The 144,179-nt window shown below is 41.3% G+C and overlaps 1 pseudogene; it reads right to left on the bottom strand.

Annotated features, from left to right (window-relative positions):
- Positions 1-26,621: 26,621 nt before the first annotated feature.
- LOC115796127 (zinc finger protein GLI2-like) lies at positions 26,622-118,719 on the bottom strand (annotated as a pseudogene).
- Positions 118,720-144,179: the final 25,460 nt, after the last annotated feature.

Here is a 144,179-nt window from a genome sequence, read left to right as displayed (position 1 = left end):
CCAGAAGTAGGGGGGTGAGGCCGGAGAAGCGTAAATGTTTTATAACGTTGTGGAGCGATAATTTTGTACAGCTTGTTTATTTAAGAAAAAAATCCAGAAAATTTGTGAATTAAGGGATATTTTTATTACATTTTTGTATTATACTTTCTGAATAGTCTACCTGGAAAAAAAGTTTTAATTTGTTCTTGAGTGATCATTTTGTAGACTTTATTTAAGAAATAAATCCAGACATCACCATGTATGGGGAAAATTGTTTTGTTACTTTTCTGTTTCAGATTAAAAACTTATTTTGTTAATCTATTTTCTCTTTACCTATAAACTTTGCCTAATTATACTCTGGGTTTATCGAATTAATGATCCAAAGGAAAAAAAAATCACAAAACACTTAAACGTATTGGTATTGGTATCAGTATTGGCGATACTGGCCCTGTATTTACTTGGTATTGGATTGATACCAAATCGTGCAGTATCGCACATGACTAGTAAGAGGGCCCTGCTATAGGCAGCAGAAGTTGGCTTGTGCTTAAGTCACATGACGTAACTAGTGGAACTGGTCTTTTTCGCGTGTTTGCAGACGCTGCTATTGAGCGGGTGGGCCCTTGTGTTGTGATACGTCCAGCGCAAGTGTTTATGGGTTTACTGTGATGCTAGAATCCTGCAGATGGCATTTTTGTTCATTCAGTCTGTCACAGTACAGGAGTACACACAGGAGGAAGCACTTTTCAGTGAAGTTGACTTTTGTTATTTTTGCTCCGTATCTTTTCTCTCTCTCTCATCCATCCATCCACATCCATCCATCATCCATCCATCCATCCATCCATCCACACCGACCGTGCTGTATCTTTTGTATTTACATTTTAATAGCAAAGTTGTGAGTCTTTTTATAGAGGAAAAAGCATTATATTTATTTGAGGAGCATTATATTTAAATATGCAATAGTTGATTTTTGAGCAATTTCTCATGTATATCTACAGCTGAACATTAATAAAAATGTGTGTGTGACAATTGGGACACGTAGCTTTGACTCGAAGTGCCTTTTTGTTTATACTTTTTGGTATAAGAACAAATATCGAGATATATATCGTATATCACCATTCAGCTAAAAAATATGGAGATATTACTTTTGGTCCATATTGCCCAGCCCTAATCTGAAGATATCTCAGGCTGTTCTTCATCAGTTTGTGACAGGACTGATCATTAAAGAAGAGCTTCTACTGTGAGGAACATTTTAAGGAGTTCACTAAAGGCTTGTCTTTCACTTTGAGCTTCAATTACTTCAAGTCTTGGTTGTGGCTCAGGTAAAGCGTTTCCAGAATGAACTTCTCATTGATGACTGGCTGTTTGTAGCTGTGAGCTAAATAGTTTGACACCCCTGCTTCAAACTGTCTCTTAAAGAAATGCAGAGCTTCCTGTTATCTGCACTCTGAGGGATCTTCCAGGGATGGTTGATGCTCTTTTCCAGAGATCTGATTGGTCCGTAGGCACTGGTTAGGTCTGCAGTGCAGGGAGTGATGAACCTTTCATAGCTCTGAAAACTCAGGGTATAACCTGAAGTTAGCTCGCTAAGGCTCTATCCTGCTTCAGAGAGCAGACCTGAGGCTACCATCAGCTCTGGAGGAACCAGCATATCCTGCTGCAGTGAAATCTTCCTGTCAGAGTCAGACTGAACTCTGCTTTAGATGTTCCTGCTTCTAACTTTGATCTGTCTGGTAAAGGTTGTTGAAGCCTTTCCTCCAGCAGGTGGAAGAAGGGTACCCTGCCTCTAGATTTCATTTCCAGCTCAGCTGTTCTCCATCGAGGCCAAATTCATGAAGGCATCATGTGTGAGATCTCCTCACACGTCCCTGATGGACTGAAACATCAGTCATAGTTACACAAACAGCCAGATGTTGTAGCTGAGTTCCTTCCTTCTTCAGAGTTTTTATGTTTGGGATCTGATCATATTGATGATTACAGCTGATCTCCAGGGCCACAATCTTTAGTTTACAAGCTCCATGGTGACACTGCATAAATGTTTAAACACATCCTGTGGATCACTGGCTCCTAACGGGGCATTTCATTCACTGATCACAGCATGGTGTGGGGACGAGGATCCCTGAGTCCTCTTTCCGCCATCAGACCTTGAAGCGGCTCCGTTGGCATCTCTCAGGCCTGCCTGTTTCATCAGTATGCACATGCTGCTGGAAATTAATTTGATTAAAGGCCCTCTGTTTGCACCTCCACCCGCCCAGCTCCTCCTGTTTAAAAGCTCTCATAGTGTATGATTAGCGCGCATTTCCCCAACCTGGCTGGGAGTGGCGGTTGGGGTCGGGAGGTCACGCAAATGAAAGAGAACAACTTCATTGTGAGATGACTGGCCCATAAAATCATCGGCCGTTTTTCTATAAATACGGCAGATGGCAGGGAGTGGACCAAGGCTCATGGGAAGCTCGACGCAGCCCCTGTGCATGATTGGAAGGGCCGGGCTGATCTGTGGTGGAGGCTGGCAGAAGCGTGGGGTCAGTTTCAGTTTGCGGAGACGTGAGGTGCGGTGGAGGCGGGCCAGAGGCTCCCCCCACCGCCCAGCTTCACCTGATGAGATGCAGACCCTGGAGGTCCTGGTCCCGCCCCTCTTCACAACTGCCCTCCATTTTAACGGGTCTAATCTGCCTGCTTAATATGGAGACAAACTTCATCCCCGAGCTGCTCTGAGAGCTGTCAGGTTGACACTAAATGTCCGCCCAGGAGGGGCCGACTCGCACCTTTCATTATTCATCATGATTATTTAACAGAGCAGGATCCACCCCGCACTGCAGCCCGCTGCTGCAACGCTCGCCTTTAGCACTTTTCACATTTCACGTGTCCAAACACAGGGACAGTCACAGCTTACTTTTTCTGCTACGAACACACACCAGGAGGAAAAATCCCTCATTTCTTGGTGTCTAAATTTAACTAAAATATGAAACAGTGTTAAGAGACAGCAGCTGTGACTTTCAGACTGTAAGCTGCATACCACCCCAATTTGATCTAAAGCAGTAAATTCTGCATATATAACATATAAAAAAAAAACCCTCAGTATTCCTTTCTTTTCAGTGCAGGAATTAACCTTCACCTTCAGAGAGCTTCATTTCAACAGGGCATCTCAGTTTTTTCTAGAAAAATCCTGTTGCAGTAAATCAAAGAAAATCAGCACGGCTCATTAGGCTCTCTAAACCTTCAGGAATACAGGAAAAAAACCCACTGGCAGCTCATTACACGACTTTGTCATGTACTAATAAACAGAAGTTTTGCAATAATCACAAATTCATGGCAAATGCCATTTGCTATTGTGGATACACACAAGGAAAGGACATTTCTACTATAAATAGTGAGAAAAAAGGAACCTTTCTAAGAATAACTAGACCTGTTCTATAATTTTTAGTTTTTCTGTTACTCGTAGTTTAGCTAGAAGGCTGTTAGTTTGATGAAAATACAGTTACAAATCCAACATTTTTGCCTTCCTTCATTGCAATTTTCCACACTTGCCAAAGCCACCCTGCAGTTGAGCTTGGGACCCTTTGGTGGGTCCTCGAGCCATATTTTTGACCCTCTGATCTACGACATTATGTCTGAGACGCCTGTGCGTTGGAGCCTGTCCTCCTTTAGAAGACATGTTTTATGACCAATATCTATGTTTTTAAATAAAATTAACGACCTCTGATGTAATACTCAAAGGGTATATAAATAACGTGCTCGGTTTTCTCCAGGAAATCCTGAAAAATACGTAAATATGGATTTTCTCAGATTCTGAAAAGTCTATGGAGACTAAATGCAGAAATTTTGCTCTGGGATCAATTAAATTATTCTGATTCTGATCAGCCGCCACTGGAAAAGTTAAAGCTATGAAGTGCTTTATACATCATGATTCATTCATATGAGCACTTTAGTATTTTGCCATGAATTCTTTGGCATGCGACTATAGCGCCTGAGATTGAACCACCAACCTTCTGTTTAATAGGTGACCTGCTCAACCTCCTGAGCTACAGCAGCGTAGACATGAATCAAACTGACTCAAACGCTCGTATAAGTTGTTCTGGATAAGTGACAGATATTGTCATATGGACTGGAGGACTTATTGGTTGTGTTGTGTTTGCAGCGATTCCCAAGTAAAAGGGCCACCCACACAGCAGTGATTTGCAGCAGCAGATCATAAAAAGTGAAAGATATTTGGTGATGTGAAGCAACGATGAGTGAAATAAACGCTGGCAATGCAAGCAGGCGGCTCCCAACTTTGAGGCAACAGACTGAAGAGACTGGCCAATGGAAATGAAAGATTACTCTGAACTAAAAGATGGAGCAGTGAGTCAGTGTAGCATCCAACATTATTCAATGTTTTAATTTTTAGCTCAACATTTCAGCAGTGATTGTATTTTATGAGCTAGACATATGCAGCATTTCCATTAGTACCTGCTCAGCGCAGGTCGACTCGCCATGGTTTTGTTTTGTTTGAGGACCCACCTCAGTGTGGGTTGAGTCAATATAGCAACGGGCAGAAGCCTCGTGACGTAATTTGTACACGACTAAAAGTGTGTTAGCTTTTGTCTGCACTGCTATATTATGCAATGGTACCCGTGAGCAGCAATTAGTTCGGAGACCTCATGACAAACTTTCTCATTTCTCGTCTCATCTCCCACCAAGCACAGAAATGTCTGCACCTCCTCATTTGACCACAGTGTTGGTTTGCATGCTTCCAGTTGTTAAATGACACAGTTAATTCTGGCAAAGGAGTTGTTCTCATGACTCTGTTTGTGATGACACTCCCTAGCCAGTGAGTGGCAAGCTGTTCTTCAACATCACATTTTTACATCGCTTGGAACCCCCAGCTGAGTGGGTACTAAAAAAGTACCTGGTACGTGGTACTAATGGAAATGCCTACAAACCGTGCCGAGTTGAATTGAGCGGCATTGCATTTAAAATGAGCTAGAAGTTGCCTTTTCAAATTAGTAAATACAAAAAAGAGCAAGACAAGGGGCAAAAATTTTGTTTGTAACTTAATATTCATCAAACTGAATTTAAGACATTTTAATACCTTTTAAGGCATTTTATTAATAAATGCATATTTCTAATAGGACTTTAAAACCTTCTAAAATCAACTAAAACTTTAAACAGAATATGAAAAAAACAAAAGCTGTGATTTTATGTCCACATATCAACTGATGCTGAAATCAGCCTGAGCTCCACCCACCTGCTGCCTCATGAGGTGCAGCCATTTGTCATGGTCCGGGGTCCTTTGGACCCGTGAGTTTTTGTTTTGCTTCATTTTGTCTGTTCTGTTTTGGTTTTTTGGTTGTGAGGTTTAATTGTTATTTATAGTCCTGGTGTTCTCTCTGTACTCTGTGTCAGGTCTGCGTCTCTGTTCCATCGTCTTACTTCCTGTTTTATTTGATAGTCGTCCAGTCCCCGTCTCTTATGTTCAGTTTTGTTTTCCCCTGGTCTCGTCAGTGTTATCAGCGTCACCTGTGTTCCCACCTGTTTCCTCTTCCCTCATCAGTCCTCCTGTGTATTTAAGTCCAGTGTTTTTCAGTGCCTGTTGTTGTGTCGTCGTCTCGTCTCCAGGTTCCTGCTGTTTGTGTCCTGTTCTTGCCTTTGCTCTGAGAATTTAAGTCAAGTTGCTTTTTGTTCTGCCCTCGCTAAAATAAAGTGGAGTTTATATCTTTCCTCTGTCTGGCGTATCCTGCGTTGGGGTCCTCTTTCCTGCCTGGCACACAGCTGATACATGACACAGTCAGAGGAAAGTTGCAGTGAAGAGGGAGGAGCTAAAGCAGCTAAACCAAAGGATAAACTGAGGAGGTATGCGATAAATATTTTCAACTGTGACGCATGTAAAGCTGCTATAGTAGAGCTCAGGAATTAAAAACATAAGGTCAAACTGTGTCGTATGCAGCCTCTGCACCAAGTCGATGCTGCAGTGTTTCCTCTCTGCACAGGAAGCAGGTTGAGCTCCGGTCACTCTGATCAGTTCCTCTGAGATATGAGTTTGGGATTTATGGGGTTGTCTCAGTTGCCCCTCAGGTCAGACACTGGGGTCTTCAGAGACCTCTGATGGCCCCTGAAGGATCTGAGACCAAAAGCAGCCGTGTTGTTTGGACATGAATCAAAACCCGCCGTGCAGCTGGTCTGAATTTCATCTTGCGATAATTGAGGGTGTGATGTTTGTATTTTTCCCTGCGTGTGTGATTTTGGGGAGTTTGTTTTTCTGAATCTGTGTTTTCACAAAGACGAGACGAACCGCTCGTTAGGCTTTTCTGCACAATTTAAGAGCTTCTGAGTTTAAACAAAGGCACAGCAGAGGTGTGTTTTGTTCCTTATCAACACCTTCATGCTCATTAAACTACAGTTTGACTCTTTCCTCAGGATGTATAATATGAAGCTCAAACTTGGTAAAAACATACATTTGCAGGTTTATGTCCCGACCTACTCTGAAATGGTTTAAGTTTACATCACTTTGGGGGATTTTGCAGGGAGAGGAGTCAGAATGCTGCAGACATCCTGCTGGTGTTTTTCTGATGAGTGGGTTTGTGCCAGTGTCAGGGTTTTATTTAGAGATGCTCACTGTGTCAGATTAGCTAGTCATACACCTGTGTGATGTCACTGAGAAACAAACCTTAGTTAGCATGTATTGCTTGTCATAAGCAACAGAAAGCAAATACTTTAGAAAGATCAAATAAAAGTCAAAACTTAACAGATGCAAATTCTCTTGTGATTCCTGATACATTGGGGTGGATGATATAGTCTCAAATTACATCATGATATTTCAAGAAAAATTCTGATAATGATATTTATGACAATGTATGCTGAATCATTTGTTGATGCTGGCAGGGAGCAGCAAGTCTAAACAAGCCAACATAAAAGGCATTTTCCATACTGCAGGGTGAGCTGCTGTCATTCATGACACACTTCCTAATTTAAAGTTCGTCTCTCCTGAAAGCAGCAGTGTTGAACTGCAGTAGTGACATGGCACAAATCATTGCAATAATAATGATATCACAATATGAGACTCTAAATGCTGACACTCAAAATACTTTAAAAAGGACAGGTGGAGCAGAGGCAATCAGTATATGCTGATGATGTGTTTTTATTCATTACCAAATTACACAAGTCACTTCAAAACGAGGTCCAGTTCAGTAACTCCAGTTAGTAAAGGTGAAGCCTAGCAGACAGCTAACACCTACAGCTACCTGTGCCACCATGTACCTGTAAGTCAAAGAGGACATGCCCCTAATAATGCAACTTCAAGCCACAATCAAAAGAGGTGAGTTCCTTCCTTGTAGAGTTGTTATGAAGGGAGAAATTGTTTATAAAGACCTCAACAGTTTCTTTTTTTTTTTCCCCAGCAGACTGTAAACATGATCATTTCTGCTGTAAATTTGGACATTTTAACATGGGAGTCTATGGTGACTTACTTGCTTTTGGAACCTCTAGAGGACATTGGAAGAACTGCAGTTTTTGGTGCTTTATTTTTCAGCCTTACAGGTTGATGGCTGGTTCAGAATTGATATATACAGCGACTAAACCTATACTCCATATAAATGAGAAAAGGACTCCTCACTGTTTCTTTCATTGCTGATCATTAAATCAAATGAAAGATGTGCACAAACTCACCTTGTTCCCTCACTCAGTAAATAAAAAAAAAAAAAAAATGCATTTGACCAGTTAAATGGCTCATTTCTGATTTCAGAGGAAACATGACTTCTGAAAGGTTTTCAAATGGAAAAAAAAAGTCCAAATAGTTTTTAAAGGATTTAGTGTCCCAAAGAAATTCACAAAATGTAGTTTCACATGAACATCAGCAGGAACTGCAGAACAGCCAAAATCCCATCCTCAAGAATAGAGTGCGAGTCGGTACACCTTGATCAGGATCTGTGCAAAGATGAAACCTGAATGAATCACAAATGGCCGATTATCCAAACACACTCCAGAATCTGTGTGAAAAACACTCTCAGACCTGAAGTCAAGTCCAGACGGGACCTTAACCCATCAGAGGCGAATGATCATTAAGCAGACTGAGGACTTCTCTTCTGCTCTGTCTTCTGTTGTCCCCACCCCCCCTCTCTCTCTAGCTTTGTGGGCTTTTTTTTAAAAAAGTGTTTGAAATGGGTCTCGGAGGGACGGGAGCTTCTGGTTGGAAGCCAGCTGGACGGAAAAGATCCAGCAGAGGGGGAAAAGAAATAAAGAAAAGAGGGCAGCAGCTAATGGGGCTCTGCTGCTTTTAAGTGCAATGTGCCAGAGGAATAGATGAATGTGGAGAATTCCCCCGTTCCCCACCAAATCACAGCACAAGGACTTCAAAACCAAACAACACAGAGAGGCTTCAGACGGTGACTTACATGTGTGAGCGAGTGGCAGAGGAGCGTGTTCGAGCCGACACGTGACATTAACTCAACATCCTGTCCCTCAACATCATCTGGATACCAAGAAAGATGTGGAGTTCCCAGTGTTGTACAGTCTGATAGAAAAATATGCAAATTAACCTTTCCTGTGTTTATATATATATATATATATATATATATATATATATATATATATATATATATGAATGAATGAAATGTAAATATTGGTGCTGCCATTGCCATTAAGTGAAATCAGCCAGTTCTACATATCTGTGAGCGAACTAATGACTTTGAGGATTTGCTGTGACTTTCTAAGTGTAGTTATAGTTGTACAGTATAGTTACAGTGAAGTAATGACCTCCTTCAGCAGGTTTGAGAACCATGTATATTTATTGTTAAGAAGGAAAGTCATGGCATATTCCATGTCATTTTCAGTCACTGGTGACTTTTGGTGTTTCTCAAACTTTGTAACCAGCAATTTTATGCTGCCATGATGGTGGCAGGCTTGCCACTGGGACTTGGGCACTGAAAAGCAGCAACCTTTAGGGGCTCTGGAAAATAAAAACGTAGCAAAAGCTGCAGTTCCTCTAATGTCCACTAGAGGTTTGCTCCCAAAGTGAGTCTGCCCCCACTGACTTCCAAGTTAAACTGTCTGTATTTACAGCTGAAATAAACATGTATACAGCTGCTAAAAAGTTTGGTCTCTATTGATGTTCGCTATATGATGTTATATATGCCATGCGCATATTGCTCAAGCGCTCCCCATAATGGGCTGTTGCTAGGGAAAATTCTGTATTCCCTAATTGGCAGTGATTACTGTGCAGATTGCCATGTTTGCCTGTAGCTTTTGAATATTAAAACTTGAAGAAGTGCTGCGCAAACCTGAGAGGGAGAAGGCTCGCCTTCAAGTAAAACTTGTGCCTCAGCAAAAAGTGCAACATTAACATTTTCACAGTTTTACTAGTTTGGAAGGTAGCTGGAGAGTTTAAGCAAATTTATGACTTCCATTCAAACTGTTACTGCAGCAGTGTGGTAGTAGCAAAAAACGCAATTACAAGGAGATTTTTGTGAACCAGTTGGGAATACACAGTTTTCCCTAGTGACAGGTGTTTACCAGGATGTCAGTGAGTGGTTTGTAGGCCTTTGTGACTTGGGTTTCTGACTTCAGCAACCTTTTTATTTTTCTTTATTCCCATTGTACTTTGTTTTACTGTTGTCAAGCACTTTGTGATTATGTCTGAGAGGTGCTATATAAATGAAATTTTACTTACTTACTCATAACCTGTCTGGAAATATAAACTTTTCCCTCATAATTGGCGGTTTCCATAAGGTTGCAGGCTGGTCTCTCAGACCGTGTGGCTGGGCTCTTAGTCAAATTTCCTCCTTCATAACAGCGATATGGGGGAGAGTTTATTTCAACTCACTTATTTAAACTTTATTAAACTTTAAAGTTTGCATTATAAGGCATCGCCTCTTTTATTGATAGCTGGATGGTGACACAGCAGCTATTGTTGCTAACTGTCTGCTAACTGGAGTCCCTGAACTACAGCTTCAGTTGTGTTGGTGCCTTTTGGAGTACTTTTAGTGCAATTATCTGACCAATAATATGGCTGCTGTGCAGTGAATCGCACGTACAGGCAGTGTGAGAAGTTTGTGCTCCAGTTGTGATGAGTGGAATTCTAGGATTTTATTTGGATGTTAATTAGCATTAATTAGCAGTTTGCACATGCAGCCTGCTGAGTAAGCTAGCTAGCATTAGCCTATAACTTCACAAAAAACAAACAAAACAAAAAACAGCGGCATACAATGCTTAAAAAAAAAAAAAAAAAAAAACAGCGTTCAAACCAGCCGGTGATGTCACAGTGACTGCAGCCATCTTTTATATACAGTCTGTGGGGAAAAACGAGAAAATTTAATTTAAATTAAATTGAACCTGCATAAACTCACAGGCTGCAGCTCTAAATAAAGTTGCTTTCCTCCGCTTGCATTAACCTGATGACCTCTGACACACTCGAGGTTTAAAACTTTTAAAATATTGACTTTGTCCTCTAGAGACAACCAGCCCCACATGGGGAAGGTGGGATCCTGCCGATACGAATGTTTCGCGGCCCTCACGGCGCCATGTAACCCTTGCTCAGGAGCACCCGACCTGAGGCGCAGCCACCTTTGATCTGGCACGGAAGGTCGACGGTGTAACGTTGGAGTGTGTTTTGAACATTTCTTCCCCAAGTCTTGACATGAAAGATGTATTTTTTTTTCTTTTTCGAGGATGTTATCCCATCGTGGTCAGACAATAAAAAAGCAGGTTATCCTAGAGGGGAGTTCGTCTCTTTCTCCGTTTCAAAGCCAAACAGCAAAAGGCAGAGAACAAAGCAGCCCTGTGTGTTTGGGCCGGCTGCGCCGAGTGTTTGTCTCAATTTTGCTCCCCCCTCTTCTCCTCCACCATCGCTGGCAAACACGAGGCTTTACCGAGCAGCTATTATTTCATAGCCCGTGAAAACAGAGATATGAAGCGTGCGTAAATTTTAACCACATATCATAAAAGCTGATTTCTCCTCAGACTTGTCAGAGGAATAATCAGAGAGGGCGAAACGCGATACACCTGGTTCAGAAAGCCTTATTCTTTATTATTTTTGCGCTGCGGGGCTTTGCCAAGAAGCGCACAAAGAGAACACAGGCGGCATAAAACATTCAGCACCTGATGCAACGGTGATTTAAGTTGGTTAATGTTTTTCTCCCCGTGGTGAAAACGAGCTCACTCTGTGCCAAGAAGCCTCCAAAGCCTGATTATTCTTTCTTGTATTTAAGACTCTTGAGTTTATAAATCAAGCTTTTCTCCTCGGACGGAGGGGGTAGGGGCCTTGTTTTTTTACAAGCTGCTTCAACAGGCGGGAAATGCAGCATCATTTTCCACCGCAATTAACAAGGAGGCCCTGAGCTGAGGTCCCAGCTCTGTGTATGGCTCTGGCACCTTCCAGCCTTTTTTCTGGAAAGACTTAACAGGCCCCGGCTGCATGTCTTGGCTCGGAGATTTGAGCTGGAGTCGGCCTCCCCTGACGTAATCCTTTAAGAAACGGCTCTCCTCGCTGGCTGCAAACCCGCCGCCTCTCCGCAGCATAAAGGGAGGCTTGCTGTGACTATCAGCACGGTTAATAACCCCGACGCGCGGCCAAAGTTAGCGGAGAACATCTAAAACGACTCTTCTTCTTCCAGCTCCGCATTAGAGTCCATTTATGCAAAGCGTAGCTCGGCCTGTCAGCGGCTAATCATTACAAGGATGATCGATGGTGTTTATTTTCTGATGATGGAACGCAACCCCCTGCCTGATGATAATTGTAATAAAAAGGACAGATCAAGCCGGCAGAGTTATTAAATTATCAGACCATAATTTGCATTAATGCCGGCTGCAGGGATGCAGAGGGGTAGGGGTGGGGGTGGGGGGGCAGTTTTGACAGAGGCCCCGGCTTGTTACAGAGTCCACCTTCAAAAGCTCCCCCGTGCCCTTGGCCCCCCACGGATCCTCACTGCGCCGTCATGACATGATGACATGCACGTCACGTGACAGGAGGACAGCTCAGGGCCTCAAAAAAGTAAAAGAAAAAATAAACTTTAGTGAACTTGCTGGTTTGAGCTAAAGTTGGTTTGGTTTTCAGGAGAAATTTGAAAAATTCTTGATTTTTTTTCCATATTTTGCAGTCATTTGACTGGAGAGTCGTTTCCTTGCACACCTGCAGGGAAGCAGTCCACGCTGTGACTGGCTACACTGAGCGAACAAGCAGTGTGGGAGCCTGGGAGTGCCAACAGCTGAACTTCATCCTCTGTACAGTAATGAAGGAGCAAATTAGCATTAGAGACCAAAACTGCTTATTTTTATCCAGCTGTAAATGTGTTGGTGTAAAGTCTATGGTGGTCCTCAAGTGGACATTCAAGAAGCTGCAGCTTTTGGCACCTCCATGAGCTTCTTTCAGCTGCTCCCTTTTTCACATATTTGATTTGGCTGATTTTTATGCCCTTGCTGATACAGCCTTCAAACTGGGAGCTTTTGCAGAGTTAAGCTGAAATTCTGGTTCAGCAGCGGTCGCGCGCTGGCAGCCGTCTACCTGGATAGAACTGCTGTTGTCGATGGAGGCAGCGTAAAAGGTATGTGCTGCAGTCGCTCTGTGGGCCACTCTCGTGCTGCTGTCGGTCCATCAGAGAAGAGCAAAGTTCTAACATACAAAGATCTGAAGCAACCGTCTGTGCTTTTCAAGCTGTATTTTTGATCTTTCTTGATTTTTTTCACACATTTTCTGTCATTCCTGTCACTTCCTTCCTTCTGGCCCACTTGTTAACCAATGAACATTCGACTGATACACAACAATCCTCCTTTTGTAATTGTGGACTGCATGTGTGCACATTTGGACACAAATGCAATGCCATAAATTATTCACCAGGTACATGTGTTAATCGTGGCACAACTGGGCCACGTTTTTAACACTTCCAGGTTAGCTTCATTTTCTGGCCCTGGTTACTGATGCTTGGCACAAATCCAGTGTTTGTGGACCATTTGACAGACCCCCGATATTTGCCCCCAACAACCAATGGGAGAACTTTTTCCTTTCAAGATACATCTGATACCTGGATGCTGGAATTAAATTTCTACAAGTCCTCTCTTTTTATTGCAACAAGTAAAATATTTCAACAATTTTTATTTATCTCAAAGATAAAAGATCTGTACATACAATTATGTAAATCATCATCTATGTGTAATTTAAACTACATTTACAGTTCCAATGAGATAAATGTTCTTATTTAAATGAACCTAACTACAGAAGACATTAACAGAAACATTATAATTGTATCCAGCACAAAACCTTGTTATTTTAACCTTCATTAGACAGCAGTCAGGAGACCACCTGTGCTCCTTGGACCCCCCCCCCCCCCCCCCCCACCCCCCCCCCCATTTTGAGGCCTGTTCCTGTTAAAGTGGAGTTCTTCCTCACCACTGTGTAAGTGTTTGCACTGTTGGCACTCTCAGGAAAACTGCAGTGCATTTACCTTGCAGTATGAAGCTGTATAAATGAATTCACATTGCATAAATGTATGAATGACAGCAGCACACATGAGTTTAAATGACCAAAATCCACATATGTTCAAGTATCAATCACCTGCTTGTGATTCAGCCCTAAAGAAGTTTCTTCAAACCTGACTGACTAAAGTAGGAAACGTGTTGATATCAGGCGCATGTTAAATAACCTTTAGGACTTTTGGGACTTTCCAGCATCAAGCTTTCAATCTTCTGTGTGTTCTCATCAGGATCCTCCAGCTGTCAGCACACACCTGCTGGTTGACAGCTGGATGGTCCCGGCATACGTTTAGTGCTGCGAATCCTCAGGGTGGGTGGACTGGGTGAGGAGGAGGGGGAGAGGGCACGGCGATGGGAGGTTTTAATGAGGACCTCCATCCTTAAACCTCCAGAGAGCCGAGACCTGAAGGGCTCCGCTGGCTGTGAGGTGGCGGTGCTGACCTCCCTCAGCTGCCTCTGCCATCCACGATTTCCTGGAGAGTTTGAACCTGCCTCCATTTGCTCCATTCACTGAAAAGTTGAGCAACTTTGCAAAACAAAATTTACATTTATAAACCTTAGAATTAGTTTGGTACCAACAGAGGACCATCTAATTATGAATAAGGAAAGAACACCACTTCAGGTACATTTCTGTACTCAGTACTTCAGGCTTTTTTCTTCTGATTTCATGGCATTAAATCAGCTTTAATCTGCTCACCCGTAAAGAAAAACAGGACCATGCATTATAAAAGATAATGTCCTGTGAAAGCACAGAAAGTGTCACATGTGTCTGAATGGCAGACTGGATGTAAAAGATGGATGAAGCCACTGTGACAGCATTCATCGGTTTCCCATTCATCATCTATATCAGAACTTCCTTGAAGTTCTCCACTTGATGCATCGACTCATCCCAGAGAAGGCGCTCCACCCTTTCATGGTACTTTCTGGTTAGTTCAAACCTTCATGTTTAGAATAACCTTAAATACAGGGATGATCATCGTGACTAATTTACTCACTGTTTTTTTTTTTTTGTATATACTAAAAATGACTTTATTTTCTACCAAAGGAAAATCACCAGAGCTTTAATTCCATCACAAAAAACAGACTTTGGTTAAATATGTTGTCACACTTTTCACCCCCTGAAAAAACCCTGAAAAAGTTCAGAAAGGTTCAGAGCACAGAGTGCATTAATTCCTACTACTACTGCTAGTTTTCTCTAAAAACGTGTGACAACTATGGTTTGAAGTGTTTGAAGCCTGACTTCCTGTTCCAGAGTGTCCTTCAGCAAGTCCCTGAACCTGTACAGAAACACCAGCTTCCTGCCTGACGTCCATGGTGTGTGTGTGTGTGTGTGTGTGTGTGTGTGTGTGTGTGTGTGTGATTACATGTAAATGGCGGTGGAGGCTCTGCCTGCATGAGGTAGCCCAGGTAATGACCACCACAATTGTTTGTTTGAAAGCTCTTGGTGTCGTGATGAGCCGTTAATATCACGGAGCGCCTCGGGCAGATGGCACGTTGTTGGAAAACAGGTGTTATTTTGCATAGCAACATATCATGAATATGCATCTGTATTAGTTCATGACACCGAAGGCCTAACTGATGATTGGCCCGCTCTTTGCTCCTCAGCACAAAATGAAACCCTTTAACTGCAGCATCTTCTGACCTTTGACATGGGAGATAAAAAGAATATGAGGATGGGCTTAGTTTGTTGTAAGTGGTGAAACAGAGCATGTCACACCATCACTGCAGCCCTACTCAGTACTCAGTGTGATGACCTGACTGTCAGACCTGAGTGATGATTATCTATGACGAACTCTGGAAGTTTGAAGTGACTCTGGTCTGATGTTTGTACTTTTAAAAGATCTGTTATTGCAATGGAAGAAGAAGAGGCAAGCTCACCTGATATCAGCTGCATTAGCAGCTACTACCTGAATTTCCAGCTCACCTGTTGAGGATTAGAGCTGCATGATGGGGCTGTGGTGGGTTTCTTTTAGAACCAGAAGGAAGAAAGTTTCAAATAAAAGCATAAAAAGCTCTTATTTATTTTGATACATTAAAGCTTAAAGTTACAGTATGGATTGGTACCTATATGGTGCTTTTGTGCTCTATTTGAGCACTCAGAGTTCAGTATCTTACCCAAGGATACATGCAGGGTGCAGGAGCCAGGCATTGAACCACTGACCTTCTGATTAGTAGACGACCCGCTGCACCTCCTGAGAATACTTTCTTCTGGGATTGTTGGTTTTTAAATAATAGTCACCACTTTTCTTATTCCTTTCTTTGATTTGTATTTTTCACAGTGCCGTGCATATAGAGACATCAATGCATGACATTTGTGTAGCATTGAGACACAAGATGTTTGTTGTGTTACATGATCATGCTCTGATTGGACAAATGTGCCGCTAGTTGATATTTTGGATGTCGATTTTTTTGGGGAGATTTTGTTCTGGTGAATTCAGCGGTCTGCCTCCTTGAGAATGCAACAGAGTGAAGACTGACCTGTAATTGGTAATTTAAAGTGTGTCCATATTGGATCTAGACACCCTTTGGATACTCATGTTGCACTTTCTCTAAACAGTGCAGTGATTAAATGCCTGCCTTAATAGGAGAAGTGATTCACATGAATATCAAGGTGTCCCTTGACCCTGAGTTGTTTTACACTTTTTAATGACAGTGCAATGCTATTGATTTCTGGCAAATTAATTTGAGAGCACTATTTTTCATCTCTTTGCCTCCTTTAAGCTCTGATTTGCTGGTTTCATTCTAATTCAAAGATACCAAATAGGTGATTTTCAAAAATCACCAAAATTCATGTTGGACCTCTGACATTTATCTAGTCTAGAACTGTTGGAAGTAAAATCCCATTTGTTAAATTTTCTCTTTTAACTCTGAACGAAGGAATAAAACAAACTCAGGAATGTTACATAAATTACCAGCTTTTCCTCCAAGAGCAATAATTTTCCTGTTGTGTTTTCATGCTTTCCGTGTAGAGAGAGCCAAAGTTTGAGGCTTGAGGGGCTTTTCCTTTGGAGACACTTTGGCCAACATTCCCAGACAGCGCTGCTCTCCGGCAGGTCAACGTGTCACTTCATTCAGGAAAACCCAGGAAACTGTCTGAAACCCTCACAGTGCTGGTTTGGGTCTGTGGATACTTTCACTTTCTCTATAAAAATTTTAAGTCTGGCCTCGTTAAAGGACCATACCGCTGTTTTTGTCCTTTCAGACTTTTTTGCAGCGCTGACCTCGGTTTCTGAGGATTATTCAGGCAGCCTTAGTTAATATTAAGCAGGCGATGACACAGGGGGGCCCGGCGCTCGCTCTCGGCAGGGAGGTGGCCCTATTGAAATGAGGAGCCGCGCCTTAATAATACATTTGTCCCACAGGGGCCACCCATGCTAAGACATTTCTGGAACTGCAAGGTGCTCCAAATCTCAACAGGTTTGGGTCTGAGGCAGGAAGGTCATCTCATGATTCTTAATCACTTGTAGTTCGGTTTACTGCCCTCACAGTCAAAGACACAGTGAAGCCTTGTGATTGCATTACTGAGAGAATCTCTCCTGCTTTAGATACATTTGACTTCTTTCAACACTTTCCAAAATGCTGAACTTGATGGCGTCTTTCATTAAACCAGGTTGAACCTCCATCATTCATTCCATGTCCAGGGCTCAGACTCAGATTTGTAGGGACTTGTGTTACTTAGCACTATAGGCCTACATCAGCCTCTTGATTTGAGCCAGTTTACAGCATCGTGAATGATTTTTATATAATAATCTGCAGTTTAAGACAAATAAAAATAACACTGTGAGACAAACTGCAAAGCAAAGAAAGTTATTATTCCATTGTGCTTTTAATTACTGATAGTAATATATTGACTAAATACATTTCAGCAATTTAAAAGTAATTTTTTGTTTATCCTGGTTGTTGGCATCATCTGTCCTCCAAGTACTCGGTCCAAAGATGGCTGTCTTGACAACAACAATGTGTACGGTCCAAGCATCAGTGAAACAAGGGTGGATATCGTCCTTCTCTTCTTACATTTAATGACATGCAGATATTGATGTTGCAGGTTTATCAGCCGAGAGTTTGTGCTTTTGTTCCTGTTGGGGTCTTTTATACATTTAGCGCTTGGTTTGGATTTTTTTTAATTAGTTTGCTTTTCACTTTGCTTTTGGTTTAATCAGTTTAGGCAGCAAAAAAAAAATACTTGGTTAGGCTGAGTGAACATTAGCACATGAGAATTAATTCCTGGGGCTTCAGTTAAAGTCATTCTGTTAAACCTGACTCTCAGCTTTGTCTCTCAACAAAGGAGACAAAACAGCCCAAACTGGAGGCAAACTACCATCTACTGACTGGGACTTAGGCTGCCGTCACCTCTCGAGCCTTCCAAGATGAACCTTCCAGGTATGTAAAAAAGAGGCTATTTCATACAACCGGGCTTTCCGTAGGTCATTTCTAGGTTTGCTCTTTCTTGTGGTGTTTACTTTACTGAGCGCCTGCTCATTGCTGACTGCTTTCTGATGTCTGCTCATCTGTGGGCAGATACAAATGGAGACAGACAGACTCCTCAGCTGCCAGTTTGACCACAAGCTCCTGAAATTGATTCGTAAATTAATATTGTCTTCCAGCCTCAGCAGGCAGAGGCTGAAATCTGGAGGGAATTTACATATTAGTCTAATAGAAATGAATGAGGCATCAGTGAGTGCAGAGCACTATCCATCATCTGCTCTGACACCGGGCGCAGGAGGAGGGAGTCGGCCTTGTTAGACTGTCACATGTGTAATAATAACGAAATAATGCAGAGCTGTGGAGATGTGATGTGGTGTCATCGGGAGGAAAAAGGCAGGAAGACGGGCGGTGGAGGTCAGAGCAGAAGAAGAGTCTCCTTCACATCAGAGTGAGTCTGAGTGACTGTCACCGCTGTGATGGAGCTGGTGGCCATTTACTCTGTCGTCACTGTGACTCAGTGTCTGAGTCAGACCACTGCACAGACCACTGGGACTACGCATTTTTATGATGGTGGGTGGTGTCATGGGTGGTGCATGCAAAAAGAATTTCCTGTCCAGAATTTAAGGAAAATATCTGAGGAGACTAAAAGAAGTCCTTTAAAATTAATGAATCAGTAAACCAGCCAATTCAAACAAGTTAATGCAGATCAAATGAAGAAAAAACCAGCCAACATGCCAAAGACAAATCACCAACCAACCAAAACACTAACAAGCCTATTAAGTTCTATTTCAAATGTAACTATTTAAACAATAAGTCATTTAGGAAAACAAAGAGACAACAGTGTACACTGTAAACCCAGATTTTGATTCCACTTAAAAATATTGAATTCATATTACTTAAAATTGCCTAGAATGTGAACAGTACTTATTAATGCTGAATAGACTGTACTTTTTCATGGTCTATCTTATTGTAATTATGTGTTTGAGTTCAAACAACTTAATATCATCAAGTTTTGCACCTGCTGAAAATCTAGTTTATACCAGTTTTAACAGACTGGGTTAACACGCAGCTGCATGGTGGCATGATGGTTAGCAGTGCTGCCTCACAGGTAGAATGCCATCTAGAAGGTCTGGGTTCAATTCCAGCTTGGCCCAGGCCTCTCACTGTTTGGAATCGAAGACATTTGGTGTTTTTGTTTGGTTTTTGTTCACAACGCTTCTCGTATAGTTTTTTTATTGTTCCAGACGAATGTTATTTGTAAATGTTAATGTACCAGCATTCAGCAGGGCTGAGTTTTATCATGTTTAGTACCAAATTTAAACAGACACAGTTCAACACTGTAAAAAATATTTGTGCTGCTGGGCAGTGGCGTGGTGGTTAGCACTGCTGCCTCACAGCTAGAATAGTTATCTGATAGTCTGGGTTCAATTCCACCTTAGCCTGGGACTCTTGCTGTGTGGAGTTTGTATGTTCTCCCTGTGTCTGTGTGGGTTTCCTCCCACAATCTGAAGACATGCAGTTACTGGGGTTAGGTTAATTGGTCTCTCTAAATTGCCCACAGGTGTGAATGGTTGTCTGTGTCAGCCCTGCAACAGGCTGGTGACCTGTACGGGGTGTACCTGCATCTTACTGCCTTGTCAGCTGGGATAGGCTCCAGCCCCCACCACCCCCCCCCACACAACCATGAAAAGGATAGGGGGGGATTGATTGATCAGAAGACATTTTATTTTTTCATTAACTATAAAAGTAAGTTTGGTCAATTAGAACATAAAATTTAGTTCAATTGGAAATGGAGTAGTGCTTAATTAACAGGCTGAGTTAAATGAACTGTTTCATTACTTTAAATTTAAAGCAACGAGTTACCTTTTTTTAAGTAGATTCAACTTATCCGGGTTTCAGTGTACCGAATAAAGCAAAATACACAAAATGCACTCTAGTAACCTATTCTCGTCCAGTTTCCATATGAAAAAGAGTGTGAAGAAGTGCACACTTATTTAATTCCACCCCTTCTCCATAGTTAACAAAGTACCTCCAGTCATGTAATGTTAATTGGAAAATCTGCATTAGCATGAATTGGTAACTTATTAAACAGACTTTTACTGAAATTAAACATCTTCTTCTTCTTTATATTTCATGATCATATTTTATACCTCTTTTTGAAATGCTTTAAGTTTGGACATTGCTTCAATTCCACACTCACACTGCTCCACAGTTTCACTCCACACACAGAAACACAAAACCTTTCCTGGTAGTACCCACATTCACAGGTTTGAAGTTGTAATGCCTGGTAAATGAGGTCCTTCGGTCATGACCAACCAAACATTTGACCCAGGACACATGGGAGAGATCCTTCCTCACACCTGGCATGTCTTGATGTAAAATCTGGCAGAGGTGGCTGGTGGGGGATGTTTGGATATCTCTGCTTGTGCTGCTTTTAATCTGTAAATGGACCTGAACCTGTTTAAAAATGGCTTGTTTCAGACAGTAGCTGATCTGAGGCCCTGCATAAGATAAAAAAAGAGCTATTATGGTACTGTAGAGTCCAAGAACCAAATGTAGTTGTGAATGAGCTGTACTGTGCTGCAAAATCTACCATACAGTATTTATTTTAGCTGTTTCCACTGCCATTACTTTTAGTTAACTGTTAATGCTTTGCTCAAGCCTGCAGGACTTCTCATTTCTATTAAAGGATCATTTCTGGGGAATTTTTTCAGATTAACTGAGGTAATCTGTCCATATTACCCACATATTGCAGAAGTAGTCCCTGGAGTCCTTGTACCTCTGGTTGGGAATCAGTGATGCTGGCTCTGTCTTGGGCTGCAGGCAGCTGTGCTGAGGTTTGAGTGTTTGTAAAAGCTTGTCGGTCATAAAGAGCATGTCGAACTCGGATCCCTGAGAGACGCTGGAGAATTCAGCGCTCGCTGTAAAACACATTCCTCCAAAGCTCTTTAAACTCTCAGCAGAAAGGCCTGTTTGTTGTCCTGCCATTAGCTCAGGCTGTAAAACCTCCACCCGGTGATGGTGCCAATTGGAGGTGACTCTCAGTCACTTTCCAGGCTCACTGTAATTTGCTGTAGTCATTTGATAAAGATCAAAGAGCTTTTGCTGCACTTATTATCTCTGAAAGATAGATTTGAAGTTATTTTTGCCTTTTTTTTAGCCCACCTTTAAACACAAAAATGTATTTTGATTATTATGTTAGTAGCTTTAACTTCACTGTAAAGAATAAGGCATGTTCATTCTTCTGCTAACACCTAAAATATGAGTTTGAGACATGAACCTGCAGCAGGATTTGCAACCTCGCAGCTGTAGTCTGAAGTCAATCACACACACACACACACACACACACACACACACACACACACACACACACACACACACACACACGCGCACGCGCGCATACACAGGAGTGAAGTGGAAACATCAGCCTGGACGTCCAGTGATGTAGGAGACACCTGGTATGAAGCAGTTACAGTTTAGAAATAGAAAAATGCTCCCATATTCTAGATTGTGGGTCTCTTTGAGAGGGAGGAGGAGGCAGATCTACATGAAGCTGCCACATTCATGTAATCATCTTCATGCTTTCCGATCTGATTGTCAGAGCTTGATGTTTCTGCAGTTTTAAATAGGTGGATGAAAGCAGAGAAATGAACGGAAATAAAGAGAAGGACGTGTGATTGACCTCATCCTGAGAAAGCTGCAGACATGCCTGATCAAGGCTATAAAATGAAGATTCAAAGATTGTTATGAATGTAGCAAAGCAACCTTTTTGGTGATTCTGCTAGTATTCCTCTGATGGATGGGTTCACCACTTTAGTGTGACTTGGTTTAGAGACAGGACAGACCCATTTGCAGTTCCTCTCATGGTCATTAAAGGCTGACACCAAAGGTGACTAAGTCCAAATAGCTAAGTTTTTCAAAAACTCATGCATTTGGTTTTTGTAAAGGCTTAAATTTAGGGGCATGACCTCGTTGACTGACAGGTGGATGGTGACGCAGGTGGCTGAATGTGCTAGCTGTCTGCTGGGCTTCACCTCAACTAGCTGGACTCACTCAACTGGACCGTGTTGTCCTTTTGCAGCATTTTTAATGCAATTATGTCATTGATAATATTGCTTGCTTTGTTTTCAATTCAGTTTTATTTATATAGCACCAAAACACAACAACAGTCGCATCAGGGTGCTTTATTTTGTAATGTAAACACCCTACAATAATACAGAGAAAACCCCAGAAATCAAATTGTCTGTTAATTTAATCGTTAGAGGCACTTTTATCCCTTTATTTTAAGAGTTTAAAACATTCCAAAATTAATTAAATAGAATGTGAAGAACAAATGAAATAAGGATTTTATGCATAAGTTTTATACAGTTGTGGTCAGAAGTTTACATATGCTCATCATGGTTTTGGGCTTTTAACGGTTTCTTTGAACTTCTTTTCCAGGCTGGAATGAATGTGCAGCACAGTTTCCAGTTCATGGCAGCCTTGAGTCTTGATGGTTCCCAGGTTGTTCTTGAAAATCCTGACCAATAGTGAAGGTGACAGTTTGGGTCTTCTTCCAAACCTCTGCAAAGTGATGATACATCTGAATAACTTGTATTCACATACAGCTTTGAACTGATGATCTTGGAATCTGGAGTCTAGAAATGGCTCCAAGAGACCTTCTCAACTTGTATAAATCTATAATCCTGCTTTGATCTTCACTGAGTTTCTTGGACTTTCCCGTTGTTCTGAGTATTGGTCAATCCAGTGAAGGCTGCCAAACAAATCCTTTTTATGCTGACAAAGAGAAACTAACAGCTGTAGTCAGTCATGATCATTAACAGGCCTTGTCAAGTTAACATACATTGTAGAACCTCCAGCATCACTTGTTAAAATACTGAAGTGAATGTATTTATATATCTGAGCATGCATGTAAACTTTTGACCCTGTGTGGATTTGAAAAAATACAAAATAAATTCAAACTTGTGCACCCAATTTTTTTTTTAAGTCATTCAAGACTATGCTGTACAATCATTCCACCCTGGAAAAGAGCTGTTCAAAGATATCATTCAAAGTGCCAAATTGCCATGACATTCCTGCCCATGATGAGTGGATCACAACTGCATGTATTGTACTGCAGAGATAACAACTGAAGTTAAAATGAGGCTGTGATCTTGCAAAAGAGCTCAGACTGTGCAGTTTGTAAATAAATTAATTTTGGAACATTAGATTAGTTAGAAGTCTTATGCGCATCTTAAATAACTTGTGAAAGCCTGAGTTAAAAACCAAATATGAATTTAAAGCCGGGTCACTGCCGGTACTCTGCTGCAAAACATCCCCAGCCATTGTTTTTACTAACAAAGTTACAGTAGAGTCATACTCCATGAGTGCTGAAACCCATCCTTCATCTTCCTCACTCAGTTATCGCCATCAATAAATGAAGGTGCTGCTAATGCACCATCTTTGCGATTCTTATCTCCACCTCTTGTTCTGGGCCTGGTTGGATTTCACAGCCTGGGGCTATTTTCTCTCCCACTTCAAATCTCTGAGAGAAGAAGGAATTCCAGTGGCAGAAGCAATCACAAGCTCCAGATCAAAAGTATCCTCGGCTGAATTCCCTGACAGACTAAAATCATATGTTCCTCTCGCTAACACTCAGTGCTGCGTTCCCGGCATCGCTCGCTCCTCTCAGCTGGTTTGTTTTATGTGGTTTCAGCAGCCGAGTCCTTTGGGCCGCTCTGTCAGAGCCAATATTGGAGTACACACTGGCTAACTGCAGCAGCAGCCGCCGCTCTGTAGTCATCGAGCTCTTTCCCCTCCTGTTAGCATCCTTTTTCATCAGCTTACCAGTGAGGATTTACATTATGTCAACTGCTCTCGCCAGCGAGGCAAGATGAGGGTCAGGGGAAGTTATTTCAAGCCGCCTGAAAGAGGTCGTCTTAAGAATGTGTTGGCGCCTCAGCCTGACATTCAACAAGGAGGAGTGAGGAAAGTGCGTTGTCGGCACATGGTGCGGGAACGTGGCTTCAAAGACAAAAGTTTTGTTGTTGAATTATTGAAGCGATCACACTCCTCCTCCTCCTACAGGAAATGATCAAGGAGCAGACTGATGAATAATAATATTTACTCAGCCACAGCAAGAACCAGGAGACGACAGAACCTGCTGAAAACAGGCTGAGTTAATGCTTTTTTGATTTACATGAGAGCGGGCTTTATGTTTTTGGACTGGGCTCATTACCAGGGCAGAAGTTGTTAAACAGGAAGGTGGAATGAAATCATAACTGTCCTCTTGCTGCTACAGACCTTGACAAGTGATATATTAAGGAAAACCCTAAACCTGAACTCTTGACCCTACATTCCTCTGCCATGGTTTGGGATGACAGTACCTACATCTGTGGGACTAGAAGTCTTTGGCCAGATCTCAGTCCAACTGAACAGTTAAGGTAGGCTAAGGCTAAGGTAGACTTTTCCAAAACCATTGTTAGGCAATGCCAAATGAGGGCGTATCTGTTGGAATAACAGTGTTCAGCATTCCAGTAGAACTCAATATTTGATGATCAGTGCCTAGGCATACCAAAGCACCTGGCTGTAAAACAACTTCCCAATATACTTTTGTAATTTTCACACATAAACTCTAGGAAAAGTTGGGGAATCAGGTTCAGACCACCGACTGCGCATAAAAGATGGATGCAGTCACTGTGGACTTCTCTACAGTGGTTTTACGCTGCAGTCAGTTTGGTTTACGGAAGCCAGAAGTGGGATGTGGAGGGTGGAATGCTAATTATCAGCTAGTTGGGTTAGCAGGCCTTAATCCAGGCTGAATCAAACACACAGATAACTGCTAATTAAGTAACATTCAATAAAATTAAGTGTCACTCACCAAAACAGGAGCACAGACTTCTAGGATGGTCTGTTTGTACAGTTAACCACACAGCAGCCATATTATTTCTCAGATAATTGGCATAATATGCTCTGAAAGGCTCCAACAGTAAAAAAAAAACATGGTCCAGAGGACCAGTTCAGGTGCTCCAGTGAGCCAAGTGAAGCCTAGCCACCTCTGTTGCAAGCTTAGCAACTTTGTTGTTATATTTATCAAGTTTTCAGACCCCTTTTATTTTAATCAAAAAAGCCACTAGTGACAAATTACTAACTAACTCCTTCCAGCATTATTCAATACTTTTGGAGACTTTAGCAGACAAATAAATAGGCTTCCGACCCTATGATAAAGTTCAAATGACCTTGAACAGAAACTTGAACAGAAACTTCTAGTGACTTGACTGAGACACCTGTGCCACCATCCACCTGCGAGTTAATAATTTAAGACTGAGTTATTAAAAAAAATCATGTCCTCTATGGATATTTCCCCTTTTGTGTTTCATCATCCATCCATTTCATTCAATTTATTAAAATTTCTATAGAGACCAACCCTGTTTTTTGTAGGCAGGCTGTGAACATGTTTATTTCTGCTAACATTTAACAGGTGAGTCTGCAGCCTCAAGTGGACATTAGAGGAACTGCAGGTGTTGGCTTCATTTTCCAGCTGTGGAGGTTGCTGTTTGTTCAGGACGTTATCCAAAGTTGTCTTTTCTGACATCCTGGACCTTGCTTCTTTTGAATGCTCCAGACTTTTGCTTGTTTTGTCTCACGTGGGCATGTGGGGCATTATATGGTCTTTGTACCAAGAAGCAGGGAGATTAAAGATTGTTTAATGTCCAGTCCTGTTGCGTTGGGCTCCAGGGGTGGACAACTAATTTTCCCACACGGCCACATGAGAAAGTGGGACTGTTGTGGAGAGCTGCACTGATAAAGTTAAATTCTAAAAAACTAAATTCTACTCAATTTTATTTCTCTCTTTATAAACATATTGGTGCAGTTTTTCACCCCCTGCTGGACAATTGTAATGTCTAGAAAAGTTCTGAACTGCAAAACAGCTGCAAACAAAAGGACACTGAAATGAAAAGAAGAACCATTTTAAAGCATTTTAAACACTGCAGCCCTTCTAAAGCCTGACACAGGTGGTGTGAGAATACAAGTGTCCAAAGCAGTCAGATTGTACAATAGCCAGACTTGTTTGACAACGTGAGGATAACACAGGTAATTCACCAGTTCACTCACCACTATAATAATGTGTGCTGCACCCTACACGCTGTCATGGTAGTTGTCTTCCAGTGGTGAGAAACGGTCTGAAATGGACTATTTCCATTGTGCTACATGAAACTTCTTGATTCTTCCAACTCCGTCAGAAGGTCATGTGTGAAAACAGTTTAACTCAGGGACACTTTGACCTAAATTTGGACTTGGATTTCGAATGGCTTCTGGCAGACATATCTGGCAGACTATACACAAAAGGGTTCCTAAGCCCTGCAAAAAATTAACATTATATTTTTAAGTAGACCTATTCTGCTTTTTCTTATTTCCTGTCATACATATCCTGGTCCAATGTTGGATGCTCAATTGATCATGGCCAAAGTAATCCCAGCAAACCAAAAGTTCTATAAACACTTGATCTCATACAGTTTTTTCTATTCTTGGATCTTTATGATGTCAGAGAGACCAAATATCCCTAAGGTGACCATTTGCTTTCCAAGCCTTCTGTTGGGCCTAGTAGAGTCCAAGAATAAAAATATGGAGCGGGAAATGAGCAGAATAGGTCCACTTTAATCATTAATATCAACTCTTTGAACTCATAGCATGAAAAAATGCATAGAGGTTTCACATATTTCTGATTCTGCTGTGGATAATCTGGGCTGGAAGGACAACACAAACAACATGCATTTAAAAAAAATCAAAGTCGATACTGTATTTCTTATAAATGTACAAATTATATTTACATATAACGAGCACAACAAATTGTTTTCAACAGTGTACAAAAGGAGGAAGCTTGAGTCTCTCCTCTGAAATCTTCTGCTCTTCTCTCTGCAAGAGGACGGCCGAGTTACCAATAATTCCAGTCACAAATCAAATCTCTGATGCCCGACACTGAGACATCACAGTTAATCTCAGCAGCAATGCAGCAATCAAATCACAGCTCACTGAGGGAAGTGACTGTAAACATGATGGTAAATGTAAAAAAAAGAAAGAAAGGTAAACTGTTTTCTCCTTGACAGAAAATAAAGTTGAGCGCAAGTAATTTACAGTGTGAAAGGTTTTAATCAAGTACACATGTAAAATTACCTGGTTGCAGTTGCATGTTTTTAAATACAATAATATGCACAACATATGTTTGTTGTATCTGAGTCAGGCACTTAGTAAACTGATCTTACTGCAGACCTGTACAACAACTGAACAAACTCTCTTGTCTCATCATATTTGCTATCTAAGGCAAAAAAACCCAAAAATGATATGGCTTTTTGAAAAGATAGAAAACTGCCATTTTAAATAATTAATAAACAAGACTGTACAAAGAATCAACAGACAGACTGCAGAGGCTTTCAGCTCACAATCTCATCAATTCCAACTCCAGGGTTGAAGGGTTATTGTGCATCAGCGGTTCAAAACGTCTGTGAACAGTTTGTGGCTAAGACATCAAGTTGAGGAACTTGCTCTCCTCTGCCAGAGCACTCAGCAGTGAGCTCATGTCCCCGATGGCCATGTTCCCTGTTCCCGCAGGCACCGAGGGCAATGTGACTGAGTTCCTGGGCGTGGTGAGGCGAGAGGAGCTCTGGGACAAACTCTGGAGCAGACCTGGACTCAGCGTTCCCGACATGAGGCTGGAGTGATCCCCATCATCCAGCATGGTGTCAAAGTCTATCTGTGCCTGCTCAAGTGTTGCGGTACAGTCAACGGTCCTTGGTGCCTGATTGACAGTTCCAGCGAGAGGTGCCACCATATTACAGCTCAAGTTCCCATTGGACTCATATACTTGAATCTGTCCTGTGTAGTACAAGGCATTGTCATTAGCGTTATCGCTGCAGTGAAGTCCTAAAACTCCAGCAGTGGATAATTCGGGGTTAACGTTAGCAGGCTGTGTCATTTGCTGTGTCACTTTTGGGCGTGAAGGGTGCCTGTTCAGAGATCTCGGTTCGGTCGGTGGCCTTGGTTGAAAATGGTTCTGATTTCCAACTTGTGAGGAATTCTGGGAGTTCATTTTACACACTGATGGGTCACAGTCCTCAATCTTTACCTGCACAGGCTGAAATCCAGCACTGGCAAAGTGCAAGTTGAAGGTTTCCATATCCCCTGGTTCCTGTTTGCAATTGCTCCCACTGACAGTATTAACACAAGGTGGATAGGTGGTGTTACCATTCCTGTCCCTGCCTTCCTTCACCAAGGCTTCATTGAGATTTGATGGCTGCTGGAATCCCTGTTGCTGAAGGCAGTTTGCTCCAGGGTCAGAGTTCAGCTGAATGCGACTCTGCTGCATTACGAGGTTATGATTCATCTGCTGGTTGGAGCTGAAATGGTGGCTAAATGATTCAATGTTCTGGTTTTGTTGGAGGACAGCCAGGTTCCCTCTGACCTGTAGTCTGGAGTAGTACTGGAGGGCGTCCATGAGTCCAGAAGAAGCTGGGATGTTGGACGGTGATGATGGACACATCTGTTGTTGCTGTCCTGGAGTCTTGCTCAAAGTGGGTAAAGCCTGTGAGGGTAGATTCACAACAGCTATCCTTCTCTGGCAGAACTGATGCTGCTGGAGAGCTGGGTTTTCTTGGAAATCTTCATTGGTTTTATCTCCTTTGTCAAGGATCTGACTTGTCTCCATAGTAGCATTCTCTGAAATGCTTAGTGGCCACAGGCTATAAGGGTAGCGGTGGAGACTACCATCTGATCGAAGGCAACCTTGCTGAGATGAACGCCGGTGATCTGCTGCAGGAGATGGACGGGGCTGCATTGTCACCCCTCCACTCAGCGTGCCCATGCTGTTGTAGCGCTGCATCTGTGGTTGGTTTAGAGAATCTGTGGCAACCTGTCTCACAGGGTCACTGGCTCGGCGGGGGATGTTAGACGGGACCTCGTGGGGCATCAAACTTCGCGTGGCATAGCTGCTGTACTGTCTGAAAGGCAAAGCTTTGTTGATGGAGGGTTTCTGGGAGTCCTCATACAGGGCTGGGTGAGACTTTAGACACATTTGGTCCATGTAGGGAAGAGGTGTAGGTGGTGCGCCCCCAGTGGCAGCTGCATATTTTGCCTTAAGACGATAGTGCTGGGCTGGAGTCAGGCTGAGAGGGCTGGGAAAGCCCAGTCCCCCACACCCTCCTGTTCCACACTGGCTGGGCTGACTTGAGCGCCGTGAGATGTCAGCAGAAATGGGGTCGTAGGAGTCCGCAGAGCTGACGTTGCTGGGGCGGTTGGCACCAAAACTGCGAGGCCTGGCTGGAGCGCCGACTGGAGAAACAAGGGGAGATGCCTGAGGAACGGCGGCTGAGGGTGTAGACTGAGCTCAGGGTGCTGGAAGTGCTGTCACGTCTCTCTGTGATAGTTTCCAGCAGAGTCGTTTTACCAGAGCTCAGCTCACCGAAGCCAGAACCAGGGAAGGACGCCGGACCACCACCCATATTTTGGTCCAGGGGGGACCCTGCAAACAAACAGATGAGAATGTGAAACTCTTGGATGTTCATCGACTGTGGAATCCTTCAGATCTTTTTTTTTTTTTTTGTGTGTGTGTGAGTATTTATACACCTAGTAAGCAAAGAGACAATGGTGGGAACTTGCTGTGGACAGAATGTAGTGTGTTTCATTGAGCTAGATTGTATTTGAGGGGGTAGTGGGTGTATGTGTCCTGATGAAAAGAGGCACATCCATGATTTCTTAAGTTAGGTAATACCACAAATAATGCCTCAAATACTTTTTGACAATAATTAATGGCTCAATATTCAGCTGCCTCTCCAGGCAGGTTCTCATCCTATTCCACCAACTTGATGGGAGTCCTTGTTGTGCTCTGCGGCTTCAGTGAGCTGCAGATTCTAGTCTGACTGGTCATTTAACTTGCAGCATATTAACTAGAATAGAAAGACGACTACCAATGAGATACTCATTGGAGAAGCACCTGAATGATACCGAGGATCCTTGGCTCTGCCCTGAGGTCTTGCCATGGTTATACGTACCTGAAACACCTCACTTAGGGGGTGTCCAGTCAGATGCTTGAACCACCTGAACTGGCTCCTTTAAATCTGGAGGAGTAGCGGCTCTACTCTGACCTCCTCCTAAATGACCGAGCTCATCACCTCTATGGCTGAGCCAAGACAACATGCAGACGAAGCCCAGGGTAGGAACAAAAATTGATCTAGTAAACTGACAGTTTCATTGTCACACTCAGTTCTCTCACACAGTTACACATGGGCAAACTGCCCAAGTAAAGTGTGGGATGTGTGGGAAACGTCGGAGTGAAGTATCTAGTTGCTAAATAATCATTTCTTGGAAACCTAAATCACCTGAAAAAAGTGTTAGTTTTTAAAAAGTTTCTATAATTTTAGTGGAAGGTTGGTGTAAAGTGAATAACTGTCAGAGCAGCTTTAATCTAGCCTTTCTCTTGACTCACCCCTTGCTGGAATGGGTGGGAGCTTGGTGCCAAGGACCGGGGGTGGTGTTAGGTTCTTGGTCCACCGACAGGAGTCCCTCACTGTCTTCAGCTTCTCCTTCTTGAGATGCTCCAAGCGATGGCTGGTGCTGAGCTGCTTTCTGAAGTGGAGACTGACTGCTGCGACCCCACCGGTGGAATCTTCAAAGCCCAAGGACTCCACAAACGGCAGGTCGTCCAGGGTGCTGAGGTCCCCCAGGCTCCCCCCACTGTGCACCGCCATCTCTACTCCACTGTCATTGTTGGTGGCACTGCCAAGTGGTGATGGTTCGCTGCTACATGATGACTGACCGCCAGGGCTGGACTGATACATCTATGAAGAAACGTACAAGAAGAAAAAAGAGGGGAATGCAGATAAGAGAGATAAAAAAAAGAGCATGAGTAAAACAGAAAGAGACATAACAGTTTGTCCTAAAAAAGCTTTTCTGTAGCAGAACAAAAGTGGGACAGCAGTTAACATGGCATGAAAAACAGTGAATCAGTGAGTCTTTTATCCTCCCCCAGCTTAATTGTAAATAATGAGTGTGTTTTTTGGGAATGGGGGTGAAGAGGTGGGGGTGCACCACAGATTACAGACTGTCTTAGTCTGTCTGTGAATTAGAAATGGGCAGGATGAAAGGCTGCTTGAGCCCGAGCCAGAGCGCCGGGCCAATCATCACGACATGTGATCACATTTCCCTCTCCAAAAACTCCACTGTGAGGGTGGAGGCTGCTCAAGCATTTAGGTGAAGCTTGCTGTTCTCTTACCTTCACAACTCTATTTTCTAATCTTAGTTTTGTTTGCTTCAAATACGAGTTAAGAGAGGGTTTGCACAAAATGACAAACATCTCCAATAGGACTAAAGACAATAATGATTACATGGTGTGTATCCACTGGCCTGTTTCCTCGCAGTCTCTAATATATTCGCTGCTAAGAAGCTGTCTTGATCACAGCTTGCTGGTTGGCTCAGTTTGCACAACCAATTCCCAGTGTTTGAATATTCATCCAGGAGTGACTTTTATCACGTTCAGGCTGTGTGATGGGTGTTTGATAGTGATGGGTGTGTGATAGGTCTCCGCTGCGAGTTTATACTGCCTGTTTAATGAAAAACGTACACCACAGTATCATTACAGGATAATGTCATGTATAGATAACTTCCTGCTTGTTTCTGATGGATAATATCTTAGAAACAGACTGGATTCTTCAATAAAAAACAAGGAAAGCTGCTTCAATAAAACATCAGACAATTCAAAGTTGATTCTTTTAATCTTCTAGCCTGAAAAATAAATTCCCTCCCTTAAATGACTGTTACCCAAACAGGGCCAATTAACTCATCTTAAGTGATAATCGAGGGGCAACCTCCACACCTTAAGGACTTTCAGATACTGTTCATCTGATGTAGATAGTTTTTTAGACCTGCCACTTCTTCTTTTGTCCTCCAGCAAAGTTTCTAAGGATACAATTTAAAACTGGTTCTTTACTAAGTTGTCTGTTATGTGTAGACACAACACCCATTCATCCCTTGATGTTTCACCTTCCTCTGAAAATGGTCAGGTACAAGGACTGGTCTGAAAAGGAGTGAAAAAGCAAAGAAAGAAAGAAAGAAAAGAAAAGAAAGAAAAAAAACAAAGAAAAACTTTGAAAGACCTTCAGAAAACCTGAAGAACTATTGCTCAAGACGATTCCAAAAAATGTCAAAAAAGCCTGTCTCCTTGGAAGCACAATGAGGAAAGAAATGAGAGGGTAATAAGACACAGCTCAAGGTGTTGTACAGTAAAAGAGGGGAGAATACATTTGGAGGTGTTTTTGGACTCTGGTACCCCTGTTCTCTAGTCATAATGTGATTTTGGAAATGAATCAACGTGATGGTAGATGGTGAAGGAAGTTGAAAGGTGGTGAAAAATGGCATCAAATGGTGCATATAAGCCACAGGTGAGCTCACCTCAGTAAGGTCTGTCCATAAGGAAAGTCAGAAAGGAGAGAGAAATGAAAACCATGAGGCAGGAAGCTTAGGAAAGGTTAGAATAAAGAGGCATGCTGGACTAGAAAAGAATTATTTTATTTAACAAAAAAAAAGAAGAAAAATTTGTACTACAGTTAGAATAAAAAGCTATGTAGTATAATTAGTGTGAAGTGAAGAACTAATTATATTTTGTGTCCCTGTATGAAAAGCTGTTCAGCTTTAAGTGGTCTTACCACAGAGGTTTCTGTCTTGATGGATTTGACCTGCAGGTAGTCCTCCACACCTCTAGGGGAGCTGTTGTCCAATATCTTGTCCTCCCTGTGGATTCGCTCTCTGGGACCCGTCTCATTCTCGCCGTTCTCCCTGGGTGGCGGCTGCCTGGGCGGCAGGTCACTGCGCTGCTTCTTAGTGACGTGGGCCTCGGGGCCGTGTACTGTCTTCACATGCTTCCTGAGAGAGCTGGGATCTGTGTAGCGCTTGGTGCAGCCGGGGATCTTACAGACGTAGGGTTTCTGTAGGTGCAAATACAAAATACAGAGAGTGGAAAAATTCAAACGTATGCTTGTAGCTGGATCCAACGCCAAAATATGGGGCTGAAAAATGAAGCACCAAAAGCTGCAGTTTCCAAACCAATGCTGACACAATGGTGACTACCTCCATCTTTTTATATACAGTCACTATGGTCAGCATACCAGCCTTGTATTCATTGTGAAGGTATGTAGAAAGCTGTGACTCCAGTAGATTATGTGGAGCCGTCAATGGCTGTTCGCACTGAACATTTAATGAGGAAATTAGCAGAAACAATCAGTGACAGGAGCGCCTTACTTTAAGAGTTCTCTGCAGTCAGAAGCAACCTGCAGGTTTTAACTTCCCCTTTATTGAGTTGTATCTGAGCTGTATGCGAGCAGCTTAGTGTGTCCGTGGGCTGAGGCAGCACTCCGCAGCCCTACTGAGTGCACTGAAAAACTTCCAGGATTCATTTTCTGTTCCTGCAGGTGGTCTCGCTCATGCAGGGGCGGCAGGCATGATTCGTCCTAATGCATTGTGGGCTGTGGAGCTCATTATGCTTCCACCTCATTATTTACTCACAAATGTCTGCAGACTTGCACAGGTGGGCAGACGAACACTGTCGGCGACACCTGTACAGACACAAAGGAGCAAACCTGCTGTCCAACATGAAGCCTTCAGGTCACCTGAGGCGGAGGTTAACTTGTGTCACTACCCGCGGCTTCACATTTCCACTACTTCAATCACAGCACTCTGAGAGAATTTCTTATGCAGCTCCATAAGTGAGTCTGTGTGAAGTTTCAGTGAGCAGACAAGTCTTTTGTACCTCATTGGAGTGCGTCCGGTTCTGGTGCTTGGCGCGGTCCGAGGCGTTGGAGAAGGCTTTGTTGCATCCTTCGTGCTCGCAGACGTAGGGTTTCTCACCAGTGTGCGAGCGCAGGTGGGTTTTCAGATTCTCCAGCCTGGAGTAAGCCTTAGAGCAGCCCTCGAACTGCAGAGGAAAACAGCAAATGCTTCACTGATTCTAACAAACAGCAGATATTAAATTGCAGTGAAGAAACATGGATAACTGTCCGTACAGTCAGGTAACTGACAGGGTAACATAAGCCTCCATAGCTAGCATCCTAAAGTATGTGTTGCACTTCAAAAGTAGATATTCACTTCTAATTATGCATGTAAAGAATTTAAATTATATACCAAGTCTGGAATAATAATAAATGTCTAAGGTCTCAGCAGTAGAGACCAGTTGGAGATGAGTTGGTGATCCCCTGGTAATCAGCGGTCATTAGGAACAAATTTGTTTTCCCCAACAAGATGGTAGGCAGTTGTGGTAGGCTGCTGTTGTAAAGTGAAATTGGTTGCACGGTTGCTGCACAGTGTAATCCCGCAATCTCTCACCAACTGGTCAGGGAGTACACATGGTTGCCATTGTTTTTAGAAGATGTAGTTCGTCATTGTTCTTCCTTTTTTCTTGAGTCTAGCACAAAAATCTCTCTCTTCTGTCTCTGTGTTTTGCTCTTATAGAGACAGAACATGAAAAAGAGAAGCTGTGGGTTGCTAAGCAGCTTGCAGTTGAGTAATCTTTTCAAGCACAACTTAAATATAATGTTTCAGCTTTTAAGTTCATCTTTAAGGGTTTGGGTCTGTCAGTGGGACAAAGCCAGGGGGTTTTAGCTGTTGTGTGGGGAACTCATTCTTTTATTATGACATTTCTGAACATTAATTAACTAGTAAATGCTGACAAATTGAGTCAGCCAAAAAATTGAAAATATTAAGTGTTTAAGTGGTTTTACAAGCCAAAGTGTTGATAAAATCATGAACGTTTCAATAAGAGGAAGAAAAATCAGTGTGTTTGTGTTTTATCTATGTTAAAAAAAAATCCAGATGTGTATGTGTGTGCAGTTGCTGGTGTTTAGTGAGCCCGAGCTATAGTACCACCCTACGAGGGTCCCATGGGGGCCCATGGAAGGCACCGAGGTCATCCGTTACCCACCGTGCACTTGTGTGGTTTCTCCCCCGTGTGTCGCCGCATGTGAACCACCAACATGTACTGAGCTTTGAAGGGTTTCTGCTCCCGTGAACAGTCCTCCCAGCGGCACACGAACTCCTTCTTCTCTCCGTGGATGTGGTCGTTATTGATGTGCTGTGGGACACACACACACACACACACAGAAATGAGGGGTTTTCTGGGGAGAGCTGTCCACTAAGAGGCTCTCATGTTGTTCCCGGCTTCATGTTTCTGTAGAAATCCGTCTTATCAGCGAAAATCTCAAAGGAAGGCTGCAGCAGAGGAAAGTCTAATTAGGTATACGTAGAGTGCCTGTGAAAATGAACATCGGCTTTAAGAATGACATCGGACAATGTAAAACTATTTTTTATCAGTTATTTCAGTCTTTAAAACAAGTCACACTTTTATTAGCACTATATATATATATATGTATATATATATATATATATATATATATATATATATATATATATATATATATATATATATATATATATATATATATATATATATACGTGTATATATATATGTATATATATACGTGTATATATATATATGTATATATATACGTGTATATATATATGTATATATATACGTGTATATATATATGTATATATATACGTATATATATGTGTATATATATACGTATATATATACGTGTATATATATATGTATACATATACGTATATATATACGTATATATATATGTATACATATATATATATATATATATATATATATATACGTATATATATATATATATATATATATATATATATATATATATATATATATATACGTATATATATATATATATATATATATATATATATATATATATATATATATACGTATATGTGTGTGTATATATGTGTATATATATATATATATATATATATATATATACGTGTATATATATATATATATATATACACAGAGACAGAGAGAGAGAATGCAAATTATTTTTAAAAATCACTTTTCCTCTCTTTTGTGTCTTTCTAAAACCACAAAATTCCTCCTGCTTTAACAGATTCATTGAGAAAAAATGCACCAGGACACTGAATAGATTTTCCCATTAAAGATTTTTGACTTGCCTGGTCAGGAGTTTGTTATAATATATAATAATCTATAATCTATAATATTTTCTTGATTATACCCATTCTTTTTTCCTTTTTAAGGACAGCTCAACCCAGAATCAGATTACACACAGAAGTAAGATGCACTAGAAAAACTGAGGATTGTCTCTTTCCAGAAACCACAACAGTTTCAAGGAATTATGCTAATTGTAAGGAAGGTCAGTGGTTTGATCCCCGGCTCCTCCTGTTTGTGTGTCGAAGTATGCTGAACCCCGAGTTTCCCCCGATGCATCTATTGGAGTGTGTGTGTGTGTGTGAACATTAGCCATGGAATAAGAGCAGTGTATGAATGTGTGTGATTGGGTGAATGAGCCTTGTAGTAAGAAATTGCTCTGAGTGCTCAAGCAGAGTAGAAAGCACCATATGGGCACCAGTCAGTTTACCATTTTAATTAGATTCATCTGCACAGCTCACAGTGGCCTGCAGAGCTTTACAGCAGCTCCGGTTCACACATGCTGACTCATATTGTTTTTGTTTTGTTGGTGATAAACTAACCATTGATTTGAGTTTAATTTCTTTATTCAACACAAACAAGGTGTGCCTGTAGTGAAGGTGAAAAAATTAAATAATAGAAAATGTACTTTTTACTTTGTTTGTTTTTGTTTGTTTGGCATTTTGAGCACCACTGAGCTCCATCATATTGAAGAGAAAGCAGATATTTCTACTCAACAACTCAACCAAAACTATCTAGAACAGCATAAAAAATCAGATCAGAGGGAAAATACATAAACTTGATTTTGGGGTGAACTGTACCTTTAAATAAGGCGCTCATAATGTTGGGAGATGTCTGCATATGATTTCCCACTGACACTAAGGGGTGTGGTTAGATTAGTTTAGCACTAAGACTGGCTGAAAATGGGCCTACCAACATTAAGGTTTACTAGTTAGTGAGCTGCATCGAATTTGTTTTCCTGTTGGTCTAAAAAAAAAAAAAAAACTGATTTCAATTATTTAAAGAGCTGATTTCTTTAATCAGCTTCCTCAGAGGAATCTTGGAAGCCACTGGGTTAATATTGGGGGATTTAGGGTGAATCACCCGCTGATATTTCGTGGTAATGAACAGTGTACCCATCCACCCGGCACCTTTACATGCAGATAGTCAGTGAGCACAGGTTTTGATCATGTTACTGATCAATGGAAAGATGACTCCTCGGATGTTTACCCTTGAATCTGAAGAAAATACTGAGTGCCAGGGAGAGGATAGGATTTAATGGAGTTTACGGGAAACATGGTCTCGATTTGTAGAAAACAAGAGCACTGCAGGAATACAGCTGACAATTACTTCTACCACCGACTCATTTGTTTACAGCACTGCGATCAAAGCATCAGAATCATGTTCAATCCGAAGCTCTGATGTTTGAAAATGCCACACATAGCAGCTTTAAAAGTCTGTAAACAGACACAGATCTGGTTTATATGAGCCTTTCCTCGGTCGGACAGAGGAATTGGAGTTTAATGAATGATGGACAGCAGCCTCCCAGCCCTGCAGGACCCTCACTAATCCCCCCTCACCCCGCTGCCTCTTTTCTCTCTCTGCTTCACTGGAACCGAGGAATGCCTAAGACCCTTTCAGCCAAGACCCTGAATGTTGTGATGGGAAAAAAATGAAACCAATGATGGTTTGGAGGACAGATCGTCAGCAAGAGGAAAACTCAAAGTAAGCAGGCACAAGAACTGAATGAACACAGAGTTCAGAGGATGTTTTCAGTACCCAGGTACCTCAGGTGGATGACCGTGACCTTGGGAAGAGAAAGGTGCTCTGCTCAATGTTTTTATGAATTAGATGCTTTTTACTGGCGTTGTGTGAGGACAGATTGTTTCATTTTGAGGCCCTAACCTGATCCTGAGTTGTCTTTCAGCATGGTCAGTGTTACAGTTGAAGCTTTAAAACAGGAGACATCACATCACATTCATCTTCTATAAACAGTCTGTGGTCCAACATTTGTTCAGAATTCATGTTCCTGTCATATTTGGTAAACTTATTTCTGTAGGCAGAAGAACACAGCTTGTGCATGTTGTTGTTTTGTTTTTTTCAGCCATAAAGTTAATCTCAGTTAACAAGGTCAGCTAATTCATCCAAACCATCTGGTAACTTAGATCTCAGATTATTTTATCAGCTAAAAAGCCAGAGAGGCCAAGAATGAGGAAGAGGACTCTGTGAAAAACCGAGTACACCCTCGCTGCTTCCACATGAGTTCAGAGGGTAAGAAGCAGCCAGGAGATGCTAATCAAATGCACTTGATTAACTGATTATCAGCGAGCGCGAGCTCCTCTATAAAAGCAGATATTTTGTGAGTTTGTTGGTCTGTAGCATTCAGGTGTGTGTTAACATAATACCACAATGTTTCCAGGAATGGACATCCCAGCAGATTCACCCTAAGCTCAGACCGTGCAATGCTCAGAGAAACCGCAAAAAAAAAATCCCAAGAGCTACATCTCAGACTCTACAGGCCTCAGCATGTTAAATGTTAAAGTTCATGACAGGACGATTAGAAAAAAATATTGAACAAGTGTAACTCGTGTGGTAAAGCTGCCAGGAAATGGTCTATTGATGGTAGCACAGCTTAGGTTTGCAAAGCTGCAAACCACAAGACTTCTGGAACAATGTCCTGGACAGATGAGACCAAAGAGGAGATGTTTGGGCATAATGCACACCACCACGTTTGGAGAACACCAAACAGCTTATCAGCAGAAACACCTCAGACCAACTGTCAGCACAGTGGTGGAGGGGTTAGGAGGATTTGGGCTTGTTTTGCAGCTACAGGAGCTGAGGACGTTGCAGACACTGAGTTGACCATGACCTCCATCATTTCATTCTAGAGTCAAATGTGAGGCCATCTGTCCAACAGCTAACACTCTGCTGAAACAGGACAATGCTCCCAAGCACAGCAGCAAATATACAGCAGAATGACTGAAAATGAACTGCTGCAAGTCAAAATCCAGACCTCAACCTTACTGATATGCTGGTGTAAGACATTAAGAGAGCTCTGCATGAATGAATGCCCGCAAAGCTAATGAACTGAAGCAATACTGCAAAGAAGAGTGAGCCAAAATACATCATACAGAAAACCATTACTTCACTCTGTTGCTGCTAAAGGTGGTTCTATGAGCTACTGAATCATCTCAGGGCTCCACTGAGTCTTGTTCACATGAAAACATCTGTTTGAAACCAACAGCATCTGCTGTAATGGTGGTATATAATGAGCTGGGATGAGAATACATTGGACTTTCACCCAGGAAACTGGGGTTTGTTCATCATATATTACAATCATAATTTTCATGGTTTTAAAATTATTAGGAGTCATTTTAACCTGTTAGGCAGTCACCATTCACTGTTGGTTTTCTCTTTGGTGAGGTTTGGCTAACCAACACTTTCTTATGCGCCAGAAATCTAACATATAAATTTTGTTTGTTTGTTTGTTTTTTGTGAGTGCATGTGTGGTGTGTTTGGGTGATGCAACAGTCAAGAAAAATCAGTTCAGTCACATTTGACTTCTTCATTGTTGGAATTCACACTGATTTTGTAATCAAAGCTGAAATAATCTGGATTTAAAACCTTTCTGTTAAGTTTCAGAAGCTGCGTTGTTCGTACTGTTTATGGCATTTATTCTACAGGCAGACGGGGTTTTCATGGTTTCAGGACAAATCTCAGCAGCCTCATTTCTTTCAGGTTAACAAAAGTCTTAAGATGTCAGAACATTTTTCATGTTTGCAGATTCTTTTCTGCAGCCCCACACTTACGTGGACCAGCTGGTCCTGCGTGTCATACTCTTTGCTGCAGCCCTCCCAGTGGCAGTTGGTTTCGTAAACAGCCTCAGGCTCCTGCTTACAGTCGTCCCGATCCACGTCATCCTTCAGGTCCAACAAGCTGCTGTGATGGTTCTGTAGAGAATCCAGACCGAACACTCTTAAACACATGTCAAGCTGTCCTTTATTTTTCTCAATATAAATGAAAACCTTATAAAATATTTATGTTGAACTGAAATAAGTACATTTTCTCTTCTTCATCTGAGGGCGTGTTTGCACCGAGCACATGTGGAAGCTTTTACTACCCAGCTGTTAGAAGTTGTTTGTTCATATGTTTTACCTGCCATGAACACCAGAGATGGTAAATTACAGATTAAAGCTCACACTGCTCCATCATGCTTCACTGAAGTTAAAAGGGTTGGAATCAGATTTGTTTTGACAACCTAGACCACAAACACACACACACGTGACTTCTGTTTACAACTCCACGCTAGCTTGTAATTCAGCAGCGTGAACGTAAACCGACCAAAAGCTGAAATCCCACAATGTCAGCTTTGTGTGTCTGAGTGTGTGATCAGCCGTCAGGGCTCTTCTTCACCAGGTGGAAACTCTTCTGGAAAACTTGACACTTCTGCTTACTTTCAGTTTTTGTTTTCCAAACAGCTTTTCAAAAGTGCCTTCACTTTGATAAAAGGCTGCATAGTTTTATAAATGTCATCCCCACTTTTCCCAGTTTTCACCATCCAAAAAGCTCCTGGACTTCACAACTTTCTAAAGAACTAAAAATCTTTTAAAAGATGTCCTAGAAATATGTTCTCACTCTCCAAAAAAACAATAGATTTTTCTTAAAGCATGCCCCCCTAAAAATTCCTCACTTTCCAATTTACAACTTCCTATAATATCAAGTTGTTTTTTTTTTAAATGTCCCCATTTTCTAAAAACATTTTATTCTTCATTCAAGACTTTCCAAAAATTTCCCACTATTAAGGTCACAACTTTCTAAATTACCTCAAAGCTTCAAAAATGTCCCATTTTTTAAAAAGTATGTTCCTCTAAAACTTCCTCACTTTCCAATTTACAACTTCCTAAAATATAAAAGTTTTCCCAAAATTTCCCAATTTTGTAAAAAGATTCTCAGTCACCAAAAAACTTCTAAATTTTACAAAAAAAAAAAAAGTCCAACTTTTCCCCCAAAATGTTCCCAACTTTATGAAAAACTTCAGCCTTTTTCAAAAAGCATCACAGCTTTCTAAAAAGTGTTCTAAATTTCCATAGGAAAATCCCAACTTCACTAAAAATTACCATTTAAAGTCTGTCATTAAATTGTTTCAGTTATTTTAAGAAATGGTCCCTAACTTTCCAAAAAGAGTTGAAACTTCAAAAAAAAAAAAAAAAAAAGCTACTTAAAGAAAAGTTTTTAAAAATTTCCAGTGAACCAATTCCAACCTTTCTAAAAATTTGTTTTACTACTAAAAAAAGCGATTTACAAAAATTTCCCAATATTTTTTAAAAAGTCCCACCTTTTAATAAAAAAGCCCCCCCTTTCCAAAGAAATCCAAACATTCTAAAGCTTTCCAATTTTTTTCCCAAAAATGCCCCAGCTTTCCAATTCACAACTTTATAAAAAAAAATCTAAACTTTCCTCAGATGCTCCCACTTCCTGGAGGTGTCACTTTTTAAAATGTCCTCACTAAGACAAATGTACAGGGTTACTCACACATGTCTGAGACACAAACTGACACATACTTCGTCCCACGTGGCTTCCTGTACACCTTCACCAACACAAAGACACATGCGCACACACCTACACACTGACACACAACGTGCTGACTGCAGCATGTTTGTCTCTGCCCCACGCACGCTATCTTCATCAATTCTGGTGGCCCCAAGACGACTGTGCGCACCACCGTCCCCATGCATCATGCCCAAACCTGCCTCGCTATCGGAGAGGAGCCGCAAATTTGTCAAAAGGAAGAGGAAAAGACTCCTCACATGACAATAAAGCCCAGCCAATATTTCATGAAAATGAAGTGCTCTGGCACAGTTTACAGTGGCCGGGGAGGAGAGAGGGAGGGGGAGCCAAACGAATGGATGCAAAGCTCTTATCATGTGGAGTTTTTCTGTATCCGAGATGCGATTTACAAGAAGGTCACAGGAGGCTGCGGCGCTCTGGGGCCGCAGATCAGGGCACAGAGAAGGAAGACAAATAAATGTTCTCACCCTCCAGAAATGTCCTCCTTGTCCAAATTCCCACGCTTCTCAAAATTGTCAAAAATGTCGTCCCATTAAAGGTCCTGGTTTTATAAACATGTAATAAACCTTTAAAAAGGTCCTGACTTTTTAAAAACATGTTTTTTTTAATGCATACCTTCAAGGTTTCTTACAAAAATATGTCCTGTCTGCTCAAACAATGCCCTGATTTTGCATGTCAACATATTTTGCTAAAAGTTTACTCTTTCCAAAAAGTCCTCACTTCTGAAGAAACATCTACACTGTCCAAAGTGTCCTCACACTTATTGTGCCAAAGCAAACTGTTAGGAATTTCTAGTTTGACTGTCACTGGACTTCCTTTAAATTTTATTTTATGCCAACTTGCCAAAACAGATGTTGCAGAAATTATCCCTTCTGAAACAGATACTGATGCTGACAGTATAACTCCCCTAAGACTTTGAAACACATATTTTTCTCTTTCTCGTACCGGTGAACAGGGAGATGATGGTCTCAGTCCTTCTGCTTCAGCCTTGACCTTTGACCTTTTGGTGTTCATGGGGTCAACTGTGCTGCTGACGGCCGAGTCACCTCCGTGGTTCTGGGAAGAGAAAAAAGATGATTCAATATTAGAGACCGCAGATGTAATGGGAGGACGTGGATAGAAGTGATTTCAATTAAAGTTCTAATTACCTTACAAAAAGTTTAGAAAATAATTTATTTCAATTAAAAAAAAAATCTTTATTTCTGCTGAAATAATCATATTTTTACAGGACCATGAGTTCATGCTAAAATATAAATTTAAAAGTATGGAGGTCAATGGAGGCCAATATTATTATTCTGAGTGAAAATATTAAATGAAAATTTTCTCCTTCCCAAAATTGAAACTTAACTTTGTTTATCTTTTGTTCTTGTCTTAGATTTTATACATATTTTATTTTATTTATTTTAATATGAAAATGATTTTCTATTCAAAATATGTTTTGTTAATGTCTGTGAAGCCTTTTGCAATTTACATGTAATACTGGGTTAAATAAATAAGACTAACATCCTTTAATTACACTTAACTTGAAATATAAATTGCAAACTGGACTTTTAACACTATGATACTTTCAGTCCTTGGAGGGTTTTTTTTTATTATTATGGTAGTGGTAACAATTAAAGAATAATAATAGTAATAATAATAATAATAATAACCAGCAACCAAGAGAGAAACCCTCCTGAAAAAAAGAGAAAAAGAATGAAAAATTTGCATATTTGACAGACAATAATCTATATTCTCAAACCTCCTCTCCAAAAAAAGGCCAAAAACATTTAAAGACCTAAAGCAAAGCACCTGTCCTCGTTGTGTCCTTCAGTGTCTCTGCGATGCCCTCACTGACCTCTCAGACAAACGTGTAATCTCAGCCTGACTCAGCAATTAAACAACTGGATTAGCAAGAAAAACCAACAGTGTGGGAAGAGGGAAATGATGCCCCCCCCCGAGAGTTTACCTCCACTGGGACGCTGCTCGCACTGAGCACGTGCGGAGGCTGACACCGCAAATCAAAACACTGTGAGCACTGTGACCCGGTGAGCGGGCGGAGGGCGGGATGATGACAAACAAAATGTACAGTGAGAACAAACAGCTGGAAATCGGAGCTGCAAAATTCAGGGTTTGGTTAAACAGTTGTTTCAGCAGCTGGCACTGAGAAAAATACCTGGGGAATAAAAAGGGGGGAATTTCCTTCGACCACAGAGAAGTCAGAGGGCTGAATCATCCAGAAAGCTTCGAGTACACAAAACTCTGCTAGCTTACAGCTTTGTCAAAGTCATATTATTGTCTCTGTTTTATTTACAGTTACTGAGCAAAGTGTCTTTAAGAACTTTAAATAGTGATTAAAATACAAGGATGATGTTTACAGGGTTGTTTTTAAAACAATGAAATAAATAAAGTATATAAGAAAATCTAATGATATCCAGTGTATACATTTCTGTGAGTATCACCTGTTGGACTGTTTATTTCCACCTTAAAAAGTACACTGAGTCACTAACAACTGAAACACTGTAAAAAGTAAACATGGATGGGAAACATTTCAGTGAATGAAAATAAATAAAATAAAATTGTCTCATCTTCATCTCGAGGCCAAAGTCAGTATTTCAGAGTTTCAAATAAGAAAGTTAACCAGAGCCATATAAGAATAAGTCAGCAAAGCTGACGTTAATGAACAATTTTAAACTGCATTTCTGTGTTTAGCAGTGAAATTAACTGATTTCAAGCTAAAAATGTGATAAGAAAATGATTTCTCAGAGTATAAAAAAATCAAACAAGTGCCAGAAACTAAACAAACAGTGTAAAAATAATAAGAACTAGCAACCAAAACAAAAAGCTACCAGAAAAAGTGTAGCTCCTATGCACTAAATGGTAAAATACATAAATTCATGAATAAAAAATAGGATTGTCACTTCCTGCATGTTGTTTAGACGTGTTTATTATCAGCTAAATCTGAATCCAGACCAGCCACTATGCAACAAGTTCAAAAAGGGCGAGAGTGAAGGGCTCCGAAAGATTCAACATGTACATAAATAAATAAATAAATAATCTTATGGAGGTGTTTCTGAAAAAAAAACACTTCATTCACAAATCTCTTTCAAAGTGGAACCAAATTCTGACCACAGCATCGTGACGTTCTGCATGGCTTCACGGTGGTGCTGGGATCAGGTTCGTTTGAGCCAGGAAAGTTGTGTCATTCCTAAATATTCTGAATATTAATCCTGTTTTTAGTCAAGTCTTTTATGGAGATTTGCAGAAGAATGACTTGTTTTAAAAATCCTTTCTCTTAGGAGGGCTGCAGACATCAAACAATATAAAAACAGGTATTACTTTGTATAGACTCTACATGAATTAACAAAGTCATTTATATATAAAATGAAGAGGAGGGGTCCTAACATTGATACCTGTGCTACATTTGATGGTTTTACAGGTTCAGAAAAACTTTCATCTTTTTCTTTCATTTTTTGGCATTTTTAGCCTGATTTGGACAATAAGTGGGAAGAGAGAGGAGAGCGAGGTGGAGTGACACACAGAAGGAGGTACAGAGAGGAATCAAACACTGGCCCCTGCAGCATTTTGGCATATGGGCCACTTGCTCAACCAAGTGAACTACAGCAATGCCTGTTTCTTGTATTTACCTTGGATGTCAGGTCACTATTATGGGTGGAGGCGGGCAGCGAGGAGAGGCCGAGGGCCCCCTGGCGGCTTGAGAAGGTGGGTGGAGGTTGGATGAGGGGCGGAGTGTGGCCAAAGGCGCTGAGGCCTCGCTGCTGGGAGAGGAGCTGCTGGTAGGCCATGGGGTTGATGTGGTGAGGGAAGGGGAAGGATGGGCTGAAGGATGGAAAACAGATTTGTAATTAAAAAGAAAACATCTCTGAAGCCATTTAGGTTCACAGCAAATCAGAAAACTGGATACTTATGAATCAAATTAACAGATCAAACATTCATTCTTTATCCATTTGAGGGGGAAAATTTGATTTGCAGGAACAGATTTTAGCATTTGCTGCATCTTCATTGGAGGGGAAAAAGAAGGAGGAAAATAAAGGAGTTAAGAAAGGTGGGAAAATAAAGGAAACAGGAAGTGGAAAAAGACAATAAAGAGAACGTGTAATTAAGCAGGTAGGTTGTGCAAAAGTAAAGGTTAAAGGACATGAAAAGGAGAGCGAGGCAGACAAATCTGAAAGTAGATAAGCCAAGAAAGTTGGAAGCAATTAAAAAAATGAGGGAGAGCTTTGCTTGTGTTTTTTTCCTGCTGCAGCATTTCAGCCAAACAGGAGAGAGAGATGGGTAATCACACGCACACACCTGAACACACACACCTGGAATAAATCTATTCAGTCTGAGAGGGTGATCAGACTCTGCAGCAGTTCATTGTTTGAGTTAAAGATTCAAAGTTTGTCTCATGAGAAGGTTTAAGTTCAGTGAATCTCTATCTTTGATTAACACCTGGTGTGCATGCAGATACCTGAGCCCTCCGACCGACAGGTGTCCGTAGGAGCTGCTGGCGGCCGAGCTCGAGCGCGAGTTATTGATGTACGCCACCAGGGAGTTGGGCGAGGTGCGGATCATCGTCTGGAGGTCGATGCTGGCATCGGACAGTGGGGAGATGGACAGCGCCCTCTTCCTGCTCAGCCGCGGCGTCAGTCTGGGGCTGGAGAACCGTGACACTGTGGGCGGCACACAGGTGGGCGAACAGGTATTATTCACTGCTAACATGTAGGTTAGCAGTGAGAGGAGTCTAAATGAATGACTCTTAAATCTAATGAGTCACTCTCCACCTGAATGCAGTCCTAAGATCAGCCAGCCTGTGTCTGCTGTTTGCGCTATTTTGGGATGGAGGCATTAAAGTGGTGAGGATGGAAGGCGCGTGCTCGGTGTGATGGATGCTGCCGCAGCCTCGTTGTGACACTTAAAACCCCACGGACTCACAACAACCCTATCAATAAGTGCCCACAGCGAATATAGTAAACTATCGGTTCCCAGTGACGCAAACTGAGCCTGGCAGAGATTATTGTAGATATTAAAGAATAAACTCGAGCCTCATGGAAGCAGGAATTGCACTGCAGACACAGTCTTCCAGAAAAAGTGACCTACATCTGACTGGATCTGTCCCAGTGACACAAATTTTGAATGGAGAAGGGTCAAGGGTGTTAGCTGTTGTTTGATTGCACAACAATGAGAATACGCTCCATATTTTCAGGTTATTTTGGTCTACATTCAACTCCCTACTTTCTCAAAATAAGTAAAGAAAACTTTGAGTGCAGGGGGAATTCAAACACTTGCAGGTTGTATTTCAGTTTGTGTTCACATCGGGAATAGGAACTAATACTGTAACGAAACCTGGCTTTTACAGTTTTGCATGACGATGCTGATTTGCAGATTATATGAGAACTAAATGTTTTTACTGTATAGTTTTTTATTGTATAGTCTCAGTCATGGAGTACGTCAGAATCAAACTCTAGGGCTGAAATAACAAATACTGCAGATCCTCCAATGTCCAGTTGAGGCTCTAAAAGTGAGCCAGTCCCCATAGTAAAAATGTTCAAATTACAGCAGAAATAATTGTGTTTATAGCCTGATATAGCCTGTTTTGGTTTCTATGGATAATTTACCTTTTCAAAGCAACTGTACAGGGAATGAATTTATTTATAATTCACCAAATGAAATTGTATTACGGCTCGAGGTTTACATTATTAGGGGCGTGGTATCCTTTACTAACAGTAGCTGTTAGCTGTCTGCAATGCTTTACCTCATCTAATTGAGAATTGAACATTTGAACCAAGTTTGAACTGATTTCTGTCATTTGGTAATAAACAAAATCACATCATCAGCATAAAGTGACATGCTCAGTCTGTCTCTTTAGAAGCATTTCTAATGCATTTAACATGACTTGCTGTGTGGTCAATTGTAATTGAACTGTTACTTAAATATTTTTTCACCTCTTGAAGTACCTAGATTTAGTTTTCTGGGACACTTCCTGTTTCAGCTTAATGATGGCAACATCTCCCGTTTCTCTACTGTCCACTAGAGGCTGCCTCCAAGTTTGAGTCCCCTAGACTCCCATGTCAAAATGCCCAGCTTTCCAGCAGGAATAAGCATGTAAATAAACTTTATAAAGTCTTGAAGTTTATTTTATTTGTCACAAGTTACAGGTCCCTTTAGCTGCTAGCTGTCTGCTATACTTCACCAAGATTGGGTTTTACAGATTTATGTTCCGGTAGCAGTCACCCCAGACCAACCAGTGTTTATTAGCCTCTGTGCTAAACTAAGCTAGTCACCTGCTAGCTTCATAGCAATAGATAGTTAGCAAAATATATTTACAAAGAGCCACTCCTATTTCTTCCAATCCGCTTGTTCTAAAATCAGCTGCAGATCACCACAGTGGCACTTGTGAGCTAATACTCAGCCAATGGAAGTGAATGAGCAAAAGAAACTCACATGTTATTTTTAGATTTCTCAGATTTAGTAATTAGTAGTAATACTAGTAAATCATTTGTTTCCTGATATTCTAGCATCACAACAGAAAATATGCACTTGATGGCACATTCAGAACCATAGCTAAACCATAACCTATATAACATATACAAAACAGCTTGGTTTGGTGGTAGAAACGCTGCTGCTTGGCTTATTTGTGTAATTAAAATTTTGAATGCCCAAGTGTCTCGTGGTGCTGAGACATCCCTAATACATTTTGCTATAACAGAAATCTACAAAACATTTCAACAAGTAACGATATCTGTTGTCAAAAATTGCTTAAAAAATAAATTCTCCCACTTTACGGGACCCCATTCATTCTAGACCATCTGTTAGAGATTGTATTGTATACAGCTGCACTGTAATGAAATGAGGCCTTAATGGGCTGACATAAAGGTGAAAGGTGAAGGAAAAATATCCCCACCATCTCCAGTGTTAACACGTCTGTGGTGCTGTTTAAACAGCAATAAATAAAGTAGACTGCTGCACTAGAAATCAGAAAAATGAAGCTAATTTTTTTTTATCAAAGACTTATTTGCATGGATTAGAGAGATGTTGACAGAGGTCGACACGCACTGGCTGTTTATTATTTTTAGAAATTAAGATCAGAAGGTCTTAAATTACAGATAAGTACATGTTCTATTTCCAAGTTTTCTTTTGGAAAAAATCCCAATTTTAATCTTCACAGGCCTTAGAGTGAAACAGGGAACTAGCCTCCTCTGCTCTTCTGATTGTTGCATTTCACAACTTTAGTCTTTAGTCCAAACATGTGTCTGCATGAAGGCCAGTGCAGCTCTCACATCTGCCCACATGTGGCGACCTCATTAAGATTCAGACACGACCAATCAATCTTCCAGCAATAATTCCCCGTAATTACTCCAGATAAACATCACCCAGTCCAGGCTGAACTTCATGATGCTAAATGAGGGCAATTTACCAAGAATTGATTTCAACTGTGAGGAAATGTATGCAAAGCCATCTGATCGATCTCAGCTCTGACATGTAAATTCAGACAAGGAAACTCTTCTTCAAGCAGGAAAAACAGGCTCCAAACTTCCTGTTTCTTTATGTTGTAGTACTGGGCAGACTTGCAGAACACACCTATTGTTATTTTAACTGATCCGTTAGTCCAGAAGACGAAACACACTGACTGTACTTAGGTGTTGGGATTAAACAATAAACTCAGTTTACTGTGACAGAAAGTCAAACAGGTTTTCAGCATATAAAAAGTATCCAAAGTGAGACTGCAGGTATGTGTGTGTGAGTGTGTGTGTGTGTGAGTGTGTGTGTGTGTGTGTGTATACCTTCTGTCAGACTTCATGCAGTTTAATCAAGTGTCAAAGTACCAAAAATTGCAGTTCCTCTAATGGCCACCCATTGATTTCAGGTATTCTGATACCTTCAAGTTAGCAGCTTAGCCAATCACCATGTCAGCTTTTAGAGCCAGACCATATCTGAATGAGAGGATGGAGAGGCGCTATCAATGAATGCTGGTTCCATTGAATTAGCAAGTTACACCATAAACTGTATGGGTGCATCACACAGATTAGTGCAAATGAATCAGTGTTCTCCTGAATGACAGGTGCCAGCAGGTGTGATTTTACAGTAACAGCATGCATAAAGTAGGGGTAAAGGGCAGCTATATCTGCCTTTTACTCACAGTCTATGATTCTGCCCCTCAGCAGGCTTCCTGGAATTTGCCAGTCAGAAGAAAGTAGGCCTTTAGGGAGGAGGGTGGTCGTAAAGAGACAGGAACTAAGACTGTGTGCTTACAGTTTATAGATCCAAACAAGGCATTTACTTAGCACTAATTAGCAGGTACTACCTGTCTGGGTGCTGGACTTGTACAGCATAGAGAAGCAGCATTAGCTGATAATGTAGCACTGCGTGCTCTGATAATAACTGCAACGTGACCGGTTAGTCTTAATCTACAACATGTGCGCTGACTCATATCTGTGGCTGTTTTTAGGCAAGTCTATACATGCATAATGCACACAACTACGTCTGTTTACTGCTCACGGGATTAAATAAATGTGTGCTCATGGTTGATTTATGTCAGTGTTTTTGGAGTTTTCTCAGCTGGAAGCTTTAAAAGTTGCACTTTATTTCTGCATATCAAATCACATAAAAACAACTGTGAATGAAGCAGGTATCTGCGTGAAAGATGGGCATGAAATAGAAAGGAGTCTATCCATCAGTTTTACACCGCTGCTGGTGGCGCTGAGGTTCTCAAAAACAGAGCAAAGTGAAAGAGACTTATCAGGTTTAAATGTGGGTATTGAGCACCTGACACTAAACGCTGCCTGTAAGAGGACTGTTAGGATAAACGTTAAAATCTGTCCTCCCTCCTTACAAAGAAACAGTTGGGGGTGGGGGGGGGACTCCTGCACATCTGGTTCACTTCCTGTCACCGAGCCTCAGAGACTAAAGGCTCTGACATTGAGCTTTTCCTGTGACAGCGAGGAGCTCGGCAAGCGATTAATTCTGCTTTGTTTGCTTTCACTGCTGTACTTAATGACGGGGGTTTGGAGGGTCTTTCTAAGTATGTCCTGCAGCATCTGTTATCTGTTTAAGGACTTGAGGAGGAGAAGGAGGAGGGGGCATCTTTATGCTGGGACATATGGAATTTGAATGATGATCTAACAAATCCACAAAAGAGGAAAAACATCAGCGCTTGCATCTCGAGGGACGTCTCAGCTCTGGAGGTTTATTACTGCTTTGGGAGGGAGGGTGGGGGTGGGGGGGTGTCACCGGATGCTAATTTGGACATTTAACCAGATGAAGTTGAGATAAAGCTCAGGTTGATGCTGATGGTGGGGGTGAGGTTTTTTTTTTCTCCTGTTATCAGTGATGATGGTGGCGGCAGCAGCTTGGACGACGCCGTTCAGCACTGGCAGCCGTATTCATCTCTGTTACTTCCTCTCACCTCTGGGGAGATGTGTTTATTAATGTGCCACTTCCCCTGATAAATGGACCAATGGAAAACCCCGGCTCGGACTCGCTCGCCGCTGCCACCGCCGCCTCCCCCACTCCTCCATTCCTCCACTGTGATTTATATCAGATCCCGCCATGGGGAGGGCTGGATGGGGGAGAGGTGTGTGTGTGTGTGTGTGTGTGTGTGTGTGTGTGTGTGTGTGTGTGTGTGTGTGTGTGTGGGTGTGTGAGGTGTGCTGGTGAAACATTTTAGGAAGAGAAGGGGTCCCGAGCAAGACTATTAAAGGACAGTCACAAATTTTAGATGAAAACCAAGAAGCTGCTAACACTTTAGTTTGTTCTGGGGTCAAACTTTGATATAAGCACTCCTAAATCTCAAAATGAGTCAGTCAACTATGAAATATGTCAACTTTAAGGAAATGTTTGTGCAAAAGTTACAAAAAAATAAATAATAGCAAATAAATATCTGCCTTATATAAGCAACAAATATCAGGAAACCCAGTCAAAGATGCTTCCCAGATAGAAGTGAATGTTTGGCCCAGATGTGGCCCACATCTGCAGTTTTCTTTGGCCTTGAATGGCTGCATAAACTTGGGGTCAGCATGGCTCCTACAGCACAGCCAGATGTCAAGGATGTTCTGTTTTTGAAAAACAACACTTGCCAGTGCCGCAACCGAGCTGTAAGTGCCAGGAGAAGTCCAGATTCGGCCCAGATGTGTCCGCTCTCTCAGTTAACGTGACATGATCACACTCTGCATCTCACGCTGGAGCTAATTAAAAGCAAAGCAAAGCAAAGCAAAGCAAAACACAACACAACACAACACAACACAACACAAAATACAACACAACACAACACAAAATACAACACAACACAACACAAAATAAAACAACACAACACAACACAAAATAAAACACAACACAACACAAAATAAAACACAACACAAAATAAAACACAACACAAAACACAACAAAACACAAAATAAAACAAAACAAAACAAAACAAAACACAAAATAAAACAAAACAAAACAAAACACAAAACAAAACATCCATCTACGATGAAACCGTCTCATAGCCGTGCAAATTCGTTGCCTCAACAAAATTACCATCTGTCAAAAAAATCAAGGTGTAATCACCCTAAAATAATAACTCATGTTATGACTTTGCTACATTTTTGTTCTTCCACTTGCAGACTCAGACTGTTTTATTTGTAACAGAAACTTTTCCTACAGCTCAAAGTCCAATATGGAAGATTCTTCCACTTGTTTTGAGTAATAATAACTTCAACGAGTCAAATTGCAGACAAAACTGACCTGATGAAGTGAGAGATCATTTTCAAAAACAATAACCTTTGAGACTACTCAGAACCGTCTGTAAGTCAGAGGTACCCAGCATAAAGCTAACACAGATGGTGTGAAAGATAAGGAGTCACCAGAGGAATAATTCTGTCTTCTGCTTTGTGACCTCGCCAAAACTATGACGTGGAAACCAACGACTTCCTGCCAGCTTTGTTTGCACCAAAGCTTTATTAGCCTCATGCAAGAACTAAACAACCCCAGCTGTTACTATGTGTGATTTTATGCTAATAAAATCAATCAGCAACCTCTGGAGCTGAGCAATTAAGTGCCGCCAAAAGTTACAGTTCCTCTAATGTCAACTTGAGGCTCCAAAACTGAGTCAGTGCCCATATTAAAATATGTTACTTGCAGTCATCCAACAAATAATATGACTTCCTGTGTAGTTCACTGCACTAGCAGAAGTCCAGTTTTTGGTGAGTGTGATTCAAGGATTTAATTTGGCTGATAGTTTACGTGCTGTCTGTTGATTAAAAATACAAAAAAAAAAGACTCTTAAAAATGAATCTGGAGCTCTGCTGTATGTACTGAATATGTCCACCTCGACTCTGGTACCAGAAACGTGTGCCCTCTGCTAACAGATTTGCAGAAACTAAGGATTTGTATCAATGAGTGCAAAGACAGAAGATGAAGATGAAGATGTAGAAAGCATCTTGGGCAACATTTCCATTATCATGTTAGCAGACTGATACCTGCCGTGTGGCTTCTCCTGAGTAATTTTTTTTCCAAACATCACCAGCCTTCCTCCCCTTGTTTCTAAGAATGGAAACATTTCGGCCCGTTTGGCAGGTAAAGTGATCTCGCAGCTCTCTCCTCACAGTTTCAGTGAATAGCTTAACAATGACGGAGCCAAACGTGCTTTCCGTTTGCTTTGGCCCCAGCGCCTGCACAGTGTTTCGGGACGGCTGGAAACTGAGTTATGACAGCTTTAGTGAGCGCGGCTGGCCGGCTTCACACTGCTGGCAGCCTGCCGTCACTCTCAGCGGCACAACTTTGGCCTCCGACACCACAACACAGCGAGCTCATTCACAAGCCTGCGGGGAAGAGTTTAACACACGCTGATGGCTCGTTCAGCGGCTCTGCAGACAACCACTTCACTCACTGGAAAGCTCGGGGTGAGGTCTAAAGTCACCAAATATTTGTATATTTTCATTTGTGACTTCTCCAGAAGTTTCCTGTACTTTAGAAATATCATCCTGGTGGTTTTTGAAATGCAAAGACCTCAAATTCCCATGAAAATGTGTTATTCTGTCCTTTAAGCTTGTTACAGTTCAGTGAAAGAGGATATGAGTACTGCAGAAAACATCTCTGTGCCCTTTTCTATTAGTTCAGACGTTCTGAGCTGCATTGACCTTAACATATATTACAGTAAAGTAGAAAAGGAGGATTGTTCCAAGCAGACAGTGAATGTATGCAAGAGTCAAAAAGACACTTACTTAAAGCTATGTTTTTTTATTATTATTATTGCTTAAATCCAAAATTAAATGAAGCTAAGAAAAAAAAACTGCTGTGACTTTACATTGTATTAAAGAGATATCAGCTGAAGCTGAACTAAGGGCCAGGCCATACTTTTGTGTAATACCAGTTAGTACCACAAGATGTTGCATTACCTTTATTTAACCGAAAAAGTCATTAAGAATAAGTTTGTGTTTACAATGTGGCCTCCAAAAGCCTCTTAAGGAAACTGGAGTAGCCAAAAAGAAAAGCTAAACATAAGAAAATATTACGATATGCTTCCTGGTGATGAATAGTATAAAATATCATTAAAGAGAGAGGATGAACAGCCACGTCGTGACCAAAGACCATCAAAAGTCAATAAAGGTCGTTAGCTTCTGTGACATCTGATTTACGCTGATGTCATCTTTGAGGCAACAAATTAAAGAAGCTACACATGACAAGGATGCACATATTGACAGGGTTATTAAGGCAACCACAGGCCTGAAACATCTACTTCAAGTGTTAGAGACTTCTATGTAACATCATCTAGTTTCTCAGAGTTTGCTTATTTAGCTCGTGGCTAGAACACAACCCAAAACAAATGCAGAAAAATACATGCACAACAGCTCACACACAGTGGGACTCCAGCTTTGTCTTTTAGTGTAACCCTTCCAGCACACCTGCTCAGGTGCTGGACAGTAATGAATATAAGAACTTAAAAAAAATAGCCACTATAATATTGTGCATTCTGCTGTACTGAAGTCAGAACAACTGCAGTTGACTATTTCAAATGTAACAATAAGCCTTGAAGTGATTAACAACACACTAAATTTTTAAAAAGAATAATATTTAAAATAAAATGAAATGTAAAATAAAACATATAAATCTGTGAGAAATAGAAAACAGACACTACAGTGTGCATAAATCCGAGTATCTCATACATTACCTCCTGGGATCACAAGCCTTTATTATGAAAAGCCAAATTTCTTAGTAAAAAAGTGAAAATTTTGAGATTGAAGTCAAATTTCTATTAGAAAAAGTCATATTTTTGTTAGAAAAGTTCAGAATTCTGAGGTTAAAGCCAGAATTATGACTTTTCTCCCTGAATTCAGGGTGAAATAATGAGACCCTAATCCTCTTCCTGGTCTTGTGAAATGCAGTAGTTGTGTAAAGGACCCAGAAAAGCAAAGGTGAATAAAGGAAGAACAAGAAAATGGACATAAATATCCTGCAACCCAGTTAGAGAATTACTGTATGAGATGTTTTAACAGGAAGTGTGACATCTGTGCAAGAGCAGAGGCGTTAAGCTGGCAGGTATTACCACAGTGACTCAGACAGATGACGCTATCTGGTGTTCATCACTAGGGCTTCCCTTCTACCATCGGTCTCACTCTCAGACACGGGTACCCTTTTAAGGTGTCGAGCAAAGCGCTGGATCAAAGCAGGAATTCATTACATTAAATATACCTGCTGCAGCTGAATGTGCCCAGCAGTGGAAATATCACAGTGCCACAATAAGTCCTCCATGTTTACGGAAAACTGCTGGTGGAGGCCCGGCGTGGAGGCGTGCTGCTCAGTATGTGTCCAATACCTGAAGCCCTGCAGCTGTTTGAAGCTGTTTGACATGAAAAATGTACACAGGGCTTCTTTATTTATACACCTCTCCTGTGATCTCTGTTTCATCTCCAACGTGATATGAATTTCATCTCCCTAATCGGGGTCAAAGCAGCTCATTGGATAGTGCCGGGTGGGCTGGTGGGAAAAGAGACCTTTCTTTAAGTCAGTGAGATTGTACACTCAGCTTTAGACATCTGGGTGAACTGGCCCTTTAAATGCTACAGAGGTGCCCCCTAAAATAACATCCACAACCCTAAATAACCCGCACAAACACACGACATATACTACACATACTGCTCATTGTTAACAATCTATACAACTCTTAATGCCAAATTTGCTGCACAAAGACAAAAACAACAAGGAAACAGAGACACTGAACTGATTTTTTTTCCTGTTTTTTTATATATTGGGTAGGAAGGTGAAAACCTAATATAGTGAAAGCCTTAAGAGATTAAAATGTGATTTTTATTTCACTTTAAACAGAAAACGATATTATTTATCAGATAATTGCATTGAAAAATGCTCCAAAAGGGACATATTAAGCGCAAACTATCACTATATGCTGATGATGTGATCATGTTACCAAATTATACAATGGGTTTAGTCCAGAGGTGCAGTTCAGAGACTGAAATCAGCTGTGGTGAAGCCTAGCAGACAGCTAGCTGAAGGCACCTGAACCTTAAAGCTGCCATGTTCCAAATAATGTAAACTTAAAGGCTTAGTAAAGTTTAATCACGTGAGTTATTTAAAAATAATGCCACCCATACAGTTGTTATGAAGGAGGAATTTAATTATAAGGACCATAAAGGTTTTTGTAGCAGTCTGTAAAGATTTTTCTTTCTTCTGCAAAGCTGGGTATTTTGATATGGGAGTCTATTGGGACTGAATTCCTTTTGGTGGCAGCCTCTAGTGGACAATAGTGGAACTGCAGTTTTTGGTTGTCCCACTTGTTGTCATCATTACATTTGAAACTCTGAGCCTAAAACTGATATTGAGTGTCCCCGGAAACCAAAACTGTGTGCTTTAAGAGATTTAAAGAAAATATATTTATTTGAAACTACAGCTGGAAGCACTCCCAGCCAAAGCTCAGAGGTACTCACCATCAATGGGAGCAATGTAGTCAGACAGGTGGGCCCCCGCAGTGGCCCCGGCCCCTTGCATGAGCAGCTCGCTGTAGGGGCTCCGGTGGCTCGCCATTAGATGGTAATACTCAGCCGGACTGGCTCCAGGTGGAGGAGGAGGAAGTCCAAATAGCCCACGGTCTTTCAAATGCTCGTGGGCCACTGCAGAAGGAATGGGAGAGAATCAAAACGAGGGAGTGTAAAGGAAACTAGGAGAAGGGGAAATGGAGACATGGAGGACAGATCGATGCAGGGATGGAGTGAATGACTAAACAGGAGGAGGGAGAGAAGGGGGAGAGGGATAAATTCCTGGAGCCTCACACTGAGCGGATCTCTGAATGGAGTGAGGGGCCAGTGGGGTGGGGCGGAGTCGCTGATGTGCAACGGCCCATGTAGGTGCTCTGACCCCCCACCCCCGTTTCTTCAGCCACACAACGGAAAGAACTCAGTATAGTGTTGGTGTATGTTAGGGTCAAAGACTGTTATTAGATCTGATTTACTAATAGTGAGGAGCTTTTTATCACGAGTTTATTTAATCAGCATCACTTGGAAAAGGTTTACAGCCACTTAATTAATCTGCAAACTGCTGAATAGTCTGTCAGATTTTAAGGTGGTCTGCAGCTACTTTCTAACACAATCCCCTCCTTGAGTTTGCATTGTGTTAACATCTGCACACAGTAATGTCCTTTTAAAAGTGTCAGCACCTATAAGCCTGAATTATGAATCTGTTTTACTCCTTGACCTCCTCACAGTGTGCCTGCTCCCTTGTTTCAGGGGCTCTCCCTCCTGCTCTTGTGTCCTAATCGATCTTTCAGACGACATCAGGCCTCTGGGCGTAAAAAAGAGCAGACGTCGTGCTCGTGCTGACTTCATAGCTGAAGTAGCTGCTCCTAATTCGCTCTCACAGGATCACGTTTCCACCTTAAAAACTTCTGAATGATGACTGGAGAGCTAGCTAATCAGATGAAGCTGTGGGAAAAGAGGAGCGCAGGAAGAGAGCCAAGGGGCTTAAAACTGCAGAAGCTCCAAAAACAAAAAGATGTTTATTTAAACACGCTCTGGTCAACTTTTCACATATGAAACACTTTTTTTTTGCCAAAGTCTCCTACAACAATAATGTATTCGCCTCACCTGGAACACTGAAAAGTCGGTGGCCTTCATTTCCAAACCCAACACCTTGTCTTTCAACAATCTATTTGCATTCCCTCGCCATCCTTTCTGCTTTTGTGAAGCTTTATCACGGGCCGATCTCAGGCGCGGCTGCTTATTTCACTTTAAAAGCTTTGCCACATTACCACTGACATACTGTAAAAGAAGATTTATACCCCATCCCGGTACCTCGCTCCAATCTGTTATTGTAATTCAACGCTGAGAAAGAATAGTACAGGTAGATTTTAAAGCGGGGGTGATGGGGGATTTTGAGGAGGCACTGTTTTATCAATTTCAACTTAGTGTCTCAAAAAAGATCCTCTCAGTATCAATGTGGCTGGAAGTGCAGGTCAAGCTTTCCCTGCAGAAAGACCACTTCATGCCACCAAACACTTCAGACCTGCACTCCCAGCTGAGTCTTCAGAGGTCAAATTCCTTCTAAAAACACAATATTACTCAAGGATGCTACTGCAGTATTCTAAACCACTTTTCAACCACTGGAATTAAAACCAATTTCTAAGAGGTACCACAAAGTACTGTAAAAGGAGGTACGGTAAATATCTCTACAGCCGATATATCCAAAATAAACTAGATGGATGAACAGCAGGAAAGGCCGGAGGAAAAGTGTTTGAAATCTGATATTTAAGGTGAAATGTCCCCTTAAGGTGCGGCCTGTGTGTGCACTGCAGCTACAGTATAAGGTAACTCTGTTACAAGGCATATTTTCTCTTACTAGATCAATGTTTGGGTGCACGGTACTGAATAAAACTAACATTTTTGGAGGTCATTTTTCTTCTAAATGGGGTTCATATTTTAGGATCTATCCCAAAGAATTAAAAATATCTAAATGAATAAAATAAATGATATGTTTCATCAAATGATTATAAGGCATTGGTACAACTGAAGTGGGATATTCATGGGTGCTTTAAAATAAATTTGAGTGGCTATAAGTTATGGAATAAGGAAAGAAGGAAGACATTAAATTCTCACAGGACTTTTATTTAGTCTCATCTGACTTCAGATGAAACAACAGCAATAAAAATCAGTCTTTGGGTGGACTGCTCACAGGATGAGTCACTGTTACAGAATGTATACACTGATTTGTTTAATGTGGTCCTGCATGAAAATGGTTAATTTGCATGGACTGGTTTTAGACTATTTTCGGATTTGGTTAAGTTATATTTCATTCTTGGTTTCACATTTGGATTTTAACAGAGTGCTTTCAGCCTGGTTTTGTGCATGTTTGTATGGGTTTTTCACTTCATTTTGGGGTGTTTTAGGCTAGTTTTTGACTTGTCTGGGGACTTTTGGTCTAGTTTAGACTGACTAGTCTGATTTAAAACTAATTTCTTACTTATGTAAGTGGTTTGGTTTTATTCATATATCTCCAGTTCACTAGAATATTGTAGTTTAAAAACCCTGCCATGTGAAAGAGAAATCCAACAATCAGTTACTCTTGGTTTCATATTTGGCTTTCAGCCTGGTTTTGCACGTAGGGTTTAAAATGGCTTTTGACTTGATTTTGGTCATGGTTCCACATTATGTAGACCAGTTTTGGTCTTCTTCATTTTGGTTTTAGATTTGGGCTTAAAAACTAGTTTCTGACCTGGTTCAATTGCTTTCTTCTTGGTTTCATTTGTTTTTCTTTCAATCTTGGTTTTGGTAGTAATAAAAAAGTGTTATATGAAGGTAAATAAGGACTTTGAAGTCCGGAAAGCAAACTGAGCCAAATATGTTTAGATGTATAAATGATGTATAATTTGTTTTTTAAAAAGTTCTTCTTAAATATATAATGAATATAATAATTTAAATAATGTTAAATTGTTCAGATGATATTGATTGAATTTGCCACCTGAAAAATGACCAAATCATGTGGAAGAGTAAAGTAGGACAGAGAAGTAAATGAGAAACCCAAGTCCAGGCTGCCTTTGTTTGACTCATAGATAAAAAAGAGAAGATGGGTGAACTTACAGTCCGCTGGGCTGAGTCCTCGGGCTGCTGAGATCATGGACAGGGTGGGGCTGCCGTGCACAGAGCGCAGGTAATGCTCCATGTGAGGGCTGACGTACGGGTGAGGTGGGCTGAAAGGAGAGTCGCCCGTCGCCACTGCAGCAGGTGAGAGGCGAATCAGGGAGATGTCAGAGATAACAGGGCTGCCAGCTAAACCTGGAGGGCTGGAACAGAAAAGAGAAATTATATACAAACTGCTGCACATGCTCTTTAAACTCCTTTAACCCTAGCAGCAATCGGCTCCAGAGGCTGTGCTCACACTTTTGCAACAATGGAGCTCAGAGGAAGAAGATATACACACATAATACTTGTTAGCTTTCAGAATGAAGATCTCCGCTTTTAAAAGCTGCACACATTAACATGAAGCACACTTTGACGTGACCACCTGAAGCGCCGTCACACTCAAAAAGACTCCTGGGGTGATGATGAGTAATCCATCTGCAAACCCGATCCTCCCAGCATCCACCTCAGTGTACACAAAGAGTGAGATCATGTCTAATGCAATTCCTCTATCGAGCGTTTGATCTGAGAGAGTCGGAGGAAGGGGTGAGATCAGGGTCATGAGGACAAGCCGACAGTGAGGGAGGAAGTGGTGCATGGCAAGGAGTAACCTTTACAGATTTCACTTGTGTCCACGGGGCATTTTGTGGGTGTCGTTTACCTCTGTTAGGTTATCTGGAAGAGGGCTGATTCTGTGGTTTTTGGAAGACGAGCCTGATAAAAGAATGCAAAGTTGACACCTTTGTCTTGAGTCTGTGACGCTGAGGTTTGAATAACCTCAAATATATGCACAAAGGTTTCTGTGCACTAAATGTGAAGTGAGGATGCTTTGAAAAACTGGAGTTCTTCTGTCAAATTAACTTCTCACAGTGTCTTCTCATCTCACTGACACCGTGAGGTCAAAATCAGGGCTCTGTTTGTGGATTACATGTCTGTACTTGGTTTTACGTCATGCCATAAACTAGTTTGGAACTTTTTAGAAAAGTTTCCACTTCGTTTTGGACAGGGCTGGACTAGACTAGTTTGGGCTTGATTTAAGACTAGTTTTAGGCTTTGGATTTTGCTTTATGCATGGGTTCAACTGTTTTTTACGTGTTTTGGAGTTGTTTTACTTTTAGACAGGTTTTGTCCAAGTGTGGACTTTGTTTAACACTGGATTTTGGACTTGGTTGTCAACTGCATTTTGCACTTGGCTTTAGATCAAAACAGATTTTTTAAATTAGTTTTCGACTATTCTTGACCCTGTTTTGAATTTGATTTTATACTAACTTGTGACTTGGTTACGTTATGGCTTTGTTCTTGGGTTCATATTTGATACCTTACTTGGCTTTGGGCCATTTTAGACTTGGCTTTAGACTTTATTTTGTTTTGTCTTTGGACCTGGTTACACTCTTTTAGTCTGGTTTCAGTCTGGTCTTGCTGTAGTTTGGACTTGGATTTTAGACTCATTTTGGACTTGGTTTTGGACTAAACTGGACTTTGTTTTATTCTTGGCTTTGTATTTGGTTTAGAAATTTAGACTTAGTTTTGACTTGGTTTTGCTTCATTCTTCACATATGATTAGGCTTTGGGCCAGTTTAGACTTGACTTTGGACTTATTTTTGAACTTGTTTAGGGCTGCTTTTGGAGCTTTTTGGATAGCATGGTGCAAGAGTTGTAAGTTTTGCTTGTTGTCCTATTGCAGAGCTTAACCCTCTTAACGGGTTTCATTAAGTTGGGTTGCCAGGCTTTTGTCTCTGGTAGCTGTGGCTGCTCTTGGTCACCCTTTTGTATTAATATCTATTACCTATCTATAAACTAAAACACATCAGACTTTCCAAGTGACTACAAGTCCAGAGGGGCTTTGTCACTTTTTTGAGCCCTAAGTGGTAAAAACCAAAGAGTAGTTCAATTGAAATAGATACTTTACACTTTAAATGTGCACTTTTTTTTTATTAATTTATAGTATTTGTTTAAAAAACTAGAAATTTTATCCTTAAGTCAATGGTTAATGGATACTATGATGCAGAACGAGAAAATAAATGTTCCATCATCAGTTATTAATTGAACTAAAATGCACTGATCTCCTGTTTCAACACGAGAGAGAAGAGTTTCAAAGAGTCACTGCAGAAGTCAACCATCAGTGTCAGCAAAAACCTCTTGTGAAGGAGAAGTTTCTCAGGAAGATGAAAAGAATGTTCTTATTTCTTATTAACCACTGGCTTAAAAGACTTTTAGAAAAGTCAATAAACTGCTGAACATTTAATCAGAATGATGAACTTCTTATAATTTAATCTTAAGTATTTTGAGCCTTAACTGACAGGTGATGTTTCAGTCACTTATCTCTACATCTGTGTGGTGACCTCTGCTTAGAGTTCACCAAATCTTTCCTATCTCTCACCTGATTGCTTCATTAAAAATACAGTCCCTCGTCTGTCCATTCAACAAAGACTCAACTACCTTGTAGCCAGAGTGTTGGATTGCATCACGACTGAGGCAATGTTTTTCTGTCTCCCCATGCACACGATAAAGATCTGATTTTCCACCCAAAAACATAATCAGCCCCTCGGTCTGTTTGAATTATTAACGCTCTCGTCATGTAACAGCCTGAGGTCTGTCTGTCTTAGAATTCAGCCTAAGCTGGGTTGTTTACCAAGATAACAAGCTCCTCCAACAATCACAGTCTGAATCAGATGAGAATATAAATATTTCTCTCTTTAAATCCAACCTGAAAGCTTTGTTTAACTGCACTAAGAGCCAGTCATGTAATATTCAGATGTTCAAAAGGTGGGGGCAAGCTGTGGGGCGAACACAATGCTCGACCTTCGGAGCGTGTCCTGGTCCGGCGCCACGCAGCAGGCTGAGACAGGAAGGAGCCATCCAGGAGAGACTGAAACGGGCCAACGTTACAAAGAGACGCCTCTCTTTGGTCTCTCGAGAACAAATTCTAATCTTATGGTATACTTTTCATTTCTTCAAATTATAACCAGCACAATTAATTTTAAGCACTGACACAAATTTTCCACCTCTTGTAACTACTTTTACAGCTGCTTTTCTACCTCTGAGCAGTCAAATAAATTCATGCAGTTTTAATCTAAAAGACACATTTCTGCACTTTCCAAAAATTTAACACCAAAGCATGCTATGAAACGGCAACTTTGACCGTTTGAAAAAATAAGCTCAACAAAACGCTGCAGTTCCTCTAATGGCCACATGAGGCTGCCTTCAAAGGTAAATCAATGCCCACAAACTCCCATTATAAAATGTCCAACTTACAGCAGAAAAACACAGGTTTACAGCCTGCAACAAAAAACTTTTTGGTCTAATTTCCTCCTTTTTAACAACTGTACAGGGGTGAATTTTTGTTTATAACTCATTCCTTTGTTTTTTTTGAGGGCTTAAAGTTACCACGACCTGTGGTGATACAGTAGCTCCTACCTGTATGCGAGACTTTACCTCAACTAATTGAAGTCCCTGAACTGGGCGACTGGACCATGTTTTTGTAATTCAGTAATAAACAAAATTACATCATCAGCGTAGAATGACAGTTTAAGCTCAGTATGTCCGTTTTAATGTTGTTATGTGTCTATTATTGTACATGTCAGATAATTTCAGTGTGAATTAGTGATTAGGCCATGAACTGCAGGCTGTGGTGTTTTTTTAACCTGGTAAAGTTTATAAATTTGATTTTTACCTCTAATGATTTCTAAGATTTTTCTTGCAAATCTGCTACTTTCTCTCTAAAATGATCTCTGTTTAATTTTCCAGTAAATATATCACTTTAAACTTGAAAATCTAACCTTTTTTCTCTGAATATTACCCCTGCTGATCTTTTTAAGCCTACAGTGGCCTTTCTACATAGTCAGTCAGCAGAGCAGATGGTTAAACTCTGGAACTTGATGTGCAGGTTTAGATTAGCACATTTCTAATATAATTATAAGCATTTATTTATTTAGTTTTAAGCATTCATTTATAACATCTTTAGTCTGTTACCCCATGCACACATTATGCATTAAAATACACATTAATCTGTAACTACAGAACAAAGTATGGCAGGATATAGAACAAGTACAGCCAGCATGTTTTTCTTATCAACAAAGGCTTCAGGTCCATTTAATTGTTCTCTCAGAGGAAATCTACCATCCAGTTATTTTACTGGACAATGGCAGATTTAAAAGGCTGCTCCATATCAGCAGCAGCCATCTTGGTTGTTTTCAGACCTGTTCCATATAAGATAAACGGCTGTGATTGGCCTGGTTTGAACAGGAGGAGGGCCAGAGGCATTCTGCACATGAGCTCTTGGAGTCGTCTTGTTCCCACGCTGTTAGCTCTGCTGACGGTTCATGAAGTTAGACAATAAAAAAACATCTGAGCTATGATTGCTCCTGTGTTTCAGGAAGCTTTTAAACTGGTCACATCTGATCTGACTGAGTGGATCTCTAATGTTATTATGACTCAGTTCTGATTGATTTTTTTCCAAGTTAAACCTCTACATAAACAGCATACCTACATATCTGCTCTTTGGCTCCTCCAAAACTCCCACTTTAAATAAATCCACCTGCAATTTGGCTCTATATATATTTTACACCGACACATTACTGCTGAGTATGTCTGCTCTTATTGGGACCTTGAAGGTCCAACTTCAGTAGATTTTAAGTAAAAATGAGCTCAGAGGTCTAAACATTGAATTTGTTGTCTGTGTAGATTCTCAGTTATCCAGGTCATAGTAGTCTCTGGAGCTTGAAAAAGGCGACTGGACTTCTTTTTGTTTCTTGAAGACGTTTCACCTCTCATCCGAAAGGCTTCTTCAGTTCTCAACCAAATGGTGGAGAGACCCAGGTATTTAAACCCCTGTGGGCGTAGTCCCCTGGAGGTGGTTATGACCCTCTATTGATCAAGCACATGATCAATAGAGGGTCATAACCACCTCCAGGGGACTACGCCCACAGGGGTTTAAATACCTGGGTCTCTCCACCATTTGGTTGAGAACTGAAGAAGCCTTTCGGATGAGAGGTGAAACGTCTTCAAGAAACAAAAAGAAGTCCAGTCGCCTTTTTCAAGCTCCAGAGCCCATTGAATTTGTTGTGATTTCAAATCTCTTAAAAATGACTGTATGTGCAGCAAAAGTTGCATCTGAGCTATATGGAGTCTTGTGCATCCTTCTGTTTATTTTTGTTTGCTTGTGTTTGTTTGTGCACATCTTGTAAGTGTGTGTGTGTGTGCATATCTGTGGACGACACCAGAGATGAATTACAGCGTGACAGTGACTCTCGTCTCTGGTGTCGGGCCCAGCGAGCTCTCTGATTTAGATAAATCACACGGTGCAGCAGCGCACCGCTGAATAAACTTCCACTGTAGGTTTATGAGTCCGCTGCATGAAGCAGACCTCTCAAACTTAACAGGCAACAACGCCCCCACCACCACCTCAACCTCCTCCACCATCGCCAACCCGAAACCCCCGAACGCCTCATGCAGTAAAAGAAATGACCTAGATACAAACAAACAACAGAAGAAGGGGCTGCAAATCATGGCCCGCTTCAGAAGTCTCTCCATCATTTCATCCTCAGTTTGTTCTCTCCCCAAAGCTTTAAGGAGGTGTATTTTCTTTATGTGAGTGTCACTAAGAACTTCAACCAAATTCTAATGAGGTATGGATAAAGTTTCAATCCTGAAGAGCAAATGTGGTTCAAGGGCAGCACACTAATTATCAAAAACTCTAATGTTTTAAACAATTATCCAAAGCAGCAGTTTATGGACACCAGTGTAGAGATTGCATTGATGACAGACCACAGTTTAGAAAATCACATGTAAAAGTTGTTTTTAATGTTAAATATCTCATTTCTGAATGTATCTCTACTGCATTTTCATTTAAAGCTGTGTTTTCCATTTGATTTGTCAGGCATGGTGCATGTAGTGTTTCTGTTCTGTCAAAGTATCTAATACACAATAAATCACATGTTTCATAGTCACTTTTCCCTTTGGGGGATGCCAGATAAGTAAAAGAAATCCATTTAAAGAAGCAGATGTGAATCTAACCCTAATCAGGTCATTGGTGGATGTTCAGAGGTTAATTTAGCAGGAAACACACAAAGCTCAGACAGTACAATCAGGACAGTCCAACAACAGGTTAAAATGTTGGACTTAAAAATACCTTGAAAATTGAAACCATCAACTTTGACACAGTTGTTTCTAGGCTGCAGCATTGAGTTGAGATATATACTACCATTGTAACATGATTGTATTCATGGTTATAGCTGGATGTTCTCACTCTTTAGATCATCTGACTCTCTTAAGGGCTGCTTTTATGAAGTCCTAAAATCGATGGCCAGTAACTTATTCCAAATCATCTAAATCAGTGATTCTCAAATCCAGGCCTCGTGTCTGCAGGACACTGGGCCACGAGGCCTGGATTTGAGAATCACTGATCTAAATGAAAGAACTCAGCAGAGTAACAGAAAAATATTCCACCCCAGCCATGACATCTATTTGTGTTGGGGCAACATTTTGCCTAAAAACAGTGGGATTAACTCACTAATGTAATCTGACGATATCCTGTTATTTATTTATTTTTACGCAGACGGCAGCCTGTTGTACCCAGACTCTTCTAATTCCACAGAAGTAAAGCAATGCTGTTTTATTTCACTAGTTGGTGCCTTTTGGTGGCAAACAAAAATTAAGTTTGTTACAAAGTATCTTAGCATCTGGTTGGATAGCAACTTAAGTTTTGAGCAGGGCGTCATGATTTTAACATTTAGAGACAGCACAACTGTTTCATCTCATCATTTCTGGCTGTACACTGAACAGAACTGAGCTGCTGGGCTTTTAACCAGAAAACCAGCTCAGTGTTTGAGGACAAAGTTTAAGATTTTACAGCTGTTTTTTTTTTCAGTATGTGAAAATGTAGTGAAAATTAATCTATTAAATAGTGTCTTGGAACATTTTTTTTTAAGTTGTTGGGAGACTAATTTCACCTCCTTCTCTTATGGTTTCCCTGAACAATTAATACCCTTAATACCCTCATATCCTGGTATCTTTAGTCTGTTTCAGGAAACCAGAAGAAAACTAAAGGGGCTCCAAGGCCTGGAACAATCTGCAGGAGGAAATCAGGTCAATGGAGTCCATCACTTCCTCTAAGTTGCATCATAAAACAAACTTTTAGACTTTCCTCATTTTACATGAGCCTTAATTTCTTTTTAAGGTCTTTTAGTATATGCTTCTTTGATTTTATTTTGTTCCCCTGTGAAGCACTTTGTGATGTAGATTTGTTGAAGTGCTGCATAAGCAGGCACACTGTAATTAGCATCAACAGATCAGGGAAGTGTGCTTCATCATCCCATCTAAAGGACTAGAAATGTCCTCTTAGAAAAGTTACTTCGCTCCACCAAAAGTTTCAGCATATAGACCCGATCCCTGCCTCATACATGATGCTGTTTGCAGCCTCGCTCTGTCCACAGAGACACCGTCACAGAGGAGGAAGTGTTCCTCATCTGCAACTTTCTCGCCTCACTGTCATCTGCCGGCGACAGCAGGGGAAGAAAAAGCGTCCTGTGCATCCGGTTGAGGGGGAAAAAAAAGAAGTTTCCCCTCGGCTGCTTTTTATGACAGGCCTGACAAAATAACCAGCCCTCTCATTACGGTATATGCAAACAATGATAAAGGGGATGGCGGAGAGATGTCATGTTAGACAATCAAGGAGGGGACCTCTGACACGCTGCCACGAGTGTGTAATAAAGTGCCCCGGCAGGCGACAAATGACACCGCACTTAATTTGCTGCGCAATGTTCCTGTAATTAGGTGAATTTGGCACAGGCAGGGGGGAGCGACAGCTAGATCAAGGTCTTGATGAATTAGGGGTCCACTGTCAAGATCAAATCACATTAATCAAGGTGGCCGAGTCCGCGGACAGCCATCCCCTCCCCTCCCCCACCCTCCCCTCTCCCAGCCGGCGTGATGAATAGCCCTGCTTCCGCCAGGCGCGAAGTATGCATCACCATCAAATCTGTGAATTTAAATGTAAGAGTACTATTTGGAGGATTCTATTGACTTTTTTTCTTCTGTGATAAAGTAACTCTGAAGTCTCCTCGTTGTTCAAAGTGTGCCACGAATGCAGCAGCTCTCTGCATGATTTTATCCAGCTCACATTTTTTAGGAGCTTACAATTAAAACGTACAGTTTTTGTTTGCTGTCTTTGTTAAAGTAAATTAAGTTTTAAGAATTTGCTTTAAGTTTTCTAACCCTTGCAGGCCTTTACTCCTTCTAACAACATCTTTTTAGGGTGGACAAGATATTTTAATGCATTTGTCCTCGTTCTAATGTAGGACACAGCAGGAAATAGTTCACTTCAGTCTTCAGAAGGCAGCACACACCAATCAATCAGTGAATCCAGCTCTGTTTAGTGCATTGCATGCAGGTTACTGAAGTTTAAAGTGCTTCAAAGCTGAATACAAAAAAACAAAACAAATTTCAAACATTTTTTAACCAGTTTAAAAAAAATATGAAGTAAATCAACATTTGACATGGTCTATAAGTACACTAAGAGCACCCCGATGAAATTAAGAGCAACTAAAAGAGAACTAAAGAAAAAAATTAAGTTTCTTCTCTCTCTGTTACTAAATGATCCGATGATTGATCAGCATATTGATTTAACTTTAGTTCCTTTCATCTGTAGTTTGTGTTTTGTCCTTGTGTTTTTGGTAGAGTTGAAGGATTTTCTCCGTAGTCCGATCACCTCCCCGTGAGGTTGCTAAAAACTGAAGGTGCTCCTGCCGTCCACTCATGAAGGCAGTCCTGTCCACCTTCCACAATGTACACTGTGAGCCTTCATTCTCAGAAGTGTTAGAGAGAAGAAAGAGACGCACCGAGAAATTCCACATTTTCCACAAAAGGCTTTTTAACCCTACGTGTTATACTCCTATCTATCCACCACATTACGGCTTCTTCTGAAACAGGTATGAACCTCTACTTTGTACATGTGTCAGGACTGGCATGTTTCCCATTTTGAATTTTGATTGGCTCTTTGGGGGAAACGGAAGGAAATACACCATCTTTGGCTTTTCAGGATTCTCCCATAGACTGTTTATAATGGATTCTCTCCTTTTGTGATAATGATCAGTGTAGCTGCTCCATAAACATTTGTTCAATGAGGCATAGATGCCAACATGAAACTGTTTAGTTTAGCACAAATCATATTACAATGATTTGATTTAATGCGGTACTGGGCAAACAAGCTGAAAAATGGCCTGACCATCACTGACCTCAGAAACTGAAATCCAGGTGAAATCAGAAATCCATCAGCACAACCTCAATGAACCTCAGTGGTCTGTTTGTTAATTTAGCTACTTTGCCTTTTCCATATTATTTTGTCAACTAACATCACTGAGTAGCCATCACCAGACTCATACGAAGCATCTAAAGGGACATCCGTGCAGGAAGCAACTGGCTCTAAGATGATGACCACAGACCAGAGCCAATGGTCTCTATTTAAACATTTTTGGAGTATTTGATTCTCCAGTGTATCCTGGATCCCAGGAGGACATACCCAGAATACCTCACCTAGGAGGAATCCCAATCAGATGCCCAAACCACCTCAACAGATCGAGAACCTCGATGGATAGACAATCAAAAAACATGTTAGCCACATAGTCCAGCCCTCCTGTGGACCCACCACCCTCCCCAGAGGTATGATGCAGTGTGGTGGATGTCAAATGAAGAAGCCTTGATGGACTGTTTGCTGGCTAAAAATCCAAAACAGAAACAAAACTGAAACCTAGATCAGTGAATGAAGTGCTTAAATATAAAGCATGCTCAGTCAAAAGATAGGCAAGACTTGACCACAACAATAGCAGTGCTGTTCGCCCACTGGGGCAACTTGACATCTCAAGGACAAGGATCTCAAGAAGTCTTTTTGGAGTTTTTGATTATGTTAAATGGTCCTCAACAGCAGATGGAGTTTGCAAGGCTGTCGTGAAGTTCATTCCTGACCTTGGAAATGACTCCAGCTGCAGAAAAAACTAACGTATTTTGATCAAAAGCTCTCCAGAAAAGCTAAATATGTAGGGAGTGTCTTTCCTAACCAGTTTTGAGAACCTATTTAAACCAGGAACATTTTCAGGGTCTTTCAAACTGTGAAATGAACTGAAACCAAAATCTCATTCTGTCTGCTGCATGGTTGTAGGATTTGAAGAATTCAGCAGAAAAATTCGGCTTTGACTTAAATTAAAGCACAAACATAACAACACCGTGTTTTCTTCACAAAGTGAATTTCCCTTGAGAAAATAAATAGGATTTCATCTGTGACTAAATCTCACTGCAGCCTGGAAGTCGGCCTCACCACCAGTGCTGAAGCCTGTGCTGTGACCTCTATATTCGAGGAGTTTAATTATGGCGCTTGCTCGGGGGCAATACAGCCTGCACCACACAGATTAGCTCCACAACAAGCCATTAATGAATATAAAGAGGTGCTGGGTGGAGGTGGAGTGTGTTATGTCATCGGTGATGGATCCGGCCCTGCCAATCGCTGCTAATGGAGTGAGCAGCAGATTGATACCAGCCAACTTATTTTATTTAACTTTTCATTTACTGAGAAACAGAAGGGAAACTCTAGTTAGTATATCCACTCAGGAGCTGTAGTTATGTTTCAGCACTGGTTTTAATGCAGTGAAATTATTTATAATTTTACTAGTTGACATGATCTGATATAATTTAGCTTTTTTAAAAGAAAACAAAGCCACAAATTTCCCAAGAAGTCCCCAAACTGTGAAGCACCCAACACATCCAGAGTTTGGCATGAAGATGATTAATAAACACTCTTAATCAATGGACAATGCAAAGTGTGTGAAGCAGGGCAGAGTTTAGAGCCTTGTAGGACCTTAATTACCCAAAGTATGTTCCTAATATTAGGAGAAGCAGCTCTGCTAAAGAAGGTTTGTCAAATACTGATGCACTGTCAAAGCTACTGTTTATCAACGATACGCACAAGCTGTCCTTTACCATCCGTGATATCTCCCATGTGATTTATAACAGTAGTGACGTAAATTGGTTACTCACAATTCGTCTCATTTGGATGGTTGTAAAAGACCTCTTTGTGTCAAACTGAAATTCTTTCATTGGACTATTTTTCAGTACAAAAGGTAAACAGATTAATAAATCCAACCAAGCAGCTTTTGGAGCCAATGCCTAACCAAGGAATTTCAATTTTGGCTGCTAAAACAAAAGAGTTTTCAGAGTGAAAATGAACAAAATAGTTTTTGCTGTCTGAAATTTGTTATCAAAATCTAATCAAATTGTTTCAGTGTTACATCCTATTCAAGTAGTTTTGGGTACCAAAACCTAACCAAGCAGTTTTCTGTGTCAGAACCTGAGCTGGTCATTTTTAGAATTAAAATGTGATCTAAGAGTTTTGAATACCAAAAGGTAACCAAGTAGTTCTCAGACTGAATACCAAACCAGGTAGTTATTAGTGTTGTCAGAACCTAATCAAGAAGTTTTCAGTGTCAGAACATAACCAAGTAGTTTTTGGAGTCAAAACCTAATCAGGTATGTCTAAATCTGACCAAGAAGTATGTGGAACCTAAACTTAATAAGCAACTAAAATTAAAGCAAAATAAAATGCAGAAGATAGCAACTGTGGGGTCCTGACTGATACACTTATGTCTTCACTGCAGCGAAATTCCTAATGTGAGTTTTATTGGTCTTTAAAGAATGGCCATTTTCTTCCTCAGAATTTACTTCCTAAAAACAGGTACAGCATTGATCCAAAAAAGTCCAGGATCGTTCTTACACCTAACTTCTGCCCCCAGTGCAGTTTTTTAAAGCACAAACTCCAAAGATTTTAAGGGCAATTAAGATGTAACAAACTGAGGGCATAAACCTAAATGTGGTAATACTTTAATACTTCCAATACCACGGCAAACAGAGCATTTCTTTTAAAACCCCAAATATCTCCTCCTGTGGTTAAAATGCTTTGCTCAATGGCACCAAAGTTATTAAAAGAGAATATTTTCCTCTCTTCTCAGTGAGATTTTACCAGTTTGGATCCCAGCAGCTGAACTTCAGACTTCTCAAGCATCAGAGTGTTTCATCCCCAGACAGCTGGAGCCAAAAGAGCAAAGCTTGCCCACATAATCAAACTGTATCGGAAACAAGGGCTGCAGAGTGGAAATTTAGGAACTAGCATTGATTATTCACTTTGGAAGTCAGCATGTTGTCATCTGCTTTTGATATTGAACTTGGCAAACGTTCAGCTCTCATCAGCTAGCCTGCTATCATAGCAAATCCTCCGGAGTTAAAAAAGAAAAAACAAGCTCTGTACTGTTCTGGAGTAACTGAATATGAAATAACGATTTGCATCAAGAAGATCTGATGACTTGAAGCCACTTTAGTGAAAGAGGCTCTTTGGAAATAATTACCCAGAAAGAAGAAGAAGGTGGTCACCTACCTGTGCATGGTGTGCAGAGCGTGAGGCTCGTAATGGTATCGCCCCTCGTGATGGCGCATGTCAATGGGGATCGGCGTGTGGAAGGTTGGGAAGATGTGGTGGGGGGCTGCAAGAACAGAGGCGAAGAAGAAGACAGAGTTAGCCGAGGAAGGCAGCGAGAGAGGGGAGACTTCAAAAAAAGAAGAGAGAAATTTCAAAGGCAAAAGGGCTACAATAAAGAAACATGAATTTCAGAGCAAGCTGAGCACTTTCGTGTAAAATATTGGCACTATCACACAAGAGAAGTGGAATAAATAAATAATCAAAGTCATCCTAAGAAATCCTACATCTTGAACATAAAAGATATCCAACTGGGCTTTTGACAAAGACCTGCAGCTAGACGGTCTTTGAACTCGACTGGATGATGGACTGTGTGGAGGGAAACTGCAGCCCCGACTCAAACTGGGACTGACAGTGCTGGGAAAAAGCCTTCTTCTGCTCGCGCTCTTCCCGTCCAACAGCCTGAGCTCCAAACAGGCTCATAAACACAGCTAAAGCCCCGAACTGACTCCACGCTGAATCCACACACTCCCCCAGTCTTGGGTGTAAACACAAACAGCATGAGTCTGACTGATTCTTGGTTGTTTTTCAGAACATAATTACTAGTGGAAGAAATTGTGTGACCGTGCTTTCTGTTTCTAGGGTTGGAGAGCCCGATGCATGGTTCCTCATCTTTGTTTATGTGCTCAGTTTTGTGATTAATTATTGAGGTTTACTTCCAAAAACATAAAGCAACAAAAGCCAGGAGTACCTGGACTCTTCGTCCAGCCAAATTCCAGGAATGCTGGATCCTATATTTCCCTGAAGGCAATTAAAGCTTTTGGGGCCCTCGACTCTACAATACACGATGGATAAAAACCCGCTAACATCCAGGTCTTAAATTCAGTCTGAAAGGGTACAACATTCATCTGCCCACTTGATAAGACACCCAAGTGAACATGCTAATTTGTGCAACAGCACAATGCAATGAAACCTCCTCATCACAGCCAAAAATCCCACCCATGTCACTTTAAAAGTTCAAAAGGTGGGATGGGAACAGTTAATTCAATTTATGACAACAAGCAACTGTTTTTTAAGGACCATTTAGGATCACTGCATTGGTTGTATTACTCGCAAACAGTAATGTCACCAGTGACAGGTACTCACCACCCAGACAAAAAGTGTCTTTTCAAAGATTTCTCCAAGGAGGTCTCGTCCTTTCAAGCTGTTGCAACATCTCTCTCTCTCTGTATAATCTAAGAATCTCTGAACTTCCCCATTGAAATATTATTTAAATGGTGGTGGACTGGTGCCTTCAACCTGTCGTGTTGACTGCGTGAGGTGACAAAACTTGAGAGTGCATGCCGAGCCAAAACACCAGAGTGTAACGTGCTCCAGCTCATGTGACATCACTTTTGGCATGTGCTGCTGTTCTTAAGAGTATAGCGGCAGGTAAAATGGGCCCGTTATAATGTAAGATAAAGACCCCACAATACACCAGCGATCAGACAAGCCCATTTAAGTAGCCCTTGGCGATGGTGAGGAGAAATATCTCCTTTTTAACAGGAAATGGGCTTCAACCAGGCCCAAGGAGGAACAAACACAATGTCAGAGGATTATTTAAACTCTCTGTGTTTTAGCTGTTCACTTCAGAAAAATTACCTCTGGATTCTGTTCTCGTCTGTAAGAACTTTAGTTTTACAAGCTTTCTGGTTTCCCTTTGCGGGAATACTGACCGTGGACAAAAGCAAGAAGCTTTGTCTGCAAACTTAAGATTCTTCATATCTTAGATAAAAACTGCTGGGGTCAGATAAACATGAAAACAAAGCCCAGGTTGTGTAATAAAGGTGCATTCCTGCTTCTAATTTACCCAGCCGTCTGTTTTTACAAGCTCTGTGCATCCTTTTAATGGCCCTTTTTATTTTTCATTAAAGTGTTGTTTTCCTTTCATGGGTTCTTCTCGGATCTGGGAAGTTTATCCAAAACATCAGAACTAATTAGCTGTTGCGATAACACAAAACCACAGAAGATGTCGTGTCTTTATTTTACCATCACATAAACTGAGTCTTTTGGGGGCCGTTTGCCGGCTTTATGGAGTTATGTTTCTTGTTAACATTTTTCTCAGGTTTTTAATCTGGAAGAGCTCCACGAGGGCATTGCCTAACTCTCTCTCTATATTCCTCTCATCGTCTCCTCCCTCGCTCATCCCTGCTGCAATTTTCACGTCCTGCTAATTGCAACCTGGTGTGTCTCGACTCCGGGCTGCCTGATCGGAGACGAAAAAGACAGAGAGCGAGGAGGAGGTGGAGGAGGTGAGCCAGCTGATCTCTGGATTGCATTAAAATTCTTCCTGTGTCTCTCTCTCTCTCTCTCTCTCTCTCTCCTCTCTCTCTCTCTCTCTCACACACACACACACCACACACACACACACACACACACACACACACACACACACACACAGGTTCTCTTGCGGGAATCTCTCAGGGTGACCTGCGATTTGGGAGCGGAGGGGTCAGGGCCACGGATCATTATCTGCTCTTGGCCGAGCGGCGGGAGGGGATAACGTGGCCTCCCGGGGCCTCCAGGGGCCCCAGACCTGAATGAGTCAGCATTCCAGGTCCATTCCTCTCACTCTGCGCCCTGACAGCGTGATGGACAGCCCCGGTCCCCGGACGCCTGCAGAAATAGTCCACTTTACTTCATTTTGAGCCAGCAGAATGCCGCGGGGGACCCGCTGGGACGGGGCTGGATTCCTTCAGGCGACCTGCTCGGTCTTGTCACACCGCCGTCAGAGCTGTGTTTGCTTTGGAGCAGGACGTTATACAGAGGCTCTGCTGAGGAGGGAGCCGGTTTCCTGTTGTGGACAGCTGAAATGAGCATTCCCTTTCACTTTTTCAGTGTGGGAATCTCTCTGAATTAAGTGGGTCATTATTGTCACTCATCAGAGGAGAGGGAGAGTGCTAAATGTTTTTATTGGTGCTTTTGCACCTGATCCATTTGTTGGGCTTAAATAAACTCAGCTCAGTTTATTCAGGTGAGTGTGAAGTCTGGCTAAACAGTCAGAAAATCCTGAGAAGCTGGACTACGATATGGTTTAATGCAACAGAAACTCTGATTCCAATCTGCCTCCTGGACATGAATCATGGAGGAAGTGATCTTGAGAGAAACATTAAACTTTGAAATTACATTTTCTGGCAAATGCCGTTATTTATTCACCTAATCTGTCCTTAACTAAGTCCCAGGTCTGTAAGAGTGGTTCTTGGTTCAGTGGTGACCCTTTATGAGGAAATAGTGGCCTTCTGTACAGTTTATTCTTCTTCAGTCCATGTCACATTACAGTAAACCAGTGCAGAACAAAACCAGGGACGCATTTCTCTTTAATTTATTTTCTATTGTAGTCACCACAGAAGACTAAACCTTCCTTCCTGACATTGATAAATACAGCTGGTATTAATAAATGCAAATGCCACAAAAATGACTGTGTGTACCAGTAGAAACCTCTGAGCTGAGACATTATAAACACCAAGAAGTTAATCAAATGCTGGCTCCCAGTGTTAGAGATCAGCGGTTTAGCCTCTGATATGTCAAAATACAGCAACAAAAAAAAAGTCCATCACAACCCTCCAAAATCTGAGGTGATGCCACTTTGTTCAACCAAGAGTCCAAAAACCAAAGAGTCTCAAATGACTGAAGTGAAATGAATCAAAAGCAGTCATTCCCAGGTCCTAGAAGGGGATGAATGTTAACCCAATGCCAAAACCCAGCCAAAGTCATTTATAATAGCTAAACCCAATAAACCCCAAATCTAATAACACTCAACCAACAGATGCAATCCACCATGTCCTGACTGATAGACCTATGACTTATGCCACTGCTGTCCCACAGCAGACTTCAGACATCTAGGACCTTTATCTCTGGTGGTACATAAAGGCGTTGATACCAATGGGGCATTTTGAAGGAAAAGAAAAGCCTGAAGCTTCAGCACGATGATGCATCGACTTTTTCTTCCTTTTATTACCAAAGATGGAGTGTCAAAATAAAACCGAGATCTTTGTGAGAGATACCAGAGAAGGTGAAGACACATCTGAAACAAAGATGCTGCTTGATTGGCAGCAGAAGTTTCTGTTGGATTCAGGTGCAGTTTGTTAATGTGATCAGTAACACCTGTTTTTACCTAATATGTCCTGCCATGATAACAGTGAGAAGATATAGCAGAGCACAGTGTAGAGGTAAATGATCCAGACAAGTCTGATCTAATGAACCACAGGTGAGAGAGAGCCATGCTTTTATTCTGATGGTTAAACCAAAAACAGTTTTCTCGAAGTTTAGAGCAGAAGCCTTCTTATTAGTTTGTTCTCTGTTGGATTTAGACTTAGATTTCATTTAAAAGTCCCATCAAGAACTTAATCAAGTAGAAATCAACATTTCTCAAATAGTCTTCCCATCAGACTCCCTGCTGTCTTGATTCTGCATCATTTTAGCACCAAATCCACAGAAATAAATTGTCTTTAGAAGGTTAAAAGGACCTGTAGATAGCAGTGCAGAAGCTCTGTCTGCTCCCGTGACTTCCAGTCATGACTGACTCGTGTTAAAGGCGAATCCCCCCCCCCCCCCCCCCCCCCCCCCTCGCTGTTTGTCGTGGAAAAAGCCCCGCGGTCGACTGTTTTATTGGAGTGCTTCGCATTAATTAAAGGCTCCAAACCTGACATTCAAAAGGCAAATGGCCGCAGCTGTGAGGAGGACGAGCCGTGAAGTGCTGCGGTTACACCAGCAAATAGACCGATCCCTGACAGCAGGTGGTGGAGTGGAGAGGAAACTGCCAGTACCTTTGTACCTGCTTTATGTGTGCCCGTATCCATACCCTTATTCCTACTGATCTCTTCTCACAGGGCCAGAGCAGCTCTTATAAAGTCTTCAAAACCACTGAAATCCTTCCAGAGGTTTTATCTGTCTTTATTTTTTAAATCTTTGTTTTTCTATCCTTGTTACCATTTACACGCCCCCCCCCCCATCCCTGTTAACTACCCACAGCCTTTTAATCAACCTCTCGCCTTCCTGTTTTTCCACTGTTGTCTCTCTGTCCTGCTGTCTCTGTTTACATCACTGTATGCCAACACTGAGATCTTGACCGTGCAGCTATTTCCAGCCACGTCTACATCTTGTTGTTTCTGTATTTATTTCTTTAACTTTCTTCTTTTTGATCTTTATGTTATCTCTTTGTGCATCTCTACAACTTCTCCTCATCTGTTTTTCTGTCACAGGCTGAGCCAGCTTCACGTATGCAGTCTTTTTTTTATCTGTTCTGTCTGTAAATGTTTTATTTACCTTTATTGCAATTTTTAAAAACGATTTTTATGCCTTCTGTCAGTATACATATCTATTCTAATCTCTGTTCCTCCCATTTGTACATCTCTTCATTGTTTTTCATCCACTTGTGTTAATGATCTTATTCTACCTCTCTCTGCTGCCTTTTCTGATTTCTTATATTATCTGATGATGTCTCTGTCACTCGTGCTGTAATCTTGTTTTCTCTCTGTTGTTATGCATAGCCACCTCTCTCCCTGCATTTATCTCTATTTATTCTTTAATTTACTTAATTTTGTCTTTTCATTATCTGTGTTTCCAGATGGTCTCATTTCTGTCTCTATTTCTAACCTGCTGTCACTTCCTCTTCTCATTTATTTCCATTCTTCTTCTTTTATCCACAGTTTCTGTATCTGTTATGTTTTAGTCTTCCTGGCTCAGTTTTCTTATATGTTGTTGTCCACCTCTTTTATTTCTGCATCTCCTTCCTGTTATCTACATCTGTCTCTGGATCCGTCTCCATCTCTCTTTGCCTTTATCTCTATTTCTCTACTTCTATCGCACAATAAAATAGATAAATAAATCACAGGACAGACAACCCTGTGATTTATCTCTTTTTTTAAGCTCAGTTTACCTAAAAATCGAGACCTGTCTCCTCGTGTCCATCGCTGTATTTATCAGTCTCTCTGATAAATTTGTCGCTTTCATCTTTGTAGCTACTAACGGCTCTGTTTCTATCACTTTCGGTCTCATCTTCCTCTAATGTTATCGGCACACCTCTTTCATTGATTCCTCTTTCAGCTCATCTCTGATGATTTAATCTTCTCTGTTTATTTCTTTTATTTCTCTTTTTGTCTCTTCTTCTGTTATTAACTGTAGTTTTATCTCTACATCTGACATGATCTGTTTATCATCAGTTTCTATCAGACCTGCTCTGTCTTTGTCTGTACTGCAGCCTTTCCTGTTTACACTTCTATAAATATATCTTTAATTTCTTTGTCTCCTCTGCAGATTTCTGTCTCTCTTAGTTTCTCCCTCCCGTCTCTCTGTTTATTTCTATTCTTTCTGTCTTTGTCTCAGTTTGTCCTTTCCCTTCCAGCCTCACACATATCTGTCACCACATTTATTTTGATCATTTTATCACCTTTCTCTTTATGTCTGTTATCTTCTGTTGTGCTTTTATTTAAATCCCAGTTATTTACCGTACTGTAGCTCTGTCTGTCTCTGTTTTCTATCCACCTCTCTCCCTGTGTCTGTCTCTACACTATAAAAAATAAAATAAAATAGAATCTCATCAAATCACTGAAAGCTGGGGCACCAGAAAAATTCAATTAGAAAAAAGAAATTTTCTTCTCCGTAAATTTTCTGTTCTCTATTTTTTCCACCTCTTCTCGCCACCCTGTTCATTTCTATATTAAATTTTCTTGTCTTTATGTCACCCGTAATCTTTTTTATTTCAGTTTCTGTCTCTGCTCCTGTTCTCTTGTCTGCCTCCATATCGTTTCTCTCTCCTCTCTTTATTTCGGTCTATCTCTCAGTCCTGTACCTCTAGAGCATCTCTGTGTCTGCACCTGTCTCTTTCTTATTCTTGTGTCTGTCTGTCCCCGAGATGTCTCTCTCTCTGTTTCTCTGCTGACTTCTACTTTACCTTTCTCATCACTCTTCTTTTATTCTTACAAGTGTCTTTATTCTACTTTTTCTTTACTATTTTTCCGCTTCTGTCCATTTGTCCTTGTCTCCTTCTTTCATTGCTTTCTGCTGTGACCGCCCTCTCCGACTGTCCCAGACATCCCTGGCTGTAATTTGGCTCGCTCCGGTATAATTACCCTCTGACTGACTGCATGAGTACAGCAGCTCCGTGTGCATGTGAGAGAGCGCTAAAGGGCCCCATTGATTGAAAGAGCAGCTCGAATTAATGCACCATTCATAACGGTCGGAGGGCGAATTATAAGAGGGGGTCAGCGAGGGGGGAGGAAGAGGACAGGATAAGACGGGGGGAGATAAAGAGCAGCTAAATCTGGGTCACCAAAACACCACAGTCAGGAGACGAGGTCTTTTTAATCCTAGACCACTGACAAATAAAAAGTCCACTGCAGTTTGAGATTGGAAAAATTAAACAGAGAATAAAAAAAGAAGAATGAATGGAAGCAAGTCGGAAGAACAGGAAGGAAAGTGCAGGAAATAAGAAAAATGTAAAGACACAAAATGGCCAAAGTTGAATAAAGATGGTTGTAAGAAAGTTGGCTGGAAAGAGAAAAGTGAGCATCATGCTCATAAGTGTACTCTGGAAACAGCAAGTGTTGTTTACAGCAGTACAAAAAAGAGGAAATTAATCTTTTTCTTGACTTAGAACCAGATAAAAGTTTGCCAAGTGTTTGAAGACACGGAAAACTAAACTTGCTTTAGATTTAATAAATGTGCTGGAAAAGTTTTATACACTGCAAGCTGAGTCAGAGTCGAGTGGACTTTCTTTTTAAAAAGTGAAATCAGGAGGAAGCGGCTTGTTTCAGAGGAGCTTCTAGCTGAGGTTTATCCTCTTCCACCTTGGAAACATTGAACCCGGAGGAAGTAATTCAGCCAGTCGCCCTGTCAGCTTTTCAGCCGTCCATGCTGAGGTTTCCTCTGCGGGCCTGGGAGTCCAGGCCGGGGATTGACCAGGCAGGCTTATTCCATCACCGAGACAGCCCCCATTGTTCTGCCGCCACAGGAAGAACAAAAGGCGAGCGCTCGTGAGAGTTCAAGAGGCGCGTTTACCTGATTCACCGGGCCCCGATCCCCCCTGGGCGTACGCAGCGTCAGGCAGCGCTGCTGCGCCCCCGCTTGGGCTCCAGCCATCTATTAGTCTTTGCTTGGTAACATTTGTTTTAGCAGCCGGTGGAGCGCCGCAGAGGGCCGGCTACAGTTTTTCAAAGTCAGCCTCCGTTCAGCACACACGCAGCAGAAACACGGTTTTCTGCTGTTAGAGTGAAGCACGAGCTAAATTTAGTCCTAAAACTGCGAGGAGGGCTGGTGATGACCGTGCAGAGAGAATATGTGTGTATAACCATTTCAGTTAACGCCACAATTTACTTCCAGGTCCTCTGAGCAGCAGTTTGAGAGCCTCTGCAGGAGAGTTTGCTCAGTTGTGCAGTTGCACATGTTCATATTTGCACCCTTTTTGTCAAAACTTCAGTCAGTTTTCTTAATCAATCCTTTTTGGTTGTGTTGGCTTTAACACGCTGTTTCTGCAGCCAACATTGGCTGCTGATGTTTGTTTTGTTTTTTTTTTTTTTAGAAAAAATTTTTTTAAATGTGGCCTGTCCTGAAATGCCACTCAAAGGTGCATTTACTGTAGCATTAAGCAGTGTGTGACCATTACGAATGTTGTATGAATGATTAAGTAAGCATTCTGACTAAAGCATGCTGACCCCATAAGAGTTTCTGGCATGTAAAACTGTATTTAATTCAGACTGCAAGTACAAATTGGACCGCCAACCTCTCCAGTTGAAATTGGTGGGAATTAATATTTAAAAAATTAATATTTGCCAAAAGGGAGAGCTTGAGCATAAACTATCACTTTATGCTGATGATGTGATTCTGTTTATTACCAAAGTACATCATTTCAAACTTAGTCAAACTGAAGGTAGCAGCTACAGCTGCCTGTGTCACCATGTACCTGTCAGTCAAAGAGGATGCACTCCTAATAATGCAAACTTTACACCTGAATATGATTCAACAGGTAAATTTTAGACACACACCCCTATGCCTATTTCTCTAGTGGTCATCAGAGGAATTACACCTTTGGACAGTTACAAATGGGCTAATTAAATGTGACCCAACACCCTTTTTAATAAACTTTTGGGAGCTCCAGTGTTGATGTTCCTACATCTGTTAATTTATTTTACATCTGGCCTGTAGTTATCACTTGCTCCTCTTCCTCCTTGCAGTTACCATGAGCGTAAATGCCTGCAGAGTGTTTGTGTCCATACAAGAGATTCATTGAGAATGCAAGCGCCTCTGTTCTCCTAAAGTGAAAGCATTCACACAACAGGCAACTGCAGTGAGATCTACTCAGTCTCATCCAGACTGGGGGGGGGGTTGAAGATCCTGACAGAAATTTTAGGTAGAAAACTTGGCTCAAGTCCTAAATACCCTAAGAGCTGCCCTCAGTATATCTTAATAGACCTGAATTTATTCACAACAACTGTTAATCCAGTCAGCTTTTTTGAAGGTCCAGTAAGAACAAAACAATCCCTAGAAATACCACAAAAATAGATAAATAGATAATATATCTCAAATCTAAATCAAATCTCTGAGGTTTCTGCTGCCGTCCCAGTTCAATGGAAACAATGTATGTTTAGAGAAACAGTGAAACTGGAGCGACTGTCTACCAGACACACAGTCATCATGAACAAAGCTGATGGTTGTGGTTGTTGGGGGTGGTTTGGGACTTTCCACCACAGTCACCTCTACTGTGTTGGGATGAACAACAGACATGAAAAAGTCATGCAAAAATCTCAAAACCTGAACAAATGAAGCAAAACTGCAGCCATAAAAATGTCTTTCAGTGTAAACGTCACATAAGTTTACAATCAAGTCCAGAATATAGACTACAGGGGCAGAAGTTTATTGGTATTTTAACAAGTTACAGGGGTAACTTATCCAGGGAATAAGAGAGCCCCAAGCTCTTCAAACATTTCTGCTGGTTTCTCCTGTAGTTTAATACCATCTCCTGATTCCCTCTGATTTTATGTTTCTCCAGCTAAATTCCTGAAAATTCAAACTGGATTAAAATATTGATGCTACATTGATCTTCAGAGCTTTAACACGAGTGGGATGGAATTACAGTGAAGGACTGTACATAGTAGAAGGCTTTGGTTTTGGACTCTGCATGCCTTAATGTTATCATTTTAGCCGCTGTCATGAAAATAAAATCCTAGACTCTGACTCACCCAAACCAAAGAACAAACTTTTTTGGATCTTGCTGCAGTTTCTTGTTGGGGGTGCTGTGGGATAATTGAAGTTCATTGTTTCACTGCTTCTGTGCATACGTTGATCATAATTAGCCAGTTAATGTTAAATAATAACATTTTAGGGTGGTTTTGAGTTGATTGTTTTTTGACACCTGCACTGGTGTCCACATACTTTGGGGCATTTCTGTCATTTATTTTCTCTCTTTTATGATGAAATTTAACAGAAAACGGTTTTAAGAGGTTTGGTTTCTTTCTCTGGTCACCCTGCTGCCTATCAGTGTAGTCAGCCTCACGCCGGCCACTGCTGATCCTCCACTGATTCATTCACAACTGTGTGGCTGTAGCGTGGAGGCCACGAGGGACAGAGTTACTTATCAGCCTTGGACAGCTGGGCTCAGGCCACGTGCTAATAACCTCCATGCATCACCAGGCTGAAGGTGAGGGTGCGGCGGCAGGCATTAACCAAACGAGGCAGGCGGCGGGGCTGATGGGGCCTTCTCAGCCCGCCGTCCTACAAGCAGCACGTTGTTAGCATGCTGTTTGTGTAATTTAGGTACTTAAAAGACGGCGAGGGTTCAAAGACTGATTGCGCCGTCGAGTAATCAGCCACCTCCACTGCGCGCCTGATTTATCACCCCCTCGCTTAATAGCACTGCTTAACACACAGGTTTGTCCAGATTAAGTAATTACCTGAAAGCAAAAGTTTATTATGTGGTGCGACGGGCCGGTGATAAAGACCTGCTGTCGAGAGGAGCCACAGAGAGGCCTCGGAGCTGCTGAATGAGAGCGATAATTAAAATACAATGAATTAAATTGTCGCTTCTGGGGCTGTCACCATGCTCCCCAGCTAACATCCATATTACCCCGCCGGCACCCTCGCTAGGGGGGCGCCTGGGATTATGCCTCACCTCGGACTGGTGGAGCAGCTGAGGGGGAAATGACTCCAATGGGCCATCTGTAAATTAAACAAAGACCTAGTTCCTCTCCGAAAATGAGCGAGGAGGGTGAGAGAGGGGACAAACCTGAGCTAAGAATAACACCTGAGCACACATTAGCTCTGTAAGGTTGTTGCGGTGGTGTCTTAATGAGGCGGCGGCCTCTGCAGATACAGATGTTGGCGAACAATGAGAGGGAGGCAGCACGGGGGACTCTTTTGAGTGATGCGCCTCTGATGATGAATGTGTCGCAGGTGGAAGCAGAAGACATCTTCTTCGGCTTCACGCCGCTCGCCGAGGGGGCCCAGACCTCCAGCTCGATCTACCAAAATAGATGGAGCCTCCGTCCTGTGGCGTCAGCACCCGCCTGCCTCCCGTGTCGATAAACGCTCCACTGCACCCCTGACGCAGTCTGCTGAAGCAGGGTTGTCTCTATTTTTTGACCCGGCTGCTCCCCCGGCTCCGCTCTCTGAACCGGCTTTACTTCACCGCCGGTGGTTTGTTTGACACTGTGCTGCTGTGTGTGTGTGATGGAGAGCAGGCCCCTGGCTGACTTCCTCAGGCCTATGAAGATGAGCTGGGAGCTGCTCAGCTCGAATAAACTCCCTGCAGCAGGCGCACAGAGGACAGGGAATCTGTGGGAAATCTGAAGAAATCAGAAAGCTGAGCTTTCCTTCAACAAACAAATATGTCTCACCATAGACAACAGCACTCATGATAATTATAAACTCATCATAAACTGCATATGAAAGACGGAAGGAGCCACAGTGACATGACCCATTTGTTTGCAGACTTCCATTTTAAAGACTCGACTCCTGCATTCTGGTCCTTGTTGGTTTTTGGATCCAGAAGTGACCATATTTGGGCAGACGGCTAATGCTAGCTAGCTTGATTAGCAAGCTAAATCCATGTCCTGACATAGCTACCTTCAGAACTTACTTCTGATTAATCTTCTCTATGAAACAAGCTATTTTAGTTCCTGTCTCTGGAACTGAGATCAAGAAAGGTCACATTCTTCTTAGCCAACTTATGGAAGCCTGTTGAGAGGCCACACCATACAGAGTATATAATTGTGACAAGAGCTAAGTAAGTAGCCAGTACTAACCTTGCTAAATATAGTCCAGAGGTTCAGTTCAGTAACTTGGATGTGTAGCAGGCAGCTAGCAGCTCCTAATCATTGTAAGTTCCACAGGTAAGCTTTTTTTTTTTTAATTCCCTCCCTTTGCAGTTTTTATAAACTGAGAAATTAGCTTTAGAGGCCAAAAACGTTTTTTTGATCAGGCTGTAAACATGTTTATTTCTGCTGTAGCATTGAACATTTTAACATTGCAGTCTATGGGGAGTTCAACCGGTGATTCTAAATTGCACATAGGTGTGAATGTGTGTGAGTGGTTGTCTGTCTCTCTGTGTTGGCCCTGCGACAGGCTGGCGACCTGTCCTGGGTGTACCCTGCATCTCGCCCTATGACAGCTGGGATAGGCTCCAGCCCCCCCAACTCTGAAAAGGTTGGCCAGAAGAAAATGGAGGGATGGATGGATGGATGGATGGATGGGTGGATGGATGGATGGAGAGTGATTCACTTCATGACTCACTTAATGGACAGTGTTTGTGTTTGTGGTGATTTATTTCTCAGCCTGGAGGTCTCCCTCTTGTTTAATTGACAAAAATGGCAAATTTCATCCAAAAATCCCCGGTGTGAGCAGGCATATGTCCTCAGCTCTGCATTAAACAGAGAACCTCTCATAGAAAACTTTACAATATAAACTGATGCTGCAGAGCAAAGATCACGCAGTCTGATTGTTCCTCTCACCACTGTGTGACCTTTGTTTTCTCACTCTTGACGCTCCTCACAAAAACCCTCTTTAGACACTTCAAACTGTCCTCTTCTCCTTTTCTTGTTAAACAGAAGCTTGTGGGAGAAAAGAGTCAAGAAAAGGAGACAAAGCTGCAGGGAGCTGACTTTCTAATCCTGATTAACACTTTCCCACTGCTGCAGGAGCCACGCACACACTCATACCTAACGCCAATGCTGCAGGTCAGGAATCTTAAAGACACTCTCCATATGGATTCATAGAAAGTCCATTTCCTTGAATACACAGAGGGGGAATTACAGAGCTCTTTGAGCTGAAAATTACAGGACCTGGACTCTGATTTGTTTTGACGTCCACGGCTCAATGACACGTTAGAAATTCTCCACCATAAACAAGCCGCTGACTCAAGTTTAGTTTAGAAGACACGCTCTGCTTGTAATCGAACAAAACGTACCAAAGCGTTTCACAAACTTCGCCACAGTGCTTCAGACGGAGGAAGAATTATACCTTTGTGAGACCTGAGCAGCTCTGATTCAGGAGGAGGATACGCCTGCGTTACCATCTCCTGCTCTTCGCTCTGTTACAGCACAAATCAGGCTGGATTTATGGATCTAAGGGAGGTGGGGTGATTTTAACACTTTGGGTCATTTTTCACCGGGTGATATCGCCTTTGAAACGAGCCACAGCTCAGCCTGTACATGCAGAGCCTCCCTCTCTCAAACACACTGCTCCTGTTGCTGTAACTAAAAACATTTCCAAAATGCTTCTCAAAGTGGCTTCATTCAACAAGCCCCACGCCTCAAGTGTCCTTAAACCCCACTGACAATTAAATATTCTGAAGAGTTCGACCAGTAAACAAAGACTGGTGAAAGTTTCCAGGAAAGTTAGGAGCAGGTGATTCCACCAAGCAGAAAATTCCTTCATAACCCTGAAAACTCAAATCCTGCTTCAGACTGCAGACCTTTTTACCTCATTGGTGGATCTTAAAAGTAACAGTAAACTTAGACTTTATGATGGGAACTCAAAGAAGCACTGAGTGAAGGAGCCCCAGCATCTCCTGTACCATCACGGGTCTTTTAATCTGCAGATATTTGGTGGATTGCCCTGAAAGGTTCGGACCTCAGTGGCTTCTCTGATGTGCTTCAACCTGCAGACATGATGCGATGAAGACGAAGAGAGAAGCTTCCAGAAGCAGCTTTACTGTGTCTGTAGTTAGGTTGCATGCCAAAGCAAATCCCCGCTGTCATGAAGCTATTTGTCCGTGAGTAAAAACAGCTGCTGGATCACAGAAGAATGAGAGAGAAGGTTGGGTTTTATGAGGAATGAAGAGAAGTTGATTAAACATTTGTTCTGGACAGATTTTAGGAGGAATAAAAGTCACGAATCTCCAGCTGAGAGAGGCCAAACTGCTCTTTGAGCCTTCCCCACATCTCTACGTCACCCAACAGACCTCAGAGAAAGTCAGAAACCAGGCTAGTCAAAAATGTCAAAATCTCATCTTTGTACACTTTATGTTTTGTTTATTTATCACAGTTGTTGTGTTGTAATTAGCCACTAAAACTCCATTCTCTGAATAAAACATCTGTGAAAAGGTGCAGTGCCAGAGTTTTCACACTGCCTGGATTAAACTTGTTTATGAGCACCATCTGAGGCTGCAGGAGGAGGTCAGGGAAGATTCTCATTGTATTTGCTGATATTTGACAGATATCAGTAAGCTAGGCTGATATTTAAATTATATCAATACAGTATCCTTCCAAAAAGTCCTCTAGAAGTTAATCACTTCAAAGTTAGCTTAGTTTTTGAGTAACCCATCCAAACAAAAAGACAAACAAACTACTGCCTGCATTTTACCCCCTCACTAAAAGCGGTGAATGGAGGGTCTACAGATATCAGTCAACAAGGCCGATACTTATCCATGGCAGGAGGACAAAAATATCTAAAATAAATGACTGAATTACAAAAAATGCTTCATTGGACCTCAAATTAATTACTTAAATTATAAAAAATGTGAGAAAATGCATTTATTTCTGCGTATTTACTTACATGTAATGTTTTGTTTTGTTACATTTTTATTCCTCCTAACCTTATTGGTTCTGTTTTTCTTACCATGCTGGCTTCCTCCTTCACAATGCTAATGTGAGGATTGTCATTTAAAGTGAGTCACCGAGCACATTTTTGCATTTTAAAAAATCCATTTATGTCACTTTTTGAAATCTGTGGTCCTCCATAATTTGTCACATTTTCAAAACCTAATATTTTCCACAGCTGGTACGGCTCTTTCACCCAGCTGAGCTTGGACTCAAGGGTGGGAATCAAACCTGTGACCTTCCTGTGTCAGGACAATGATCCCACTGCTGAATCTACTGGATGTATCCCAACAAACACAAACAGCTGCAGTAACAATACACTGAGTTCCTCAGCAGAGTGTAGTATTGATCTGCATCAGGCCTCTCCCCCCCTCCATCTCATCCCCAGTGAGCGACCTCTGACCCGCACAATTCAGCTGCTGAATGGGAGCGGTGGGCTCCACAAAGCCCGGCGAGCAGCGCAGTGTGTAATGATAAAGTGCTTTGCTTAGAGGAGGAGAAGAAGAAGAGGCCGCCTCACACAATGAGAGCACAATTAAACGCTGACTCGCACCTCATCTCGACCTGCCTCAGTGAATCGTAACAGGATAAAAGAAGTGGAGGCATCAAGTGCACCGTTTCAGATCAAAAATGTAGTTCCTCTCTAAATGGAATAAAACATTAACGCAGAAACAGACCAAAAAAAAAAAGAAAAATCATTGCAGTGATTCATCTTAAAAGTCCCGGCTAATGAGTTTCCTGTGACTCATGTTTGGGTGGATTGCTAAAGTGCTCTAATCTGCATTTTTCCTGACCTTATTTCAGGCCCAGTTTGGCCTGGTTTGGTGGCTAATTAGCTTGAGAAAACACCACCAATGGTGAGAAGACAAAGCACATCAGGACAACAATTAGTTTAAAAAAAAACAACAACAGCTTCCTGAATAAATTAGAGGGACACAAACAGACACAGGAGAGGGCTGGAAATACAAATGTTACCTTTTAGATTAAGACTTAAAGGAGCTCAGGTTAACCTCTAAAAACGTTGATAATGACGCCCACGGTCGTTAAGTGGGCAAACTAGTATGTACCATCACACCTGGTGGATCTAAAGAGGTTAAAGGTTATTGGTTTACTGAACCTTCTACCATGTTCCTCGGGACCAAAGTGGAGAGCAGTGAAGTGGAGTTTTAACATTTAATTTCTGCCTGATCACTACAGGAGAGGAGAGGAGTTAAATCCAAACAGTTTGTCATTCAAGAGTCAATCTGCTCCCACCTCTGGCTCCTGGAGCGCGGGGAAGCAGCAGGGTGATGGACGTGGGTGTAATGACATGTTTCTTACTGACAGGGAAACCGGATCACGGTTCCTACTGAAAACACAGCCAGCTTGGGAGGAAACAGGAGCCTACGTGACCGCGAGGGCCGACATGAAACCTCAGCAGGCGGCCTCCTGCCCACGTTCAGAAGGAGGCCTTCCCGCTTTCTCCAATCCCCTCAGCCGAGCTCTCGTTTCCTAATCAAGGGCTTCCCCTCTGTCTCTCAGATTGCTCTGTAAGTCCCCGAGCTTCGCTCTGTCAGGAGGATCAATCGGGCCGGTGTATATGAGTGATGATGGACTCGCAGAACCAATAAAGATTGTCTTAGCAGGAGCGATTTTGGCAAATTTTCTCCAGCTTTTAATGCTTTTTCCATACAGGTGGTTAACAAGTACCCATCACCTTTACTCCTCCACGTTTTCACTCCAGTAGGAGGCTCCTAATTTCATAAAAGGAGGAAAGAAAAGGATGCTTTCCAGCTCTGCTTTTGCTTCATAGAGAGTTTTAGGTCAGCTTTGATGCTGTGTGACGGTGCTTTTGTTAATTATTCTCCCATTTACAGAAAAAAACAGAGGCTCTGAGGAGTGGTTACCTCATGATGGACTCACTTCTAGCTTTGCCAAAACTAGCTTCACACTTAATACCACAGTAAATTACTATGAACTGCTCTTTCCTAACTGAGGTACCGAGCCACTAATTCCATTATCCTGTTTATATTTCACCACGTTCCAATGAAAAAGACCAAAATTCCCAGCTCAGTGCTGCAGAAAGGTTATCCATGTTTAGTTAAATCAATTTAGTTTAATCAGAAGGAACCAGTGAACTTGGAGGTGAGAGACTGAAAACTATGAGAAGGATTTGTTGACAGTAATACTGATCAGATGCTTTAAGCCTTTAAAAATCAAGCCAATCATGCCCAGCCCCTCCTTGTAGGTCTCTGAAACATGGCTGTTATCTCTCGGCAGCTCATGTTGCTGCAGCCAGAGCACCAACAGCATCTCCAGGATGAAAACACGACCAAAACACATATAACTTTAGTATTTAATCAGCCACTATGCTCACATTCTTTTTAATGGCCACCAGGGGGCGACTCCTCTGCTTTTATGAACACGTTTAGAAATCTATGAGAAAACAGCCAAACTTTTCGCTCAATTTGTGACCCCAGCAAACACGTTCCTGATTGAATTTCACATCCAAGTCGTTAATTTGAAGTCTTACTGAACACAACATGCAGTTAATTTTGTACATTTTGGTTGCATTTGGTTGCAAACTGGATGATTTGAGGGTGTGGCGGTCTGTCAGTCCTCTACATCCTACCTCAGTGTCCTCTACATGCTTCCGTTGGCAGTGACCTTTGTAGCCCTACAACTTCAAACTCTTGTATATTTCACACATTTTGGCCACCTGCACGTGTTCATTGGGGCCATCCTGTCTGTCCAAATCTCTTTGAACATTATCCTTTAAGAGTCATTCCAGAGTGTTAGAAATGATGTCCAACTCCAACAAAAAAGGCCCTTAATGAGGCTCTAATTGCTTTCACGGGTTTTCAGCGTGTGGCCGGCTAACAGGGAACCGCTTACTTCAGTGCGTTTACGAGGGAAAATGTTTCTCAGCGCTCCTCGGCGTTGAGCAAAGAGCCGCGTCGTCTGTGGCGTCGCTTTAACGGTCACCACGGGCCGCTGGCTCTGCAGACGAGCGCTGCTGTTCGGAGGGGGAAACTTTCTGAAACGTGAGCTGCCTCGCTGTCTCTCAGACCGGAGCTTTAAAAATCCATGAACGTGACAACCCGGTGCTTCATAAAGAATTATAATCGGCAGCCAAACACCAGACTGTGTGTTTATCCTCATGTGTGAGCTTTGATTTCCAGTGTAGCCCGGCTAATTAGCTGTTATTGCTAATCTCCAGCTGCTTTCTGAAATACTTACAAGGCAATTAGTGTGCCTCTTCTCATTTCACTGTAACTGTGTAAAGAGCGCCGGAGCCCTCAGTCGGCAGCTGCCTACAGGGTGGAGGCCGTGGCTGTGGGCCTGTCACTACACTCTGTCAACCTGACATGTTTGGCCTTCACTTACATGGAAAACATGCTTAGCTTCAGCCTGCAATAACATGGAATAATTGGATCTTTGGTGCCGGATAGCGAGGTTTGAAGTCCACGTTCACAGGCAGGAAGAGTCCTGCTGCAGGTTTCAGTTCTGCTGGTGACATAAGAGGAGCTGATGTGAGGACATGTGGAGGGTTTTTAAGGTTTACTTTATGCGGTCGCTGTTTGTTTTGGAGGGAAAGACGTCGGGGATTTCCATCAGCTGGTGGGGAGAGGAGGAAAGGGGAAAATGTTCTGCAGTGGCTTCACTGCGAGCTTGCCTTCCTACAGTCACTATTCTGGCATTCCCATGGTTATCCACGCCATCCCAACCAAAGCACATTTATTTTTTTTGGTTTAGAGAAGAATCTTATCAGTTTTCTTCAGCTGTAGGATGCTAAAGATATACAGCAGCAGCAGCAGCTAACAGTTGCTGCACGAGTTTATTGGACACACAGGAGAGTGGCTGATTTAGAGCTCAGCTGGATGCACAGGTCAGATCAGGAGCGCACGAGCAGCCTGACCCTCAGCGCTGCCCCGGCGTCACCTCTCAGGCTTCGTCAGAAACGAGAAGCGACATCTGGCTGTGAAACTACAGCGAGCACAAAATACCCACAAAATACCTGTGGATTAAATGTCCTGCTGTGGTTGGGCAGCAGTTTAATGACTGCATTACAAGATAAGCAATTCTAGCACATACAGCGTCCTGTTCAGTCAGACCTCTATGATTTTAGGAAGTAAAAATGATTCAACCTTAATATTGAAGTCATTTTAAAAAAATTTAAAATATCTTTAAAAAGTATCTTTTGAGTGTGGACATGACTTTCTTCTCACTACTCGACCACAGCTCGAGTTCCTCCTGTGGAAACGTAGGTAGAAGAACTTAGTTCCTCAAAATGTGACTCATATATGCCAGTTCACAACAACAGTCGTCTGATAGCACCGAAACAGAGAGACTCTAAATGCAGAGTAGAGGAGCCTACAGTTAATGTCCTGCAGTGTATGCAGGTAATATAAACACACGTCAGTACATGGCTCCTGTTACCCACAGGAGGCTCCTGGAGTACACACTGAATGGTGATGTGGGGTTGAAAGAAGAGTGGATCTAACATAAAGATTTAGAGAGCCCCCCCCCCTCCCCGCCCCATGTTTGGGAGAAAAGTTAAAGGAGCTTTTCTGGAAACTATCCTGATCATTTGGATAGTTTTTCCCATGAAAAGCAAAGACTTGAAGGAATCCTGTAACTCTCAAAAGCCAGCAATCACATGTGCTGCTAATGTAGGGTTGGGGTCTTTGTTGGGTAATGAGGATCTTTTAATTACGGTGTTTTGCATGCGTTCCTCTGTCTGCAGCATCACTGTGTGCACGCTGTGACTCCACCTGTTTATTTTGGCGGTTTACTCGACTCGCTCTGATCTCCCCGGTTTAAGAGCGCTTTGCAAATATGGCCTCCACAGCGACACATACACTGATCCCACTGTTTGCATAGCGGGTCACAAGTTAAACTAACGCGCGCGCGCGCACACACACACACACACACACACACATACACACACATACATGCAGCATTTCCACATGTTTTCTGTCTGACTCACGCAGATGTGCCTGAGACCGTAGTAATGAAAGGAAGTCCTAACTGGGTCTTCATCAGCACATCCCACGCTCTGACCTGTTTATATACAGTAAGAGGGTCCCGCCATCCTCTTCATCCTCCCCCCCACCACTGTGTTTATGTTTAGAGAAGATCTGCGGGCAACTTTGGAGCTTCAGAGCAACTTTTATTGAGTTAACGGTTTTGTTTCTATTGAACCCTGGCTTCTTCAGCTGTCTTTGAGACAGTTTTTATTAAGTTAGCTTCCAAGTTTACTTTGGAAAAATGCCCCCTGAGAAAAAGCTCTTATGCTGGACTGAATTCTCCTCTGATGAAGATCTACTGCTCTACTGGTAGATGTTCGTCTTAAACATGACCAAAGTTTCAAATTAACCCCTGTGAATCAAAACCTCAGCTCTCAGATGATCTAAACACTCGGTTTCAGAGAGTTCCTTCTAATCTTGGCTCTGTATGATGTCATAGAGAGAGGAAATTAGTGAAAATAGTTACCTCAGGTAAATTTGGGTAAAATTTACCCAATTGCACGGACTGAAATTGCACTTCTTGCTTTGGTGTGCCGAATGAAGACCATCACATATCAGAGAGAGGATGGACCAACAAGGCCGGGCTCAATCTTAAGTAACTTAAGCCTATAGTTACTGCTGTTACTCCTGCAAGCCATTCTGCAACCCACTTCAGCCACTGCTGCTCTTTTCATGCTGCTGTCTGGCTGTTCAATCAGTGTCACATTGCTGCTGTGTCCCAGAACAGAGCCACACCCCCAAATATAAATGACTGCAGATGGAAAAAATAATCTTTCATGACAGTTGTAGTCCAAACTGAACTGAATTGGATGGCTTATTTGTGAGAATTTTGACATTTCTGCACCTCCCAAACTCCACTATGGAGGGTCACACAGATACTCAGTCATAGCTCTTTTAGCTGAATGGTGACAATGCGGCTGGTCTCCATGTAAGTGTCTGTGTGCTGAGCCCAGACAAACCTGGGACCTGCCCCCAAAACCTCTGAGGCCACCTCTCAGAGGGGGTGGAGAGCTCATTTGTAGTCTGGTAGACGGGGAAAGGAGGGACACCACAGAGGAGGAGGAGGTGATGGGGGAGTTTTGGCTTAATCCTCTAAAACATCCATATATCGCTCCCAAGCGCTCACTCCCCACAGTTGTAAATCTGCAGGAATGTAGCCTGTTGTTTTTGGATCCAGCGCAAGGAAAACCTCAGTGTCTCCAGACGTCGCCTGAAGCCTGCGGTTGCATTTTTCAGCACTGGGATAGCCTTAGATACTTTGATCCTCAGGCCCAAAACGCCACTTTCTCTGCTCTGTTTGTGTTAATCTGTGAGCAACCTGGGTTTGTCTTTAGCTACTGCACTCTCTGTGAAAGGGAAACTGCTCGTGGCATCTCTGATCATCTTTAGGGTGCCCGAGTGCCAAAGCGTGGCGTGGTTTTGCCAGATTTCCAGCAGATATGACGTGGTGTTCATCCCGTGTATCTAGGCCATGTTTTTACAAGCTTCCTTAATGACTGCTCACAAGCCTGAAAACAACTAACAAGGAAAAAAAGTGGGGGGGGACTGAAAGTAAGATTTCTTTTTTTCTATTCAGTAATCTACACCCGCCTATAAATAGACGAAATCTAAGAAAAGAAAAAAACATTTCTGCTTTCACTTTGCGCTTCTAATCTCGAGGCTCGTTGGACCAGCCGGTCCCCGGAGTGAAACTTCAGATAAAACGGGACGAGGGCATCTTGGAAAGTCATCAAGCTAAATGTTTACAAAGAGCCGCAGAAATGTGTGTGTGTGTGTGTGTGTGTGTGTGTGTGTGTGTGTGTGTGTGTGTGTGTGTGTGTGTGTAGGGAGCCCATTAGCCTCGATGATTGTAGACGCAGAGGGTTCACATGTGGAAATGCAGAGAGCCACTGTGATTACTGGAAACATACTGTACAGAGGGGCCACGCTCAGGGGACACGAAACACCAGATTTCAGGCTTAAAATCGCTTTTCATGAACACAAAACTGAGAAAATTCTGGTTGTTTTCAGAGCTGATCAGCTGCTCTTCATCATGTACACTCGTGAGCATCAGCTCCTAAACCGAGCTCGTTTGGGCAGGTGACCATACATTTGGCACCAGGGTCACTCCGCCTCCTAAAGCATGTCTTTTGTTGTCTTTCTGATCATTTGTGCATCTTTTCTTGTGTATCATTTCTGTTATTATACTGCATTTATTCTTATCAGTAGTTATTAATTCAATTCACAGTGTTTTAAAGCTTTCATTGGACTGTTTCTTCCATCTTACCTTCCCTTGAATTTTAAATCTAATCTCTATCTTTCTGTCTTCCCTCTCAGAGCACGTCGCTGTTATAGCTGCAATATAAACTTATTACTTTTACCTGCAGATCAGTTACTGCTCTGGCACATGCTGTGTGGTGAGCCACATGTGGTGTGCTGCTTTTTTTCTTCTTCTTCTTCTTCTGCTGTTAAACTGGAAGAGAGAAACTCTGCCACCAACTAGTGCTTTGGACTTCAGACTGGTAGACCACCCGCTCTACCACCTGAGCGACAGCAGCCCCAGAGACCTGTGGTGGTCTTCGATAATGGCGTCAGTACATACAGTAGGATTTTTGCAGTCGTTCTGGGGGTGTCTAATTATTCAAAGTAATTTATAATATCCTAAAGGTGCAGTTGACCCCAAAATCAACTGTTTGTAGAAGCTCTGAGCACTGCAAGGTGAGCATCATTTAGTTCCATTATATTCAAGAGAAGGCCCACATCTCTACAGCTCCAAAACTGGCATCTCACACCCAAAGATCTCAAACTCATTTTAGTTCCTGGGTCACATACAGCCTGAATTAATCTCAAGAGGGCCAGACATGTTAAATGTTAGCATACAAACCTATGTAACAAAAAATACCTGTTGAGCATGCTCTGAAAACATTAATGTTTTCACATCCAACTACAAACAGATGCTGAACAGCCAAAGATGTGACAGTAACCTCTTAATTGCTCTGCTCTCATCACATGTACATTTAAAGGTCACAGAGCCTCCATAAAGGCACAAAAGCTTTTCCACTGTTTTATATCTTTATGATTCAAGCAGGTTGCCCAGATCTAATTTCACAAGAAAAGCAGTGCAGTGTATTTATTATTATTTATTATTACACTGTGTAAATCCATCCAGTGGGCTGAACTGGCCACTCTGACAGGCCCGTTGTAGCCCCCAAGCCAGACGTTTGGCATCCCTGATCTAGATGGATAGAGAGCAGTTAGAGGACCTGATGGAAAACATGTAAAATATAATTTTCAGGGTCATGTTATGATGATGTTCTCCATATGAAATACTAATAATGAGCTTAGTATGAGTGCTCAGTGTCAGCTCTGCTGAACCAAAACAGCGTTTCCAGCTCGTATGTGTAGAAATCCTGATTTGATGTCAGGGGGCTCTTTTTCTGCTCCTGCCCCTCGGAGGCCTCCCTGGGCAGGGCCTCATTTAGACAGAGGCAGAAAAAGAGAAAAGAACCACCGCCCCCTCTTCTTCTTCTGCCTCCTCCTCGCCATCTTCTTCTTCTTCTCAGGAAGATTAGTGGCCGTCCTTTTGGAGCAGGAGGTGGACGCTGAGCTTTTTTTTCCCCGTCGCATTTTTCTCTGCCAGCGGGCCTGACCCCCTGAGCGCTCCCTGTGCAGCTCGCTCGCCTGCGGTGGGGGCCCGTGCATCCAGCCACCATCAATTACTCACTGTCCGCCCAGCCCGATAAAGAGATCTGTCCTTATCACGAACCCACCTCGCTTAAAATACTATTTACACAGCCCGGCCGCGTCGCCATTCATCTAACGGAGGGAGCTCGGACTGATCCCATTGTTTCTGCTCTGCTCCGGTTTGACTCCATGAGACCCCAGGCAGATGTTTTTATTTGTTAAGCACCGTAAAGGAGGCATGTAGCTGTCATGGCCAATCAGCGGATTAGTTTAAATCCCTAAAAAAAAAAACACTTTAGTGAAGCCGAAGAAGAAAGGACAGAAAGAACGGCAATTAGTCCCACATTAGTACTGCAAAATAATTGTTTTAAAGCTTAAAATATCTGAATTTTAGCTAAAAGAAAGAAGAAAAACCAGATAACCAGTTGCATTGATATTAAACAAAGAATAGCAGTTGCAGCTGCCATTTAGCTTCTTGATTAATTAAAATATGTTTCCAGCTAAAAACTGGCTAACTGATTCAGTTTTCCTGGCAGGTTTCCAGGATAGCTATACTTGGGAATGCTACAGCCTGTTTAAGTCTTACGCCCCCTCAACCCCCCACCCAGCGTGCCCCAGGGCAGCCGAGGAGGTGCTAAGTACTTAGGGTCCTTCCCTGCGGACCAGCCAGGCTCAGCAGAAAGACCTGGGAGGGATTGGATGGGGTGGGAGGAGGTGGGCGCCGAGAACCGCGCATCAATCTCCCTCCCGAATGACAAACTCACTCTCGGTAAGATGTATGTCAGGAGCCGCTGAAGCCAGTTAATCAAATCATTAGCGGCACCCAGTAGCTTCCTCTGGCCTAGTTTAGCGACACAGACGGAGAGGAAGCGGCAAGCTCAGGCTGAACGCTCCGAGAACAGAGCGAAATCTGCAACCGGTGAAGGATTTAAAGGTCACATGGTTTTCACATGTAATAACTCTGGTTTCAGATCAGCTCTACGGCGAGAAAAGAATAAACTAATAAATAAGTGCACAACCACCAGGCTGCGCATTCAATTTTTCTCCAAGCACCTAAAGGATTTCACACCCACGCTGCTTTAAAAATGCTCACGTTCACTGACTGATCCTGACCCTGGAAACAGCAGGAGAGAAGACTGATGAAGACCACGGTGTAAGATCAGAAGATCTGGAAAACATCCATTAAGTGCACCTGGAGATAAACTTATATTCTTAACTGTATTTCCCAAGAATGAAGTTAAAGCAGGAAAAAAGTCGCTTGAAGTGATGGACGATAGACGATGTGGCGTTACTGAAAAGCCCAAGAACCACCGCTAAGTGAATCTGGTGTTTGAGACTGTTAAAGACAGGCAGCATAACCCAGAAAAACTGCCTTTAGCCATTAAAACTGCTGACATTTACAATTAGCACTGTACACTGAACTCAGAGAGCAGTGCGTGTGCTGTATGTGTTAGTATAATGCCAACATTTCCACTCAGATGTTGAGGTTTCTCACATGACATAATGGACACATTGCTCAAGACTTGTCTGCCATATTGGATGTCACTACAGCTCAGAGAGCAGATGGACAGTGTTTTTGTAGACACGTCTGTCACTTCCATTCAAACAGTGCCCACAGCAATCTGCTAGCAAACAAAACAATCACACTCTGGTTTTTACCAACTGGCTGGAGAATATACATTATTTTTGCTAGCAACAGGTGGTTGCCAGAAGGTCACTGACTGGTTTGTAGGCCCGTGTCAATGTAAACATGAATTTTACTTTTATAGCACATTTAATTACACATAAACTCAATGTACTTACCATAAAAGATCAAAATATCAACTATTCAGCTACAATTTCTTGTAACAAACAAACGATAGCAATCGTTTTCCCAGCAACTGCCAGCAATTACTCACAACTGGTCTAGAATTCCAGTTCAGCTGGTTTTCATTGGTTATGTCTGTCTACATATTCCAGTCTCCTTGTTCCAGATGTAGCATCCACAGATTTATCATTTTCTTCCAGTATATCATAAAGTTTGACAAGTGAAGAACCTATACATATAAAAGATTATCACCAGGATGGTATCATATTTTGCAGATCGTGAAATAATATAAAGATCCACTCAAGAATGTGTTTTACTATCTGAGAGAATGGCTATTTGTCTGTGTTAGCAGGCACGCTAATATTAACTAAAATCTGCCAGGAACAAAAGAAGCTCAGGTCAGATTCAGGCCCAAAAAGAAAATTGCAAATTACTGTTTGGTTTCATTAAGAAAATGGCTAATCTTAGCTAGTATTACCTAAGTTGTAAACTCTGTACTGAGTGTAGCAGCTCGCTGGCTAACCTTAGGTTGTTTAACATAATTTCTATCTAAATCCTCTGTGAAGCCACATTAGTGTCAGTATTTTGTCCTTATGTGTGAGTCTGTGCTGTGTTGTTTGGTGGCGTTAGTGATTAGTTGCCTCCATTTCTAAGCTACTGTTAGCTAGTGCAGCTAACATTTTTTAAATGGCATATAGGCAGTAACAAGTAAATAAGGAGGGATGGAACACGTTTAATTTTAAACAGGCAACTATTTACATAGATAAAAAGGCGGACACTGATTGGATGCTCTGATCCAAATGGAGACTTTCTAGTTTATATTCACAAACTGGCCGGACTGAATGACTTTCAGGTAGTACGGGAGCCTTTAAAGATCAAGTGTACCTGTAATGTGTTTCCTAGACTACCTGGAAAAAGGCAATAACTCTAAATTTAACCAAATCACATTTCAGCTCAGCCGTCATAAAATGTCTCTGAACATATATGTATATAAACAGAGGGAGATTTTACCCCTAATCTGGGGTGACTTTAATCCTCCGAGGCCCACGTCTACAAACTGACACATACATCAATAAAGGCTTGGTGGCTTCTTTGTCATTTTCCTGCATTTCTCAGTATTATTTCCCCTCTAAATACCTCCAGTTATTGAGAATGGGCCTGAAATCATAGAGGTCCCAGAGTTGGCATAAATCTGTGTACCATGGCCCGGCCTATATGAGCAGACAGATGCGTGCTGTCACAGGAAATACAAGCGCTCATTTGAATCTATTAACTGGGCAGCACAGCCCCGGGCTCAGCCAGGACAGATGAAGGGAGTTCAGATTTGTTTTAAAAAGCCGCTGCCAGACCCGAGTGTTGGTAAATGACACCAAACTTTGGTCCAGAAGTCGCCATGCCAGAGTTATATTTTATGTTTCACTCTCCAAAAAAAAAAATCTCCTGAAAGAGAAGGCGAGGGGGTGGGGTGGATCATCAAACGGAGCAGATAGGAGCGTCTGGAGCACCTGGGTCCATCCTAATTGACTCAGAGCGTGGCGTCCCCACTTTTTAAACAAAGTGACTCTCACTTGAGCTTCATTATATGCGCACCCCATTTCCATAGGCCTCTGGGAACGGGACCCGGGCCGCTCACGTAAAATAAATGACCGCTCCATGATAAATGGTTCTATTAGCAATCCAGATTGTTAAACTGTGATATAACAGATCGGAGAGGGAGCGCGGGGGCCCATTCATTTTCCTCCCTTCTGCACCCATACACGGCTGTAAATAGCTTGTTTTTATGTGTAAATAACATATTAAAACTCAGCATTAGCCATGTCCTTTGATAGAGAGGAAATTGTTCTAAATAAATAACGTGGGACGGGAATATAAAACAGGGCGGGCTGTTATGGAGCTGAGGCTCAGAGGTGGGCATGACTTAGGTGACAGGAATGCTGCAGACAACAGTAAAGTATACGCTGCCAATAAAAAAGGCAGAACAGCAGCCATATATCCTCCACTTTTCCCAGATTTGTTTGGGAATACGCTCTCAGGTTCAAGGACCTCGGCTCATCTGCCTCCCTCTCGTGCTGCATATTGACTTATCAGGAGCTGGCAACAGGAATAATAATGCATATTACCACGATAAGTAATTGCTCTGTCCCGACGCAGTGGCAGACCGTTGTGGTTTTTAGCACCAAGGCAGGATATCTGATTGGTGGAGACGGGCAGCGGGCTGGAGAATCGAAGCTTCTTGTTTATTTAAGATTAAAACACGAGGCTGATAGGGAGGAAGAGTTATGGAGAAATGTTTTATTTTAGGTAGGAAGAAGATTAAAAATGGCCACATATAAATATACAACAGTGTGGGCTTATTAAAGTTCAGCTGAGGCTGTGTTGAGGGTCAGAGGAGTTCATGCAAAGCGGGTTTATTCTGGCTGAAAAATTGAGCTTCTCTTCCATTTTTCTGCCACAGTTTTTCTCAAAAAAAAAGCTACATGTGCAACAAAGCACAGCAAAAAGCCACTGGAGCACGTTGATGCTAATGAGCCTTGTTGATGAGTGTTGTTATTTTTACTTATAGTATCTGTGATGTGCTGGACTGCTTTATATTTTTGGTTGACACTTGGATCCTGAGCAGTCTCCACTGGTTGGTTTCTGTATCTTTCTCAAAAAGTTATCAATGAGTTTTCCTATTTAACACTCAAATATGAAGGATCTCTGAGCAAAATACCGATAATAAAAAATGGACTTTAGAACAGGAATGTCAAACATACCAAAAATTCTAATCTAGGCCATCGGATGGCACTGAAAAATGTGAAAATTGAAAATAAATATGGAATAAATTTGCTACTTTTTTTCATTCACAATCACTATATTTGACCTGAATTATCTTGAATTTTACAGCCTTCTTAAGGACGCATTATATAGCCACATTGGCTGCTTCACGCACCGATGGGAATGTCATCACACAGCCACATCTATTTATACTCGCCGTTATGCCACTTGTGCGGCAACAGCAAAACTCCCAAGGTTGCAAAAATGAAGAGGTGCATGACCAGTCAAAACAACACCAAAGCGCAGCTTGTGCCACTGAGTGTGCAGTCACTTTGTCATACAGCACTATTCACAATGGCAAGAATGGCGAGCATAAAGGCCCCATTAACACAGGCCTAGAGACTGGTTTGCAACCATCTGGCAACCACCGGTTACAAGGGGAAAAATATGTATTCCTTGATGGTTTGGTGAGTGGTTGCTGGCAGTCACAAAATTAAATTGGTTGCGAAGACGAACGTGGTTCTACATCAGAAACATCTTTACAATTGATTTTGATGCTAGCAGATTGTTATGGTTCCTAGTAGTTTGCATGAATAAAAATGCTAAGTTGTGTGAGTGGGACACAAACCAGCATATTTCAAAAGTTGCGCCTTTTGAAATATGTTAGTTGCAGCAGTAAGACTTTACTTTAAAGGCAAATGTTTTCTGTTTGGATCTCACTTTTTCAAGTTTTACTTCTTCTTAGTGCGTATTTGCAGACCAGTCAGCATCTTCCATGCAAACCAAAGGCGATTGCAGTGATCTCCCAAGGAGGTTTTTGTTGCAGCACTTTGTTTGCCAGCTAGCTACCACTTACTTTTCCTCACCACCAGTGGTTACTAGATGGTCACCAACTGGCCTCTAGGCACTGGGGAACAGAGCCTAACTAACTAATGAAGACATTACCCATGACCTTTCACAGTATGCCAATATGCCACTTTTAACAGGTGAGTGCTGCAATTTTTATGGTTGCTATTTCATTAAATGGCAGAAAAGCTCATGTTTTTTTTTTTTTCACTTTAAATAAACCATCAAGAATTAAAAAATGTCCTGTTTTTTTTTTTCCTTTTGTTTCAGGAAGTTCACAGTTACAAAACCTGAACTTCTTTGAATTAATAGATTATTTATGTGGCTTTATTTATGAGATAAAGTCTGGGTAATGAACTGCTAACTACGCTAGATAGTATTAGCTGGAAACTAGCTGAGCACTGCACCCTTTCATCCAAATACTCTAACTTATGGCTCCAAAAAAACAACATGGGAATGACAAAAATGTTAATGTTAATGCTTCAAAATGTAGCAATGCCACAACAGCTACAGCCATGTCCCATTGGTGAAAGTCCACAGTCTGATCTATATTTCGTCATGCGTCAGGATGCCTACCCTACATTTTGAAAAAATAGGCTGGAGGGATACCCAGTGTGCAAAAATGTGATGCTGTGTATCCGAACATTGGTCTTAAGAAGAAAGCCTGTGGTTTTATTCAAATATTAAAGAAGTCCACATCCAGAAATGGAACACCATTCCCTCCAACTCAACATGTATTCTCATATGAACAATTAATGCTGGATTTCTTCATCACTGTGGCAGGCCACCAAGTTCTTCATTAATAAAGAGAAGAAATGTCACCAAATCACCAGCTGTATTTACATTTCAAACGTGGCCCATCACTCTGCATCCATGTCAGAGCTACTCCACCAGGCCTTTCTATTTTTTTCCCCCTTTATACTCTGGAGGTACGAACAAGGTCTTTTAACCTCATTATCGAGAGCTTTCATCACCCGTTCACTGACATCTCTAAAACATGCATCTCTTTCTGCCTCCCCGTGTCATCCTCACCTCCACTTCACAGGACGTTCATCATGAAAATAGCTCAGCAGGTGGTTCATGTAGAGTAAATGTGGCTCAGCTGAAGCTACTCTCACAATTTCATCTTGTTTAATATTATTTTCTGTAATGAATACAATGTTACATCAAACAGGAAAAAGTAAGTAAGTAAAAGTAATCTCGCTTTCTATTCTGTAGTCGGCCAATCAGAGGAAAGCAAACTATTTGGGGGGCTTAAAGAGACAGGAGCTAAAATGATTTCTATCAGAAGATTAATTTGAATGCCAGCTTAAGATGAATTGGGATTATTTAGACTTTAAATCATGAAAATGAGCATTGCAGGTGCCTTTTAACATGCAAGGGGAACACTTCCAGATACATTTGTGTCGTAGGCACCCACATCCACGTGATGATGCTTACATGCTATCATGCTGCTGATAGGCTTTACGTAGACTACTGTATTTGTTGCCATAAGTGGACATATACAAGTTAAAAAGTGTAAAAAAAAAAAAAAAAAAAATTAAAGTAATGATATTTGTGGTTCTTGTTTACAGTTTCATATCTAAAACCCAGTCACAAGCCAGTGTACTCTTTGTGCTCATCCTAAGCCCAGATAAATGGGAACAGTTGCATCAGAAAGGGCATCAGCATAAAATGTTTCCTAAATCAAACATACAGAAAGTAAAACTTTCTATATGGGATCGATCCGGGCCCGGCTTAACAACAACTGCCTCCAGTGCTGTTGGCCAACAGGGTGCTGGTGGAAACTGCTACTGTTGGCCAAAGAAAGGAAGAGGCGATGGGGAAGGCAGCGAGAGAGAAGGAAAGGTGGGAGTGTGGAGGTGAGAGTAGGGACCCCCAAAGGCAGCAGCCGAATGAAGAAGAAAATTCACAATTTCATATTTAAACCTGCAGTTATACAAACTCATTCACTCTGATTTTATACAGCCTGTGAAATACCTGGCCTATGAAAGTCTTTCACCAACCAACGCACATACGCCCAGAGAAAGTAAAACTTCAGGTGATAAATGAGTATCTCTGCAAACCTGTTAATTTAAGTTCTAATTAAAAATAAAACTAGCAGAGAGGAACTCTAACAAATCTAAATCATTTGATGAAAATATTGATTTTATGCATTAATGTAAAAACAACCTAAAAAAAAAAAACATGCTACTATGAAAAAAGTGAAGTATCCTGAACCTCCTTTCTTCATGAGTCCAAAAGGTGAACAAAAGTCTGATTATTAGAAGTCTATGAGTACATGAGACTGTTTCTCACTTGAATTATGATGTCAGTTAATAGTTTCCTGACGAGTTAATGATTTCAGTTGATAGTTTTGAGTCTTATTGAATAAAACGTGAAGTTTAGCCTGTAGGTGGTGATGGCTTTTAGAGTGAAATGTAGGATAATCCCAGTTTGATCATGTTCAGCTACAAACTACCAAGGTGGTGATGGAGAAACCACTCAGTTCATATACAAAATGAATAGCTTCATATTAAAATGCTTACTTGATAAATGAACCAGCACTTAAATAGTGCTTTTCTGCTATAGCTGAGCACTTTATTACAACTAGACTCTTTCACCCAGTCTTAGACTCAGACGGATGCCTTAGGAGCTGCTCTGGGTTCAGTATAGAAATGCAGAAAAGAGGAGCTGGGGACTGAACTGCCGCCTGTCTGATTGCTTCCAATAGCTGTACCAAAATATCTATTCATTTTACTTCTTCTGTTACTATATATAGCATAACAAAATAAGCTGTAAAATACAAACACAACAATTCATTTCCTGTTGAGTTTCCTGTCTGATCTGTGGTTATTGTGGTTATTGCTATGGATAATTTATATTATTAGCTACATTAAAGCTTTCCTCATAATCATTAGTGCCAGTGGTAAGTGAACTGCTCCAGGTAAGGTGTAGGCAGGTAAAACACTTTTGACAGAATCATTAACGATTAACTGTTGGAAAGCGGTAGGAAATAAAATATAACAATAAAAGTTGACAAAACACAAGTTGTACTAACTAGAATATCCTTTGTGATTTGGTGAGGTGCTGATTTTTGGGCTACATTTTCAGCTTTGCTGCCTCTTTACCAATTAATGAGTGTTTCTTTATAATGGCAGGCCACCAAGTCCTTCATGAATGAGTAAAAATGTCACTAAATCACACGTTTAATTTGCATTTCAAAGCCGGCCCATCGGCTTGCATCTTTGTCGATCTCTGAAGCTCCATGTCGTCCTCACCTCCCTTTTTCTTTTTTTCGCCTTTATACTCTGGAGGTAAGAACAAGGTCTTTGAGCCTCATTATGCGGAGCTTTCATCACACGTTCACTGACATCTTTAAAACATGGGTTCTCTCTTTCTGCCTGTCCCTCCCCTGCGAGATGGCATCGGTGCTACTCTTCATTTAGTTCAACAACACAAACATTCACCTGTCCCGACAGCCCCCCCACTGCCAACTCTCTTGTCATGTTATCCATTCATCAGCATTTACAAATGGTGCCACACTCCTTGAATGTACATGCCAGGCCTTGGTGCCCATTAATGATGCTTGTCCAAGCTCTAGGTCTACTTAGGATTCCTATCAGACACCTACTGTAAGTCACCTCTGACTGCTGCTGGTACCTGAGGAGAGCCATGAGCATTGGCTCCTGAGATGGCACCTTGTCTTTGAAATGTATATTTCATCACTTGGTTTGCTCCCCTCTTTGCCCCCTGGCTGAGCACTGGGGAGACCTTGACTCACAGCGTGCTGAGGTTTGACGCCAGACGCCAAACTTACATCCAGTCGCTGGTTTGGAGAGAAAGTTTCAAGAAGTGCCTTACCTCTAGTCTCTGAGGGTGAGAGTTTCTTTGGGAGGTCAGAAAATCCACTACCGTCCATTTTGTCTTTTTTATCAGTGGCTCTTTGCGGTGAAGTCTCCATCGTCGAGAGCTTTGGAAACAGGAGGACACAAAAGGAGCTGTTAGAACATCAAGTATACTCAGACACTCCATGAACACTTTAAAAGCACTTAAGAGTACTTAGAAGTTTATAAAAAATACCCAGAAAGAGCCTTTTTAGGCCAAGACTTCAAAATGCTGCGGCAGCCGCATTAAAGTAGTTTTAATAGAAAGATCAGAGATTACTAGCACTTCGTCGATTTCGAAGCTGCACAGAGAAGACAAAGTGTAAAAAGTTTATCCTCTTTACATCCACTAAGTCCAAAGAGCTATGGTTCTGTTAATATGAACCTCTTTTTATAAAATTTCCACCAATGTGGACCTCCCAAACACTTAAAAATCTGAATCTATGAATGTGATAAAGGTATTATTTGAAAGGTAACTTATTCTAGATTCTGAACATCTGAATGGTAAGAGGTCATCAAAACTGGGCTCACATCAACCCTTTTATATGTAACTTTCCCCTTTTTGGCATCCTCTCCTATAACAGAAAAACTATAAGGATGAAATGCATGTTAGAGAGTTGCTGTGAAAGGGAACATCTAATTTCTGAATTGGTGCTTGTTGAGCATGTGGCTGTAATACAAGCCTACCCGTGGACGTTTTACCAGCATCCCGATTGGACATCAAAAGTCCTGCAGTGCTTGTACAGTAGTATACACGTTTCATCTTATGGACTGCAATCGATGGCAAGGCTGAACCCCAAAATGCATCAGTCAAACAATAAAGTTCTTTGGCTCTCGCCTGAGTCTCTCCACTTGTAGTTTGAATTCAACCTCACTGACTTGGACTACAGGAAGTGATGGTGATCCACAAATAAAAGCCCACTGTATCATCTGACAAGTGCATGAATTTGAGGAAATATCATTAAATATTTCCTTAGAGCTAAAAGGTTAAAAGTCATCTGTCCAGTCTGCCTCATCAGTGCAAAAGTAGCACAAAAGCTAAAATCTGGCTCTGCTGGTGCTTGATTGGCACAAAGCCAACCACCACGCTTTTATCAACCATGAATCTGTGAGATAATCTCAAAGGAGCACCAAGCAAACATGTCAGAGGATTTTTTCATGAACGGCAGCTCACCACAGGAGGATTTTTGTCTTCCTGCAAATTCTCGCTATTCACAACTCAATCTGCTCTACGGCAGCGGGGGGGCACGGGGTCAGCATGGAGGGTTTTTGAGGTTAAAGGGGTCGGAGGATAAGGAGGTAGGGGTCTCAGGTCACATGTCATCAAAGTTTATTTGACTATTGACCTTTCCACCAGTGCTATTCAGAGCTGCTCCATGGATTGAAAAGTTGGAACAATACAACTTTATCTTCAAAGCTGAAGTGGAGATGAAGAGGACTCTCCATTCAGCTTCTGTAGTGTGACTTGGATTTTCCTTTAAGGAGGAAAAACTAAACATCTGGGAACCTGATTTCCTCCTTCTGTTTCTTTACTGAGGCAGGCGACTCAGATTGGACTGGATCCAAAACCAGCGGAGGCAAATCTGGTGTCAAACAATGGGCACCACTGGCAACAATCCCCTGCATTTAAACATGAAAATACTGATAGCAAGCTATTTAAGTGACACTAAGGACAGTTGTTTATAAATCAAATACTTGATGATAGCAGCTTGTCACATACCAACTACTCAAGAACTGAAACAGTTAATTAATACAAAACTGGTTTATCTTCTGAAATTTGAGGATTTACTGCAGTTGTCAATTTTAATATCTTTGTAAAATGTATATCTTTTGATCTTTCACTATGACACAGAGCAAAATGATTTAGATATATATTAGTTAGCCATTTCCATTTTATTGGTTTAGAAAATGATTTTTTCCATGTAAATTTTACACAAAAGTCTATATGATGTGAAACCAAATGTCAATGCCTCTCCTCTGCTACCAGCACCAACCAGCTCAGAAATAGAGCTAATGCTTCCTTTTAACTAGTCAGCTACTCTCTACTATCACCAAACAGCTGGCTCCCAGCACAACACTCAACCTAAATGCCACATAAGGACAAAATACTAGCACTGATGTGGCTTTACAGAGGCTTCAGATAGAGTTATTGTTAGAGAGCAAGCTAAGGTTAGCTGGTTAGCTGCTACAATAGCTCACTTAAACTGGTAAGCTAAGGTTAGCTTACCAGCTAATATCAACCAATATTTGTTAGTTTGGTAATATTTTTCATTCTGGTGATGAAGCTTTGATTTACATATTAATTAATTTAGACTTTGGTTGTCTACAAGATTAAATTCATGGAGTGATCGTTTGGTTTTCAGGATCAAATTTGACCTTCCTGTTGATGTTTTTCTTCTAGCTAATTCTGACTGACACTTGCTTATCAGCTAACACAGGTTAATGAGCTATCTCTCTGCCCAATGTCTCTACTGTTTGCTAATTCGTACAACCATAGTAACATAGCTGCCCAATTTCAAATGACTTTATTAGAAACGCTATGCATCTATGCAAGAACATCATCAAAATGACGCAAATAACTTCTAAGCTTATCAACATTTTGCTTATTTTCCAGTCTCGTACTTTTTTCCATTGTAGTATTTAAACTAAAGTACATTTTCCAAATTCTCCTGCTGTTTTTTGGTTTGTTTGTTTTTTTTATATCTCAGACTAACTTGTATGTAGATTTGGTGCCAATAGAGTTTTTAAAAGCATATGTCTTTAGTTTTGCACCATGTATAATGTCTTCAGTATCTTTTCAGTGATTCACTGGCATTTTTTTAACTGATTTATTGGCAGTTTCAAGAGTCAGACCTCTGACCTTTTGTCTTCAACAACAATCTGGTTGCTGTAGGTCGCACACTTTGATGAACCTTCAGTTCACTGAGTTTATAAGTGACCAAAAGTCAATTTCCTGCCTCTGGTAACAAAGCAGGGACTCTGACTGACAGGTGTGCCTGCTGTCTTCAGGATGAATCAGTGTAACAGGTGTGAGAGGACAGCAGTGAAGCCTCATGGGAAACCCCTCACCACACACACACACACACACACACACACCTTTTTGTGTGATAAATGAGGCCCGTAATGGCAGCCTTTCACGCCTACAGCCCTCTGATGTGTCCTCGCAAATCATTATTAGTCAAGCTTAACATTTGCTGTTCACACACTGAGTTGCGTGAAGCTCTAAAAAGATGTTAGTCTCTGACTGTCATGAATCTTGGCCTAAAAAGGAGATTAGTTGTTTGGGACATCGTTATAAAGAGACAAAGGCAGAAATACCAACAGACAGAGACTTAAAACTTTACAAGGTAAACTTCTAACATATTCAAGAACTTACTATTTCATTTTACATGTAAACACAGGGAAGATGTACAGTGATGTTAAACTGTTCATGTCAAGGGTCTATGATGGGCAGAGACAAACGCCATCATACGGCAGGAAGAAGATGTCAAAAACAAGCCAAACCTCATCTTAGATGAGCCCATCTACAACATCGGGTTAGTCATCAATATGTTTGCCCAGATGACAGTTAAATAGTTAAATGTCACAGAAATGCTTGCACTGGAAACATGGTCAACATATCATCACTTAGTAGGCAATGTGAAAAACATGCACACAGCAACCTCATGTCACCCATCGGTTTTGTACACCGTGTCAGTGCGAGGTATAGTTAAACATTCAGGGAGGTGCACATCAGGTCGTGTGGTTTCAGAGGGGGTTGTGCTGATGATGTACCTCTGATGTAGATTCAATACAGAAGCTTAAATCAACTGTTAGTCATTATCTAAGACTATTTGCAATCTCTGGTAATTAGTGATGAGTGGTGGACTAATAAAAAATGGAATGTCACTCAACTTGAACTGAACTTTTTAAATTTTTTTACAAAACGTCTATTTCCTGTTAGTCTAGTAGGGGCAGAAGCAGCCAAGGTGACCATATTTTCATGAGAGAGAAAACTGCTAAGTCATCAGCTAATGCTTACTTTACATATCTGCTAATGAGTGTGGAGTAAAAAACAAATTAAAAAAATAAAAATTTTACTCACAAAACCTAAACCAAAATTTTTTTTTTTTCCACACAGTGCTGAAGATAAAGATGAATTCTGTTCAGTTTTTACAGCAGGTCTTTTTCTTGTTAGCCTAGTAATGACAGAAGCTTCTAAAGTGACCATATATGCATGTGAGCAAAAAAATGCAAAGTCATCAGCTAACACTTATTAGCTTGGTTAGCCTACCTGGTAATTTTTATTGCTAATTAGTAAGCGATTAATAAAATACCAGAATTCCAAAACCAAAATTTTTCTATGTAGCACCAAAGATATAGATTAATCATAGATTAATTCTGTTCAATTTTTAATAGCAGGTCTATCTCTTGCTAATCTATTAGCAATAGAAAACGCAAAAGTGGCCATATTTGGACAAGAGGGTGGTGCACAAGTCATCAGGAAATTCTAGCTAGTTAGAGAAAAATAAAAAAATTACTACAGTTTCATTCACCGGAGCTAAGATTAAATATTTTTTCTTCATATCTCTGAAGTTATAAATTAATTTGATTCAGTTTATTAGTGGCAGAAGTAAAGCATGATTTGTCTTGTGTAGCAATGCTGTAGCTTGTGGTTACATTTTTTTTAATCCTTTGAGTAAACTATGATAAAAACTAAATAGTGACACAGGACAGCAGCTAGGAAAACATCAGTGAATTTACTTGTGGGAGTATCTAACAACCAGGTTAGCAAGTCAACAGTTCAGTCAGTGGGGTAATTAAGCGTGGCCTCCCACTGTTGTCTGTTGGCTCCATTCAAAAACCTCACAATGATTCATTTGAGTGCAAGAGCCCACAAAGAGGGGCCTAAAATGAGGTTATTTAATGGAACAGCTTCAGTCCATCCCTCCCCCTGTTTTCTGCAGAGTCATTGTGAGGAAATCAGAGGCTGTTTATTCTGCCAAGTCATCCTTTTCCCGTCACTTTGAATCACAAACACAGGAGTTTGTTTAAACAATACATCTGACTTCAATTTTCATGGTTTTCCTGCTCACAAAAGTGCAATTTTTATTGTTTATCTCACTCTAAACCATACACATCCTACATAATCTGTTTGTTTCTGCACTCACTTTGGCCCTAAAATTTCAAAGCAAGTCACCTGAGAGAAAAACCTTTGCCATTGTGTAAATTAACTAACAGCTGCTGACACATAACATATATCTTCCTCCTGTTGAGGACCACGACTTCCAGAAATCAAAGGGCCAGCGATGGGAGGGTATTCCCTGCTTCCAGGAAACAAATGCCTCTCCTTCCTAGGTGTACTCGACTACAGTTTGGCTCATCAGCCGGCGTCCCCCTGAATTATTAGAGCAGCTCTTGTCAGGCAAACAAATGACTCTGTCTCGACTCAAAAGGTCACGGCATAGTGGAGTAAAATCACAGAGCACGCAGTCAATTCCTCGGAGCGGTACCCCCTTTTCCAAGGACCACTTGCTGGAATTTATGGCTGGGGCCTACACCTATTCTCCCTTGAATAATAGCCATCCCGTAAAAGAAGCCGGGGTCGGTGGTGAGTCCAAAATAGAATAAATAGAAGGGGGGTTGTTTACTGTGTGAAAGCACAAATAGAGGCTAACGGTGACATTTGGATTTACACCGAGGAAACGTCCCCGTGACGCCTCTGCTTGTCCCACAGCTGATGGTAAACAGTGTCGGACCATCAGCCAGGCTGGATGTTTCTCCGTGAGACTTCCCTCAGAGGAGGATGTTCAATATCCTGTGGCTGATCTCCTACTGGCCTCTCCAACAGCAAACAGATGTGGCGGCCGAGTTCAGAGGAGAAAGAAGCTCAGCGGGATGAATGGATGCTTCCCACCTGAATGCCACGGCGTGCCCTGACCTCACTTTTATGTTGTTTTTGAGGTAGCTCAGAGCTTCCTGCGAGGCTCATATTGTAGAAAGGAATTTAGAGCATTCGTGTTGTTTCATAGCTGGAAATGAAACCCAAAATTTTACCTGAAAGTATTTTGAATAGTTAAGGAGCAGAAAAAGCATACATCACACCAACAAGGAGCTCTTTCATAGACTGCAACTATAAGTATCAATGGTGATATTAGCACTGAAAGCTTTACCAAAACGCTCTTTCTGAAGTTTCTGCTTGGAGTTACTGGAGCGAAATTGTTTCTTGGTTTCACTTTTTTAACAAAGCTTAAATGTGTTTTTCAGCTATTAAAATGTAATTTTTTAATCTCCATGCTAATAAAGTTTGAATTCCATAGAAAATGTTCATGGCATGAAGCTGAAACTTATTAAAATCAGCTGCCTGTGAACTTTTACCAGATTTTGTTGATTGGATATTTTCTGTTAGAAAAAAAAGGAAAAAACAATAAAACACATGATAAATAGTCGTTACTAAAAGCTACAAATAAAAACATCAAAACCTTTTTTGGAAACAAACTTTAGAGATATTTAGGAACAAATTTGAAAGTCATATAAACTACTCTTCTTGTGACAGCTTATTTATTATAAACAGATAAATAATAGATATTTTATTATCTAAATTAGAATTGTGCATTATATTATGATAAAATATAAATATTCACAAATTTTTATTTTTGTTTTATTATTTTAACTAATTCAAAATTATTATAAATATTTATTCTTCAATTTTTTAAAAATCTTTGATCATCTAAATTTAAATTGGATTTTTATAATATAATAATATGACTTTCTTTTTAAATAAATGTAAATATAAGTTCTTTTTAATCAGTGTGTTTTTGGAGTTTCGGGCATGCGATGTCCTCCTTACCTGTCCTGTCTTCTAAACCTCCTCAATGAGAATTTACCAACAACACTCCATTCATTTCATCTTGGACTGTTTTGTGTCCAAGATGAAATTATTTAAAGACAGGCTTAATGTGTTATTTGCTTTAATGATAAGATGATTAATTATTCTGCTGGGAATAAATTAAGACCTTTAGATGGTTTCAGCTTGTGATGTGTCCGAATTTGAAGCTTCTGTTTGAATGTATTTGGGTTTATTTTAGATAAAGAAAAAGTCATCTTTAGTTCTTGGATGTTTCAAATTCTTTTTTCTCTTATTCGACTAATTGGGACTTTAAAAGGTCAGAATCAGGTGCTTCTTGCTTGAAATTACCTGATGAAAATTAACTTTTTTATTTTAGTGACATGAACTGAAGTGGTGCAGTGGTGAAGTGCTTGAAGGGGCTGTTTCAGTCCAAAGCAGGGATGATTTTCTTTCTAATAAAAATATGAATTCCCACCTCTGTCATGAATCTATGTAAAACCAGTGTAGCTCAGGTATAAAATAGCAGCCACTTTCTTCCAGTGGATCTGCTCATTTCCATGTTCTCAGTTATGGACTCTGCCAGAGCAGCTTTTTGTGATTCACAGCTTTATCTTATGCTGTGTCTAAGTCCATCATCCATCTAAAATGAGCTGAAAACAAGCAGAACAGACCCACTGTAATCTGTTTCTCTTTACTCCTGAAGTTCAGGAGGAGTTTTGGTAGATTTAAAGGATTAGTTCACAGTATTTGAGTCCTGCATGCGTTTCAGGTTTGATTCCTGACACTAAGTCCAGTCACCCAGAGTAAAAAGTGTCTGGATTTTACTTCTTCTCAGCCCCTCTTTATTAGATTACACTCGGGACCACCTGAGCGTGCCGATGGCGTCGAGTCCACGCTGACCGATCACTTTGATCCCTGACCCAAGCCAAATGGTCCATCTACAGCCTCGCCTCTTGCTGTTTTACAGCCTTGCTTTGGACCACTGACTTCTACCTCGCTGCCTGGCTGGATATAGAGCATGTACACTAAACTTTGGTAATCCTGGAACAGTTCCAGTCTTTTTAATAGTGCCACACATGAGAGCTGCAGAATACAATTAATGTTTAAAATAACAGCTACGTTAGCTGTAACAGAGATTTGGAGGGATTCAGAGTAAAAAGTCAGGACTTCCTGATGTATAATGTTGAGTCTTTATCCAAATATCCCCTAACTTTACTTAAAAGCCTTTAAAGTTAGCATGAATATTTACAATAGTACAGATTTCCATCAAACTAAAGGCCTCACATTCCGAATGATGAATCAGAACTTTCGCAACCCATCTTTACCCCAGCTCTTCCTGTAATGCTGTTTAAGTCTTTACTTTCCCATGTAGAGCTGTACCATCAAATATAAATACTGCTGATGGAAATCCCAATCGCCTTTTGACTGTAGAGGTTATTACTGAGCTTTTTTAAAACCTATAAACCTAAGAAATGAAATCATAAGTGTGATCAGTGAGGGTTAGGGTGGATGGAAAGATCGGAAATATGAGAGTATAAGTGGAACTGAAGAATTGCACGTGGAGGAGAAGAAAAAATGAATTGACCTGAGACTGAATAGACAGCAATGGCATGTGAATAAAAGACCAAAGTTTAATAAATTAAAAAAGTGAGTGTGAACAGATCCAGGTAAAACGTTTTTAGATGTCAAACCAAAGAAAATCATGATATGGTTCCAAAAAAGGGAAAAAGTCTTTGCAGTTTAATTATTTTGGTATTATGAAAGCAACATTTGATCCACACAAGCTTTTCAGGCTTATGTCCATAAATATCAAAGCAAGAAAAATGTACTCATGTACATAATTGTCTGGGGCAGCACCGTACTCTGGTTTCCTCCCACAGTCCAAAAACATGCAGTTAGTGGGGTTAGGTTGACTGGTGACTCTAATCTGTCCATATGTGTAACTGTGAGTGTGAATGGTTGTCTATCTCCAGGTTAGCTCTACGACAGGCTGGTGACCTGTACAGGGTGTACCCCACCTCTCACCTTATGACAGCTGGGTTAGGCTCCAAAATATGGCATGTTTCATTACACCGGGTACAATAAATTGTTTTATTTACTTATTTTTAACTAACACAGTAAAAACGAAATCAATAAATGTATATTCGTGGTTGTATTTGATCGGTAGACCGTTTAAGCCTCCACATAAAGAATGATTCCCGTGAGTCTTCTTCACAGGGAAGATTAAACCTTAATAATATAACACTGCTACTGATCACTGCTCTCTATATATTACCTGAAACCAAAGCATCTGTATCAGATCAGAATAGGAAGAAGTTGTGTTAATGCATTTTTACCTGCATCGTCAGCTTCTGCTGAACCTGTGGGTGCTAACATCGGACAGAATGATCAGCTGTTGGGTTTATTTACCAGTTAAAGCCGTACGTGTGTGTGGTTTGATTTTACTCTGCAGTGGATGTGGTGCTCATTTTTACTTGTTTGGGTCCTAAAACTGTGTAGCAATCCTGAAGTATAAACTGGGGGTTTGTCCTGCATGAAGGAACTTCAAGTGCTGTTCCCAAAAAGGTGTAACCCACCTCTCCTTCCAGTGTTTGTTGCATTATAGACATTATTGGTCAATAGAAAAATAAATCAGTGTCTCTCAAAGAAGCTAAATGACCCATTGCCTTTAGTGTATGTGGACCAGTCATCCTTATTAATGGAGTTTTATGGTCAGTTTGCACCTGCATCGGGCTCCGGGGAGATGGAGTTTGTCCCCAGGCTGTGACAGGTTCCTGCCTCAGAGTTTGGGGGGCCTCTGAAGGGGTGGGACAGCTTCCTCCTAACCCTGACATTTGACTGAGCTCACAGACAGATACCGCTGATTGATTGCTCAAGAATCTGAGAAGCCCTGCTGGGATGCCTCATGTTAAAGAATTTGAAGAAGGATTTTAAAAACTGCACCAAAGTGGTTTTCCCTATCAGCTGATGCAGTTTGGCAGCTTTTCAGAACTCATTTTAAGGCACTGAAGGATGCAGCGTTTCCTTAACGTGTCAGCGTGTCATGGCGGGCATCTCTCCGCACAGCGAGGAGCATCTTTCACATCCGCCCTTCAGATCAGATCTCCGTCCCTTCAGGAGTTAATTAACAGACGCATCAAAGCTGATCCTGGAGAGCAAAGCGGAGGAACTATAGGCCCCCGGCGGGCCCCGGTAGCCCCCGGCAGACCGTGGACCTTTGATTTCTGCTCGTCCTCCGAGTGCATTTCTACATGTGCGTGTTGTCAACATGTTCTGTGACGGCTGCTTTTCCTCTGTCGGAGGAAGTTTCTGGTGTCGTGGAGGAGCAGCGAGGCGAGCTTCAGAGTAAATGTTTGTAGATCTGAGACTTACTGAGGGCCTCTTTATTCCTGCAGTTTGTCCCCATGAGCGTCTGAATAATCAGCTCCTAGTTTGACTTGTCGAGCTGTTTGATGGTGATTAGAGGGGGTTGGCGAGGAAAGCAAACAGCCACTTAAAACCAGCAGAGAGAGAGCACTGAGAAGGTTTAACTAAACCGGGGAACAGTTTACCTTTCGAGGTTTAATTGATGTCCAAGACAAGTGCTCAGAGACTAAAAGGAGGTCTTATTCTCTCTGCATAACAATCTAAAACCCAACGATTACAGATTCAGGTTATTTAAAACAGGAGAGAAGCTGATCATGTCCAAAACAAGGTCTTCTCCACAGAGAAAACTTTTCTGCACTGCAAACAAATTAAAAGCCAAAGCTTTGAATTGTTAAAGAGATTTAGAGTTTAATCAGTGTCTTCTAAAGTCCTCAGAGCCTAAAAAACACAAAACAACTCCAAGAGTGACGGTTAGTAAGTCCTCCCCTCCGAGAAGCTCCATTAACACATTCTTTATCATTTTGGGCTGAAAGGTTTAATGTGATTGATGAATCGAGATGACTAATCGGACCTATTTATGCAGACAAAAAGGACTAAAACATCCAAAAACACTGATTCTCAGCTGCAGCAGTGATTTCAACCTGAAGCGTCTGCAAGAAAAGCTGTTTAGTGATGATTCAGGGAGTCTCAATAATCTGAGTAATCTGAACAGTTTCTTTTGGTGAGGGGGGGGGGGGGGGGGGGGGGGGGTCTGTTTGAATGCTTTAACTAAATCTTGATTTCTATCAGAGGTAAAAATAATTATCAGCTCAGCAGGAAGCTGCAGGTTAATTAGAGTTTATAAGTTGGTCTCTAAAACAGAGAGAACTGCACAGAAAGCTGCTTAATCTGAATGACAGAGGACAGAAAAACCCAAAGAAATGACCTCTGGATGAGCGAAGCTGCTCACTGAGCTCAAATCTGTTTGTTGCCCCAAAGTGTTTGGATGAGTTCTATTGGAGAATGAGACTAAAATGTGGATGCGTGCTGCTTTCCCTCAGGTTACATGATGGAAATCAGAGCAGGATTTGTTTCAGAAACAGTAAAAAGATGTTTGAATGTTGCACCTTTGTCAAACTGAGAGCCGACTGGTTTTAGTTAAGAAGCAGAGCTCAGCTCAAACAGCAGCTTCAGTGAGACTTCCAGATGTTTCAAACACGCCTGCAGCAGCTGAGAATCGGAGTGTTTGCTTTTCACTCTAAACTGCTTCAGTTATTCATCAAAATGAAGTCTACCTACCAAAGAATCAGAAGAAATAAACTGCAGTTTTTCTGTGAGAGAAAACTCCTGAAGTCTGAGTGTTACTGAAAGGACACAGAGAGAGAGGAAGAGGAGAAACAGGCTTCAGCCTCACTGCTTTTTTTTTTTTAACTTTAATTCAGCTTCAGCCAATCCTGCAAAAATGATCAGTTCATTGATGATTTATTTACAGCTCCACTCACTTAAAACACTGACACGGATTTTTTTTTCTAAAAACCTGCGCAGATTTCTCTCATTTAGGACGAAGTAAAGCAGCAAAATTCACAGTTTCCTGGCATTTTATCTTTAAAAAAATAAATAAATAAAAGAGCACTTCCTAGCTCACCGGTGACTTCTTTAGTGACACATCTGGATGTTTTTCTTGCTTTAAAGCGTGGCCTGTAATTCAGGTGTGAAACATCTGCAGCAGCTGAGAGTCGGAGCGTTTTGAAGCCGGTAAACTGGCTGCTAATTGGTGCAAATGTTCACAGAAAAAAAGCTAAAAATTTTCAGGTCAAAATGATAAAGAATCCGTGGACGGAGCTTCTTTATTATTTAAAACAATCAAACGTGGACCGTCTGTGGGTTTAGGCTCTGAGGACTCAGGATGCTGATTTAGTTTGAAATAAATCTGGGTTTTAGTCTGTTGTTTAGATAATTAAAAGGCCTCTTTTCAAGTATTTTCTTTTACATTTTGCTTCTTTTTAACAATCAACTGTGCCTTTTTTTTTCTTCCTTTTTTTTTGGCTTTTGAAATGTGCTCTCTCTCTCTCTGGTCTTTGTTCAGCCTCCGGGACATAAAGAGGAGCCTCCTCTCTCTCCTCTGACAGACGCCGGGTCGTCGGCTGGTTCTCCGGGTGTGTTTGAGCAGGTTTTCGGTGTTAAACGGTGAAACACTCGGGAAGCTTTCCCTCTCTGCTTTTCTTCCCACTGAACCCACCAGGAGCGCTGCCCCGGGGCCACATGGCGTAATTGCTGCGGACTTGTTGTTTTGTGGGATAAGAGACTTTTGAGTCCTCACAGCGGGGGGCTTCTCTGTCCCCCTTTACTCGCCTGAATCCTTTTCTCTCTCCCCCCCACCCCCTTCTTCCCGAATCCCTCGTTTTCCCCGTTTTCTCTTTCACTTCTTCCAGCCTCGGAGGGATGAAAGTGACGTCCCCGTCCACCGTCGCCCATGTCATCCTGAATAAAGTGAAGGCCCCATTATTTCCTCCCATCTCTGCACCCCTTCCTCCTCCTCCCTGACTGCTGGAACTCTTCATCCTGCACAATGGAAATGCACTAAAACTTTTTTTCTGATGCAAATGAATGCAACCGGCCTTTCAGGGCTCAAAAAAAAAAAATCTACTGTGGACTGGAGCTGAGGGAGGAAAGGAGGTGTCACTGCGTGGCTGTTTTTATTTCTCATATTCGTCTGTTTTTTATTTCAAAACGAGGAGCGTGTGAGGCCTTCAGCAGCTGCAGGAAGGCTGAAACCTGCGTCTAAATATGAGGGAATTATCACTTCAGCTGCAGCAAACACACCTTATTAAATTCATCTCATTTTGAGGCTTTACAGCTCTTTTAGAAATGACAGTAGAGTGAAGAAAATGATTCAGTCCGCTGTGCAGGAGAGCATCCTAAATATCAGGTTGCAAATTCCTGGAATTCCTGCCTCCGTGCGACCCTCAAATCACCTGAAATAAATGCTTCCAAACACGACGCTTTTCTCCTTTCCCCTTCTTTAGTGTCCAGAGTGAGTGATGGCAGAAAACGATGAAACTCAGAGGTGAAATATTAAAATCGGAGGAATTTTGAGCAGAAACCAGAGCACGTTTAAAGTAATATCTTCACAAATTATTTTTTTTAATCACATTGATGAAAATACGAGAAATATGAGATTAAATTCGATCTTTATAACATTTAAAAGTTGCAGAATGCGCCCTGATGGTTTCTAATCTGCGCAGCTCTGTTTCCGTGAGCACATGGCCAACCAGCGGAGACTCACCCGAGCTTCTTCTTCTTCTCCCGGACAGCTCTCCTCTTCCTCCTCCTCCTCCTCAATCCTCTGCCGTTTCCTTCTGTCCTTCCACTCAAACTTTTCCTCTCATCAAAGCCCCCAAAGCCTGAAATCCATGTGCAAGAGGAGGCGCGGTGCACGCAGACACGCGGAGTGCGCGCTTCGGATGGAAAAGTATCCCCAGAAAGAGGTCCGAGCGTGCGCCCTGAGCGGGACTCGGAGCAGGAGGGGAAGAGTCCGAGTCAGCTCTCCATGCGCGCAGCAAAGTTTGGAGCCGCTGAGAACAAGTTTGGAAGTGAGCAGGAACTTTTTTTTTTCCCGAGGATGCTGCGGAGCTTCACACTGTGGATGGTTTCACCGCCCCTCTCCCTCCCTCCCTCCCTCTCTCTGATGGGACGGACAGACCTCCTCTTCATCACCTCTACAGAGGAGCGCTCAGAACAAACCTCCTGAAAAAGCCATCAGAAAAAAAACAAATCCCGCTAATTAAAAGTGAAACGGATCGAGCTGCTCTGAGGCAGAATTAATCCAGATTAGCACAGGATTACTACCTGCTTAGTTTCCCCGTTTCCCTCTCTTTAGCAGCTTAATATTTAATAATAGTGGAAAACTGTAGGTGTGTGTGTGTGTGTGTGTGTGCGGATGCTTCATTTAACTACACTTTGTGCGCAAAGAAGCGCCGCAATTATTAAAAGCGCACTGGATTAAAATCAGCGGGTATCTGCGGAGGTTTGTCTCCATAAATCCTCCCTTTTTAAAGGTGAATATCTGATCTGAGTGTTTATGTGAAAACTCCATGGAAGCATATTTGGTATTTTAAACACCGTCTGTATTCATGTTGCTGCAGGGAAGCGCGCGCTGTCTCCTCACAGCTGCACTCAGACTGAAGGTCCTGACTGAGGTTCAGCTGCAGTCTCTGCCTCTGACGGCTCAGCGCGCGGAGGAAGCGCAAACACACACGCGCACAGGTGCCCTTCAGTGTGACACTGACACCTGGCGGCGGCTCACTGCTACTGCGTGGGGAGTGACGCTTCTCATTAACGGAGCAGAAATAAACAAATAAATAAAATAAAATACAATTTACGTGGGCTGACTTTAGCCTCAGGCTGATCAAGGTCCCGTCAATCCTGTCCTGTTATTTTTTTAGTCATAATAAGTCATTATTATGATTAATAATACTAATAATAATACTAACAGTAGTATTTTGCTGTATATTAATAATACTTTTCCGTTATTTAATCTTACTTTATTGACATCATCTATTGAGATCAATGAATATCTATTATTATTATGTTATATATTTTGTGCTTTTTTTAAAATAAATTTCATTTCATTATAATTATTAATAGTAATGTTTGTAGTGTTATTGTCAAACAGTTACAAATTATTTTGTTTGTCAAATTTTGTATTATAATAAATATTCTTGTAATTTTTTTTACTGTTTTTCATAATGATACAATTAATATTATTTATTTCTGGGTTTTATTAGATTAAAATGATTGTTATTATATTCTTTATTTTATAAACAGCACTCAGTGACTCTGAATTGGATAAACGTTTAGAAAAATGTGTGAGTATATTCTAATAATAATAATAGTATTAATAGTATCATTTTAGTGTATAACAGGATCATAATACAAATTATCTTTTAAAACATTTTCATAATGATGATTGTTATTATTACAGTATACATTTAAATAGTTTACACTACTTATATGTTATTTATACTATTATTTTAATAATATTTCATTATTCTATTTTAATATTGTAGTTAGTACTAATACTTTGAACAGGCAGTTTTTTGATTATGAGGAGATTCCTCCAAAGACAGAAGAAAAATGAAAGCGTATGAGAGGAAGAATGAATTCATTGATAAAGAGTGCAGGAAGCAGCTGATCAGTGCTTTAAAACATGTTTGTTCTTCAGAGACTCACTGACCAACACTTGTGTTGTGACAGCGCACTCCAGTGGACAAACTGTATGATGGCAACAAAGTTTCTAAAACGCACTGAGTGTTCCTGCTGTTCACTCATAAATTACACTCTTCAATCAGTGTCAGCCACATTTGATGCTTACAGACACCAAATGTACAAAATGTACATTTTGGGGGAAATGAGTCAGTTATTTTTCCATCTACAGACATTTAACACGAATTGAAAACTTTTGACTGAAGTCAGATTAAATCAGAAACATCAATCAAAGAAAGGCCAAAAATCACTTTTACTGTTTCTATTGTTTAGTAAATGATTCATTTTTTAGGTCAGAAAAAAATGAAATAAAAATGACTGAAAACATTAAATATTCACACCAACGATATTATTTTTGATCCATCTATCATGTCGGTACATCAATAAATTAAGTAAGTACGTAAGTAAATATCAAGAACAAAAATAGAAGAATTCCTAAAAACAAAAAAATACAAAATAAAATAAAATGGTATAAAATTTGTAGATTAATTAATTCCTGCAATTTTTTAAAACAGTTTTGGTGGATGTAATGGCTTTTTTAAAATTATGGCTTTATCTTTGATTTTGGCAGTTTTTGTCCTCCATATTTTTATGTCCTGAGGGTAAAACCGTGATCGATCACAGATCCTCTGATGAACCTGCTCTGTCCTCCAGATGCATCCAGAGAACTGAGACATCATCAGCAGTTAGACTCGATCACTCTGCAGCCTGGTGTGACGACACGAGGAGAAAGCTGCTCTTGAATTTTATCAGTTCAGCTCCCCCTGCTGGTGAGCCGTGAGAACTCCTTCAGCTTGATAAGGACCACTCTCCACAGTACACTTACCAGACTGCACGTAATAAACTACAATGTGTTAAACATGCAACATGTCCTCCTGACAGAAAAAAAAATGACCATCTGTAGTCTGACCTCTGTGGCCAAATTAAATGAAAATAAAGCCGCCCAGTTTTATCATTACTGTTAAAGAAAAAGGTGACGTATCGCTGCCACATGGAGATAATCCTGCCTCGCAGCGAAAACAATATTGAATATCTTTACAGAGAAGCAGAGCGTGGGAAATCTTTCTCCCATCTCCACACCTGATCCTGATGACTTCCACAGACGTTCCTGTGTTCGTTCCCAGAGCGGGAAGAAATCAGACTTATCAGGGTTTAAAGTGAAGTGCGTCAGAGCGCACAGAGGAGGCAAAGTTCACAGCTTTAGTCCATCAGGCTCCGAACATGTAACTCTTCACTGGGTTTGTATTTGATTATCTCCCCTCTTTACTGGCTGCAAGTGTAAAAACAGGTCTGGATCTACTGTATTTATACATTTAGAATGACGGACATCTGCCACAATGTTTAGTTGTATCAAAATAACATTTTTTTTTATAAGAGATGGAAGGAAACATTAAAAAAACAAAGATAAATAAAAGTCAGATTTTTTGGTCAGTTATCAAAACTGCTTCATCAAATGCAAAATTTCTAAAATAACATCAAATATTGTCATGATCCTGTGCTGGTGGGCCAGCGTTTTGAGTTTCTTTTTGGTAGCTTTCTTTTGTTGTATTTTCAGGTTGTGTTTCTTATATATTGTTTGAGTATGCTGTTTAGTTTCCCTTGTTTTTTTTGTATGTTCACTTTGTTAAGTTTTCAGTGTTAGGTCTGCGTCTGTTATGTTTAGTCAGTTGCTGTTTTATTTTGACAGTCTTGTGTTCCCTGTGCTTTGTGTTTAGTTTTGCTTCCCCTTTGTCATTAGGTTCATTTGGTTCACCTGTCGTCCCCTGTTGTTTCCACTTGCCCTAATCCTTGTGTGTATTTAAGCCCTTAGTTTTCCCTCTGTTCCTGGTTCGAGTCTTTGTCATTTTTTATGTCTGTGTGACAGTCCTGCTGTTGCTTTTGTGTTTTTGAGTTTTTCTAGTTTGCTGTTTCGAGTTTTCCAGTTTGTATTTCTAGTTTCGGGTTTTCTTTGTATGGCTGCCTTCGGTTCAGCCTTCTCAGTTTATGACTTATTAAATAAAATCCCAAGTTTCAATCCTGCACTCTCCTGTGTCCTGCTCTGAGGTCCCTCCTGCTTAGTTTGCCGCAGCAGTCGTGACAAATATATTATGAGTTTTAACAACTTTCTGATGTTTTTGGAGTGAATTTTGCTCTAAATATACTTTACGAAAAGATCAAGATCAAACCCTAAAATGTATGAAATGCAGCATTTGAGAAACACTCAGTACATCACAGGAACCCCCCAGCAGCATAACTAAGGGATGGTTCAGGGTCACCTGATCCAGCCCTAACTATAAACTTGATCATAAAGGAAAGCTTTAAGCCTAATCTTAAAAATAGAGAGGGTGTCTGTCTCCTGAATCCAAGCTGGGAGCTGGTTCCACAGAAGAGGAAAGCTGAAGGCTCTGCCTCCCATTCTGCTCTTAAGTGTCCGAGGAACCACAAGTAAGCCAGCAGTCTGAGAGGGTGATATGGTACTATGAGGTCTTTGAGATAAGATGGAGCCTGATTATTCAGACCTTGTATGTGAGGAGAAGGATTTTAAATTCTATTCTAGATTTAACAGGGAGCCAATGAAGAGAAGCCAATATGTGAGAAATCTGCTCTCTCTTTCTAGTCCCTGTCAGTACTCTAGCTGCAGCATTTTGGATCAGCTGAAGGCTCTTCAGGGAGCTTTTAGGACAGCCTGACACATGTTCTGTTGAGGTGCACGTTAGTTATGGAGTGCAGTTTCAGAACAGTTTGCTGTTATGATCTACAAATACTGAGTACTCATGTTGGTTAAAGCTGGTGCCTAGAAATACAGAAAAGCTCAAAGAAAAACTGTGCTGGTTACACACTGGCTGCCTGTGTACTTCTAGTGTAAGGATGGTCCTAAATGACATTTAAAATTGGTGTGTGTGTGGGGGGGGTCATTAGTAACATCTTATTTGCTAGAACATCTGTGTGTTTGCAAAGCTTTGAGTTAAATCTCACCCATAGGAGATGGTCTCTTACTGGCTCCAATTGTAACAGTGTTTTTTCATGATAATAGTAACACCGCTGACACAGCTGTCAGTGTGTCACATTCTGAGGACACTTCAGAGTGTGTGAGTGTGGGGGGGAGTGAGACGTGAAAGCAGACAAACATGAACACAAAGCACGCTGTTTATTAAAGGCAGCTGAAGTCCACTGAAGGCAAAACAAGACACAAAAGGCAGCTGAGGACTCGAAACTACTAGAACACATACTGGGTACTGAAAGCTAGGGAACAGACAAAGGATGAGGGGAGACTGAGACAGTACATACACAGGAGGGTGATTAGAGGAAGTAGAGACAGCTGAGGAAAATGAGACGAGAGAGAATCACAACAGACCAGACAAAGCAAGCAAATCTAAAAGCAAAGCTGAAGACATACTGACTCAAAATAAAGCAGGAAGTGTGAGAACTAAATGGGGAAGACACATGAATGGTCTTAACAGTCTTATAGCCTATTTTAGTGAAATCAGTGATCCCTCACGCAGAGTTAGCAGAGTCTTTATCAGGACAGGACAGTCTCATATATTTCCCTTTGTTTTATAACAGGGTAGAGAATTTTCAATTTAAAAAAATGGCCCATGATCATACAAACATGTCCAGCAATGCTACCAAAATATGCCTTTAATATTCAAATCAAAGGGGCCAGTCGTAAATAAAAAGTGACAAAAGGGGTTATCTACAAAAACTGAGACACAGAAGTTGGAACGTGATTGTGCTACTTAATCCCTTCAGTTTGTGTTCATTCACTCTGAATCTGAGCACTGTCGTATCTGTCTGCAGTCCAAGGTAAAAACAGGTCTGATTTTCAGGCTACACCTCCCTGATTTCAGCCGTGGACTCGTCTGCTTTAGCCTTCACTAAGTCTTTCTTAGAGAAACACATGTTAGGCGACCCTTTGACCTTTAATATCCGCCAAGTTTATTTGCTAGTCCCCCACCCCCCATTCCCGGCACTCGCCTGATGTGTATTAAATCAGATATGCTGAATGAAGTAACACCACCAGCCCCCCTGCCTCCTCATACTTAACCCCGGGTGACCTCAGGTTTTCCTAAGTAAATTGATTTAGACCCCAGTCTCCTCTGTGTTTGCTATGACTGACCGGCAGCTCTATTGACCTAAATACAGCGGGAGCAGATTAATATACAGCCCCAAGCTCAGCCCCATTTCTTCAGTGTTGTTTCACATGGGTGGGGTGACGACATCAGTGTAAAGAAAACAGGAACGGCCCACGTGTGAAAGAGGCTGAATGACTGAGAAATCGCTCTGTCAGATCACTGCTGCCTTTAACGAGGTCTTCACAGTAACCCTCGTTAACATGCAGATGGTTGGCAGAGACAGTTGACCCCAACACCGTCTTTATTTAGTGTGAGATGGCAGCGTGTTCTTATTAGCACTAAATACAAACTAGAGCTGAGCTCCGATTTGTAGGTATTTGGTCATAACCAAAGTAGTGGGCTCTAGCTTGAGTCGGCGCCTTTTGATGTGGAAAATGTAAATCCATCCATCTATCCATCCATCCATCCATCCTCTTCTGTCTATCCTGTTCAGGGGGGGTGGAGCCCATCCCAGCTGTCATGCGGCCAAAGGCGGGGTACACCTGGTACAGGTTGCCAGCCTGTTGCAGGGCTAATACTAAATATTGGTGGTGTTCAGGCCCTCAGGCATCATTATATGGCCTCAGGAACACTTCTGAAACCCATGGGTGTATATGTCACTCACTGCTGCATCACCAAAGCAAGTTCAAACTCTAAAGCCAAAAAAAGGGCTTCATGATAACTTCTAAAAATATGTCAACTTATAACTTATTTCCAGCTCTCAGTAGTATTTCTTCCTGTCCTGTTGGCCTCTGGGTGAATATAGGTTTTCACATGAACTGTGTTCATGCAAGTGCTGTAAGGCTTCATTTAAAAATGGATGGATGGATCCTGAGGGCCACATTTCCATAGAGGCATTTCACCCAAAACAGCAGTTATTACCCATCCCAGCTTGTGCTAATGAGCTAGCATTTACGTTTGTTTCATCCGCTAATCCACTTTGGCTCATTCAGCTGTTAGACAGTGCAGAACCTCATCATGCATACATTTTGTCAGTGATGATATTTTGAAGTCTACATTACTGTTTAAACTTGGTTATGTTATGTTGAAGTGGACAAAGAGAGCCTGAATGCACCATTAGTTTTGGTCTCTGTGAGGAGCAGCTTGAGTCTGACCTTCACGTCCCTCCTCTGTTTGTCTTTTATGGAGATAAATGTCCATAAACCGAGACAAAACAAGTCCTCACAGCCGTCATTAGTCACTGTAAGAAGTGGAATTAGTTATATTTATTTATATTTATAGTGTGTCCTGTGCTGGTTGGTTACTGTCTTTGTATCATTTTTCATGGTGCGAGGGTAAAGAGGGCGTTGTTCTCCATTTACAAGCACTTCAAAGCATCAGCGAGAGCTCTGCAAAGAGCACTTCACTCATTTTCAATTAAAAATAAATGATTGCAGTGTTTGTTCCTCCATTAACTGGCGGGAGATGAGGTTTTGAATCCCGTGTTTGACACTAATAGTTTGACAATCTGCCCTCTGCCTCCGTCATCCATTCATCGAAACCAGCAGCCCCAAAAGTTCCCATGCTGTGTAGGGTGCCGCTCGTATGTAAATGTGTGTGTGTGTGCTGGCTTCAGGCCAAGTGAAATCTGTCAGTCTTTCAGAGACCCATCAGCCTCTGTCCGGCAGGACAATGAGGTCGATACAGACGGCCCTGCCGTCTCGCCCGTCTCGCTGTCTGACTAACTGATGACACCGATTCATTCACACCCAGCAGGTCTGAGGCCGTTTGTCACTCTCTGCTCATTTACTTCACTTCTTCCATCTGAACTGCCAATAACAGCAGCGTTTACTTTAAAGTTCACTCTGAATACCAGAAAAGGAGCTTTCAGATGGTCGGGGATTTTGGGCACTTACTGTCTTCAGTTTTACTCACTTCCAGTCTTGTTCTGTGGTTCTCAATCTTTCTGCATCAACAGTAAATGCAAACTTCATATTCCTCAACCTTAACTGCTTCCTTTCCACACGGCAACTGACAACCTATCCCCCCTTCTTTACTTAATCTTCTGTTGTCTATAAAAATATCTATTTAGCATGTGGCTAAATCAAAAGTAAGACCTTGTGGATCTTAAGCCTGAGCCTTTATTCGTCTCCTTGGTCCACTCTTGTTCTTGAGATCTGCATCGCTTGGTGTCGGTTAGTTGAACCTCTGTAATATAAATAACAAATATTCATTGTTGACAAATATGGAGTATCCTGTGGGCAAGTGATTGATTTATTTATTTTTTTTGGAAACTTGGTTTCTGTTTGTAGTCTGAGTTAAACTGACCCGTCAGGTTTAAGCTGGCACTGTTGCATGCAGTTAAGCAGTCCATATGGAGAGTGTGGATTGGCTACAATGGACTCTCAAACCAGTGGGGTTCATTATTTTTTTCATTAGCTTTTTCAAATGGATCTGCATTTGTATTCTGATGCAAGTAAGAGATGTCCCATATATAAATCTTCTGGTGACTGCTGGTGAGCCAACAAGTTGTGGTTGGCAGGCTAGCTGCTCCACTTGTGTTAACAGGTCAGCTAATGTTAGCTAGCATCAGAAGGCCAGAAGAAAGAGTAGTCGTGAGGGGAAAATGTGTAGCAAGTGGTTGCTAAGTACTAGCTGAGCAGTAGTAGAACCTGAAAAAGTGGGACACAAACCAATAAGATTGTTTGCCTTCAAAGTAAAAGCCAACATGTTTGTAAAGCCTACATCTTTCAGAAAGCACAACTTTTAAGTTGAAGGCTAACTGTCTAACACTCTTCACAGTTTTACTACCTCTCAGAGAGTAGTTGGCGAGTCATTGCAGACAAGTTGTCTTCCATGCAAACTATGGGCAACTGCAGCAGTTTACTAGCAACCAAAGCAATCGCAAAGAGGTTTTTAGTGTAGCGCCATGTAGATTTGCACAATATATATTTTTCCTCAGCAACTGGTCAGAGATCTGTGATGGGTCTTTAGACCTGTGTGACAGGGGCCTTATTTACTTGAAAAACCTAAATGACTAGAATACTGTACATTGATTCCTAACATTATGATTGTACGATCTTTACCTTACAATATAAAGCGCCTTGAAGTGACTGTTGTAATCAGGCTCAATATAAATAAGATTGAATTGAAATGCATTAACATTACTGTGAAAAGCACACCATTCATGGTTTGTTATTTATGAATGTATATATTGACTAATGATTTATATAAGTAGCAAATAATAAATTCTGACAAAATATGAATACAGTGATGAAATACACCTTTTTAACGTCATTTTTAAATACTTGTTTAAGGATTTAATTTGTTGTGTGCATGTATAAGAATTAATAATTAAGAGATAAATGTTTGTACAAGCTAGCATTGCAAGTGTTTGCACATCAGCTAAAATGATCCATAACTTTAAACAGTACTGATTTTAGCCACCAGTGGTGCAAATGGAGTGCCTGACTATGAGATTTGTGGTGTCATCATAATCTTTTCTGATACAGTTTGTTTCAGATAATCAGATTTTGTCAGATTTCATCTGTTCATTGGTCTGTCCCGTGATAGCAGCTCCACTTGGTGTTTACTTCTGCAGCTTCAGTGCAGATGGTTTATTAGTTCTGACTCTGGTGAGAAGGTGGTGGGTTAATGTCTGCGTTCTGCTGTCATAAAAATAAACCATCAGAGGACAAAATGAGCCACCGTGACTTTTCAGGAGCGGGTAAACAGTGTTTGTGTGGTTACTCCTAATTGATTTCCCTCATAATCCACAGGCTGCACGGACTGCTGGTTTAGATTAGAGATTAGCCTGCATTCAAAAGCTCAGACGCTTTGAATATTTTTCTTGCTCAAGTGCCCTTGAGCAAGACCTTCGAGCACTCAGCCTGCACAAATGGTTCTGTATGAGAGCGTAAGCCACACAGAACAGTAAAAATGTAAATTCCTGTTGAACACGAAGACGTCATCCTGTTCACAAACCCTCTAACGGTTTCTGATTCTCAGATAAGTCTCTTTGTAACCGTCAATCCCTGCAGCTGGGAGCGCGGTTTTCTTCGTCCGTTCTCAGGCCTCACATCATGTATGGAGGCACTTGTCTCAGGCGACTGGACGCACGTGGCCCTCTCCAAAAACCAGTGACACGCCAACAATGCATGTCAGCGCCACCAAGGAGGACTCGCGGGCTCCACGCTGGGTGAAGGCGAGGGAAAGTCACACTCAAGTGATCTGAGAGGAGATGAATGTCAAGTGCAGAGTGGGATCCCCTCGTGGAGGTCCCGTCACATCTGACCGATCCCATCGGCCTGTTCTCTGTCACACAGAGGGGACTGTTTTGGAGCTGATGAGGCCTCCATGAGACTGGTACCTGATTGGGTTTCCTCTGCTTTTTGCTGCAGAATTGTTTTATCCAAGAAGGTAAAATGGCTTCTCATTTTTAAAAAAAGGCCTTAAAAGAACATTGATTTCTGTTTGGATGCGTACTAACGGTTTTTAGACACATCACAGCAAGAATTTCTTGCACACAATGCCACAATTTTCACCCCCTGTATAGAGAGAAATATAGAATATAGATGGTCAGCTGAATACCTGATCATAAAAACAAGTTTGCTTTTGAAGGACCTTCCTTTTATGAGAACCAATCCTTTCAGGCTTGTTTTATATGTCAAAAAAAGCAAGAAACAACTGCTATAGCTGACAACAATGGAGGTACCAAAAGCTGCAGTTGCTCTAATGTCTTGAGGCTTCAAAATGAGTCCATACTCAGTCCCATGTTAAAATGTCCAGCTTTACAGCAGAAATAGACATATTTACAACCCGCTGCAAAAAGTTTTAAAAACTCACCTTTGTAAGCTGTATTAAGGCTTAAGACTTACCTTGTTAGGGGCTTGACCTCTTTGACTGACAGGTGAATGGTGACACAGGTGGCTGTCACTGTGTCACTGAACTGGACCTCTCAACTATGTTTGAACTGATTTGTGTATTTTGGTAATAAATAGAATCACATCATCAGCATACAATGGTAGTTTTTGCTCCAGTTATCCCTTTAAAAGTTTTGTTTTTCTTTTGTTTTTGTTTTTTGACAAATAACATTTAATTAGCAGGTATCTCTGCCTGCATACACTCTATGGATGCAGCTTGATAACCAAGCAAGCATTGGCTGACTGAGCATAATCTTGTCCAAATATGGCCTCTTCTGGCACCAAAAACCTCAAAACATTCTGACTGCCTTAAAACTAAAGCTGAGACTTCTAAAGGAGACTCGTTTGCATAACTTTGTTTTTAAAAAGGTATTTTACCAATTTTTATTTTTTTATCTAACACTTCATAAACAAAACAGCTACACAACAATAAATAAACTACAGGCACAGATTATTCTAATGTCTGACACAATGTCAATCTAAACCACATGAACAACTACGAGGGGTTTCCTAGCTACCCTGTTTGTTAGTCTATAGAATTGGACATATGTAGGTTTAATGAAAAGTTTAATTTGGTGGTTAAAGGTGGTTCCTGGAAATGTTTGAATAGTGTTCTTAAACCCAGTCTAATGCTACAAGATATGTTTATACTTTGTGTATTTTCATAACATGTATAAACTTAAATTGTATTAAAAGGGCTAAAAAAAGTCTTAAATTAACTTCATTAAATCTGTAGACACTCAGTTTATGATTCATTATAGCAGTCAAACATCATGTTTGCAAAATTAAAGAATGCAGTGATTCTCTGGGCATTTTTTTAAATAAATGTTTCCAGTTTTATCACCTTTCAGTGTTTTGGTCGTGCAGCATTGTAACAACAAATGCACTGTTATGGGCTCATTTCACCAAATATGCAATATCAGCTCATTTCTTCTGGTTCGTTTTTACATATTACAATGAAAGAAGTTGCAAATCTCCTTTTGTAATGTTCAGTTTTTTTGCTATGAGCACTCAGTTCACTCAAAACTCAAAATTCTGCGAATCCATTGAGTGAGAATTGAAGTTGTACATATGTGTGTATGTGTGTGTTGTCTCTATGTGTCCATCATCATGTGTCACAGGGAGATCTGTAGTAATTGTTGTTTTGTGTTTTAATTAGATCTGTGCTCAGACCCCTCTTTCCTCTCAGACCCTTCTGTCAGCGGCCATTTTGTCGGGACATAAACCGTTTGCCTGTTTGACAGGAGAAGTGGGAACACTCTGCAGTGTTATTAGCACCATTGTGCCCACGCACCGCATGGTGGGCTGAATGAGGGGCACGGGGAGGAGGCAGAGGAGATTACAGCCCGGGGACGAAAGCAGGTTTGGGCCCATTGTGCTGCAGCGTTGGGAATCAGTCGGTACAGCAGCAGGACAGCTTCCGCTCAGCCATTGTGACGTGATGGTGGGAGTTTATGAGAAGAAGGGTCGGGGCCCCGGCAGCTAAACCATAATCTGCAGCCCCCCCTATTACACTGCCATAGGATGGCTCTGTTTTCTTACTGATGAGACTTAAACTGGAGCTTAGTAGCAGCAGCGTATAGTAACTTTACACAAGTAGTGATGCATAATTATGCTAATCTTACAATAAGCCCCTGGAAACACTCATTATGTTACAAATTTTCTCTGAGGTTTTTTTAGGTTAGTTTACCACACAGCTTTAGTGGAGGAACTAAAAAAAACCTTTCATATAATTATTCCCCACTTAAAGTTTTCTTCCTACACTAGAGCCATGCATGGCTTTGTTAGTAGAAGTAGCTATAGCTTGGTCCATTTTTGTCTATAAAGTTCCACAAAAGTTTTAGCTTTTTTAAGGCAAAGTTAAACAAAAATATTATCTTTTAGAAACCGAGCTTTATAGTCTCCATTGTGTTGATGATTATGTTTGGACAAGAAGGCGGAACGCTCATTTATCAGCCAACACCAGCTAGCTTGTTTAGTCAGCTATACGCATAAACCTGAGCAGAGACTTCTTGGACAGCCTGTTAATGCGAATAACTACACAGCAACAGTTTGTCCTATCGGAAAAATACAAATGATTTCTGAAAGCTGAGAAATTGCACTTCACTCCCGACACAGGGTTATTACAGTAATTTTTGCTGGAAGTCCACGAATGGCAAAATATTTGAAACACGTGTTGGAGATGTTGGTGTTAAAGGGTTAAAGACAGGTATGTTTCTCCAGTCAGGTTTCAAGTTATTACCTAAACCCACTCATCCAAATATGGTCACTTCTGGGTCCAAAAATACAAACTGGTGATGGCTTTCATGCTTAGTTTTATGTTTATTAGAGTTATAGATTAAGTTATTGTGAATGGATGCAGCAGGGCAGAGGCCATAATGATAAAGTCAAGGTTCCTGAGGTTAGATCAACCTACAGTCTAAGAAATGGTCACTTCCAGCTCCAGAGAAATTACAGGGCACTGGCTGAAAAGCTTGAGTTCAGAAACCTCTCCAAAAACACTAAATATATATAAAATTTTTGCTTGTGACACTCCACAAATTCCAAGGAGTATACATTAATTTTTATGCCCTTCATGAGTTTGACCCCACACTAGAAGAGCTGTGTTATCTTATGGGCTCTGAAACACAATAAACTCACATCTTCTTCAGGTCGATCATTCGGCTCAGACGTCCTCAGAGGAGGGTCCACATCTGAGAGATGAAGTCAAGTGTCTGCAGCCACTAGAGGTCAGTAAGCAGCTGTGACCCTGAGACAACAGTGAGCTCAGCTTCCCTGAGAGGACTGTTAACCTGAGGGGAGTGACCCCAATGCATCCTGGGAAAATCCTGCTCTGTATAAACCCCTCATTCAGTACAATACATGCAAACAGCAGATATATATCCATACAATCATATCCAGAATCTTTACTTCATGTGTTTATATTTACAGCAATAATTAAACAAAGTCTGACTACACTGTAATGACAGGTAGCTGTACAGCAACTATTCACATAATCAATACATGTGATCACATATAACGGCACATGGTTACAGACGTGTTTTAACTAACAGTGATCCCACACACACACACACACACACACACACACACACACACACACACCGAGGGTTTCTTTGTGAGGTGATCACTAATATGTAGCCTGTCTCTGACCTTTGACCCTGCTCCTCCCTCTCCTCTCCGCTCTCCACAAAGATGACAGTCTTCTTTACCTTCATCGTCGTCCTCCCTCATCTACTCCATTTCTTCTTCTTCTGTTTCTCATTCTTCTTCTATCCTTTGGTTCCTTCTTATCCTGTTTGTCTCCTCTCCTTCCTGTCTCCTCCTCCTGCTCCTTTCTTCTTTTATGCCGTCTCCTTTTTTCTTCTACTCCATCATCTTCTTCTATCCCCTGCTCCCCTCTGTTTTCATCTTTTTCTCCTCATTATTATTCTCTTTCTACTCCTTCTTTTACACCTTCATTTTCTTTTACTCCTTCTCTCCCTCATCCTTCATCTTCTCCTTATTTTCCTGCTTCCACTTCTTTTTCATCTTTTCTCCCTCTCCTTTTGCTCTTCTTTTTCTTCAGCTTCTCCTCATTGTTGTTAATCATCTTGTAAGGCTTCTCCTCATTCTACGCCCCCACCCCAGTGGATGGATGGATGGATGGATGGGTGGATGAATGGCTGGATGGATTCCTTCCATTTAAATAACATTATTAATAAAATGTCACTCAGTGTATAAAAGCACATGCAGGAAAAATAAATCTTTAAAAGCATTTTTTTCTCGACTGTTTTTCTTTAAAATATTTGGGAAAAGCAAAGATACCAAATAAGACTCGAGGCTCTCGTCCTGCCAGACTGCAGCTTCTGTAAATAAATGCATATTTGCGTGGGAAAACTTTATTGACAGCGCATTTTATACACAAGTGAAGAAGAAGAATGCAGAGAGCTCTGAGTGGCTCATAGTTTTAAAGCATGTCCAACATAAATGATGGAATTTTATACACAGGAAGGAGTCGTACCGAAGGCCGGTGCAGAGAGGTATGACTCCACTACAGACCTGAGGAGACAGTTTACAAAAGCTCGTGCTGTCTGTGAACTTCACCGCGGCGCTCCTTTAAACAGCTACAAGGTCTCGAGGTTTTTTTAATGCCAAGAAAAACAGATTTATGTTGTTTTCCAGAAATCGGTCCCAGATAATCCACAAACAGCATCCTTTTCCTTTCTCTGTGAATCATAGGCTTCATTTTCTGTGCATATCGAGCACTAAGTGAAAAAACTGAAGGTCATATTTATTCTAGCTTAATTAACAGCTAGGAAAACACTTTTCGATTACAGTGGCCTTATTTACATGCATGACCTAGTGGGTTTATTCTATCAGTGTGCAGATGGAGCCAAAGTTTCAAGGCAAGTTTGTGCAAAACCGCCTCAATACTTCTGTTTGTAGGCCAGATGCTTGTAAAGCTGGATGAAACCATATTTTGAGGAGAGGGTAGCACTGGTTAGCATCAGTACAGAATGTATAAATAAATCTATATATAAATCTGCATTTTTTCTAATAACCACCAGGGGGCGTCCACCCTGGTCACAGGAAATATTCCTCTGTAAACACTTCTATGGAAGCTTGTTTGTGCCACTGAAAAAAGAAAAAAATAAATGCCATCCATACTGTAAGTCAAAATTTCAGCTTATTTCATAATTTTAACTTAAAAACTCAAATTTTGACCAACGTATCTCATTTTGACTTACTTTGAAATGCTAACCTTGAAATTTTGAGATAATAGGTTGAAATTTCAACTTAGCTCAGGCATTTTTTTCAGTGGTGTAAACAAGCTTCCATACTTTCCTGTTGAGTTTCTGCTAAACCGTTGACTTTTTAACACTGGAACCTCTGGAGACTGGCTCATCTTTGGAGCCAGCCTCTAGTGGACATTTGAGGAACTGCAGTTTTTGGCACTTCATATTTCAGCCCCAGAGGTTTCTGCTCACTGAAACTCTATACAGTGTTTGTTTGCTGGACCCCTAAATGGTGATTACATAAAAAAGCTGATAATTGTTGGGAAAAGTCAGAGCGGGTCAAAGAAATGACTGTATTTTAAACTGCAAACTGTCCAGTTTTACTTTCCTCTGGGTGACTGGCTTATCTGGTCCAGCTGATTTTGCGGGACATAAATCTTCACATTAAAGCTGAGATGTGACTCATCTTTCATCTTTTTGTGATTTGAGCCATCTTCCATCATCCGGCTGTCCAAAATGGCCGCTCTTAAGTGAGGAATGTGCATCTTCTCTCGGCTCTGGGTCCCACTGCCTCATTTCCTCAATCCCAGATGGCGAGGACTTCCGGCAGATGCACATGGAGCAGCGTGGAGACGAGCCGTCCGAGCTTTTTGGCTATGTCAGAGTTTAATGAAAGCTGGGATTGCTGTCGGGGGGGGGGGGGGGGGGGGGGGGTGTTCAGAGGAAGCGCCTTGATCCTGGAAGCCTGCACTGCATTATGGGCCGCGGTCGTCTGGTGCCTGAAACAGATGCCTGAGACTGCACGCGGCCAACTTCTGCAGACGTCCAGGTGGACGGATGATGGCGATGCCGGCTCCTCTCTTACACAAACATGTGGACACTTTATTGGACAGCATTCTTCAGATGGAGAGGAATGCACAGGAAGTCGATCGCATTCTTCCTCCAGAGCGAGGCGAGTGTCGAGCTGCTGTAACAGGACAGCTGCGGGGTCAAGAGTCTGGGATAAAACATGAGCCACGGCTGAGAGCGGTGTGTACATAACGTGTCTTTATTTAGAGACGAGAACATGCTTCAGCTCCTTTATTGGAAACACTCGAAAGAGAAGAAAGAGCATCTGTGGGCTCAGACATGCTCCCTCCTTTTTGATCTAAACTTTATTCGTCTTAACGGAGACGTTCGTACCGACCAGAAGCTTCACGCCTAATTATTTCCATATTAATGTTCTCATCGCTCTCTCTGCTGAAAGAAATCAGCTCCACATTCATCACTTCTCTCTGTTTCCTGATGACGGATTAACGCTCGTATGTTACCAGCTGTCAGAGCCGTGACCTTTGACCTCACAGACTTTACTGCAAATTACTCATATATTTAAGGCCTGTTCTCCTGCAATAGCAGCATCAGTTAGAAACCTTTGCTGGGAGACTGATATGCATATAATAAACTCAGATTTGATGTATATTTTAATATAATCTGGCCCCTCAGGGTGGCCAAGCCAGAAAGCACATGTTCAGTGAACTGATGTTAATGAACTGGGTCTAATTTTAAATCAGAAAAAACTAAAAACTAGTTCCTTCATATCACCACTGAAACTAACACTGATACATTTTATATCTGACAGTCAGATGAGTTTATAAGAAGTCTCACACATGTGTTATTGTCTAACTATTCAGCGCACATCTCAAAGTCATCATAGTGTCATTTATGTAGCATCATTTCCTGCAGCAACATTTTTTTCAACATGAGGTCGCAGACTTCTACCAGTTACCAGTGTCTAATTAATTACTCACTTTGGTAGATACACCTTTTTGTCTGCTCGTTAGCACTCATATCTAATCAGCCAATCACATGGCTGTGATTCAACTCAAACCTTGAAGCAGAAGACCACACCGGGCGCCACTCCTGACAGCTAAGAACGGGAAACTGAGGCTATGGTTCACGCGGGCTCACCAACATCAGACAGTAGAAGATTGGAAACACATCGCTGGTCTGATGAGCCTCAAATTCTGCTGCCACTTTCAGATGGAGAGAGATTTGGTGTAAACAACATAAAAACATGGATCCAGCCTTGTATCAGCAGTTCAGGCTGCTGCTGGTGTAACGGTGGCACACTTTGGGATCTTTAGGAGCATCATTTAAACAGCACTGCCTACAAGAGTAGTGATGCTGACCATGTTCATCCCTTTATGACATACTTATCTTCTGATGGCTCCTTCCAGCAAGATAACACTCAAATGGCCTCCACAGTCACAGCTCTCAGTCCAATAGAGCATCTTTGGGAGGTGCTGGTTGAAAATTCCTTCATTGATGTCCAGCTCACAAATGTGCAGCGTCTTTGTGATGCTAACACGTCAACATGGACCAAAATCTCTGAGGATTGTTTCCAGCATCTTGTTGAATCTGTGCCATGAAGAATTAGCTCTGAAACCTAATAAAATGTCCAGTAATTTAATGAGCATCTAATGGCGGGAAATGATAATCCAGCATCCTCAGAACACCCCCCCCCCGGGCCTCCAGCCAAATGTAACACCAAAGGGCTCCAACCGAGCATCAGCCATCAACTCACTGAAAGCTTGTGTTACCTGCAGGTCACGTTCTCTGACTGTTTCTGGATGAAGGTGGAGCTGCGTTCATCTGCACGAGGCTCCCGTGATGAGCAGAATACTGATATGTAGCATTAATATTTAAACTTTTCCAAATTTTGATCTCATAAAAGATGTATGAATCATGACAAACTGAACAGGATGGTGAGAATAATTCCTCCCATCCATCACCCTTTTACTCTAACAAACCTCTCCACCTCCACCCACTTCTTCTTCTCCTCTTTCCTCACATTTGTGCATCATACAAGCCCACCGCAAGCTCACAGGGATATTTCATTACATCTCCTGATCTTTGACCTCTCTGCTATTAGTTGCTTGTAGCTGCCATTCAGGAGTGGGAGTGTATCTTTCTGCTGGAGGAGGCGACAGCGTGAAATTAAAGGATCAGTTTGACTTGATTTGGCGTCAGTTTTGACAGAAATCGTCCTAAATATTTAATGAGAGCGATACGTTTGAGAAACTGCACACATCTTTCCTGCTCGGTGATGGATGAGGCGGGCAGCTACATGATACGCCGCCCCGACATGGCACAGTGGCCCAGGGTGCAGGCTGCCACCTCCTGAACCACACACCAGCGGGACCAGGTGAAAATGTTCCAACAGTCCTCTCTCAGAAGTATCAGGTTTAAAGTTACCATATGAAAATGATGAGAGATTATTGATTATTTATTTGCTAAAAATGAAGACTTAAACACAGCTTTTAAAAGGTTATTTACAAAACAAAAGCATGTTTTCAGGAGGCTCTTGAGTTTTAGTCGGGGTCAGTTTGGTCACATTTATTGAACTACATCACTGAGAGTTAATTTTTTTTTTTATTTTACCCCAAATTACAATGTAAGAAACTAAAAATAACTAAAAACAAAGACCTGCATGCTTTAAAATGCCAAATGTTAAATTGAACCATGCAAATGCCTTCTGAAAAATGAAAAGAAGAATAATCAAAATAAATAAAAATAAAAACTATTAAACTCAAATCTATAACAACTCTGGTATTAGCTTGAAAAAAAAAAAAAAAAGCCTGAAGATCAGGATCAGGTTTAATACCAAAAACCAAAGGATTGCTGATATCAGATGACTCAGACAATCATCCATCAGATCATTTATTCTCTGGCTTAAACACCACCTCAGTAGCAGACACGTTTCACTTGTGTGCACCAAAACTGTTGGCGCTGGATTTGGGAAATACTTCAATATTGTCCTTTAGGTTTGACACAGTTCCAAACAGCACAACGTGAGCCCCGTCTTTCCACGCTCACTTATGCATTTTGGAATAGGTAAATAGATAATAGAAATTGTGATGGCACAAGAAACTTGATGAAGACATATTCTTATTACACTAAGGTGGAAAATCTTTAGAGAGAGATGCATGGTAATAAGTGGTGACGGGGTTTTTAAATCTTTGCAGCTGGGGCTCAAATCAGACAAACAAAATTGCATTTAAAAAATTTAAAATGATGGTTGAAATGAATGTAAATCATCTATATTGGAATAATACATAACCTAAGTAACCCAAATCCAATAAAAAAAAAAGTGGTGTGCTTTTCCTTTAACACATGAATGAAGTAAGATAACAGATTAACAGTTAAACGTCCTGAGGACCCGGTGGGCTGATGCTCTGCTCCTGTGTGTTTAGCGTGCTGAACTTCTCCATCTCTGACAGTTATTCATGCTGATATTTATGAATGGTCTCTGTGGAAGGTGTAGGTGTGTGGAGGAAAAGGTCAGCAGGTTTCCTTTGTTTTCCCTCCGCCCTCATCGTTCTCTTCCCACACCGCGGCGTTGATGAATCACGATCACGCAGGAGGTCACTTTGAAGTTCAGCGCTGGGCAGCCGGCCCTCTCGTCCCCTCTCTCAGATAGATGCACCTGATGACAGGCGGCGCTCCGACGCATCTGTGACACGCCGCTCTGACATGTCATCAACGTCTGGGCCGCAGCCCGCCTCGTCCAGCCGGAGGGAGAAGCGGGGCCTGATTGGTGTTGGTGTAAAGGTCACGGGAGCGTTTTTCTTTTCAGAGCGGTGATAAGCTGCCATTTGACCTTATCGCTCCGCCAGCTCAGACTGGGCTTTGTATCATGTGATATGAGCAGTGCTGGGATGAAAGGGCCTCCTCGACACGCCAGATAGCGAAGACGTCACAACACATGACATCAGACTTAATGTCCGCTCTCAGGTACGCACACACATCTTTAGTCTGTTAAAAAGTCTGTTAAAAAACACGTTTTGGCTCTTTAAAACTAGAAGAACGCTGCTGCAATAAAAGAGTTATGGTTAAAAAAGTAATCACTCACTTGTTAAATCATTAAATAACTGTGATTAACCACATTTTTTATAAAGCAGAGCTCACTTTCACTCCGATCTCATTGTACATTCTGTATAATGACAATAAAGGCATTTTATTCTATGCTATTCTACTTAAATAGAATCCGTCTGACAAAGTGAAGCAGGCTAAAGATCTCATAAAGTACGACGATCTAACCAAAGAGCTGAGAAGCAAAGTCCCATCAGTCAGTCTGGAAAAGGTTACAGAGCCATTTCTAAGGCTTTGGGACTCCAGTGAACCACGGCGAGAGCCGTTATCCACACATGGAGAAACCTTGGAATATTTTTAAATATTAAAACCAAACCATCAATCAAAAGATATTACACTGAAAATCAAACATCCGTCAGAAAAGCTTATTGTCCTCAGCCTTTAGCATCCAGCAGCACTGCTAAGGTCTCCCTCTGCTCTCGTCTCCATCCGTTGCTGCTGCCGGAGGTTTCTTCCTGTTAAAGGGAGTTTTTCATTCCCACTGTGGCCAGGTGTTTGCTCACAGGGGGTTAACTGAGTGTTGGGGGCTTCTCTCTAATATTGTAGGGTCTTTACAATGCAAAGGGCCTCGAGGTGACTTTTATCAGTTTTCTGCATAGAAATAAAATTTAATTGGACTGAAAAAACAAATATCAATCTGCAAACTTACCATCAAATCAAAATGAAATATTATTAATCTAACATTGGATTATTAGTGAAATCCATGTTGAGAAATTTGATCCATAAATCTTTACACATGTGCAAAATGTGTAAAAGCATCGAGGTCTGAATGTTCACGATGAGTGCTGAAGAAACTCACAGGCTGTCACTGAAGTTGCATTATGGGCTTTTATATGTAACTGCCTAAAAATCTAATAGTTAATAGATCTTAACTGTAAAATATGTATGTATTTCTGCAGTCTTTTATAAAATATCCAGAAAATAGTTTTTTACAATTATACTGTCAATCGTATCAGCTGAAAATTGATTGTTGAGAAGGTATTTCACATAAAATCATGTGCATCTGATTTAGTGTTGCTGTGTGGGTATTACTGGATGACTTCATCCCTCTGAGAATGATTTAAATAAATCGAGGAAGCGATTTTCAGAAACATGGACCCAGAATTTGTTTTTCAGCGGTCATAATCCAAAACACTGAGTAAACACTGAGACTAAATTACTGAGCTGCGGTTTGGCCGTCCTGCGCTGCTAAAACACAGTCTGAGTACTTTTCCTTCAGCTGGAGCGAGAACGTGTCACAGGGCAGCGTGACCTTTCCACTGTAAAAAGTATATCTGCAGAAAGCCTTGACGTGTAATTGTTCTTCTCTTACTGTAAATGCAGACGTCAGCGACACCGTCAGAGTGTAAATAAACAGCGAAAACCTGCTGCTATCACCGTGTTTGGAAGATGAATTCCTGTTGATTTACTGTACAACAGTCTGACACCTGGACTTTTATCAGACAGGCTTTTTAGCCCCTCAGGACCTTGAAATAAAGAGATAGAAAGGCTGGAAATGCATTTTTTCTGAATCAGCACCTTCGTGTCAATGATGATTCCCACATGAAAACGTTTCCTGAGGCCAGAAGCAATTTTGGGAAACTTTGGCCAAGATGCTGAGGTTGGGAAATCAAAAATTACAGGAGCTGTTTAGTCTTGCTCGAGAGGAGAGTGAGGCCAGCTTTCTGGGTTTCACAGGCAGCGGGCAAAAGATCTCAAATAAAAACCTTCTGCTGTTACAAAGAGCACAAACTCGACCCGTTCAGGAGGAAACCAGCTTTTTGTCTTACATTAAGTTTCTTTGGAAATTTTGATTTGTTATGAAAAAATTTGTTCATAACACACACAACATAAAACATAAAAACCAATAAAACACAAAAATATTTAAAAAAAAATTAAAATAAAAAACAATTCATGTAGAACCATAGAAAGCATAAAACAAAGAAAAAATAATATACAAAAAAATATTAATAAAAAACTGAATGAGACAGAATATTTAAAAAAAACACAAAAAGTAAATAAAATTAAATAAAAACTTGGAAAAACATTTAAAAAGATACACAATGTAGAAAACATGTAAAAGCTGAAACACAACAAAAAATATGCAAAAATATTTATTTAAAAAACGAATGAAACAGAACACATAAGATTTAAAAAAAATAAAAGATTAAAAGAATCCCTAAAACCTAAAAAACTAAAGACGCAGCAAAGATAAAATAATAATAATAATGCGCAAAAAATATTCAAAAGCAATAATATAATAAAACAAAACCACTACAAAATAAAAAAATAAGCACCAAAAAGTATAGAAATTCCTAAAAAGACAGAAAAAATATAAAACAATAAATAATTATTTGAAAAACTGAAACATTTCACAAAAAGATTTATTAAAAAACACAAAAAGGAAAACATCATCTTCTGTTTATCCAGTTTGGGATGGCAGGGATGTTGGAGCCTATCCCAGCTGTCATGGGGCGAGAGGCAGATTACACCCTGGACAGGTCACCAAACTGTCACAAGTCCAACACAGAGAAACAGACAACCATTCACGCTCAGATCATCAATTAACCCAACATGCATGACTCTGGACTGGAGTACCCATGTAGGCACAGGGAGAACCTGCAGACTCCACAGTGAAAGGCCCCTCCCTAGATTCTAACCCAGGACAACAGTGCTAACCACTGCACCACCTTACTGTCCAAAAGCAAAACAACAAACAAGACAAAAATCAAACAATATTTCACAACACTTAAAGTTGTGTTTTTTGAGTTCAGAAGTCCCTCATTCAAAAGTAAAGAGTGGAGTACCGTTTCTAACTTCTGATTGGCTGAGTAGCCTACAGTTCACTTCCAGAGTCTCCTGATCAGAGGTCAGGAGGAGGCCACTGTGTCTCTCAGAGAGGTCAGAGGTGTGAATTCAGAGCAGCAGGTACCACCCTGTGTAGTGTAACCTGCTCTGACCTGCTGTAGGAGTTGTCCTGCTGGTTAGCCGTGTTGTGATGTTCTCCGTCCTTTGATTAATGTAATGTTTAACATATGGACATACGCTGACATATTTTACAGATAAAAAAGGTCATTAGTTGTGTTATCTGACAGAAGTTTTCCATCATTTGCATCTTCCCTGACGTGCTGCTGAGCACCGAGTGTTCACTTAGAAGTGCACTGAATTATCAGCCCGACATGAAAATAAGCTCCTTATCTAATGAACACATTTATTTTTCCTGTCAGGAGTGAACTATCAGACGAAAGTGTAAATTTATCACTCTGATGTTTTCATTCATGTTCAATAACATTTGTTTTTCCTAAAAAAAGAGATCATTCTAAAACACAGACAAGAAACAAAAAAGAGGAAAAATAATGTTTTAGATGCATAAAATTTCTCCTGCTGATCTAAATAAAAATGTTCATAAGTTCAAAAGGTCAAAGTTCACTGAAGAAGACGTGATTAGAAGTGCTGTGTGCTGTGTGGTTTGCAGTGTAGAAAATAAAAAAGTCCAATAAACTCTGATGAGATACAAACGTCCCACATTATAAAGCTGCATGATATCTGAAAATAGAAAAACCACAGACACAAGTGTCACATTTCCAGATCAGCAGCGTCTCCGGCCTTCATCCTTCAACGTCTGGACGGCACTCAAGTCCACGTCCAAGTCTGCGTGTGTGGGGAGGTGGGGGGTGGGGTGTCCAAACAAACCTGAGTAACCTGAGAGCGCTGACCTCGGCGTAGGGCCGTATCGAAGGGGGAGATCATCTCGTGTTGGAGGCGCCGTTATCATCCCCGATCTCTGGACCTTTTCCAGACCACTCTACCTCAGCTTAACCCCGCGACCCCACCAGCAAACGCTTTCAGAGGCCCCCACAAGGTGTGCAAGCATCAGATAAGTATGTCCACAGAGTGTGCGTACGTGTCAGTGGGTGACGGAGTCTGAGGCGTGTTTGTGTGTGGTAGATAAGACCGTCAGACCGGTGGGATTGTTTGGTGTGAAGGGAGCTGTGCTTTGAGACTTCAAATTATTACTTTAACAACAGCACAAAAAGTCACGGATACATTTGAATTTGTTCAATCGGTTCAGGAATTATCAGAGTCTGATACATGAAAGCAGGGAGGTTAACAGGATTTACGAGTGGGAATTTATCACTTATTGAGGTTTTGCAGACACATGACCACTAACCATGTGATGTTAATTTGTCTGCAGTGATGAAAATGTAGGGTCAAATGAACAAGACCCCAGTCACACAGGCCTAGAGACTGGTCTGCAACCACCTGGCAACCACCAGTCATAAGGGGAAAATGGGTATTCCCTGACCAAGTGGTTGCTGGAGGTTGATGGCAGTCGTTTGGAGAATGACTGTTAAGTCCCAGTCTCAAAGGCCTACGGACCACTCAGTGGCCCCCCTGGAAACACCCTGTCACTTGGAAAAAATGTGTATTCCCCAAACAACTAAAACCTCCTTGTAATTGCTTCAGTTGTTACATGTAGCACATGACAGTGGCGTGAACTCATGCCTTCATGTCTAGCTGCAGCAGTGGCTCCTGTGCCAGGTTACAGAAATAAAGAGCTGCACAACCGGTCCAAAGAACACCAAAGCAGCAGATATGACATCACATTTGTCGTATGGTGTTAACAAAAGTTACAATGGTGAGCATAAATGGACCCAAGGTGTTTAGCATGGGAGCTAACCAGGGTTATAATAGTTTTGGATTTTACATTATAGTTTAGTTTTAGTTAGTTTTTACTTTTATTTCTCTAATTCAGTTAGTTTTAATTAGTTTTCAGAGAGGTTTTGCTCGTTTTTATTAGTTTTTATTTTTGGTTTCATGCTTAGTTTTAGTTAGTTTCAGTTAGTTTCAGTATTAGTTTTAGTATTTTCATACCTGATCAGGTGCAAGATTCAAGGCGCAAAAGTGACTATTGTGTAATGAAAACTTGACAAAAGATACAGTTTAAAGAAATATAGTCAACAACCAACTGTTCACAAGACAGCAGAACTACATGCTAAATTTGTGTAATATTAAGGACACACATGAACATCAACAGGGAGAAACAAAGAAAAACATGAACTCCCAAACTCAATAAATTCTACAATAAACTCCACAATAAACTTCAGCATCAGTGCAGCAGATTAATAACGCCTACATGTGGTGTTAAACAAAAACAAACTCTTTGAAGGAGTCAAAGCTCAAATCCATCTGCATCCTGA

The sequence above is a fragment of the Archocentrus centrarchus genome, chromosome 2, assembly GCF_007364275.1.
Source record: "Archocentrus centrarchus isolate MPI-CPG fArcCen1 chromosome 2, fArcCen1, whole genome shotgun sequence".
Lineage (NCBI taxonomy): Eukaryota > Metazoa > Chordata > Actinopteri > Cichliformes > Cichlidae > Archocentrus > Archocentrus centrarchus.
This window is presented reverse-complemented; position numbering and strand designations above follow the sequence as displayed.